This window comes from Berghia stephanieae, chromosome 4 (assembly GCF_034508935.2).
Source record: "Berghia stephanieae isolate SIO BIC M18660-M18661 chromosome 4, UCSD_Bste_1.3, whole genome shotgun sequence".
Classification (NCBI taxonomy): Eukaryota; Metazoa; Mollusca; class Gastropoda; order Nudibranchia; family Aeolidiidae; genus Berghia; species Berghia stephanieae.
Genome location: NC_088363.1, coordinates 25,838,564 through 25,982,742, shown reverse-complemented (window position 1 = coordinate 25,982,742; position 144,179 = coordinate 25,838,564). Strand labels below are relative to the sequence as shown.

General features: G+C 35.6%; 6 protein-coding genes across 16 annotated transcripts in view; 1 reads left to right on the top strand and 5 right to left on the bottom strand.

Annotated features, from left to right (window-relative positions):
- Positions 1 to 2,621: 2,621 nt before the first annotated feature.
- On the bottom strand, positions 2,622 to 19,814 carry LOC144970316 (sperm-associated antigen 7 homolog). 2 transcript variants are annotated; one of them, XM_078909821.1, is made up of 8 exons: positions 19,727 to 19,814; positions 17,883 to 17,981; positions 12,448 to 12,515; positions 10,686 to 10,774; positions 6,556 to 6,640; positions 6,017 to 6,106; positions 4,372 to 4,522; positions 2,622 to 4,062 (listed from the first exon to the last, which is right to left on the bottom strand). In XM_078909821.1, exons 1-8 carry the CDS (start codon positions 19,794 to 19,796, stop codon positions 3,881 to 3,883), a joined length of 834 nt encoding a protein of 277 aa, XP_078765947.1. In that variant the 5' UTR covers positions 19,797 to 19,814; the 3' UTR covers positions 2,622 to 3,880. The 2 variants fall into 2 exon arrangements, with proteins under 2 accessions (XP_078765947.1, XP_078765948.1); XM_078909822.1 differs by lacking the exon at positions 19,727 to 19,814 and adding an exon at positions 18,286 to 18,450 and having other exon boundaries at positions 3,717 to 4,062.
- A 12,510-nt stretch (positions 19,815 to 32,324) lies between these two features.
- LOC144970314 (uncharacterized) lies at positions 32,325 to 115,787 on the bottom strand. Of its 4 annotated transcripts, XM_078909817.1 has the most exons (14): positions 115,615 to 115,784; positions 114,941 to 115,264; positions 101,125 to 101,313; positions 99,682 to 100,372; positions 49,323 to 49,452; positions 48,228 to 48,374; positions 46,984 to 47,151; positions 46,271 to 46,343; positions 44,305 to 44,604; positions 43,184 to 43,275; positions 40,520 to 42,591; positions 37,550 to 37,679; positions 36,571 to 36,719; positions 32,325 to 35,522 (listed from the first exon to the last, which is right to left on the bottom strand). In XM_078909817.1, exons 4-14 carry the CDS (start codon positions 99,739 to 99,741, stop codon positions 35,448 to 35,450), a joined length of 3,396 nt encoding a protein of 1,131 aa, XP_078765943.1. In that variant the 5' UTR covers positions 99,742 to 100,372; positions 101,125 to 101,313; positions 114,941 to 115,264; positions 115,615 to 115,784; the 3' UTR covers positions 32,325 to 35,447. The 4 variants fall into 4 exon arrangements, with proteins under 4 accessions (XP_078765943.1, XP_078765944.1, XP_078765945.1 ...); XM_078909818.1 differs by lacking the exon at positions 114,941 to 115,264 and having other exon boundaries at positions 115,615 to 115,787; XM_078909819.1 differs by lacking the exon at positions 114,941 to 115,264 and having other exon boundaries at positions 40,520 to 42,573.
- LOC144971731 (uncharacterized) lies at positions 110,820 to 111,278 on the bottom strand. The gene has a single exon (XM_078912804.1). The coding sequence runs from the start codon at positions 111,276 to 111,278 to the stop codon at positions 110,820 to 110,822; it is 459 nt and encodes a 152-aa protein (XP_078768930.1).
- Positions 115,788 to 120,487: 4,700 nt separating the features above from the next.
- On the bottom strand, positions 120,488 to 125,292 carry LOC144970313 (uncharacterized). Of its 2 annotated transcripts, none has more exons than XM_078909815.1 (2): positions 125,077 to 125,292; positions 120,488 to 122,727 (listed from the first exon to the last, which is right to left on the bottom strand). In XM_078909815.1, exon 2 carries the CDS (start codon positions 122,685 to 122,687, stop codon positions 121,095 to 121,097), a length of 1,593 nt encoding a protein of 530 aa, XP_078765941.1. In that variant the 5' UTR covers positions 122,688 to 122,727; positions 125,077 to 125,292; the 3' UTR covers positions 120,488 to 121,094. The 2 variants fall into 2 exon arrangements, with proteins under 2 accessions (XP_078765941.1, XP_078765940.1); XM_078909814.1 differs by having other exon boundaries at positions 120,488 to 122,698; positions 125,077 to 125,291.
- A 2,235-nt stretch (positions 125,293 to 127,527) lies between these two features.
- Positions 127,528 to 144,179, bottom strand: part of LOC144970310 (uncharacterized) — a 28,106-nt gene continuing 11,454 nt past the window's right edge. Inside the window, exons 1-4 of one of the 6 annotated variants that reach the window (XM_078909806.1) lie at positions 137,513 to 138,098; positions 131,529 to 132,924; positions 130,548 to 130,691; positions 127,528 to 129,674 (exon numbers count right to left, since the gene is read on the bottom strand). In XM_078909806.1, coding sequence (XP_078765932.1) covers positions 129,489 to 129,674; positions 130,548 to 130,691; positions 131,529 to 132,860 — 1,662 coding nt within the window. In that variant the 5' untranslated portion in view covers positions 132,861 to 132,924; positions 137,513 to 138,098 and the 3' untranslated portion in view covers positions 127,528 to 129,488. The other 5 variants (XM_078909808.1, XM_078909809.1, XM_078909807.1 and 2 more) reach the window with 5 other exon arrangements.
- LOC144970312 (succinate dehydrogenase [ubiquinone] iron-sulfur subunit, mitochondrial-like) overlaps positions 139,081 to 144,179 on the top strand; it is a 12,610-nt gene continuing 7,511 nt past the window's right edge. The window contains exons 1-2 of the mRNA XM_078909812.1: positions 139,081 to 139,477; positions 143,871 to 143,945. Of these exons, the coding sequence (XP_078765938.1) occupies positions 139,412 to 139,477; positions 143,871 to 143,945 (141 nt within the window). The 5' untranslated portion in view covers positions 139,081 to 139,411. The remainder of the gene's footprint in view (positions 139,478 to 143,870; positions 143,946 to 144,179) is intronic.

Here is a 144,179-nt window from a genome sequence, read left to right as displayed (position 1 = left end):
GAAACAGAAATTAATTCCACTAAAAGACTAATATGCTATAAAATAATTTGCCTCCTATACTATTCTAAATTACACTTTCTGAAATTTTTTTAATAGCACCTGCACCAAGTAGCCTAATTTAAATAATGTTTGTTAGATTTTATCTTTGCAAATTTAAATTTTATGTCCCCATTGTATCGTAAAACATAAATTATCAACAGTTTCTGAAATTAATAAAATGTCTGAATGTGTTTTATCAAACGTTGATAATCAATGTTTATGGTTTGAAAAACGAATAATAAATATTGTGAAATTAAAGTTATCTTTTAGTTTTTATCAAATTAGATGACGTCATCATCTGTTGTGGGGGGGGGGGGGGGGTCAGGTCAATGATGACAAGTGATGACTTGGGGGGGGGGGGGGGGGTCTAAAAAGGGCAAATTTTTGATGACGTAATATGTGAACGCTCCCTAAGATAATCGAATATTATTTTCCACCAAAATCTCAAAATCAATTTTTTGAAGGATTTTCCTAATAATTAAGACCCAAACCGCCCCTTAATGGCCTAAAAATACTCACAGAATTGCACACGATTCCATGTCAAAGGAACCTGAGCAAAACTACTTCCTCATATTCCATGACAAGGTTTTAAAAGCTAGATGGCGCTTGCCACACATCTTCATTTTAGTGCATATAAAAAGAAAAATGGTAATATGTAACACAATACAATTGTCACATTTATATCAGGGCTACCAACTACAGTTGAAGCGGCATTTTGAATGTTGATTAATTGCCACACCTGATTGATTGAAATTAGTGTTGGAGATAGAATTTTTCTATATGATTTCTACTAGTTTTTCTGGACGCACTCCTCTTTGTATGTTTTTAAGGGTTTTTACGGCGCTTGCAACACGTTTAGGTCATTTCAGCGCCAGTAGAAAGGAAGAAAATGGGATAGTCAAAGAATTTATAGGTTTACAAGTGAAAGCACGCAAGAAAAAGTAAGACAAAGGGGAATAATTTAAATAGGGAACAGGTGTAGATTCCAAGAGGACTATCAGTGTACTGAGTCATATCACCTAAAAGTCCTCCCACTTACTATGTCTTCTATTCCCCTATATCTGTTTTCCAACATGCTTTCTGTCTTTGTCTTGGAATGAGATTACTTAGTTTTGTCCTGGCCCTGGCTGGATACCCTGAGAGACGATTTTTTTCTTGTAAATCATCTCTCTGTTATGCACTGTATTATTATTGTTTTACAGTTATATGATTTGTAAACATTTGAGTGTGTTCCTCTTATTTGGGACCTGTACTTGTGTCAGGATGACACATTAAGCTGATCTTGAACTAAACACACTGATTGTGTGCTCTTGGCATGAGACAAAAAGCAATTGGAAAACATATAGGTATAGGTACGGTATAGAAGACAACAGTAAGCGACCTGCCTGCCCACGCCTGTTTACTGAAACAATTACAGAACTTCGTCAACATTTTGTTTAGCATGCTGCGTTGGACGAAATTGTGTAATTTGTTGTCAAATTCGATGGAATGAGTGTCATGCTACTGTAGAATGATTTCTGCCCAACAACGCTCTTCTACGAGGTGAGTCAAAAAGTAATGGGACAAATCCCCTACTGAGTTCTTTTTTTTTCTCCATATGACTGGGTGGGATTCCTGACCTCCCATAGTGGGCAGGGAGGCATTTACTATGTCTTCTATCCCCCTGTATCTGTTTTCCAACATGCTTTCTGTCTTTGTCTTGGAATGAGCTTTTTGGTTTTGTCCAGGCCAGATACCCTGGCTGAGAGGGAAACATTCAAATGTATAGCATTTGGAGATGATATTTTGTCCTTGTAAATCATCTCTGTTATGCACTGCATTATGTTTTGTTTACATATTATATATGATCCGCCAATGTACTTAGTTTGAGATCACCTATAAGTCTCATCCGGACACAAGCACAAAATCGGGTGGTTGGATGGGAGCATCACCCTTGAATCATATACCTATGATGTTCGCATGGGTGTACGATCCGATAGTGATGTCGTTTCTTCTTCTCTTTACTAGCCTATCCTGCTTCTTTGGTTTGTGATTGTATTTTTGACAGGGGATTTTTTTTTTTTCTGTAAATCTCCTGCCTGTTTGTTCTTGGTTATTTATAATTTAGCTTATGATATCTTTAGGTTATGATTTTGATTTACATTTGTACTATTTTTGTTAGATTGCTTGTTTTTTTGTTTCAGCGGTCTCTCATATAACCTCAATTGTGTTGGAAGAGACCTAAAGCAACAAACAAACAAAAAACAACAAAGAGGAATACACTCAAATGCTTACATTATACATTCAAAATAACATATAATAAGACATAACAGAGTGATGATTTACAAGGAAAAAAAATATCATCTCCCAAAACAACTATGCATTTGACTGTTTCCCTCCCAGCCAGGGCCAGGACAAAACCAAGTAATCTCATTCCAAGACAAAGACAGAAAGCATGTTGGAAAACAGATATAATGGGATAGAAGGCACAGTGTGTACCTCCCTGCCCACTATGGGAGGTCAGGAATCCCACCCAGATGATTTTCTTTGCTGCAAGGTTGTGTGAAGAATTGGAGGGAACAAATTATAAAGCATTTAAAAAGTTTCTGTTGCCATAGTGCGCATTATTTTTTTATTTCTGATGTGGGGACTTGGGCTTTTATTAATGGGCCATTATAAGAGTTACGGTACTGTGGTAATTGTAAATAAATCAAAGGGTGCATTCTTTGATTTTTTCTATTTGATTTCTTTACTTTGGGGCAGGAGTTCCATGACACTGGACAAAAATTTAAATTTGAAAGCAAGAATGAATGTGTATACATTCCAAATACCTGGAAAAAAATATCTCTTAAAAATATTTTTAAAAAAGAACTTTACACATGACTGCATCCCTCTAAGCTACGGATCCCCGCCAGGCCCAGAAAAAAAAAACTGAGCAATTTCAATCCAGAACAAAAAAACCCCAAAAATATATAGGGGGAAAGAAGATACAACAAAAGTGACCTCTCCACCCACTTTGCCATGGGAATTCAGAAGACTCCACCCAATTTTACTGACATCTTTTGCTAATTTGATGTTACTTCCCTTGAAATATCAACTATTAAATAACAAAATCCGTAGGTCCCTGAGACATTTTGTATCTAGATACACTGAATAGTCATGAAGCATTACAGGGTAAATTAGTCTTAATAAATATTACCATATTACCATATCATTCACAATACGGGATACAAGGCAATGTCTGGATGCATAATCATTATTATAATGACATAATATGAATAGCTTGTCATTTTCTTTAATTACTTAAGTTGTGCTGGTGTGGTACTAATGGCTGTAAAGACTGTGCCTTGGTAGACATGGACATGAGGTAGCATAGAAAAAAAAATCTTATCCATTTTTTATCATAGGTAAAAAATGTTTTGTTATTTCACCTTCTACCATTATTTTATCATAAGTAACAAAAGTTTGTTAGTTTAGCTTCTTTGGATTTCTTTCATTAAAAAATTGCATTACTGAAACCGAGATATCTAAATCGTGGAACTGATTTCAAATACATATATATCTATATACGAGAAAGACTGGAGCCCAAATGAGAAAGAAAAATATGAGCATGTTTTCAAAAGTCAGACTGAGAGTTTTCAATAATTTTGATACTTGATTAAAATAATTCAACCTAAAAAAAAAACAAAATTCCAACATATTTTAAACCATTTTAATCAAGATGCTAAAGTAAGTGTTATATTCTAATAACAACTGATTAACAAAACGTATTTACAGTTTGATAGATACTCTATTGAATTACTTTAAGTTTTTACATAAATTACACAAAATGCTTCTACCTAAACTTTTGTATACAATCTTGTCATGAAGATGATGACCCGTCAACAGGGTCACCATGAGATGACTGCTGGTGAGACGATGACGGTGATGAGGCTTGATCTTCTGATGACAAGGCAGGGCCATCCACTTTTTGTTTCTTCCTTGCTTTGGAATCTGCCATGACTTGCTCTATGGTGCGAAGGTCACGTTTATTTGTACTCGGAACTGGACAGAGAAAAAGAGCCCAATATTAGTTCATGCTGATACTCAACTGATAGAAGCTGTGGACTACAAAAAGTAATTCACAAAAATGTACATGGGCCTTATAAATCTGAAGGTCAAAGGCTTATTTGTAATCAATGTTTACTTTTTTTTTCTGGGGGTGGGGGTGAAGGGGTTCATTTTTGTTGGGTTTGTTTTTTTTGTTGAAAACATATACGAGAATCATCTTTACATATTTTTATTCAATGCCGTTTCAATCATTCTTAGCTCTTTATTGGGGGTATTTTAAGATTCAAATTCCAATTATCCTACCAATGCCATAAGAAGTATTTGATGTCATCTCCTTTGCTGCGTCCTTGGCTGCCTCATCCCCTATCAGATGCTTATACTTGTCTCTGTAGTTGGATGCTGGCAGTTCTTTAGTGCTTGCCAGCCTTTCTTTGTCTTCTTGATCTTGAAGCTCCTGGTGAAGAAAAAGTTTCAAAGTTTTAGGACGATGCCCTAGTCAGCACAATAATAGATTTTGAAAAGGCATATCATCCATTTCAAATTCTGTCTTCAAACAACCTAAATGAAACCTGACAATAATTGCCTCATGGGATAATAAAGATTATTATTATTATTATTATTATTATTATTATTATTATTCTTATTATTATTATTATTATTATAGGACTATTTCAAACAGAAGGGGGTCCCGATAGCTTAGTTGGTAGAGCACTTGCTTCACACAAAACATGGACCAAGATCAATCTCGGGTGTAGTCGAGATTTTTTTGGACTACTGTCCACCCAGCAGGGATTGGGTAGCTGTGTCGGTTAAATCTGGCAGAAAGTGCGTTGCGATGGACTAAGTCATATCAAAAGGATAACAAGCAATTGTTATTGTCTGTTTCAAACCAGAATAAACTCTGTCACCATCAGCCTAATGGTTCTGAAGGACTACATCTATATCAAACAGATGCTTTTAAACAAAGGGTCTTGATAATGATCCTGAGTCAAATTCACTTAATCGGGAGTTTAAACAAGCCACTGACCTGGATGGTGTCTAACAGTGCCCGATTTATTGAGGGTGGATCAAATAATTGAGTTCTGTTACTGACAGTAATTCTTATCATTTGAAGAACAAAAAAGCTATGTGTTATTTTATTTCATTTCTATTCAAAATTAATCAACGATTTTAGCAAATATTTCTTAAAGAATTGTTAGTACAGATTTACACAACCAAGATGGTAATTATTAATTGCTTTTTCAAATGTAATCATTGATTCGCAAATTGCAGCAGTCTTAGTTTCCACCAAAGTGTGAGGCTGATTAATGCAATATGCATAAAGGTTAGATATCAGTATCTATATATATGTATATATAGTAGACAGAATGTAATATTTATGCATCTATTTATTTGGATATAAAAAACACTTCACAGTATCGGGTAAGATAAATTCAAAATGTTAAGAAGGGCATGGCGATTTAGCATGATGATTTAATTTGTCTTTGTACTTATAAACAAAGCACATTAACGTCCTTTTTTATATTACAAATATCGGTTTGTAGTTAAAAGGAATTAATCAAGTGAACGACTCAAGTTTAAAGTCTGCCATCATCACTGGGATAACTACTTATATCATAGCAACCTCTATAATTACAATATTAATTGCAAAGCCCTCTAAGTGATATTTTAGAATCTAGAATAAAGTGGTAACTGAGGTAAACCTAACACTCCTTGTGTGACGGATATGTCTAATGTACAAATTAAGTGCTTGTCAGTGTGCTTAACCATCGAAAATACAGTTAATTTTAAATGTTTTTTAAAAAGTAATTTTTCAAATTTGTAGTCTAAAAGTTAGCACCTTTAATTTGCAGAAAATTTTTTTTTCAGTGCTTTGCAGATCTGCAATATATCATTAAAAAACAAAAAACAATGTCAAACAACATCAAAATAGCAGACGACTCAACACCTTTTGTTTTGCAAGTTCCTTAGCTTTCTCTGGGTCCCATTTCTCGCCTCTCCTATAAGCTGAAAGTTCCTCATCTGTTGGGGCAAATTCCTGGAGTATAAAAAAGAATGACAATATTATATTCTATACAACAAGCAAAACAAGTCATGTTTCTTGTACAGTGGAAATCTGCTGCAACAGGCATTGTAAAAGCAAACTAGAGTCCCCATTAAATAAGACATTCAAGAGAAATCAGTGGAATCTGGAATTATAGAAGTACTTAATAATGAAGTATTGAAATGTAAACTTCAATTTATAAACAAAGACAGGTGCTGTGGACATATCCTGAACAAGCGGTCGACAAGGTCCATAACATCTCTAGGGAGGCTGCCATGAGACCAGCTAACAACGAAAACAGCAAAACAAACAGACCCATCCTCGTCATCACAAGTCACCCACACATCAAAATTAAAAAAAAAAACTATCATCACATTCTCCAGGAGCAGATATAATCTCCCAAATAAAGAAAACTAACAAAAAAAAAACTTTAGTACTCAAACCTTTTTCCACATCATCACATATCTGTCTTCTTCCTCTAGTCCAAATGAAAACGAGGTCAGACCAGCAACCTCTGCCACATCATGTCTAGAAATGTTTCCAGAACGAAAGAAAACAAACAAAAAATGAATACTAGTAAAAGTGATACTAAGCTGCCAGAAGTTGTGGACTGTAAAAAGTAATAAACAAAAAGGAAAAAAAAAAAAAGAACAAAATCCCAAAACCGGAACGTTTCAGGCTCAATATCCTTCTTCAGCCAACAACAAGAGCAATAAAAACATAAATATATCACTTAAATACCAGATAGACTGAAGAGAAATATTTGGCATGTCCTTTCTGCATAATATAGTAAGATCTAGGAATGAATAATAACCTAAAAAATGAATATCACAACATACTTGAACTTATCTCTGTAAAATCTGAATGAAATAAAAAAAATTACAAAACATAATTAGAAAGATAAAAATATCTGAAAAAAAATATTAAGGAATGGTATTTGAGTTTTTTAAAGTTAAAAAAAAAAATATTTGTTTTGGTTGCATTAAGTGCATAGAAAGGATTTGGTTGTTAAGGAATTATATATTATTTTTAATACTTTATCAAGATGATACGGCAGTCAAAAGATTATAGATCTTATGTCAGGCACTACAAAGCACCTACCCAAGAATAATTGAGACAATCATAACAAGGAATAGAAAAAGATTCCAAGATTTCTATGTCAGTTTTTAAAACCTGAGACCACCAGATGGTTCCATCTAGACACATGCACAGGATCACTACCAAGAGGGACACCCTTTAATTATATAAATAAATAAATAAATATATATATAAATAAATAAATAAACACCATATCATTATAACAAAAAGAGTCTTCTTCTTCTTCTTCTTTCCCATCATGATGTCTTTATGGCTGAAAGTCAAATAAAGTGAGTGCTTCCCTTTCTGCAAAGAATCTCAGCAGGTGCCAAGACAAAATCAAGCAATCCCATTCAATGACTATAGAGGGCTTCATGGAATGAAAAACACATATATAGCCAGCCAAAAGTCTCCATCCCACCATTAACTAGTGGTAAAATTTTGCTGCATTTCCATAATTAATTTCTGAGCCCTGTGAAGGGTGGCTTGGAAAAAACCATAATGCATAACACAAACCACATATAAAATTTAAGATAGTAAGCAGGTGCTGTGTATGTTAATATAAATTGGAGTATGTGAAAGATCAGTACACAGTTTGAATGAAAGAAATTTTTCTTGTAGCATGCGGTACTGGACAGTGCCGTCCAAACCAGATTTAAAGAATTTTTGTCAGACGGTGGGACTGTTTGAACCTATTAGAGGAGTTAAATCTAAGGCAGGTGGTATTGGGCCAAAAGCGACCAACCAATTGATGCTCCTTTAAATAAAATACTTGCAAAAGTTCTTGCAAAAACAATCTAATAAACAAAAATGAATATAATAGCTTCTAAAAAGAACAAAATACCAAAGGCTGATCACATCAGGCTCAAAACCCTTCTTCAGTCAACAACACAAAACTATAAAAATAACCTGCCTGATAATCTTTTAAAGAAACTACAGACTTTACAAAACGAATTTAAAAAAAAAAAAAAAAAAAGAGAACTCATAGTTACGTTTTATGAACTTCACTGGTTGCCTATTAAAGCTAGAATTACTATAAAATTCAATGCTATGTTTCAACTCTAAAAACGATTGCTCACCTTTCTATCTGAAGGATTTTATTCATGATTACATCCCATCTCGTAATATAAGATCGTGTGACCAGCATCTTTTGCACACCAGAAAAAAAGGGGTAACACAAATTAAAAGACAGAACCCTATATAGCGCAGTTCCAACAGTGTGGAATTCTCTGCCATTTAATCTGCGCTCTAGCTTTGCTAATTCTGAAGCCGTTTTTGAAAGAAATTTAAATAGTCATTTCTTTCTGTTATATTTAGATGATATGTAGAAAGCAATTGACCATTATATTTTTTTAAAAATACATTAAAGTTGAAAAATAATGGATGAGCAATCTTCATAATATACCATAGGTTAAATTACATAATTTTTGTAGTGTCACCTCAAAAATATGTTTACCCTAATTTACCTTTTTATAAATAATTCCATATTCTTATCTTTTAAATTTTATTGAAAATATGAAAGAGTGAATTTTTTATAATGTGTATTGCATGTCAGGTATATTGTGCACCTAGAGTTATATTGTATGGGACAAGCGCTATATAAATTACATTATCAATATTATTATTAATAATATTATTAGTAGTAAACGTTTTCTACAGAGAATTGGTAGAACTGATCACATCTCTGGTAGTCCTGGCAGCAACCTAGAAAAAGAAAACAGAAATATGAGGAAAGCAGACATAGCATGAGTGACCTCTCCACTCAATATGGGAGACCCAAAGACCCCATCCCAGGGCTTTATTTTCTGACCAAAACAGTTCATCCAATTGTAGCTGTCAGGCAAACAAATTGAACAAATGGAGGAGATTGAAGTTACAGAACGAGGCGTACTAAAAGGGTTGCAAAACTTGAATGAAAATATAGCAACAGGACTGGATAGACTGTCTGTAAAGTGCATCAAGACGTTTGAAAATAATTAGACACTCTTGTTCCAGACATCCTTGGGCCATGGAAAAATTCCAAATGACTGGAAATATGTGCAAATAACACCAATCTCTACAAAGGGAGAAAGGACCAACCCTGAAAACTACAGACCTGTGTCCCTTATGTCATTATTATGCAAATACTAGAACATATAATTCACATTACCATGAAGCAGTTTGAACAAAACAAGATTCTGACTGGCTTGCATCATGGCTTTCGGAGATATTACAACTTGCACAGACTTCGTAAACACCTTAAATTCAGAGGGCCAAACTTATGCAATCCTACTCGATTTTAGCAAGGCATACGACAAGGTTCATCACAAAAAGCCTATTGAAAAAACTCAACACTGTGGAATTTCAGGCAATTTATACTCATGGGTTGAATCATTTCTCACCAGCTGCACACAGAAAGTAATGGTTGAAAACAAAATGTCATCACCAATGCCAGTGGTTCAGGAGTATCACAAGGGACAGTACTTGGAAGGGTACTTTTTCTTGTTTATATCAACAATATGCTAGAACAAATATCCTCAGGTTAAAAGATTTGGTTGTTTGCCGATGACAGTTTATTATACATACAAATAAAATCAGAGAAAGACGGAATCATTCTACAACAGGACCCCGCAAACCTGCAAGAATGGGAAAGTGAACGGAAAATGGAGTTCCATTCCAAAAATGTCAAGTCATCCAAAAAACCAACAAAAAGACCACACAATCCACAATGAAAAATTTAAACTGAAAGAAAGGCTGATTACCTGGGCATAACAATAGACGACAAGTTAAGATGGAACCCACATATTGAAATATATACAACAAAGCCGATAACGTCCTTAGCTTTCTACGTCAGAACCTATCATCATGCCCCGCAAAAGTGAAAGAAAAGTGTTAAAAAGTATCTTTAAGACCTGTTTTGGAATACAGCAGCAGCATATGGGACCCGATTACATCAACATCGATCAATAAGATAGAAATGATTCAAAGAAGGGCCTCTTGATTTATCTGTAATAACTACAACTGACAACACAGTGTAAAAGACATGATGGCACATTAAACTGGACCCCTGTTATTGAAAGGAAAAAGACACAAAAGCTGAATATCTTGTTCAAGGGCCGACAGGGACCACCACCACCCCTATTAAAACACTGAAAAACCACGGAAGAAAAGAAAATGCATATACACTGCCATCTTCCAAAATTAACGCACACAAACAGTCGTTCTTCCCCAGTACTATTCACGCAAGGAACAGCATCCCTGAAAATGTCACAGCAACCAATAATCTGACAATATTCCATAGTTAAATAAAATGCGACCAGTTTAAAACCAATAAATAGATAGTACATCAACGCTATCCCACCACACCTAGTTGCATCAATCTTCATCACATGAAGCTACAACTATTTTGGATTGGATTGGATATAGATATCATATAAACCCATTTTCAAATCTGTTATAAATGGTCACAATAGAAATTATTGCATCAAAAGTTTCTTCATCTCATTTTAATACTTACACAATTGATCTAAGCACTTTGTCCATCGGCTCTAGACCCAACTTTTCCAATTTTCCATCTTTAATGAAGTCGTGGATCTTCTTTTGAATCTGAAAATGGAATAAGATGTATGATATGAAAAAAAATTACCAGCAAAGATAATAATAATAATAAGAAGAAGGGGAAGAAGAAGAAGTAAAAGAATATTTTCCCTCTATAGCACCTCCTGTCAAAACTTCTAAGCGCTTTACATCACATACTTTTTTTCAAGTGGTTTCACAGTTTCACTCAAACACACATACACACACACACACACACACACGCACAAGTGCGCAAACACACACACACATACATACACACACACACTCGCACAGATATCAGTAAAGGTGTTCAATGGGAATGGGCAGGCACACACAAAAATGTTATGAAACAGTAATGTTAGAATTCAGAAAACGTGTGAGCAGGCACTTATATTATATCAATTATGAGAAATATACGATATAGAGAAGTGCCAGATGAAAATAAAGATCACAGTGTCAGGAGTCAAACATGGGATCAAATTGATGATACCCTCTGTCTAGCTGAGAGAGAGAGAGAGAGAGAGAGAGAGAGAGAGAGAGAGAGAGAGAGAGAGAGAGAGAGAGAGAGAGAGAGAGAGAGAGAGAGAGCTCGGCAAGCAATCGTAATAGCCACTAAGTTATCCAGCTGTCCTGACTTTCCACTAACCAAGCACTTATATTTCAGTTTTACTATGATGCAGTATACCATCCCATTGATAAAACTGTTTGAATTTTGTCTCTAGGCTATAAAGAAGCAGAGTTAATCAATTTTTTATACCTCGAAAACACCCCCAAAATTACCATAGGAATCAGCCTGAAACTGGGCTCCAGCTGAGTGAAAAAGCGAAAGGGGATTCCCCTGAAACACTGTGACGTCACGAGGCTAAAAGCCAATTAACGACGTTGACCACGGCAGTCCAAGCTGAAATGGCGTTACTTTGGTAGATTTTGAAATGAGTGTGATTTTATGGAACGCTCAAAGGGTATCAGGGAAGCAGTTTTGATAGCTGAAAATGGTATCATTGGAAAGGAAAATGGTTGAATCTTATGATTATTTATGTTTCAAAGGGAATTTTTTCATGATTGATGATCCACGGCTTGATTTTCTTGCCCACTAAAATGAAGCTATCTTTCCATTACAATATCTTCTAAATCAATTTAAGGAGGGAAATGGTAATTGTACCAAATGATAGAGCGTTCAGTGCCCTTTATTTTGGTGTAAAATTTATCAAATTCTGTAAATAAACACCAAGATATCTCAATTTAAGTCATGGTTTTAGCATCCAGCTCACAAACGATAACTGGCTGTCACACAGGTGAATGGGAGAACTGTGACACAGATTTAGCCCATCATTTAAGTGCCTACTTAACACGGGTTATGGCACCTTGTTATAGACTATTGAAGATTTTTACCATGAGTATTACGCTGGAATCTTCCAGAAAAGAGGAAAAGAAAAGGGACCTAAAGCAGCTGGATGCTGGACTGTAAAGTGGCACTAAGGCACCGAGGAATAAGCTGGGTGAAATTGGAGAAGCAAAATAGTATATATGGCCTAACCTTCAATAGGTTATAGGCATAAGTCATTATGTCCCAGTACTGAATTCAGGTGTAACAGCACTTCAAATTCCAGGTCTGTCTTGAATTAATTAACAAAATTTTGTTTTTTTAAAAACAAAGAACACTATATCGGGCCCTTAATTATTTTTGTCATTTCTAAGTTTACCTCTTTGCGAAATTTTTCAAGTCGTGCCTTTTCTGCTTCCTGTTGCTTTTCAATTAGAGCTTTTTGTGCTGTAGAAAAAAAAATGCAAATTAATGGACATAAGACAAACTTATCTAATGAAAGGGTCATTAAAAATTTTTTATTTTTTTATTTTTAAAGTGATTGATTGAATCTTTTTTTCCTAATATCTGGAGACTTTCAACCATTTTCTTTAACAGAAGCTCAAACTCAGAAAAAGTTCAATTAAAAAAAAAACAACTATAAATAGTTCGAATTCAACAATTGTCATAATTAACCATTTTAAAATCAAAACGGACAACATGAGATTTGCCATTAGAGGGTACCAGGTAATAAGGCATGATAGAAAGGATCACAAAGGAGGCGTGATGACATTAGTAAAAAACGACTACCCCACCGCAGGCATAAAGATTGATACACAAGAGCGATCAGAAATACAGCAAATTAAAGTATGTATCGGAAAGAAAGAACTCCTGATTTTTAACTGCTATTGCCCACCAAACAAAGAGCTTCATTTAGACAAGATAAAAATCCAGGAAGAAAGACGTCTGGTACTAGGGGACTTTAACAGTCACTCTCAAAGCTGGGGATATGGAGATATGGACAAACGTGGTGAAACAGTAGAAAACTGGCAAATTGAAACAAAACTTCAACTATTGTATGACGATGAAGATGAGGACACATATTTCTCAAGAGCGTGGAAAACCACATCTACCCCAGATCTTACGTTTGCCACAGATGATATAGCAAAGACGATAAATAGAACAGTACAGCCCCAACTGGGTGGTAGCGACCATAGGCCAATCATCACAAACCTATATCATCAAAATGTAAACAAAACACAAACTATCCCAAGATGGAACTACAAAAGAGCAAAATGGGAAAGCTTTGAACAACTTACAGACAGCCACTGCAAAAACATAAACTGTAAAACCAAGAATGTCAACAAAAGTGCAAAAGAACTGACAAAGGCCATCCTAAAAGCAGCAAAAGAAAGTATCCCAAGGGGAGCAAGAAAAAATTATATACCACTCTGGACAGACGATCTTAATCAGTTAAGTAATGAAGTATCGGAAACAAGAGAAAAGGCTGAAGGAGACCCCTGTGATGACAATATTGCAGCGTATAAAGAGGCAGAAGCTACCTTTAAAAATGAAATGGCAATGACATCCAAAATGGCATGGAAAGAAAAAACGCATAGCCTTAACTTCGAAAAAGATGGAAATAAACTTTAGAAACTTACAAAAGCCCTAAATAGAGAACCGAATCACTACGCCCCTCCCGCTTTGGAAAAAGAAGGAGAACTTGTCAGTCCACAACAAGCTGCAGACCTATTCATGGAGCAGTTCAAAAAAATTAGTGACAACACAATAGAAAAAGAAATGAAGAAAAGAGTTAAAAAAGAATGCAGAAAACAAAAAAAGGAACTCAAGGAAGCCATAGATGAAGTAATGACAAAGAAGCTAACTATGGAAGAACTAGAAAGCTCTCTCAAAGTGTTAAAAACAAAGAAATCGCCAGGCCCAGACGAAGTAACAAATGAGATGCTTATCCATCTTGGAAAGACAGCGAAAAAGAAACTATTACAACTCTACAACAGCACTTGGAAAACTGGTAAAATACCAGATATATGGAAAAAGGCTTTTATTGTCCCAATTAAGAAAGAAGGAAAACAAGCAAATGAAGCCGCAAATTACCGACCTATAAGTCTTACAAGCTGCATGTGCAAGCTGGTAGAAAGAATTATCAACTCCAGACTGATGTGGTATCTTGAAAACTATAATGTGCTTATAAATGAACAAGCTGGTTTCAAAGACACAGGAGTACTGAAAATCAAGTAACCTACATATCCCAAGAAATAGAAGACTCGTTTCAGGATGGAAAGAAAAAAGTTGTGGTATGGGTGGACTTTGAAAAAGCATTCGACAAAGTGTGGAAAAAAGGTCTGGTATATAAACTACAAAAATCAAAAGTATCCCATAACATGCTCAACTGGATACAAAACGACCTAAAAACAAGAAAGGCAAGAGTAACAACACAAGGTCACAAAAGTAGAGAAGCAAAACTAAAACATGGAGTCCCACAAGGTGGAGTACTATCACCGACACTATTTCTTCTCTATGTAAATGATATAAGAGAAACACTATGTCGAGGAGTGAAAATGTCGATGTACGCAGATGACCTAGCTCTGATTAGCTCTGACCAAAACTTAATCAAGGCACAACACAGGATGCAAATCACACTGGATAATATCAAAGAATGGACTGACAACTGGGCGATGAAAATAAATGCAGTGAAGACAAAGTTCACAATATTTAGCCTCTCCCCAAAAGATGAAAAAGCAAAGCTGCATATTGAAGACCATGAATTGGAAAAAGACGACGCACCAAAATACCTAGGAGTCCATTTTGACCCAAGACTAACATGGAAAAATCAAATCAGCAACAGTCAGAAAGTTGGGGTAAAGCGAACACAACTCTTGAAAAAACTAGCTGGAACAACTTGGGGAGCTAGCTCCGATATACTGAAACAAACTTACACAGGATATGTGAGACCAGCACTAGAATACGGGATATCTGCATGGGGAAACTGCTCCAAAACTCAAATGGAAAAACTGGACAAAGTGCAAAACAGCAACATGAGGATAATAAGTGGAGGAATGAAATCGACACCGATACATGCAATGGAAACCATAACAAGACTTACATCTCTATCAGAAAGAAGGGAATCAAAAATTTTGAAACAATACACAGACGTGAAAACAATGACAGATCAGCCTCTTCACGCTAGAGCGCAACAAAAGAAAACTAGGCGGCTGAAAAGATCACACTTTATTGAAAGAGCCCAGCAAATTGAAAAAGATCACGAACCTGACGAAGTAATGACCCAAAAATGCAAAGCAAATATCAGAGTACCAATTTGGAAAAGGCAAAATCACTTGAAAATCAAGACTTCCGTTGGTGACATTTCAACAAAACAAAAACACGGCGAAGAAATCAAGAAGTCTGTACAGAAGTGCATAGATCAAAACTACCCTGAAAAAAAATGGACAAGAATCTATACAGATGGTTCATGCAATAAAGAACACACGTGCGGAGGCCTGGGAGTGCACATCGAGCACACAAATGGTCAACAAAAGGAGATCAGCAAACCGACTGGTACTCGCACTTCAATCTACAAGTCAGAGGCAGATGCAATCCATGAAGCTGTTAAGCAAATCCTCTCAGAAAATGAAAAACCAAGACACATAGTGATTTTAACAGATGCTAAGAAAATTCTGGAGGATATAATGATGTCCTTTGCGGATGATATAGACGCCTTGGTGGAAGACCTCATGAAGCTAAGCAAGTTTACCAACATTGTACTGCAGTGGATTCCAGGACACTGTGGGATACTTGGAAATCAGATCGCTGACCAACTGGCAAAGGCAGGCAGTCGCATGCAGCAACCCTCCCCAACGTACTCAACAGGAGAAATTAACAAAATGGCCAAATTTATCCAGTCTCAGAGATGGAGAGAGAAGCACCCAGAATACAACATGAATGACCCAATCAAGGTGCTCGACAGAAAGGAACAGGTCATCATCTTCAGACTGAGAACTGGACACAACCAGTTAAAGGAACATATGTGGAGGATGTCCAGAGCAGGTGCCTCAGGACAATGTGACTGCGGACTTGAAAATGAAAATGGACATCATGTCCTAATGGAATGTCCAAGGTACAACCAGTTGAGAAGGACCTTCTGGCCTGACCCAACCCCATACACAAAGAAGCTGTACGGCAGTGAGGACGACCTCAGGACCACTGTGGGCTTCATTCACCAGACCGGACTGACCATGTGACGTGATGGGAACGAAGAAGAAGAAGAAGAAGAAATCAAAATAACATGATAACAAATATCTGAAGCAAACATAGGCTGAAAAATTTGGTGGTGTGGACGCAATCATCGAAATCCTAGTCACAAATCCACATATTATACCTAGTATTGTTTCCTTTTAAAAAAAAATCAAATATAAATATGAACAATTATATTGCACATTCCACAAATTCACCACAAAAATGTACATTGTGTGGAACATGGGGGAAATAAACTACGGGAGAGAGCACTCAGCCTGCTCATTACTCAGTCAGTGATAAGTTATCACTCGCCGAGCGACGAGGCGGCTGAGACAGACTTGTGCCACGCACGGCACTATCATCATGAAAAAAAATTACATGTTGGAGAGAGAGAGCCTAGTTTATTAGTAGTTAGTATGTAGGAGGAAGAAGGATTAACTGCAATAAATACTTCATTTTAATCCCAAAAAAATGATAGATAGATTAAATTAAAACTGATCATTATTCAGGTTATCCAGTTTAAGATTTATTCTTAGTATTCATTAATTCTTTCTCAGAGATATCAATCATTTCTCTCTTTTATTTACTTGTATATTAATATTTTCAAGACACAAACTCACACACCAGCTCCACACATACACAATATACATAATACTACTACTACTACTACTACTACTACTACTACTACTACTACTACTACTACTACTACTACTACTACTACTACTACTACTACTACTACTACTACTACTACTACTAATAATAATAATAATAATAATAATAATAATAATAATAATAATAATAATAATAATAATAATAATAATAATAATAATAATAATATTTTAGTATTATCATCACCGTTATCTTTATTATCACCATCATCATCAGCACTGTTATTGTTTTTCTTATTATCAGCATCATTATTATTATTATTATAAGTATTCCTGTTATTGTATTAATAATGATAATGATGATGATGATGATGATGATGATGATGATGATGATGATGATGATGACAATCCAAGAAATATCATCCTCATCATCATCTTCATCACCACCACCACCATCATCATCCTCATCATCATCATCATCATCATCATCATCATTATCGTTATCATTATTTCATTTATATGTCCATTGACAATACAGTTGAAAACAAATTACTTGGAATGAAAATACTAAATAAAAACTTCTGGCTTTTATTTGGTACAAACAGGAATAATAAAGAAGAGGAGTTCAGTGCTTTATATAAGTAACGTATTGGAAGGTATGGAAGTGTCACTTCTGCACAATATGCAGAAGAGAAGGGCAGGTGAATGCACACATAGTACGTTTGCCATTAGCCATGAATTCCATGGCAATATCACTTTCAATTTGGCACATCTCAAGAGCTGAGTGCCCTCTCCTGTATTTCGTGACTCCATGGTGTGGAATGACTAAATATCATTTCTTGATTCTACTTGTACAATCTCACCACTGACTCAATTTTCAAGACTCATATAAAGTTATGAATCATCCATAATTTTGGGCCCCCTTCTTAGTTTTCTTTCTCTTCAGATGGTAATGGCTTTATATTAATCTTACCTTTGGCTTTCTTTCTTTGCTCTTGGTCGCCAATTGACGGAGGCTTTTCCATTGAACCAAGAATACTTCCCAGCAAATCAGCCATGATTTTATTATATTCTTGGAAATTGAAAAAAAAAATGCTTATCAATCAATGTTTTCTCACTTTATAGTAGTCTCTGGAGAAGGAGGATAACTGGCAACAATTTTATAAATAGAATTCTTTGAAGTCTAGACTTCTAAATAAGTCTCTATCCATTTATATAAATAAAACAGTTACTGATGAATGAGTTTTTAGTTTTGAAAGTCCGAATGAGGGACACAAATGTTAATTTTTTATTCTAGGTTGATGCAACCTTAAAAAGACAACTAAATCATTGGGTCAAGTCCTTATAAAATTTCAATTCAATAAAAAATATCGCACTTCCGAAAGCTCCTCGGTCTAGCATCTCTTTCAATTCGTATTTTCACCTTGGATCTTTTGTCAGGCGTTTATTTATTCAATTTGTCAATATATATAGTAGCATTTTAAAAACCCTAGAACAAGCCTTGTTAGATTAGTGAAAGGTTAAAATGTCCTAATATTATGACCATTGTTTTGGTTATCAACCGCCATTTTGTTTGTTGAAGTATTGAAAGGTAGGTGCAAAGCAGTCCTGGATTTTTTTTTCTATAGCTCGAGGTCTGAGGATCTTTTTTCTATTAGTTTTAGTTATAGGTCTTGGTAAAGGTGCTGGGGTGTTTGTTTCTCCTATTAGGGCTAGTTAGAGGTACTAGATAGTACTATCTAGGTTTTATTTTCTTCTTAGGGTTAGTGCAGGGAATATTTGGGTCGTTTCCCTTAGCACGAGTAGCTTTCAGAAGGCCTCCCTTTTTTTCATTAATAAATCCATTCATACATGAGGAAAGTCCTCTTCTTTTTTTTTTTTTAATTTAATCAAAATTTTATACAGACTTATCTCAGGGTTGTTGTCTTCAGAGCGTGCCTCACTATACAGTATTACTGTATACATATTGACAGTAATAATACTCAGTCGAAGTTTGGTTTACATTGGAAAAAGAAGAACAATGACAATGTGAAGAAAGAATAAGATTGGGAAGATTAGGAGGAGAAAGGAGAGGAGAGGAGGAGAGGAGGAGAAGAGAGAGAGGAGAGAAGAAGAAGAAGAAGAAGAAGAAGAAGAAGAAGAAGAAGAAGAAGAAGAAGAAGAAGAAGAAGAAGAAGAAGAAGAAGAAGAAGAAGAAGAAGAAGAAGAAGAAGAAGAAGAAGAAGAAGAAGAAGAAGAAGAAGAAGAAGAAGAAGAAGAAGAAGAAGAAGAAGAAGAAGAAGAAGAAGAAGAAGAAGAAGAAGAAGAAGAAGAAGAAGAAGAAGAAGAAGAAGAAGAAGAAGAAGAAGAAGAAGAAGAAGAAGAAGAAGAAGAAGAAGAAGAAGAAGAAGAAGAAGAAGAAGAAGAAGAAGAAGAAGAAGAAGAAGAAGAAGAAGAAGAAGAAGAAGAAGAAGAAGAAGAAGAAGAAGAAGAAGAAGAAGAAGAAGAAGAAGAAGAAGAAGAAGAAGAAGAAGAAGAAGAAGAAAGAAGAAGAAGAAGAAGAAGAAGAAGAAGAAGAAGAAGAAGAAGAAGAAGAAGAAGAAGAAGAAGAAGAAGAAGAAGAAGAAGAAGAAGAAGAAGAAGAAGAAGAAGAAGAAGAAGAAGAAGAAGAAGAAGAAGAAGAAGAAGAAAGAAGTTAGTGGAGTAGAAGAGAGGGACAAAAGGAGATACAAAAAATTTTTAAAAGAAAAGAGGACGAGTTTATAAACTACTTTAACAAGCCTTTTCACTTCGTGGCCAAGTTAATGTCATAGAAAGCTTTAAAGATAAGAACCAAACCTTTAAAGTTGAAGAAATTGTTCAAGTTCTTAGTTTCTCTTTTATTGTCTGCTCGATTGTTGTCATACATGTGAATGAGGTGCAGGGTTACCAGATTATTTTTCAACAAAATGCCAGGGGAAGACTCAAAAAATGCCAAAACACTCAAAAAGATGCCAAAGTCTGTTGACTCCCACCCCCACTAAGAAAACTACTCACTTTTGATAGACAATTTACTATCATATCCTGGTGGCTTGCGTGTTTTCTTTTCTTTTTTCTTTTTTTTTTTTTTTTTTTTTTTTTTGTTTTTGTTTTTTTTTTTAATTATACTAAATTTCCTGTTGGGGTAATTATTTACCTACTGACTACTAAGTGGAGTGCTAAACCACTACACCACGGTTGGATTTTAAGAATGAAAAAGAAATGTGAAGATGTTTGTTTTTACGCGTTTAGAAATAATTAAGAAAAGGTGTCATTTGAAGTATAATATACAAGAAAAGAAAATGCCAAATGAAAATGCCAAATGCCAAATGATTTTTCTAATGCCAAACGGTTTTCAAAAATGCCAGATTTGTGGAATCTGGCATTTAAAATGCCAAACTGGCAACCCTGATGAGGTGGATTATTTCCCCTAGGTGACTTGATTGAAGCTGTGAAATAAATCCATATGTATGAAAATGTACGAGATGGCTAATAGTTTACCTTTTTCTATAATTTTTTTTTTCTATTTGGTCTATTCGTTTGTTTATAGGGACCCCGATATCTCATTTGGTAGGGAACGCAAAGGGACCAGGGGGCAGTCGAGATTTTTTTTCTGACCCCCCCCCCTGTCCATCCAGAAGTGATTAGGTAGCTGGGTCTGTTAGATCTGGCTGAAAGTATTTTTCGAAAAACTAGCATCCTATCCCAAGGACCGTTTCTTGTTATAGAAACTGGGATCACTCCGGCTCCATGTGCCTAATGGCTCTGAAGGACTACTAAACTATTTATTCGTTTGTTTCTTGGCCCTTTTTTTTTTGTTGTTGTATTTTTTTTTTCGTTTGTTTGTTTTGTTTTGTTTTTTGTTTTTTTTTTAAATATATTTTTAAAAATTGCATTCTACGAAACAAAGACATTTTTCTCTTGGTTTTTTTTTTTTTTTTTAGCTCTTACTTCTCTGTTTTATTATTATTTAGAAATTAGAGCGATCTTAGTGCGCAACTTTTTTTAAAAATCTCCATCCATTCATTTTTAATGTCTTTTATTATTTAGTTTTAGTTTATTTCCTTTATAGTTTCAATTATTTGTATTATATTTTACATTACGAACACGAGAATATTATTAAGTATGTGAATATTACTGCTTTTGTTATGTGAAATGTGATGTCTCGAAATCTTAAATAAAAAAGTATAAAGGAATTAAATCTGATTTTGAATGGATGCACATAAACGTGTATAATGTTAGTAAGCCACTCAGTCTGAATGTCGCTTGATGAGAATTGTGTGAGTCAGCAACAGAGTTTTAGAATTCGAGGAGTACAGCTGCTCCTCCATCCATGTTTCTAAGTTGTTTCCATTGGTCAGGGTCCTGGGCCAGAGTTTTGAGGCGGCCAAGATCTTTTTGTAACTTGAGTTCGGAAGGCACTGCAGATTTTCTTAGTTCTTCAGGGATTAATTCGGCCTCATCTGAATTCAGAAATTTCTGATATGTAGAGAGATACTGGTTCAGGGTAGTTACTATTATGTTGGTGGTCTCCCAACATATCTGTTGCCATATTAGGAAATATTCTGTCATTGCAATTTGGGCTGGGATGCTATCATCTCATAAGGTGTGACCAAATAGCTTCCATCACTGTTCTTTTATTATTGTGCCGCGTTCGACACTGTGGATCACAAAATGCTACTAGACCGAATGCAGAGGCTCTTTGGAATCAGAGACAAAGCTCTAGAATAATTTTCATGCTATATAAACGAGGTATGTCACAGCGCGTTCTCATAAACGACTCCCTTTCACCACCAACAAAGCTGCAATTTGGCGATCCACAAGGTTAAGTACATGGTCCTTATATTTTTACGATGTACAACATCATCACGACCTTCTGTCTCAGTCATCATCTCTACGTTGACGATACCCAGTTATACTCTCCCATCTCATCCAAAAGCACTGAAGAAACAAAAGAAAGACTCGCAGCATGTCTAGACAACGTTAAAACACGGATGTGCAAGGAGGACAAAACTGAGCTGATTGTATTCAAAACAATAAGAAAGAACATACTCATTGACCAACTGTCCTTCGGCGAATCAGTAATAAAAAATTCCATTGTGGTTCGAAACCGTTGTTTCTATTTTGACAATCACTTAGACACATCACAAAATGCTGTCAGGCGGTTCATATGGCTCTCTAAATGATATGGAGAATACGAAATCTAATTGATGACGAAACATGTAAAACACGTATCCATACCCTTATTACCAGACGCTTGGATTATAATTATCTGCTGTACGGCCTACCAAATACACTGGTGAATAGACTACAGTTGATGCGAAACAAAGCTGCTCGCACAATTTCAAGGACAAAGCCTGGACCATATTACACCAGTCCTTAAGTCACTACACTGGCTTCCAACAGAGAAAATAATATTATACAAAATTGTATGTTTTGCCTTCATCATACATCACCTGAATACATTGAATGCATTGAAAGGGAATATAAACCATCTCGATCTCTGCGATCTGCAGCTCTCTGCTAATGGAGAAAAACATCCCAAGAACAAAGTTTGCTGATCGTGGTTTGCATTTTCGGCCACAATAGTATGGAATTCTTTACCACTAAAAAACCTACCCCGACAGTGTGAAAGTCTGCCAGTCTTCAAACGGAATCTAAAAACAAATCTTTTTCATTCTGCTTACCGTGATTCTATGTGAAATGTGAACAAGATAATATGTATGTGTCTGTTGTGGTGATTTTGTAGTTGAATGAATAAACTGGAGTGATACCAAAAAAAAAACTGAAAAAAAAAACTACGCAATGTCAAATAATAATAATAATAATAATAATAATAATAATAATAATAATAATAATAATAATAATAATAATAATAATAATAATAATAATAATAATAATAATAATAATAATAATAATAATAATAATAATAATAATAATAATAATAATAATAATACTCAGGCGTTGGACCACAAAAGCACTGAAGAAACAAAAGAAAGACTCGCAGCATGTCTAGACAACGTTAAAACACGGATGTGCAAGGAGGACAAACTGAGCTGATTGTATTCAAAACAATAAGAAAGAACATACTCATTGACCAACTGTCCTTCGGCGAATCAGTAATAAAAAATTCCATTGTGGTTCGAAACCGTTGTTTCTATTTTGACAATCACTTAGACACATCACAAAATGCTGTCAGGCGGTTCATATGGCTCTCTAAATGATATGGAGAATACGAAATCTAATTGATGACGAAACATGTAAAACACGTATCCATACCCTTATTACCAGACGCTTGGATTATAATTATCTGCTGTACGGCCTACCAAATACACTGGTGAATAGACTACAGTTGATGCGAAACAAAGCTGCTCGCACAATTTCAAGGACAAAGCCTGGGACCATATTACACCAGTCCTTAAGTCACTACACTGGCTTCCAACAGAGAAAATAATATTATACAAAATTGTATGTTTTGCCTTCATCATACATCACCTGAATACATTGAATGCATTGAAAGGGAATATAAACCATCTCGATCTCTGCGATCTGCAGCTCTCTGCTAATGGAGAAAAACATCCCAAGAACAAAGTTTGCTGATCGTGGTTTGCATTTTCGGCCACAATAGTATGGAATTCTTTACCACTAAAAAACCTACCCCGACAGTGTGAAAGTCTGCCAGTCTTCAAACGGAATCTAAAAACAAATCTTTTTCATTCTGCTTACCGTGATTCTATGTGAAATGTGAACAAGATAATATGTATGTGTCTGTTGTGGTGATTTTGTAGTTGAATGAATAAACTGGAGTGATACCAAAAAAAAAAACTGAAAAAAAAAAAACTACGCAATGTCAAAATAATAATAATAATAATAATAATAATAATAATAATAATAATAATAATAATAATAATAATAATAATAATAATAATAATATAATAATAATATAATAATAATAATAATAATAATAATAATAAAATAATAATAATAATAATAATAATAATAATAATAATAATAATAATAATAATAATAATAATAATAATAATAATAATAATAATAATACTCAGGCGTTGGACCCTGGTTTTTCATAGAGATCAGTATTTGTAATTGTATTGAAAGTCTTGGTTCAAACCACCGCAAACAATGTAAAATCAATGCCATACTTGCGTTCAGTTAAAAGACCTGCAAATACCCGAACCTTGTTTTAAACGGTTGATGTTAATCTTAAGTTCAATTGTATTGAGTCTAGTCTAATATCACCCAAACACAGCGATACATTTCCGCCAAAAAGTGGATGCACTCATTATTATCATATCCATCTCCAAAACATTGAAGATGGCTTGTCTATTAAGAGCAAAGATTGTTTTAAGGGTTTCAAGGCGTTTGCAACACTAATAGGCCATTTCAGCGCCAGTAAAAAAAAGTCAACCCATAATAATGTTGATTATCGGACTTGCAAATAAGTGCCCGTCGATCTGGGTGTAAGTCTCTCAGCAAAATGTACCCGACAAGGCCCGAGTATGTTTTGTTTGTGTTTAAGGGTTTTACGGTGCTGGCAACACATTCATGTCATAACAGCGCCAATAAAAAGGAAGAAAATGGGATAGTAAAAAAGTTATAGAATTACAATTAAAGCACCCAAGAAAAGGCAAGACAAAGGGGAATTAATTCAAATGGGAAACAGATGTAGATTCCAAGAGTAGACCATCAAAGTACTTAGTTTGAGATCACCTAAAAGTCTCATCCAGACACAAGCACAGGTCCCGACTAAGAGGAATGCACTCAAATGTTTACAAATCATATAAAATATGTAAACAAAACAATACAGTGCATGACAGAGAGATGATTTACAAGACAAAAAATATCATCTCCCAAAACTCTAACTATACATTTTACTGTTTTCCTCCCAGCTAGGGTATTCGGCCAGGGCTTGGACAGAACCAAGTAATCTCATTCCAAGACAAAGACAGAAAGCATGTCGGAAAACAGATATAGGGGGATAGAAGACACAGGCCCAGGTAAAACACGATCGTCTCATTTCGGAACAAACAATACAAATAAAGCCACATGAATAAGAAAAACGATAAAGGGGATACAACAGATAGCAAAGCGGGAGACGGATGAAGAATCCATGAGCTCATATGCAATGTTCGCCAGCTCTATGTTTGTTTGTTTTTAAGGGTTTTACGGCACTTGAAAAACATTAAGGTCATATCATCGCCAGTAAAAAGGAAGAAAATGGGATAGTAATAAGTTCTAGAATTACAATTAAAGCACCCAAGAAAAGGTAAGACAAAAGGGAATTGGTTCAAATAGGAAAACAGACGTAGAGCCCAAGAGCACACTATCAGTGTACTTAGTTTGAGATCACCTAAAAGTCTCATCCTGACATAAGCACAGGTCCCCACTAAGAGGAACACACTCAAATGTTTATAAATCATATATAACGTAAACAAAACATAATACAATGTAAAACAGAGAGATGATTTACAAGACAAAAAATATCATCTTCCAAAACCAATACATTGGACTGTTTCCCTCTCAGCCAGGGTAACCGGCGAGGGCCAGGACAAAACCAAGTAATCTCATCTCATTCCAAGACAAAGACAGAAAGCAAGTTGGAAAACAGATATAAGGGGATAGAAGACACAGTATGTAACCCCCCCCCCCCCCCTGCCCACTATGGGAGTAGAAGATACAGTAAGTGCCCCCCTGCCCACTATGGGAGGTTAGGAACCCCACCCAGTCGCCAGCCCTAATGGGAATTCCAACCACCGCAACTTAACACTGAGATGGAATCCCCTGATGAAGAAAAATAGAGTGAGATTGGTTGAAATTTGGAAAGGGAAATGAAACAGGATAGCAAGGACAGCTTGAATTAGGGACAACAGCATGGAGAGGTGGAAATGATCTCATTCCAGTTCTAGTGAAAAGACAAAACGACATGGATGACCTATTGGGACCCCTCCTTCCCGCCCCCAAATACGGATCTGTTCATGTGAAGACCCTTCCCCCTCCCCCAACCCCCCTCCCATCCTCATCTCTGCCCAAAAGTCATAAGGCAAACATTTCCCCGGCCTGAGAGGATCACACAAGATGGATAAAAAATCTCAAAGACTAAAAATGACTTCTGTATGCTTTCTTTATTTGTACGAGAATGTGAATGTCCAAATAAATGACAATTGGTCATCTTCACACAGAAAATGGTTATGTTCATTTTTCCTCTATGTACAGTATCAACATTTTGTTTTTATATGTATCATTAACATGATCATCACTCAATAAGGCAGTGCTAACACATAGTATTTCATTGAAAAACACAAAGCAAAATAACAGGCAAAATACATTCATTTCTCGTGTGTATGACATCTCGAACAAACCCGTCTCATGTCGCAAGCATTTTTGTAAGAGGTGCCTATAACTATGCAAGAAGGAAACAATCTAGTGAAATTAATTTTACATTTTTATTCATTTATCTATTTATTCGTTTTGCTTGTCTGCGGTATTCATTTGATGTAAGATTAGGAGAAAAATTGATATGAACTATTGATACACAACTTTTGACATTGAAATGTATAAAAAAGTGAGGATTTAAGTTAAGAAAACACTTTTTTATTGATTTTCACCAGATAAGTTTTCCTTTATATATAGATAGATTAAAATGACCCCTACCTTGTCACAAGTCTTAAATCAGAGACTTCTGAAAGGCCTCGGCTTAAACATTTTTTTGATAAGTTGGTGGATCATTGTAATCCATAAAAATATGAAGTACAGTTTTTGTTGGCCAAAATAATAAAAACTGTTTTGTCAATGCGAGGCATAAATGGGACATGAGTTCTAAACATGACCTGGGATTTACTATTACCATCGCCATACACACTTCAATTAAATCAACAGTTTTCCCCCTTCTTATTTTACATCAATTGTCCTTTTGAAATATTTCCTTACCAAACCAGTCCCTCACATTTCAATAGGTTTAAATGTAAATAAACAATGGCATTATGTCATTTGATAGTATAGTACATATATATATATATATATTTATTTTATATACATCATGCAATCGCTCTCTACACAGTGTTAATTAAGATATTAAGATTTTCCAAAAAAAGCCAAATGTTGTATGTATATATGCCATCTATCAAAACGTTAACAGTTTGTTTTGTTTGTTTTTAAGGGTTTTACGGCGCTTGCAACACATTTAGGTTATATCAGCGCCAGTAAAAAGGAAGAAAATGGGATAGTAAAAAGTTTTAGAATTACAATTAAAGCATCCAAGAAAAAGTAAGGCAAAGGGGAACTGGGAACAAATAGGGATCAGATGTAGATTCCAAGATCATACCATCAATGTACTTAGTTTGAGATCGCCAATAAGTCTCATCAGGACACAAGCACGGCCCCCACTAAGAGGAATACACTCAAATGCTCACATTATAAATTATAACAAATATAATAATACATAACAGAGAGATGATTTACAAGGAAAAAAATATCATCTCCCAAAACAATAACTATGCATTTGACTGTTTCCCTCCCAGCCAGGACCCCGACCAGGGTCAGGACAAAACCAAGTAATCACATTCCAAGACAAAGACAGAATGCAAGTTGGAAAACAGATATAGGGGGATAGAAGACACAATATGTCTGATAACAAAAATTGCTGAATGAGAATGTATGAACAATGTCGGTGTTGGGCATTTAAAAACTGATAATGAAAACAGTGGGTATATGTTCTCTATTAAAAAATGCACAGGGCATAAACCTGCACTAAACGATATAACTTACACTACACTGACATCTATTAAAACTTTCGCTAACATTTTTATAAGTCCCTATATTATAAAATAATCATTTAATTTTTGCTTCATCACAAATAAATATTTAGACCTCTCATGGTACAGGAGATAAAAAGAAATTATTCTTAGCGATTTCAAATCAAAAACTAAAAACTCCTCAGATGTTTGCCCAAAATAACAACTGATGGCAAAATTGACCCTAGAAACATCAACAACAAAAAAAAGAAGAAAAAAAAAAAAGAAAATAAAGAAAATTAAAAAAGATAAATCAACCACAAAGAAGAAAAAAAAAAAAAAACTAAATCCAAAACCTAAATACAAGTCTGCATATAAATAATGATATAAAACAATATGCTAGCTCTCATAGAGGTTCTTTTAATTGACATAATCGTTTCACATGTCCAGTAAATAACCAAAATTCTCAACAGAAAAAAAAAAACAAAAAAAAAACAAAACAAAACAACAGTATATTTAACTTAAAGAAAGAAAAAAAAAGGGAAATCACACAGACACAAAAGACAGTGTGCGAGAAAAAATGGAAAGAGGTAATGAGAAAATCACAAGATGAAGAGAATCATATCTTTCTCTCCAAAATATCCTTACACTACTAAATTATCTGCAAAATAAAACAAAACAAAAGGAAAAGTCATTCACACACAGTGCACACACTCAACAAAAAAAAAAAAAAAAAAAAAAAACATACACACACACTACTTTTTGATTTGAAAAGCTGCCAGCTATATGACAAGCAATATTGCACTTAATACATTTATAAGTATTTGATAAGTTTAAGATGTATTTTCTAGCTACATCTAACACTCAAGAGTGATAATAAAACGAATATGCATAGGCATAAAATCAGAACTGGGTAAAAGAACATTTTGCAAACATGGGAGTCAGCACAAACTTTACATATTAACCGTATCTTTTTATTCGTCCCTGTGAGTCTATCCAAATTCTTTTTGCCAATCTTAAGCTTTAAAAATATCATTAACTAAACTGACATCAATACAATTTTGTTTGGTACAGTCCTACAGAATGAATATCTGTTTGACAATAAGTTCTCAGTCAAAACATAATATATATTACAGATTTAGCAACAGTGAAGAGGTAAAATCACGTAGTAGTATCCTTTGACAGAAACATTAAAATCTCACAGTAATTATCAACAGTAAAAGATGATGTTTAATTTCAATCAATCACGTATAATCATATAAATATGACACAACAAAGATCCGGTCACCCCCTCAAGTCTTAGCATTCAGAGTCAATATATATTGCTATGTTTGAACAAGGAACAATAAAAGCAATATGTCACGACCTTGTTTTTTGTCTATGTTTCTTTTGTTTTTAAGGGTTTTACGGCGCTTGCAACACATTTAGGTCATATCAACGGCAATAAAAAAGGTGGAAAATGGGATAGTAAAAAAATTCTAGAATTACAATTAAAGCACCCAAGTAAAAGTAAGACAAAGGGGAGTTGGTTTGAATGGGGAACATATGTAGATTCCATGAGCATACCATCAATATACTTAGCTTGAGATCACCTAAAAGTCTATCTAGACACCAGCACAGACTTCCACTAAGACAAGTACACTCAAATGTTTACAGAATATATCCAAAAAAGGAAAACATAACTAACAAAACATAACAGAGAGATGATTTACAAGTGAAAAGAAATGTCACCCAAAACTAATGCTAAACATTTGATTGTATCCCTCTCAGCTAAGGACCCCAGCAAAGGCCAGGACAAAGCCAAGCAATTCCATTCCACGATGGAAAGCAACTCAGGAAAAATATAAGGGAGATAGAAGACACAGCAAGTGACCTCCTGCCCACCATGGGAGGTCAAAGGACTTCGCCCAGTGTCACAACCTTGGCCAGATGAGGTATCATCATTAAGTTGATTTCAATTTTGTTCTTGCTTTTTTCCCCCTCTGATCTATATCATATCATAAAACATATGTGTACCTGCATTGTAAAGGACAAACTAAAGAGGCTGATTCAAACAAGAAATAGAAATAGATTTCTCCTCCTTCCCAACACACATACATCTAAAGTGAAAGACTAAAATGTTTACAAAATACTACAAATACTTAAATTTTAGTCATCATATTTAATTCATTTTCTAATTTTCAATCTCAAAAAGTGTTCTCTATAACGAGACAAGCATGAAACTGATTCTGATTACAAACTACAAAGGTTTGAATGGACTTTAAAAAAAAAAAGAAAAGAAAACTAGGAAGAAGTTCCTATCTTGTCTTCAATCGTTCATACCCCCGAATCTGCAGATTAAGAACAAAAGACCATAAGATAAAAATAAAACTTTTAGAGATAAGGTATCAAACAACAGCATACCACCTTTTTTTTTCAGACTTTTCAATTGGCTGAAATCTAAAATCTCTTATACATCTTTATCATCTATTTTTTTAAAAAAGAGAGAGAATGGATATTCTCTGCTAAAAACATTGGGATGTTCTCGACTGAAATTATTATTCTATTTGATTTAAATATTGCAATATATTGACGTCAAAACAAAAATACACGAGAGCAAAGACAAACCGTCATCAAATTCATAGCACCATTTTAAATAAAAATCAAACAATTATTTCTAAATTGTAATTTGTTTTCATCTTCATGACAAAAATCTGCACCTGAATTAAAATAACAGTGTGTTGCGAAAAATAAAACTCTTGTGTAGAAAAACAAATGGCCTCCTTCCAATCTTATCGCAATCTCCCATCACACAAGACCCTCAGTAATTGTACAATCTAATCAAGAATATGGCAACATCATTTCTGGCATAATCAAAATAAAATGTTGACTGTGCTCAATAATCTATTAAATGAGGGGGGAAAAGTTGACTATTTACCTTTATAAAGGTCACCGTTACCTAACAAAATTTCAAATAAAAAATTGCAATGACAACAGCAACCTATGAATAATTCTTTTTTAAAACACACAAATACGTACACACAGACCCACAACACTACCATCATCGACGACAACAACAAAAATAAATAAAGCTTCTTATAGAAGCAAAAATGTAGATATCCTGCTTTTGCAAAATACAGTCGAAAATTAAACTTATGAAAGTAAATATTAATTTAAAAAAAAAAAAAGTTATCGTCTGAAATACTACATTTGAACAGCTCGATATCAAAACCATGTTTAAAACCATTCCTATCTCAACGATGACCTGCTTATCTTAACCAGAAATCATGCCCTACTATCTGATAACAATTGGTAAAACAAGACAGACAATCAGACAATGTCTATCTCAAAATGCATTCACGACAAGAGTTGCCCGAATACAATCCACAGAGTAACACCAATGTCAAAGTATACTTCACGCCATCTTCACTTTTCTACACGATACGGTCAAGGCAAATTTGTGTGCATGTACAAAATAGCTCTTGTCACATTAGAAAAATTCGATATCAGCTTCCATTATAATACAATGACAGCAGTCAGTCATTCAACAATAATAATAATAAAAAATTATAAATGAAAATGCAATACTGACATACACTTCAAACATTTTTAACCAGCGCAAACCTGCAGTAGTTGAAAAGGATAGAGCTCTTTTAATACTCAGAGGACTTACAATAATAATAATAATAATAATGGTAATGATGATGATGATGATGATGGTGGTGGTGGTGATGATGATGATGATGATAATAATAATTATAATAATAATAAAAACAATTTGAATCAATATCAATTATATGTAACTGTAACAATATATAACATCATTTACAGTCTTAATCATCCAATGCTTCTGTCTTTGTGACAATAATAATATACATGTCAATCAACAATGATAAAATTATACAAAATATCATTTTTAATATATTATATGAAATATCATATTTTCACCATTCGTAATGGCACATTTGGGTGAACAAATAACGTAGGAAAGAATAAAACCCTTAATTTTATTCCTTACAATCAATAAAATAGTTCGAAATAAACAAAATGAAAATGAAATGGAAAAATGGGAGAAAAGAAATGAGGAAGAAATGTCACAATTTTGAAAGTCTTAATAGAGCCTATCTAGAATTATAAACATGATTATAAACACCGTCTAAACCGGGTGTTATATGCTGAAGCGAATAAGACCCAGATAATTCAGATAAAAAAATCAAAATGGTTATTAATACGAAATTTAAATATCTTTCTTAAGTTACAAAATGTTCATTGCATTATTTAAAGGTTATTGAAATTTTATAATCAAAAACTTATTCAATTTTCAGAGTCCTGTTCATCCCGATATACCACTAGATTGAGATGGTGGATCACATATAAAAATGTCATCTTTACAATATATTGCCTTCCTCTGATAAAACACATTTTAAAAATGTTGGTCAGAAAATTCAAACTAGTCCTTCAAAGATCAATTGAGTAAAATGATCCTCATCTTGTCAAAAACTCTTAAACCGGGGACTTCCTTGACATTTTTTCCCCCAAGATTTATCTAAAGAGAGGACCTACAAAATATCTCTGTCATCAATCCAGAATTCAGTAATGTATTTATATCTTTATTGTTGGCTGAAGAAGGGTTTTGAGCCTGAAACGTTCCGTGTTTGATATTTTGTTCTTTTTTAAAGCTGTTATATTCATTTTTGTTTATTACTACTTATAATATCACATGCATCTCAAGACGGAGTTGCTCGATAATCTAATATAGTATAGCCATTATCAAAATATAGAAAATGACAGATTTAATCTTACCTCAGGATGATAGTACACAACAGAGTAACAAAACTAATCTCAGAGAAAATAATTCCGTCAATAGAAAAAGGAGGGAACCATAAAAACACAATTAGTTCTCAATACAATTATTATTGCAATGAATATACAAGATGCAGTCTCATAAAATGCATCATCCTCCACAAGGAAATTAACGGCTTTGATGTGATAACTTACTTTTTTTTTTTTTTTTTTTTTGTTGCTTTAGGTCTCTTCCAACACAATTGAGGTTATATGAGAGACCGCTGAAACAAAAAAACAAGCAATCTAACAAAAATAGTACAAATGTAAATCAAAATCATAACCTAAAGATATCATAAGCTAAATTATAAATAACCAAGAACAAACAGGCAGAAGATTTACAGAAAAAAAATATCCCCTGTCAAAAATACAATCACAAACCAAAGAATTAGGATAGGCTAGTAAAGAGAAGAAGAAACGACATCACTATCGGATCGTACACCCATGCGAACATCATAGGTTTGTGAGATAAACAAACTGAAAAAACAAAAAACAAAGAAAAATAACAAAATAATTATTCTTCCTTTTATTCAACTTTTACATATTATTTTTGCTTTCCTGACATTATCAACGAGTTGGATGGATGTTCACCTTCAGCTAGTATTACATTGAATAATTTGGTTGAAATAAAGATTGAACGGTGTAGAATAATCCTTCTTTATCTACTTCTTCAAATAAGCTGACTAACAGTATTACTGTCTATAACTAAAAGAAAAAAGACAAAAAATTATTGTATTTTCCCTGATGGTGTTGATATTGCTCAGAAGCTTGATACCAGCAAATAAATTGTTCCATAAGAGGAACATATCTAGGAAAAATGAGTAAAGATGATGTAAACAATCCAACTCTCATATGAAACCTTTCAAAAGGCAATATGACATAAAATGAATCAAGTTTTACATAGACGAAAGTCAACCTAAAGAAAGTGACACGACTATCATTATCACATGGCTTGCAAAAAAAAAACAAAAAACACACACAAAAAAAAATTATAATAAATCCCAACAATAAAAAAAAATCAACTAATTGAAAAAAGAAAGTGAAAATAACCCAATCCATAATTATCAACGTAATGCTTTTCTGGGTGAAGGTAAGGAATGAGGAAAATGTGCATGAATTATTTGGGCGGCTTTAAGGATGATATGACTCATATGTGATTAATTTGATATGATTATATAATCACTGTAATATTGTAACATATTTTGATAAACAGACTATGTAGCTCAAGGCTTTTCCATTACGGACAAAATGGCAGCAGCAGCAGCAATAGTAAAATTCAACTCAACTATGCTTTCTTAATCAATATAACTATAATAATAATACTTGCAATAATATATAAATATATATACGAATATGCCCTACACATTGTTGAAGTGAGAGACAATAATAGATCAATTGATATTCTTCAAGTCTAATGTACACGTCTTGCCATGTATTTGAAGTCTTGTTCAAAATAACAACACTAACAACAATGTTGAATTGTGCAAAAATTAAGTCTATGTTAGTCTGTTATTAAATTGTGTTCCTTCCATAAACTTCTTTTGTTGATTATTAATCATTGCAGTTGTACATAAACAACCACCACACAACCCCCTATCTATTTCGATTGCTTGCCCCATTCATTTCAGTTTTTAAACCTATATTTCATTTGTTACATGTGTATTGTAATTTCAATTTTTTAATTCAGATGTAGTTTTAATAAAAAATATAAATTGTTATTTTATATTGGGATTGTTGCCCTCCCTTCTGTCGATTTTATCTTTAAATAATGAGAATTCATTCTTTATTTTTTAGAAAAAAAATTAAAACCTTACAGGGGGCCTGTAGCTAAATGGGTAGAATATCAAATTAAATGCAAGTGCTTCTGGTCAAAATATGCCTTATATCAGATTATTTCTGATCACCTGCCTACCAAATGCCTGGGTAGCTGAAAACATACATTGCCGAAAGGACAGTGCCATTGACTAGTGTTGTATTCATAAGGTAGCAACACATCCATATTATGGTACAGAAACCGAATTAAGCTCTGGCTCCATGGGTCTAATGACTCCAAAGGACAACCACTCTAATTTGAAAACACCCAATGGTGAGTAAAACAGAAATCATTGAAATCCGACTCTTACTGGGTAAGTGCAGAAACATCCCTTTTGAAAAAATGAAACGAAAATACAAAAAATGAGTAACTTTTTTTCTATTGTACTAGTGATTGGAAAAACATGGAGCTAATAACTTCCTATGTCATTATAATGGTTGGATAACCTTAATATTTGGAAAGCTTGGGGAGTGGTTGTAGTTGGGTTTTAGCAAAAAAAAAAATAACAGAAACGCCCCATCTGGCACTTATATGGTTAGTGTTAGATTTTGACCACACAATATTTGACCATATATGTTTACTCCAACTCCTCTCATACACTCTTCAAATAAAAAATAAAAAATAAAAAAAAATTGTTTTGCCACAAAATCAGAATTTGGCCATAATGAGGTTTCCACCCTCCAACCCAAATATATAATTTAAATGAAATTTTTTTTTCAAATTATCTAAATCTGAGGATCAAGATTTCATTTTCATAAATGGCAGGTCTGCAATGTTTATACCAAGGTTCTAAAACACCCTTAAAACCAATCACTTCATCTCACTAAATCATTTTCTTTCAAATGATATTGATTTTTTTTCCCAACAACTTTCTTCGTATTTACATGTCATAATTAATATCAATAGTTTTGTCTTGTACGACAGGCAGATGAGCACAACACTCATTCCCATTGCCCTTATGTGACGCCATTTTAACATTTTAAAAATCTCCACAATAAAATCATCATTCAGGCACTCAGTCGTATGTACAACCTCTCAACACACACACACACACACACACACGTCTGACAGATGCTTATGCAAACACATGACACCACACTTGTATTCACTCGTAATCATCCCCGTTTCTTTCACTCAGGTTGAGCAAATATTACTGCCTTTAAATATCTTCCTCACTGTCACTCTCTTCCTGTCTATTTTCTTCATATCTTGGTGATTCACTTGAAACGTTTTCCTGTTGAATCAAATTTATAAGACAACTATAAGATAATGACTAGATAATAATGACATTGATAAATTTAATGATGGTGATATATATAATATGGTGATAGTGATCAGGATGGTAATTATGATGATGATGATGATGATGATGATGATGATGATGATGGTGCCGATGATGATGACGAATATCAAAAGTCTTGCCCCAATTATAGACTGATTTACAATATTGTTTTTTATTCAATTTACTTCTTTTTTAAATAACAAAATAGTTTCATGCTTCCTTCTTTCTAAAGAGATAGAACGCTACATGAAAGTTGATGATTAATTTTGTAATGTCTTCCATCCAAAAGATTCCAAATACTGCTAATATTTTTCAAGTGATAGTTAATGGCAGTCCATGGACAAGAACTCATCAAAAACTTAACTTTTTACAAATAGAGATTTGATGATAATGCCATTATTTATTGTTATATTCTCAAAACTGGCTAGTTCCCCAGATCTGCCTACATGAAAATGTAAAAATTCGTAATTTTTAGGAGATAAAAACTGTAGCCGCTATAGCTAATCTTATAACTTCAAAATCCTTAAAATTATGTAGTATGGCATCAACATTTATTTTCAATAAGTTTTAATGACTTAGAGATGCTCATGAATTTCTGAAACTGGAGCCAAAATTTCGCAGTTTTACGAATTTTTCGTAATAGGAGACATGTCAACCATTCAATTGTAACTGGTTATTCATCCATAATTTGATGATCTGCATGCATTGTTCAAGATCTCTAATCATAGATGTTGAAGATAGGCACAGAAATTTGAGTGTTGTCATGTAGAAAAGATGGTTAAGTTCTTCTTTTGATATTTTTTCTTCAAGGGCGTCATGTAGAGGCAAAAAGAAATGGGCCCAAGACAGATCCTTGTGGCATGCCATATTTAAAGTTGGAGTGTTATGAAAATGATGACAAAAATGTTGATGATGAAGACAACAAAGATGATACTGATGACGATGGCACTGTGGAATGTTCTTAAGACATAAATCAATATCTCAATGATTTATTGCCTACCTCTCCACTACTGCTGTCACTGCTGTAGTCTAAAATATTACCAGTAGCACCAGATGAGGCTGTTGTAGTGGCAGTGGCAGTTGATGATGACGTCCCATCCTCTTCATCAGGCACCAATTTATTTACGGAAAGGTCACTCGCTGGCATTGCTGAAAAATCAGAAGAAAACAATGTCCCCTTATAATTTGACAAATATTACTTCTAATACAAAGTTCCTAGTCATCATGTATAGCTGTAGAAGGAATAAATTTACGTCACTAAGCTCTTTGTTATTGTTTTTAGACAGCCATTTTGGTGGATAGTTCTCAGGAAATTATATCAATAAACATTCAAGATTACACATAGTTTTGTGAGATGTTAAGTTATATCTGGCTGGCATAAGTTGTATTTAATCTTAAACGCAGAACACCAATATGAAAACATAATGTAGCACTATTTTTTAAAAAGTTAATCTTTAAATAACAAATTATTAATAGGACATCATTGCTCAATTAAATTAATTCCCATGCCATATTTCAACCGACAAGGATAATCTAATACTATTCTCTGAAATTGTATTTGTAACGATGTCTAAGCTTGCATCAAAATTTCATCGCAATTAATTTGACATATATTGAAATCAGGAAATATTAAAAAATTAAATTTTATTAATGAAACCCAAAAGAATTATTTCAAGACAGATTAAGTATTATTTCGACTATGAAAACCACAAAATCATTTTTTTAAAGCGCTTTGAGCACATTTAGTTGATAATGCGCTATATAAAAGCTCAATATTTATTTATTTATTTATAAAAAAAGAATAAAAGATTGAAAAATCCAACCAAGATTACCAAAAAAAAAAAAAAAAATACATTACAGGAAATTGGAAGCTTTCAGTGAATGTTGGATTATGGCAGATCTGCATGCATTAAAACTAATAAATCATTTACTTCAGTATTTCATTAACAACAGTCTCAACGCACAATGTAAACTCTTACGTTTGACTTTAGCGATAGGCCTTTCATTTTTCAAAGGCTTTTCCTCTGATAAAGAACGAGGTGGGGGTTTCTGCATGGCCTCAGTACTACTAGATGCACTCTCACTTTGACAGCGTCTGTAGGTATTTGTCTGTTTGCGGGAGGAAAAAATGCAAATTAATAAAATAAATATATAATACAAAACTTTATCTATTTTCTATCATATGCAGCTCTGGTATCCCCTCCCACCCCATCCCAACTTCATTTCTTTTTATTCTTCTTTTCACTATAAAATGGAAAATTATAATGAATTCATGTGAAAATGATTTGGGAGTTGGGGAAGGGGAGGGGGGAAGAGAGAGAGAGAGAGAGAGAGAGAGAGAGAGAGAGAGAGAGAGAGAGAGAGAGAGAGAGAGAGAGAGAGAGAGAGAGAGAGGAGAGAGAGAGAGAGAGAGAGAGAGAGAGAGAGAGAGAGAGGGGTGGAGAGACTAGTGCATGGGACCAGATGAAATGAAATATTATGATAAATTATGTCCACAATAAAGCATGATCAAATATACGAAGAGAAATGAAACAACTTCCTCATGCTTTATAGGGCACCAAGAAAAATGACTAAAATAAAATAATCATAACGTCGTTGATTTTACATATCGTAAGTGATATTTGGTCACTTGATATACCAAATATATGCCATATATTTTGAATGTATTTTACAAAATAAAAAATAATTAGTGGTATTGGGATAAGTCATGACTTATGAGACATATGACAGTATGTAAAATCCATCATTACTCTTAGTACTATGCAGTGAGGTGATACTTTTTTGCTGATAGCATAGTATGTAAAATTCTCATTACTATGCAGTGTGTTGATACTTTTTTCCTGATAGGACAGTATGTAAAATTTATCAATACTATGCAGTGTGTTGATACTTTTTTGCTGATAGGAGAGTATGCAAAATTTATCATTACTATGCAGTATGTTGATACTTTTTTGCTGATAGAACAGTATGTAAAATTTATCATTACTATGCACTATGTTGATACTTTTTTGCTGATAGAACAGTATGTAAAATTTATCATTACTATGCACTATGTTGATACTTTTTTGCTGATAAGATAGTTACTGTGAAACCTTGTCGCCTACAATGATGCATGAAATACACAATAACTGTTAGCTTCATTTTTATTTTTGGAAGAACTTTCATTTGTACTGAATGGCGCGAGGCAAATTCTTCTTAACTAGACTTAACTTAACTAGGATGGTGGGAAAGGAGATGAACGAAACTGGATGGCACTCCTGGCAGAGGGCCAGGACTGATGTTTGTATTTCTTTTTAAGGGTTTTACAGCGCTTGTGACAACATTTAGGTCATATCAGCGACAGTAAAAAGGAAGAAAATGGGATATCAAAAAGTTCTAGAAGTACAATTAAAGCACCCGAGAAAAAGGAGACAAAGGGGAATTGCTCAAATGGAGAACAGGTGTAGATTCCAAGAGCACACTATCAGTGTACTTAATTTGAGATCACCCAAATGTCTCATCCTGACAAAAGCACAGGTCCCCACTAAGAGGAACACACTCAAATGTTTACGTTACAAATCATACATGATATGTAAACAAAAATAATACAGTGCATAACAGAGAGATGATTTACAAGACAAAAAATATCATCTCCCAAAACTCTAACTTTACATTTGACAGTTTCCCTCCCAGACAGGGCCAGGATAAAACCAAGTAATCTCATTCTTAGACGAAGACAGAAAGCATGTTGGAAAACAGATATAGAGTGATAGAAGACACAGTAAGTGCCTCCCTGCCCACTATGGGACGTCATGAACCCCATTCAGGCCAGGACTGTGGCCAAGAACTGAATGAAATGGAAGAAAAATGTCCAGGCCTTATGCCCTGCTGGCACTGAGAGATTGAAGGCAAAGGAAGGAAGAATCTTATTAAATAATACATCCGCATTTAGAGTTACACGATCATCTTTCTCTTTCCTAACAAATGTTGCCAAGGTCATAGACGACCCAGTCGCTCTTTGTGCAGCGGCATGTTTTCGAGAGGATTAAGTCTCTTAATGTGACTTGCCTTAATACTAATATGTGACTTTCACTTTTCACATCACTAAAAGACATGGATGGTCCTTTTTCAGATCCAATAATGTTTTCAAATTGTCTAAAATATTCATTTTTACATGTTTAAGGATGTATAAAGCTTATTATTTTTATTAATAGTATTAATATTATTATTATTATCAATCACACCTCCCTTGGTTAGAGGATGGCTCCATTACAAATCAAATCAAACAGTCAAAATTACTCATTAATGACAATATAAATTGTATCGATTTACAGAATAGACATATAAATCTGATGTGACCACCACCACCAAACAATAATATAAATTTTATTCAACTCCCAACACTTCAAGATTATGAAACAAATTTAAGTGTTTAGGCACACTTAAAAAGTATGCTTTAAAAAAAAAACAAAATAATAGAGACTGAAATGTAAGGTTGGCTGGCAGCACTGTAAATCCTTCTTGACTTAACCCCCCCCCCCCCCCCCCAAAAAAAAACCCAAAAAAAACATAGTATTATTATATTTTTATGCTGGAAATGATATTATATGCCAATGCCTCCGAAATATAATTATGCAGCTATGTGGTCTTGTGGTATGACACTTGCTTTCGGATCGGAAGGTCCTGGGTTCGAGCCTCGCTCAGCACATAGTTTCGTCCTTGGAAAAGGCTCTTTACTCATATTTTCTCACCGTACTCAGGTGTAAAATGAGTACCTGGCCATTGACAGCGTTGTCTCTGTCAGAAAAAAATTGTAATATTGCCTACAGGCGTCATATTTCATTCTACATGTTACGAGTTGCTGTTGGACCCCTTGTAAAGCGCTTTGAGCACATGTAGTGGATATTGCTCTATATAAAAGCTCAATTTAAAAAAAATATAAAACAATGGAAAACATTTCTCAAACTTACTGTAGGACTAGTTCGACCATCCTCGGAGCTGCTTAAATCTACATTATCCTCAGACTGTCTTTGTTTAGGATCTGTGTTCTCCTCACCTCCATCACTTTCATTTCCCCCATCATATCCTTCTTCCGCTGCCCGCGGTAAAAGTTGCAGTTCTTTTCTCAAGTCCACAGATGTATCGAAATAGGGTCCCTGACTACCGTCAGATGATGAGGACGTAGAGGTAAGAGAATTACCACCAACCTGTTTAGGTTTAGTGTCATGTCCAATGTTTTTCTCTTCCTCTGCATCAAATGAAACAGTTCTACCTAAGCGAAGTTTTTTCTCCTCTGTCTCCCCATCTTCTAAACCACTACCACTAAAACTTTTCAAACAAGATCTTTGTTTATCTCCTCCCCTTTTGAATTCAAGAGTATTTTGTGCACTTTCACTACCACTACTTCTCCTTTTCCTCTCCACTGAATTTTGTCTTCCACTCCCACTTAGAAATCGTCTGCGCTGTAGTGAATTGTTACCTGTTGAACGTTTACGTTCAAGAGTGTTTTGAGCACTTCCCCCTCCACTTCCTATGACAAACATCCCAAACTCGGGTTGTTTTGAATTGTTACTATTATTACTACTACTGCTATTATTACTTCTAGCACCAATCTTATTAGCACTGTCTCCAGGACACATTTTCAAATTAGTTTGATCTAACGAAGCTGTAAAGTCTTCTAGTTTCAAAACACCAGTATTTGATGAATCTGATCTCAATCCGGCAGATGAACCGTCTTCCAAAGATGAATGAAAAGAATTGGCGAGTTGCTGTTCTTTCAAATCCATGATACAATGATCAGGGATATTGCTATCCGTAGGCTGACTACAAGCACGGAATAAGGCAGGTGGATAACCTTGATGATTGCGATGGTGGGAGTAATTTGGATTGCGTTGTTGAGTTGTGTTGCTGTTGGGGTTTTGGTGGTGGGGTCGGTGCTGCAGACGTTCTGATGGCAGACGCATCTGGTGAGTCAATTCCCTTTGCGGAGAATCCATAGGATATGTCTGCTGTTGTTGTTGGATATCAACTCTCTCTTTTTCCTGTAGCATGCGTAGTATTGGGTTGGTGGTGGTGGGTGTTTCGTTTACTGATGAAGCAGGATCTTCTGAACCGTCTGGTAAAATTTGACTGAAACGAGGTACATTTGCCTCTAGTTCCTCTTCCTCCACCTCACCCTCAGGACTAGCGATGACAGAGATGCTCCGTTTGAATGTAACGGTATCTGCTGTGGGTGCAAAGGTCACTTGATGAATTGGTTGCTGTTGGCTGGTCTGAACGGGAACAGTAGTAGGGACAGATGATGAAGTCACAACATTGTTCATATTGAAATTTGGGTTCATGTTGCCCAGCATTGGAGGATTTTTTATATTGTTAGGGTGGCCTGGAACACCACCAGATGCTGATGTGTAGATTCCTGGATTCAGGGGTGACATATTAATTGGTGGGGAATTTGATGCAGCAAATGCTGAATTATGTAGAAGATCATGTCCACCACCACCAGTGGAAACAGTAACTGACCTGGGATAGGGACCTTCTGCAACAAGTAAAGGATCATTTTCACCTAGATCCTGATTAGCTTCAAATCCATTGACATGCAATTTCTCCCTACCTATACTGTCAATGGATGCATCTTGAGACCTACTATGCAGGTATTGGGAGTAGGGAGTGTGATGGTCCGATGATGATGAAGATGATCCACCATTGCGCAAAATGCCATGGCGAGGTGCTGGAGACATTCTTATTTGGTGAGATGAAGAAGAGGACGAAGAATTCTTTTGATTTTGAAACAACTGGGAATCGAAATCACTGCTGTCTGAAAAATGGACAGAATTTCCATTGTGTTGAGCATAACGAAGGTTTGTGGAATTTTGTTGATGCTGATGTTGAGGCAAATTGCCGTTGATGTTATTGTTAACACCGCCTTTGGTCACCACTGTGAGATGAGGTTCCATCAAGACTCCATTTCCAGTACCGTTTTTGTACTGGCCATGTCCTGCAGTAACACCTGGTGATTTTTCCTCATCTGTGGATTTGAAAGGGACTGAAAGAGATCAAGGAAATCAAAATATTAAAAAGTTGAAAATCATAAACCATACACCTAACCAAACTCTACGCTTAGTAAAATGATGTTACACTGTGCCTTTGCTAAAAAAACCTCAAACACATTCTTAAAGTCAGTGTTCACTGCTATCACGCATAATGATACACATTAGCAACATACTACCCATATACAGTAATAGTGAATCATTGGTTTAGTTCACTTATTTTTACTTTATTTTCAGTATTAGATCATTAAAACAATAAAATTATTAAGCATGATTGATGACTCTCATCACATTCAAAAATTATTCCATCAGGGATGATGAGGGTGCACATATCAGCCTGGGTGTCTAAATACAGATGTACTGTGACACTATTATTGACATGCTAAAAGTAAAAAAGTAAAGAAAAAAAAGGGGGAGAATAATTAAAATATTTCCTTAAGGTATTAACGTATCTTTCTTTCTGTCTTTACTATCATCTTCCCTTACACACCTTTCTTTACGTGCTTATCAAAGTTCTTTTCACAAACACAATATGTGAATTATAAATATTCTCTATATATACAAGCAGGAATGAATTTCTCTACTTACCACAACAACATAGACTTATCCCTTTGTATCTTCTGTAATACAAGACAATGCCGATGACAATGATCACCAAGAGAATGAACACGACAATCAATCTACAAAACAGGTAAAGATAAGACAAATGAATTAGTACCAATAAGAATGACAGAATTGGTCAGAAAAGCATACAATTGACTAACTAAATGGCTGTTTACAGATGAAACTAAGATTCGATTTTGATTTGATGTATAATATACCACCTGCAAAAATTTTTTTTAGAATGATGCTTTGAGAAGTTTATTTCTTAAAATCTTATATGTAAATTTTAATAAGTGTCAAACTTTGACAATATTGACAAAAAATAATTCTTTAGAAAAAAAAAGAAAGAAGGTGATAGAGAACTGAAAACGCTATATAATACTATACATAGTAGAGGTGGCAAATGCAGGTTAACCGCCCAGAGACTAGAATGATTTAGTGAAATAAGTCACATGAGTTTCATTCAAATGGATACAATATTTAGTTGTCAGATTTTAAATAATGGAGAGCATAATTAAATATGTTGACAAAAAATTGCAATTGACGGGATAAGAAGACAGGAATGAAAAAAAAAAGTCATGTAAAAAAAATTCTTTAAAAAAAAAAAAGAAATAGTCAACTTATATTTCGAAGGTCATTTATATCAAATTGATTGTTGCTGCACTGTAAAATCTTTTTCAGTGTGTAGACCTAGGATTTGATAATTCATTGTCTAACATGTAAGTTAGAAGACAACATGTACTGGATTTTATTTTACACTGAATTCAAGCAGAGTGTGTGTTTGCATGCGAAATGTGTCTTGTTTTACTTGAAATGCAATAATTTAGCAAACAAATTTTGCATTTGAGAGGCATGTAATACAAAAGTACTAACATTTTTTTTTGTTGATTCCTTTTTAATTCTTTTTTAAATTCTCCATTTGTATCAGGAAATGGTGAGTGGATCTTATCTGTGTTAAAACTGAGAAAAATTTAGAAAAATTTATAGTCATTACTTATCAAACTGTATTTAGCAGGCAAGTTTATTGATATTCACCACTTTACTTTCTTCTCAACGCCATGGCCTACATTTACTCTGTTGATTGGAATTAAATTTTAATATCTTACATTATAAGCCAGTGCAAACTGCCACCCTCTGGGTCATCTGTAGTCTTCATGCTCCTGGACGACCCAGACCTGATGGGTTGGGTTGTGGTTGACCTCATTGTCTTATCCACCGTACTCAAAGGCGGCGGAGGATTCTGACCTCCTCCACCATCACTGCTACCTCCTCCTCCTCCTCCTCCTACAGCTTCACCAGGGTCCACAATTGTTGGTTTTTGGGTTGTCATGATGACTGGCTCGCTACAATTATTATCTGCTGTAAATCCCCCGTGTGACAGTGTCTCAAGTCCCAACTCATGACATCTGGAATTTAAAGAAAAGAAATGATTGTAAATATATTCTTTAAGGACATGTAAACATTTTTTTTTTAAATTTAAAACTTTAATTCTCTTTATTCATCCCCAATAGGGAAATTTGTCTTCAGAGTCTATTCCAAGGGTAGACTGGAATAGCCCGGGAATCAGTTGCAAAGTAGTGCCGCAAAGTGAACAACGCAGCGGGTCGTCAAACTCGGTACTTTTCAGGTATGAATCAAAGAACATAGTACTTAGCCATGTTGTGTCTTGGGCAGCAGGTTACCCACAGGCAACAAAAATATTAATAAATCAAAATTGGTCCCAAAATACATGATATCCACCTTTATTAATAAGAATTGCTATTTTACAATACTTTAGAATTGATGTAATGTTGGTCATATATTAATTTCTTATTAAATTAATTAAAATAAAAACATTTTAAACTTTCCATAATAAAAACATTTTAAACTTTCCATCTAAATTTTCGGTTTAAAATTTTGAATCTTGAGAATAAAACAAAATCCATACCTAGGCCAATTCCAGTATCTAAAAATATATGTATATATACCAAACATTTATTTCCATTTTTTTAATATACTATATAAATTAGTACAAATGGCAGAACTCTCACAAAATAAATTTTAATAGCAACAGGAAATCACTAAACTATGAACTCCACCTTTTTTACATTTACCATAGGGGTAAATCTTAATGACGGTGATGAACTAACTCACCTTCTTTTAAACGTTACATACACATTCTTATGGAAATGAACTTAGTGAGATAATGAGCAGAGTGGATATATATATATGGATTGAACTTTCCTGAAATAACTGACCAATGGAATATAAGAAGATCTTTTCACTATTCATAATTATGCCACCATTAATATATTACCTCACAAGTTAACACAAGGACAAATTATTATATAAACTATTGTCATTGTCAAAGCTGTTGACACATATATTTTCATATAATACAAGATTGACATTGTGATAAAGCTTGCGGTTATGATGCCATCAATCATAAAATATTAATGAAACTTCTCCTGCCTATATATCAGATTTGATAAATGTTTACACTCCCTCAAGCTCTTTAAGATCCAACTCTCAATCACGATTATGCGTTCCTAAAAAAGGATCTAAGACCTATGCTGATCGTGCATTTATTCATGCTGCTCCCACTGTCTTGAATTCTTTACCATTCAGTGTTAGGAGCGGGGTTGTGGATTCCCAATCATCTTTTAAAAAGAAATTAAAATCTCATCTTATGAGAAGCTCACTAGATTAAATAAAACATCCTTTTAATAAGATATACATTTGTTACATCAAAATTCTCATGACATAATATTATAATCTCCTTTCATTCACCATTATTGTTAATTGTCCTGATATGATCTGATTCAATAATTCATGTTAACAGATATTTTTTCATCTCTGTATGCATATGCATGTTTTGGTGAATGTGTGTGTCTTTGTGAGGGTGTGTGTGTGCATGCGTGCTTGCATAAATGGGTGTGTGTACAAAAATGTTTTTAATGATGTTTTACAATTTTGTGCGCTAGAGCTGTTTTGTCAACGGGATTGGGCGCTAATCAAATAAACTTTATTATTATTAATGAAACGAGCACAAACATACGTCAAATACATAATATCAATTCTTGTTTTACTTACTCTGTCTGGGGCTCACAGAAGCTATGGCCTCTGGTTGCTTTGAAATAGCCATGTTCACATGGCTGACATCTCCCTGTAAAAAGAGAAATTTAATCAAGAACAATAGTACGGTGAGTCCAGCGTAATCTGAAACTAATGTTGGGGGCCGTCTGTTTGGCCTGACTCAGTAATAATATGACATTATGGATTTTCAATAAGACCTTTTCTTAATCAGATCTAGACCCAGCCACCCATTAACTGCCATCTGAACAGAGTACGTAGCAGTAAGAGAGATACAACCAAAAAAATAAATAAAAAAATAAAAACCCAAACAAATTAACTTTAAAAAAAAAAGGCAGACAAGTTATCATTCAATACAGAGAAGAATGTGAACTGACCAATACATACCTCGCTAACAGGAGAAGAATAATGTAGATGAAATAATTATTAATGGATGGATAAATAGCCAGAAGGGCTTGCATATTTATAAAAATATGTTAAAACAACATTTTTTTTAAAGGGTAAAATATTCTTTTACTTTGAATATCCCAGTAACAAACAGCAAAACCAATATCCTCCTTTCCACTCAAGATCCCAATTAGATAAAATCTAAAAATCTGCAATTATTTTGGGGAATATTTCCTCCTTTTGTTAAATGGCTCATCATTTTAAACTGTTTTTTTCATGGATAAAATGCTGTAAAATTAGGAAATAAAAGTGATAAAAAGTCAAACCTTTAATGTCTGGCTCCTTGCCTGGTTCACACTTATGCTTCATAGGCTGACAAAAGGCACTATTTGGAGCAGATTTCCAGGACTCTGGCATGTCAAACAACTGACCACGCTCTAAATCACATAAGCATCGACGAGTTTTCCAGTCATCAAAATTCTTATTGCCATTCACTATTCAAATACATGAGGAAAGAAAAGAAATACACAAATAAATAAATAAATAAATAAATAAATAAATAAATAAATAAATAAATAAATAAATAAATAAATAAATAAATAATATTGGTCAGTAATAATGGAAGTTTTAAAAAAACAAATTACCTAAAAAAAAAAAAAAAAACCTAGCTCATCTGTGAGAAATGAATCACATTTTTAAGGATCTATGTAATTTAATAGAAGTGAATATTTTTAATATGATGAATAAAAATATTGTGAAGACTAGTATTTAAACATAAGACCAGTCCTATGGTATAAGCAAAAAAGTGAGAGAGAAAAAAAAATCCCAAAAAAATCAGTTACATGGAGGAGAGAGAAAAAAAAAAAAACAGAAACGAAAAACAGACCAAGACAACATATGTTTCGTAAGCCATGAATACTGCAAGACATCAGATGGAAAAAAATGGATATTACAATTTTATGAAATATCCAGAGTGAAACTGATTTGTTCAAAGTTTGTTCAATCCTATTGTGACAAGAGCCCTTGAGCATTGCTGGATACATAATATTGAATTGCTATAGAAATTCCCTATAATTTAATTAAACAAATAAATCAAAATACCATGGGAAATCATTAACCTCACTGTGCATGTCAACAGCACAAGGTCAAAGCAATTTTTAAAAACTTAATACATAATACTGTACATGCCATCAACACGAGGTCAAAGCAATTCTTTGAAGGCTTATCCACAATACTGTATATGCCATCAACAGAAGGTCAAAGCAATTCTTTGAAACATTGTTTAACAGATGACTGCCATACTCTGGAAAATCTCATATTAAAAAATTTGGCCAGACAACTTGTCATTCAAATATCGATCAATTTAAATGGCCCTCATCTTCGCGAAGTTCCAGGTTTGAGAGTTTTTGCCAAGATGAGGGCCATTTCAATCAACTGGTCTTTGAAGGACAAGTCTTTTGGCCAAATTTTTATGTACAAGTTTTTTTCCAAAGTACGGCTATTAACTTGTTAAATGAAGCTGAAATGGCAGACTAATTTGATTGTATAAATAATATTTTGTTGTACTAACCATCTTCACAGTTTTCATCCAGAGGCCAGCTGACACATCTCTTATTCATGGTGAATGATGATGTCCGTTGTGACTGGTTGTAATGTGTACCACAAGTCTGACAGGTGTCGTGAGTGCCATTGATTGTGCACGGCTTTACTTCTTCACCTGGGTTGACATGAAAAGATGATTTGACAACATTAGATCTTAGATAACCTCAGATTATATTCTATCATCTTTCCAGTTATGGAAATTTATATAAGCGGATATAAAATGTGAAATTGCACATAACATATGAAGCCCAATACATTTTATCATGTTTTTGAAACACAACTTAATTTAATAGTTGAGTTGTACTCGTGGTGCTTTTCAAAACGTTACAACTATATTGACATATGAAGGAACTGGCAAAAGGCATGCTTTTGGAAGCTCTGCATACATATTATGAGGAAACACTCTTGCAAGAGAAGAGATCATTTAATAAACATTAAGATTAAAGGTTTTGGAGGGGTTTCCAGAATGATCTTAAGGAGATAAACCTTACAATGCAGAACTGGAAAGGACAACCCGAACCAGGTGATAAGCCTTAATTGCCCTTATGTCAACTGGGGTAGCACTTGTAAGTAAGCACTTGTCCCTTCACAGTAGAAATCACTTGCGCTGTTTCTCTGATACTTTTGCGTAATCAATCCAAAATCTTAACCTGTCATTACCACAAACATATTTTCATCACTGTGACCTTCAGTGATTGTAAATGAAAGGTTCATCTGTACTTCTTATAAAACCACGGGGAAACACTACAAAACAGAAAAGCTAGGGGAGAATAGCAGTCCTTCAAAGCAATAAGCCCTATGACATTGGCGTTTAACATGATTTCTTTACTTACATTACAGGGGCAATAGCAATTGCTTGCCACTTTTGCAAAGTTCTGACCACCATAAACAGACCCAGTTACCTAATCACTGCTTGGTGGACATCAGGAAAGTCAGAAGAAAAAAAATCTCGACTGCACCTGAGATCCATATTGGTGTGAAGTGAAGATTGGACCCCCAAAACTAGGAAAGTGAGGATACGTTACTTCAACGACATTCTACAACAACAAAATGTGATACTAACCTACTCCACAGCGAGTTGGATAACAACAGGTGGCATAGGGTTTGCCCACCTTCATGTTAGCTTTATGGTAGAGCTGGCCTTGGGGACAGATCCGCCATGTTCCTGATGCGCTGGCCATCTCGCAGTGGTGCTGGGAATGACAAGAAAAGAGTGGAGGAGAACTGAAGTTTATGCTTCTTTCTTGAGGTTTGCTTTGGTTTTCAAGATTTTACAGCACTTGCGACCAATTTAGGTCATTTCAGCACCAGTAAAAAGGAAGAAAATGAGATATCTAGTTTAAAAAATTCTAGATTTACAATGGGGAATGGTTCAAATGGGGAATAGATGTAGATTCCAAGAGCACACTATCAGTGTACTTAGTTTGGGATCAACTAAAAGTCTCATCCAGATATAAGCACAGGATACCATTAAGAGGAATACACTCAAAGGTTTACAAATTATTAATATTATATTCCATTTTGTTGAATGGAACATAGACCTCAACGAGATCTATGTGCCTTGGAACTGTTGTACGAAATCAAACGTGTTAAAGGCACCACGCTAAAAAATTGTACATATCTCTTTGCTTAAGGCGCTAAGCAACAACATTGTATTTCTTTGTAAAAAATCTGGATTTAAACAAAAACAAAACAAAAAAAAAAAAGGGGGGGGGGGGGGGGGGGACCTACACAAAACAAAACTACACTGTTTCCATTCCTATGTAGCCTATATAAAGTATCAGTTTAAATTTAAAATGCTTTATAAATTATGAAGTGCAATTAAATTAAGTCACATATCCCCTTCCAGCAAAAGAGCCATCTTTCTACCAATTTCACACTGACGTTGTGTATCAATTATAAAATAATTGCTTCTGATGCGTGTGTATGTGTGTGGCAGAGGGAGGGGGGAAGGCAAAGAGGATGTATAAAATGTTTCAACAGAGTGAATGATAACTTTGACACGATGTATCAGCACACCGATTATATGTCTTGTCTTTTGTCTCTCTTTTCTTTTCTGCATGTGTCTGTGTGTGTGTGTGTGGGGGGGGGGGGGGATTTGCCATACATCCGCTCTCAATCCAAGACTGTATCAAAATTATACATAAATACCGAGGGGATAAAGGATATTACTAAAATCTCAACGTGAGCGACTTCTGTGGAACTAACAAGAGCAACATGGCCATCGAAAGCTATCGTTATTAATTCTCTCCCAAGGCACCCCCCCCCCCTTTCCAATCTCTTCCTCTCTCTCTCTCTCTCTCTCTCTCTCTCTCTCTCTCTCTCTCTCTCTCTCTCTCTCTCTCTCTCTCTCCCTCCTACCCTCTCTCCTGCCCTCTAAGTCCACCCCCCCCCCCCTTTCCATTTTCTACTTTCTCACGTGGCCAGGGAATGATACACCGAGAGAGGCCACATTCACTAAACATATACGTTAACATTATAAAACAGGAATCACAAAATAATGACGAGGCAAAGGCTCGTCAGAAAAATTACGTGATATAATTTCTAATTAAACCTTCCTAGTTCCACAAGCAAACACGATTTATAATACGGGTGACAAAAATTCGAAATAATAATTAAACTTCCGAATGGAAGAGAAACCATATTATGGCAGTCAACATTTAATTTGAGGAAGGGAAGATTATAACGAGTTGAGGGCTGAAAGAGGATTGGGGGGGTATGCCTGTATGGTTTTCTGACGAGTCAATTTAGCTCCTATTGTATAGCTTTAATATCATTTAATACACTGCACCACACTGTCGAGCTCTGAAAAAAAAACAAAACACATATTTAAAAGTTTGGCCAGAAAACTCGTCCTTCAAATATCGATCCATTACAACGACCCTTATCATGGCAAAAACTCTTAAACATAGGACTTTGCGAAGCCTCAGGTTAAAGAGTTTGTACCAGGATGAGAGTCACTTTAATCAATCGAAATTTGAAGGACTAATTTTCTGGCCAAAATTTTAAATTCGTGTTGTTTTGTTGTTGCTTTTTCCCCCAATGGCAGCATAGTGGTTTATGCTTCGTATTTCATTCTTCTATTTTCCCTCTCCCCTCATACACGCTTTGTCGGCCAACCATGCATCACAGCCCCCATACAGCGCGGCCCGATGACACATTTACGACATAGAAATATACACATCCACAATTATTAACAAATCCATTATAATATAGTTCAAGATACTATACACTACATACAACACACTTATTATAACGTCTTACAGGACGTGGGACAACCTGAAAATAAAAACCGTAATAACGGGTAGCTTTTAAGCTACAGAACCTCTTCACGTTTAAAGTAAAACAACCTGAAATGTGACCCATCATCACCTCAACTTGGTATTATGTCGGAATGAACTGGATGAGGAAAATTAAGTATAAAGTCAAGATAATCGCATATAGAAGGAACGAAATTGACGCCACTCAGCTCTTTGTTATTGTTTTTAGACAGCCATTTGTATGGGTAATTCTCATCTAACTGTACTGACCAGATTATAAAACTAAATTACAAGCTACAAAAGCTCAATGTTACACATAATTTTGTGTGAAGATACGTTATATCCTTGAGACTATTTAACCTAAACACATAGCATCAATAGGAAATACCATTTTTTCTTTAGGTTTATGAAACATAACTCGCTCTTCTCAATGAGAGAGCAGTTATTCCAACTTAAAGTTTCATGAGTGAAAACTAACATTGAAAACTAACATTAAAGTTTAAACATCAAAGGTTCAACCATTTAAATAGTATGCGCCTGGATAAGGAGTTCACAACATTGCCATCCGGAAGTATAACGAACCAACACACAAAACTATGTGTAAACTTAAACGTTTATAGTCTTATTAATACAGTTTAGTGAGAACCACCCATAAACGCAGATGGCAAAAAAAAAAAAAATTAAAAAAAAATAAAACAATAACAAAGACCTGAGTGACGTCAACTTCATTATATCTATACTAAATGCCTGATACTGGCCAAAAAGACGACGATCACCAAACGAATGTAAAAAGTAAGTAGTTAGAAGTGCTTAAATAAACAAATGATTTCATTGGCTAATATTTAGCTACAACTCAAAAATAACTTTTCTCCGTGACCTTCATCTTTAATGGCGATTTAATTTATTTACTAAATTTTTTAACTTTTTTTTTTTGGGGGGGGGGGGGGCAGTATCAGGCTTTTTGTTCATGGAGCCTACGGTTCAACAAGACATAATACTGTTTTGAGGCGACTGGTATCAAATTGTGTCGTGGGCGGGGCGAGCACTGGATTCGTAGATAAGCCAAAATAAACAAAAGGGGTGTTTTAGTTTTAGAGTAGAGGATGGAAACTCATAGACACTTGCCATGCTGCTGAAATTATCGTATCGTGCTTGGTCTTTTCAGGAGGGAGTAGGTATCTATCCCTATGGTACGCCATCACTCACTCCCACTCCCACGCATAATAACATTCATTCAAGACAAGCGTGGTCGTAAAAAACCCCGACTTAATTCTGATGTAAACCGCGTAAACATCGTTTGCCAATTCATTAACAAGGTTTTATTTTTATAGGTTAGATTATTTCATTTGAAAACGTTATTCAGACAAGTGTTTATAAATTTCAAAATTGAACCTTGAAATATTTCATGGAGAAGGTTGGGTTTATTTTGGGTTTTTTTTTTTTGTTTTTTTTTTTTGTTTTTTTTTTTTTGTGTGGTTTTTTCGGGGGGGGGGGGGGGGGGGGTGGCCTTAGGAGGGGTGGATTTTTGGGACTTTTTTTTGTTGTTAATTTTGTTTAAAAAATGATTTCCCCCTTCTTGTTTTGTTTCATTTACCATCATTTAATTTATAGTTAAAAGGCATAAGCGCCACCGAATAGTATATTATGAGAGGGGAATATAAGCTAAGGGTGGACACTACGCGTAAACACCGCACATGAGAGCAAAATAAGAATAATAATTTAAAAAATAAAGTTAGACTCGCAGATTAAGCCATTTATATCATCCCTTTGTTAATTCTGAGACGACCAAAGGGTCTCTTCCTAATTCTAACTAAAAACATACATTAATAAAATTTTCATACAAAGGCACAGATTGAGCACATTGATGAAATGAGTACCAAGTACCAAGTCAAGACACCCATCAATGATTTCAGTACTCGTGAGTTTGAACCCTGGCTTGAAACACCCCCCCCCCCCCCCCCCCAAAAAAAAATAGTTAACTACCGTACTCCGGAAAGACGTGTATTTAATTTAAACATAATTTGGTCAGATAGTCCTTCAAATAACGATCGATTAAAAAGAACCTCATCTCGGCAAAAAAAAAAAAACCTCTCAAACCTGGGACTTCTCGTCAAATATTTAAATACGAAATTTTTCCAGAGTGCGGCAAGGAATCAACAGCCAAAACACAAAAGACAAGTCAATGCCGTGACGTAGATCTAGCATTTATCTGCTGCCGTGCAAGGAAGCTAAATCTTCATAATTAGAAATTTTGAAGAAGAAGAAGAAGAAGAAGAAGAAGAAGAAGAAGAAGAAGAAGAAGAAGAAGAAGAAGAAGAAGAAGAAGAAGAAGAAGAAGAAGAAGAAGAAGAAGAAGAAGAAGAAGAAGAAGAAGAGAGAGGAGGAGGAGGAGGAGGAGGAGGGCGAGGAAGAAGAAGAAGAAGAAGAAGAAGAAGAAGAAGAAGAAGAAGAAGAAGAAGAAGAAGAAGAAGAAGAAGAAGAAGAAGAAGAAGAAGAAGAGGAGGAAGAAGAGGAGGAGGAAATACGGTCATATATTGGGTAACTTGTCGCTAAAAGCTGACCTTGAGAAATTTGATCCGAATTCAAAAATTAAATAAAAAAAAATATTTTAAACTCGCGTTATTATTACAATTGCGTAACCTTACTTTTTTTTTGTAACCGAGATTTGATTTTTAAAGCGGTACAGTGATATTATTATACCATTTACGCCTCAGGTAAAAGGCATAAACCTTTTAACTTTTTCTTTTCTTTAAAAACGGCTTCCATTATTTTATAAACAACCCGCGAAAGAAGAGCATAAACAAAAGAAGGCATCTGACGAAAAACAGAGAAAGGCTGGAGAGGATTCATAATTTTGAAGCGGTAGGTAGCTGATAAGCACCATTAGGTTCCTAGAATCAAGTCTTTTTGGTCATAGAAGAGTCTGGTTGGCAACACGATGACTTCCATATAGAAAATAATAATAATAGTAGTAGTAGTAGTAGTAGTAGTAGTAGTAGTAGTAGTAGTAGTAGTAGTAGTAGTAGTGGTAGTAGTAGTAGTAGTAGTAGTAGTAGTAGTAGTAGTAGTAGTAGTAGTAGTAGTAGTAGTAGTAGTAGTAGTAGTAGTAGTAGTAGCTGCAGCAGCAGTAGTAGTTGCAGCAGCAGCAGTAGTAGTAGTAGTAGTTGTTGTTGATGTTGTGGTGGTGGTGGCGGCGGCGGCGAGACAAACCAACAGACAGACAGACAGACAGACAGACAGACAGACAGACAGATAGATAGATAGATAGATAGATAGATAGATAGATAGATAGATAGATAGATAGATAGATAGATAGATAGATAGATAGATAGATAGATAGACAGACAGATTTTTCAAATAAAAATATCTCAACGTACCAACACACAAAACTATATGTAACCTCAAACGTTTATCGGTCTGATTGCTACATTTTAGTGAAAACAACAGGAGGTCTAAAAGCAAGAACAAAGAGCTGAGCGACGTTAACTTCATTCGTTCTATATTATATACATTTGATACAATTCATACAAAGGTTAGAGATAGCTACTGCGCTGTTCTATTTGCTGTGATAAGGTAGCTCCTGGAACTACCATTGAATAGGCACCCCAGAGTATCACATTTCGTGCATTATATGGCATGTGAACCGAGACGACGAAGACGACGATGGTAACGACAATAACTACGAGATGAAGTCGTATTAAATAAAATAAGGAAAAAAAAAAAAGAAGATGAAAAGATTATTTATCAAGATTAAAGTAGCTGATAGCTTTCGAAAACCGACATGGCGCCATAATGCGTCCACAATACCCATAATACCAAATATGTCAACCCAACCAACTTCTGTAAATGATACGACCCACTATTATTATTCGTATGGCCAAAAGGGTATCCTTTTTAAATGCAGACATTTATATATTATTTCTTCTTATTATTACTTTTTTTGTGTGTTCCCTCAGACCCAGTAGACCCAATGGACGTTAAACCAATTTATTGTTATCCTTTTAACAGGACTCTATTGCACAGTACTTTACTCCAGATTAACATACCCAGCTACCCAATCACAGTTGGATGGACAACGGGATCAGAAAATAATCTCGACATCTATTTCGGTCCCTTTGCGTGTGAGACGAGTATTCTATCCACTGACCTATCAGGAACCGTGAATGCAGTCATATCATGGTGAATTTATCTCTCTTTTCCTCCATCCCAAGACGCTTTGTAAGATGAGGAATGATCCCCCCCCCCCCCCCCCCCCCCCCAAGTAAATAAATAAATAAATAAATCCATTTTGTTGTAATTTTAGGAGGTCGAGAAAAAAGTATAAAACACAAAACCTAGAGTGTGTACTTCATCAAGTGAAGGTCTTTTCGACCATCATCGGGGTTGGAACAATGCCTGAATATATCGACTCTATTGACAAATTATGTTGTTTTGTTATTTCAACGGTATAAATATTTTATGAAGTCATTCGAGTAGGCAGACAGGGCACAAACAGCGAGGTAAATTAGTCATTGTGATTGCCAACGCTTCTTCCTTGGGTTTTGCCATACGGAACGGAAATGTGTGCAATTTAAAAAAAAAAAAAAAAATGAAAAAGAAAAAGAGGAAAGAAAAAAAATCCACCCTTACACCCCGCCCCCGGGGTTTTGACACACTTGAAAGATCCCACTGAAATTATAATAATAATAATATTGTTACGTATGACATCCCCTCATCTTCTTTGAATTCAATTCTAAGATTGTGTCAATCTCTTTGAAAGCAGGATGCATGCTTTTTGTTGAATGTTTCAAATAAAATGATACAATCACGTTTTAGGAGTTTAACGGCGCTTACGACTCTTTTACAGACCTGTCTACTTGAGTTGTTTTTTTGTTGTTTTTTTTTAATCGTATGTTTTGTTTGTTTTTTTTGTTTTTCATCCATAATTAATATTATAAACTATATCAACATGTCCTCAATTGGATTTAATAGTACTCGAAATATCTTAATAAATGATAAATGAGACCAAACACAAAACATTCTTTTTCAAATGTTACGGAATTAAAGATAATTATCAAATTATCCAGCTCTTCAGTTGGTGCCAAAAATTCCTAGCTCTATTAATTCTTCACCCAAGTAGAATGGTCTGCTTTTATGGCATTCCTGGTCCTATGAAAAGGAAGATGGTAAACAATTTATCAAGGGACAATAATAAGACGGGTTTAGGGCTGAGTTCCCGCAACAATTATGTGACAACGCAGACGTCTCAGACAAAGAGAAATAGTTACAAATAGATTCCAACAATCTCTCCATTATTTATCTTTATTGATATTTATTATGTAAGAATGTGGTGCGTGTGTGTGTGTGTGTGTGTGTGAGAGAGAGAGAGAGAGAGAGAGAGAGAGAGAGAGAGAGAGAGAGAGAGAGAGAGAGAGAGAGAAAGAGAGAGGCTGCGAGTCTGAAATGACATGTCTTGTTTTTGTTTTTAAAAGTTTCACGGCTCTTGCAACACAAATAGGTCATATCAGCGCCAGTAAAGAGGAAGAAAATGAGATAGTAAAAAAAATTAAAAAAATTCTAGAATTAAAATTAAAAGATCCAAGATGATTTACAAGGGAGAAAAATTCACCTCCCAACACTAACACTATACATTTGATTGTTTTCATCCCAGCTAAGAACTCCGGCAAGGGCCAGGACAAAACCAAATAATCTCATTCCAAGACAAAAATAAATAAATAAATAAATAAAAAACAATGATATCCACTAAACGTGCTCAAAGTCCTTTACAAGGGGTCCTGGCCAACAGCAACACTCAACATATAGGACGTGACATGACGCCTGTTAGGCGACATTACAATTTTTTCGGACAAAGACAACGCTGGAGACGACAAGGTACTCATCTTACACCTGAGTACGGTGAGAGAATGTGAGTAAAGAGTATTTTCCAAGGACTCAACTATGCGCCGAGCGTGGCTCGAACCCAGGACCTACCGATCCAAAAGTGAGTGTCATACCACTAGACCACATAGCCGTACAAAGACAAAAAAAACAAAACAAAAAGACCCAAGAGAAAATTTTAAAAACAGATATAGGTGGGGGGGGGGGGGGGGGGGGGGAATAGGAGACGCAAGTGATCTCTTGCCCACAATGGGAGGCCAAATGACCCCTCCAGGGAATGAAATGAAAAACATGATTTCCTAATATATGTTACATGGTCTACTTCTTCTTCCGTGCTTTCCTAGAATCGAGTTACTGAAAATTAATTTGAGAGCTTCATAAAATCGGATAATTATACTTCCCCTTTTTCTTTTCTAATCAAATATTGGGCAGGTGCTTAAAAATGAATTATCCAACAATTGGTTCTGAAGTACAGATTGGGTGAAGCGGAGAAGCCAAACTCTTCTGTTTGTAGCCGCTCCATACAAAACCCTGAAAGGAGAAGGAATTGTGATTCGACAGGCTGCTACAGAGAAAGAAAAGAAATTACCCGAGAAAGCGTGGGTGGGGACCCTATACTAAGTAAGGGATAAAAGTACAGAGTCAGAGATATCGAAAATGATTCATCTTTTTAAGGAAATTGCATATCTGGTATAGCTTCTCACGTGACACAAATATGACTTTGAGCAAAATGGGAATTGAATTGTAATTTGTTGTTTTGTCAGATGAAGTGGATACCCAAAATAAAAGAATATTTAATAAATTCAAAATAATCAGACATAGTAAGTGATTATGGATTCATAGTGATTATGGATTTATGCACATGAAATCATATTAATTCTCCTCAATAAAATAAACACTCTTGATTCAGGTTCCATCTTTGTGACTATACATTACATTTTTACCATCAGTATCACTTACAAAAGTGCCAATCAGGAGGTCTGAGGTTCGATCCCTAGTCAAGGCAGGCAGGCTGATATTTGGGTTCCCCCCCCCCCTGTATTTTTCTTTTTTTTTTTTTTGCTTTGTCTGGTACATTTCAGACACTTTTTCAGATATTTTTCACTCCAACATAATACCGTTTTGAGGCGATGGGCCACATTTTCAGGTAGGCTGAGATACGACCTTCACCCGGGGTAAGCATAATGGCGCGTTGCCGAAACGTTTATCAATATTAACATATCATTATGACCCCATACGTTTCAAAAACGATCTGCCTTCACGACTTGTGCGGGTGACATTATTATGATGATGAGGGTTTTAAAAACCAGGATGTACATTTTAAAAATAATATAAATCTTCCAAAACAGAAATACATGAACGACAAAACACACACAAATACACACACACACACACACAACACACACACACACACACACACGCCTCTAAATAAAATAATGCAAATGTCATGCTTTTATTTCGTTTTATTTACAGTGCTTGAAATTATTTTATAGCTTATAATTTTCATTTTTGTTGTTGTTGATGATGATGATGATGATGATGATGATGATGATGATGATGACGACGACGACGATGATGACGGTGATGATGTTGTTTTTGTTTTTATACTGGCTTCATGCTCTAAATTTACATGATAACCCACCATCCTTAATTTTTTAAAACAATTTTTTAAAAAAAGGTGAACTAAGAGGGCCACTCGAAACGTTTATTTTTTCCATTAACAGTGATCACCGAGACGCACAAGTCGGGCAAAAATTAAATAATGGTCTTTAATCAATATGATAGAAGAGGTCGGTCTTCATTGATTCGATGCATATTCCCTGTTATGTGGTTGACCGAAATTGTGTAAAAGTCATTCAATAATTATGTGAGAAAAAATGGTGAAATAACCGACATTTACCATGCTGGATTATGCTTAGCCATTGAAATACTTGTCGAAATTATCTTAAGTAATAAAACACACATACACACACACACACACACACACACACACACACATATATTATATATATATATATAGGGAGAGAGAGAGAGAGAGATAGAGATAGATAGATAGATAGAGAGAGAGAGAGAGAGAGAGAGAGAGAGAGAGAGAGAGAGAGAGAGAGAGAGAGATGGAAAAGCAAGTCAAAGACAAAAAAATGTTGAAAAGAATACTGACAATAAGACAAAAAAGCATACACACATACACAAACACACACACACACACACACACACACACACACACACACACACATTTCACAGACGAAAGAAAATCAAAACTTTATATAAACAGCAATCTAATGACATCTATCATTACATGTTTTGAATAATCAGATAATTAATGGCTTGTCACGTTCACATCACGAACAGGCAATGAACCATTGTAGTCATAATAATCCACGACAGGCGATGCCGTAACAGAATTCATAAAATTATAACATAACATCTGGTAACCATTCGGCTATTCCATTCGGACAGAGGTTAGGTTAAATAATATGTGTTCATAACTTGGGCGGGCAAAATATTATGTTATACTTCAATGAATGACCAATCTTATTATTAACATACAACGATGCCGAAATAGTAGCTTTGTGAGCACGACAATGTAAATTCTGAATTATATATAAATATTCAATCCAATTCCCCACCCACTGTTCTAAAACATAGATGGGCAGTGTCAATCTAACTAGTATAGACAAGGACATAAATTAAGTGTCAATTAAAAAAATTAAAAAAACACCAACAAAAAAACAAACAAACAAACAAACAAAAAACCCAAAACACACAAACAAACAAACAAACAAAAACCCAAAATACACAAACAAACAAACAAACAAAAACAAAAACAAAAAACTATTGACAGCTGGTTTGGTCGCCCCATCAAAATTGTGTTGAAAAAGTTATAATTTTGTATGCTATTTTGATTCATTACGACAGTTTGCAAATTGTGATGCGGCGAATGACCCGTCCTATGATCCTGTTTTGTTGATAAAGGGGAAACCCGAAACGTCCTTTTTATCTGTTTTCGTATATTAAATTGAATCTTTCACATTGTTATTTATTTCTTTGAGCTTCGAGTAGCACCATTTACATTATGATCAAGGATGATGATGATACGTATTTGATCATGATCTGTAGACTCGCATATTGTCACATCGCATGCATGGCCAGAACTCCGCCTCCATTACGAGACGATTCGGGTATTTCGAGGTCCTCATTTCCACCGTTTCTTCAGCAGATGACTACATTCTAAATCAAGCGTGCATTCAGAAAACCTTAGCTATTCAATACCAGTTAAGAAGACAAGACGTGTACAATAGCGGCTCGGTGATGCAAATCGCAGTCTTGAGATATATCATTATGTTTCTATATTTAGATCTTCAATTAAAAATACAAATTAAAAAAACAAACAAATCAGAATTAAAAAAAAAAAATTATAACAATATAAATGGACGATGAGTCACGCAATCGTGGCGTCTTTGATCGAACACGCCATTTGTCAAGCGAGAGTGGGCATGGTGATCTATAACCAAGAGGTTGATAAGTTGCTCGTAGATCACATGATACGATCTGACATGAAATGTTCTCTGTTGATAAAACATTATAACCACTGGGTTTCCAACCCATCACGATTTATATCACGCTAAACCTGACGTGACAATTGAGATTCAAAATTTGTTTTTGTTTTTATGTTTATATTGGTTTTACGCTGCTCGCGACACTTTTACTGTGCCAGTAAAAAGGAAGAAAATGGGATAGTAAAAAAATTCTAGACTTACAATTAAAGCGTCAAAGAAACAGTAAGACAAAGGGAAATTGGTTCAAATATGGAACACACTATAATTTCAGTGTACATAGTGAGGGATCACCAAAACGTCTCATCCAGACATAAACTCAGGATCCCAGAGGAATACACTCAAATGTTTCTAAATCACTAACACATTCAAAATAAAACATAAAAAAAACAACATAACAATACATAACAGAGAGATGATAATAAAACATTGATTTACAAGGGTAAAGAAACATCTCCCAAAACTAATACTACAAATTTGACTGTTTCCCCCTCAGCCAAAGACTCCGGCAAAGGTCAGGGCAAAACTAAGTAATCCCATTCCAAAACAAAGACAGAAACCAACTCATAAAACAGATGTGGGGGGATAGAAGACATAGCAAGTGACCCCCTGCCCTCAAAAGACCCCACCCAGAGAGCCATAATTTGATCATCTGGTAATTGAGGTAACATGCACCGCAAACTTCCTGAAATGTTGTCCTGCACTATTATTTTAGCCCTCTTTTGATAATTCCAACCCACCTGATCCGGCCTATATTTATCTGAAATCGACCCATACAAACCAGCCGTGGTAAAAGAAGAGAGAGAGAGAGAGAGAGAGAGAGAGGAGAGAAGAGAGAGAGAGGAGAGAGAGAGAGAGGAGAGAGAGGGGGGGGGGAGAAAAGAGGTCTCTGCTGGTACAATGTTCGTATTGTTGTTATTTGAACACCTTTCAGCAGTTAAAGAGTATTAAACCGCGATTGCCAGGAATAGTCAATGGAAAACACATCAAAATTATGAATGTCAAAGGCAACAACACGGAATAGTGAAGGAACGCTAAAAGGAATACACTCAAATGTTTACAAAATACATTCAAATCAAAAGCTGTGCCTGTACAATTCAGAAACATTTGCAATGGAATAAAATATACAATCTCCCAAAACTAGTGCTATAACATTACCATTTCGGCAAAGGTCTCCAGCCTGGGCCAGGACAAAACCAAGTATGTAATGTCATTCCAAGACAAAGACAGAAAACAAGATGGAAAAAGAAATAATATAGAGGGGTTGTAGAAAGCAACAGTGACCTCCCCGTCCACCATAGGAGAGAGAGGGAGAGAGAGGGAGAGAGAGAGAGAGAGAGAGAGAGAGAGAGAGAGAGAGAGAGAGAGAGAGAGAGAGAGAGTGCATTGCCCTTGTTAAACCTTTTAAATGGTATACTTTATTAATATCATATCATACGTCGTATAACGCCTAAAAGGCTGTGACAATTTATTTAATGAAACTTGATAGACTGTCGACGTATTATGGTCGATCAATACATTGGATGATGCTGATAGCTGTTACGTATTGGCATAAATAATGAATTTACCGCTAAAACATTAATTATGCATGAGCTGAACAATAACTATCAACGAGTATATAAGTGGTCGAATTAACCTGCGTGACGCTATTTCAATAGTTTTTTTTATTGTGTTTTTTTTTGTTCTGTTTTGAATGTCATTGCCATACCATATCCACAATGAAGTTTAATAATAATAATAATAATAATAATAATAATAATAATAATAATAATAATAATAATAATAATAATAATAATAATAATAATAATAATAATTATCATTTTTTAAAAATTATTATTATTATTATAAATATAATGATAATGTTATAAATATAATGATAATGATGATGACGATGATGATAATAACAACAACGATGATATAGATCACCACCGCCACCACCACCACCATCATCACCATTACCATCATAATGATTATGCAGTAGATAGAAATGGAACAGTGATTTGCCCTACTATACCACAACAACATATGACTACCAACATGTCAATGTGTTCCTCAGACAAACAGCGAATGCTCACAACATAATACAATCGAACAAAATTTACAAAATGAACCTTTACGATTTTACCTTTACAAAAGTAGTGTGATTAAAATTGTTTTATTATCTATTTTAATTCAACACATTAAAAAAAAAAACAACAACATTTGTATGCAGGGTTGAAAACAATTGTTTTAGGAGATCGTGTTGACATTGGGGGTTGCCTTACCGTACAACCCATCATGACATTGTGTAGTATGTTATCGGGATGAAATCTAGTTTAGTTGTGTGTAATCAGAATGCCGCGGAAGCTTTGTGTGTGTGAGTGAGTGAGTGTGTGTGTGTGTGTGTGTGTGAGAGAGAGAGAGAGAGAGAGAGAGAGAGAGAGAGAGAGAGGGAGAGAGAGAGAGAATATGAGAGGGAAAGTCAGAATATGGTGCGCGCGCGTGTTTGTGTGAGAAAGATAGAGAGAAAGCGGGGGGGGGGGGCTTGCGAGTCTGAGGAGTCATGGCCATTTCCGGTGGCATTATATCGATTATCAATTTCTTCACGGTCGTCGATAATATGATATTATGATCTTGCATGTAAACCATACATCATCAGCATAAAATCTTTTACCATTTTAATCCACTGTAGGTAAACATATCCCATCATCCTCCAGCCACTTACAAGGTCATCACACACACACACACACACACACACATACACACACACACACACACACACACACCATCAAACATTAATCGTTACCGTTGGCAGCTGCTCGCTGTGTATGGCATGCCATCATCCCATGCTAGCAGCTATCTGTAGCAGATATATGTCTACTACGATCTTATTATGCCTGTCATAACAAACATAATATTTCGGCCAGAGTAGAGCGTTTCCCACCGTCCTCATGATGTATGATGTGCACAGCATAAACTTCTCAAGGACGACAAGGGTACGAAAGTCATGTGGAATCTCGTTGAGCGAGAATAACCTGGTCCCGAGTTCGAATTGTGATTAATTGTACCCCCCCCCCTCCACCACCACCACACACACACACACTTTTACTCAGGGGCTGAAGCTTTGGGGTCATTGCAAAACAAAATGTTTCCAATATGTTCTTTTAATTTAAAATTAAGCTCAAACTTTTGATATTCAGAAATATTCAAACGTTTACATTGAGGTTGTTTTAGTAATAATTATTTTCTTTCTCAAGAAAGAAAAGAAAGAAAAGAACTTGGAGATTATGATAATAATGGATATACTGTCGATCTCGATAATAATGGTGATCCCTATGGCGATGATAACAATGCTTTGGGTTGTGATGGTAATGATTACAGAGACCTTTACGGTGATGGCATTTCTATTGATGATAAGAATATGCAGCACTTTCGTTAAATAGATCAAAAGGAGCGAGAGAAAAAAATATCTAAAAAAAAATAATTAAAGCTTCCAGCAGGACAAAAGCCGTTAATTTTTCAGTCAGAGAGAGAAAAGGGGGTGGAGAGGGAGAGAGTAAATGAGAGAGAGAGAGAGATAGAGAGAGAGAGAGAGAGAGAGAGAGAGAGAGAGAGAGGGAGAGAGGGGAGCGGGGAAGGAGAGATAGAGAGAGAGAGAGAGAGAGAGAGAGGGGGGGGGGGGGGAGAGAAAGACAGAGATGGAGGGAGAGGGAAAACAATACGGTCATTAACTCCACGTATAATTAGTCATTCGATTAACTTTCCAAGTACTGGTAATGTCATAAGATTTCATGAAATTTAGAATTTTAAAAATATTAGTTAACATTTACATAATATTTCATCAAATGAATAAATTATGAAATTAAACGATTAATTACTTTTAAAAGTAATAAATAAATTCAATATCTTTAAATAAAGGAGAAAAGATAAACAAAACATTGCTACTCATGTGTGGTCCAGAAGAATGACACGCTATAATTGGATGGTTAGGGGAATTTGGATGAAAGACGATGACATGATAATAATATGTAACGATGATAATGACGATGAAGACGACGATAATAATAATAATAATAATAGTAGTAGTAGTAGTAGTAGTAGTAGTAGTAGTAGTAGTAGTAGTAGTAGTAGTAGTAGTAGTAGTAGTAGTAGTAGTAGTAGTAGTAGTAGTAGTAGTTAGTAGTAGTAGTTAGTAGTAGTAGTTAGTAGTAGTAGTAGTAGTAGTAGTAGTAGTAGTAGTAGTAGTAGTAAGTAGTAGTAGTAGTAGTAGTAGTAGTAGTAGTAGTAGTAGTAGTAGTAGTAGTAGTAGTAGTAGTAGTAGTAGTAGTAGTAGTAGTAGTAGTAGTAGTAGTAGTAGTAGTAGTAGTAGTAGTAGTAGTAGTAGTAGTAGTAGTAGTAGTAGTAGTAGTAGTAGTAGTAGTAGTAGTAGTAGTAGTAGTAGTAGTAGTAGTAGTTTAGTAGTAGTAGTAGTAGAGTAGTAGTAGTAGTAGTAGTAGTATATAGTAGTAGAGCTAACAATAAATATTTTCAACGACAGTAATATTATTTGAAATAAGGATAAACGACAAAAAGTAAATGGGAATCAAATAACAATAATAATTAAACATGGAAACAAACGAATAAACAATAAAACAAACAATCAAATAAACAAACAAACCCACGACCTTCTCTTTTGCATGAAAATAAATATGTAGCATGTATAACGTGGATACAATTATAAAAATCTCTCTATCTACTATCTATCTACGAGCGCAGCAGCTAGCAGCAGACTACAACCGCTGCCACATTACACAACAGGAGCAGCTTCAAAGTGAAGATAATATGGCTCACTGCCAAGTGTCTTTCGCCTCGAAAATATATACAGACATGTCATATTGCATGACCCCAGCCAGCCAGCAACAGCAGCTAAAGACATGCATGTATGTATTATGTAATAATAAACGCATATTACATTCCCTTCAACTCTCTTTCCTCAACCCCCCCCCCCCCCCCCCTCCCCCCTCCCTCTTCCCTCACACACTTTTACAAAAATAACGTATCCCCCCGCCCGCACGGTATAATAATATCATCAAAGCATTCACCAACTAGCTCAGGGGTTGGTTTCGACCGATATATTTTAACTACCTTATCATTGTATTTACAAACATTTCAAACCGCCAATGAAAGCTCTCAATGTGGATTTATTTCACTGACACGACCGGGTTAATACACTTTCTCCTCTGATAGGAAAATACGGAGTACAGCCGTAGTGTTATGTTTCTTTTTTCACAGGTTTAAGGTCATTTCCGGGCTAATGAAATGAATGATGATGGCAATTTTTAAAGGATTTTTTGGGCACTTTAAACAAGCACCTAAGAGAAAGTAAGACAACGTGAACTAATTTCAACAGTGACCAAAGATTGATTACAGGAGCAATCTGCCCTTGTGTTTAGTTTACGACCATCTAAACTTTCTACACATACAATAGGACTTAAAATCTAGGTTTTCTATATTACAGATGAATTTACCAACACACAAACAGTGTGCGACCGTGCGACCTTTACCGTTAAGAGCCTGTTAAAATGAGACTGAAGTGAAAACTAATTACTCAACCGGTGGTCTAAAAAAAACAAAAAATAGCCGGTTGACGTCAATTCCATTCATTCTACAACAAGCATTCAATCAAACGAACGCTAACATAATATAATTCCACTGCCAAACAGCCTATATCTGATTGTTTCCCTCTCGGTAAGGATCCTGACCAGGGTCAAGGCAAAACCAAAGAGGTCAGAGGAAAGAAATTAATGAGGATGCAGACAGCGACGACTTATATGCCAATTGAAGGAACGAAATTGACGTTACTCAGCTCTTTGTTATTATTTCTAGACAGCCATTGTTAAAATGAATAGTTCTCAATAAATTATATCAGACTATTAACATTTGAGGTTACACATAGTGTTGTGTTGTTAGTACATTATATTCGACTGGCGGATGTTGTGAATATTTTACCGAAACGCAGAGCATCAATCTCAAGTGCTATTACAGCTGAAGTTGCAGCTCGTTTAGACATTTGATAAAATGCAGCTAATTTGACCCCCCCCCCCCCCCCCCCCACTTCATCCCACGCCTCAGCATTACCGTCAACACCGAATAGCGGTTGCAATTTATTTACCAACACTTCACACCAGCTATAAAGCGACACTCAGGAAGTGTTAGCTAAATTGGAACAAGTCAATTAACCTCCAATATTAAGCGATCTTATCTTTGAAAGATTGGGGAAAGGGGGTACGAGGTCGATCGTACATATAAAAAAAAACATTGCATACGATTCAATTTCATTTCAACTGCTTCGTTTGTCATCCTTTTATTTTCTTCGAACTCTTTTTGATAAACCAAACACGGTGGTGACATTTTTTAAAAAATAACGCAAACATAGTCATAAATAAATACATACAAATTAAAATAAACATAAAGCTAGAATGTTAAATACAACAAAAATTGGTAGAATTCAAATTAAAGAAAGAAGGAAACCAGTGTCCTGTCAATTAATACAAACATAAATTACGATTAATAAATTACGAGCCAATGTTTTATATCAAATCGTTACACACGCACAAGCATTCTACATCTCGCCAATTGTTAAAAAAGAAGTCACAAAATAAGTGATAAATCAGGATATTAAATCCCTTTTTTCACCCCTCAGTTTGATCAATTCTTCAATTTCAATTGCAAGACATCGTGCATTGTTTTTTTCCTTTCAAAATGATTGCCCGGAATTGAAATCAACATGAAAAAAATACTGTACAATCGAAGATGTAGTTTCGAGAGAAAGTATCGCCTTTGAAATAACCTAAATTGAAAATGGCATGAAAATCTTTCCATAATGGCAGACCTATGAATCCGTGAGCACCGGTCCAAAAAGATTTGCTAAATCCTCTTTTACTAAGGAATTAGGTAGGCCCATGCTTCAAACGTTCAATTCAGAATGCTAGGCACATGGTTTTATAGAATTCAATTCAAAAACTATTGCACTAAATTAATGCTATAATATATAAATTAATTAACAGAACTGATAATTGAAACCCAATACCTGCCCTTGCTGTTCCTACTTTCCCAATTGAACAAATTGAGTCAACCAGGCCTTTTCTCGATCACCGACGCAACATACAACAATAACAACTATTCCTCTCGTTGAGATTTCCCCCACGGCAACTCTATTCTCAAAAAGCTGCACAGAGATGGCTATGAATAATGAACAATTTTGAGCGACTATTTGTCTAGAGACTTCTAGGAAGTCTAGCGTGCTGGTGCTGGTGCCGATGTCAACCAATCGAGACCTTCGTCTCTCTCTCTGATTATACATAGCCCAAGAAACACAATTCTCTTTTTCAAAACTCCCGAAACTTTGGATCCCAGCTGTTTTCAGAACATTTCAGACAGATGAAAAGAGGCTATATATATATATATATATATATATATATATATATATATATATATATATATATATATATATCCACATATATTGAATAAATAATTGTCTAATAAATTCTAGTATTACAATACATTTTATATAAATATTATAAAGATTATAAAGTAAAATAAATAGATTAATTAATCGCTTAATTAATCATAGTAATGCATTGTTACAACACCATCACAATCATCATCAATATAGAGGAGGAACGTTCATGGAATATTTGGCGGCGAGTATACATATATCTATCTTTTTTTTTACTTTTCAAAGAACACACCGACGGAATAGGTCAGCTTTCTTGTTTGTTTTGCCGTAAATATCAACAAATCAAACAAAACATCCAAAGACGATAATAAAAAATATATTCTAGATAGTATCAGCGAAGCTACGATCGGGCAAACCCTGAAAATGCGATTAATGCTATCGCGTCATTTTTCATTCTATCAATACCAAAGTACAGAAAAACCATAAGACGGACGGACTGGAGGCACAGTTGAAAAAAAAAAAGTAAAAAAGAAAAAGAAAAAAAAGAGTATGGCCGTGGTTTGGGTAAAAGCCAGGGATGAAAATAACCCTCGTAAACAAGATTCATCCATTCCATTTCCCTACCCCTCTTCCCCCTATTCGCCCGTGAAATTCCTTAACTTCAGTGTGAAGATGATGAAGAAAAAAAATACACACATGCCTTTATCTATCTCCACAGTGGGGTTAAAGGTTTTGAATTTCAATTGGCTATCTCTCTTGCTTTAAGTTCGAGGCCCTACATACAGATTTCGGACAAAACCATTGTTTCCCAAAGGGCATTGGACTTAAAAGCACCCCCCCCCCCTCCCCCACCTTCTAAATGTATTGAAATCAATTCAAATAAAGTTGGTCGTCTTTTCTAATCTAACCCAACAAAATCAAAATAAATGGATCGGGAGGATAGAGCAGATGAATATAGAGATGAATTAGGATGATTGGGGAAGGAAGGAGAGAAAGGGGAGAGGAGAGAGAGAAAGAGAAGAGGAGAGAGAGAGAGAGAGAGAGAGAGAGAGAGAGAGAGAGAGAGAGAGAGAGAGTATAAGAAAGAGAGGCGGGAAGGGAATATACATCAAATTATAGAACTGCAATGCAAAATTCATAATTTTAAAGATAAGATGGGCAGGCGTCAGTTGTTTTTTTTTTTTTTTTAATAAATATATTAAAATATTTCCATTTCCAAATAACTGAAATAAGACAAGTCTAGCTAACAGTCAAACTAAATAATGATAATAATAATAAATAAAGATTTAACCTCTTTTTGAACCCGCCCTGGCCTGCGTTCAGCGTTTCGGCTGACTGAACTCAATGTGTTGATGATAACTACACAACAGTCACAACGACCAAGTCAAGAGGATTGATGTAGTTAGTAACCTAATGTAGTCAGTTAGTAACGTACAATTTCATATTGTGGACACGCATAAAATAGCACACGTACACGCATACTAGTACACAAATATAAACAAACGAGAAGACAGACGAGATAGATAGATAGATAGATAGATAGATAGATAGATAGATAGATAGATAGATAGATAGAGAGAGAGAGAGGGGGGGGGGAATGAAAGAAGGGAGTGAGAAAGGAAAAACATAAATGCATACAAATAACACGAAAAAAAAAATGAATTTTTAAAATACCCGTCGATCACGCACAAGATACGAGCAGGTAAACCTGTAAAAATGATGTAAGGAACAATTCAGCAGCTTCACAACAGAGACATGACTGACTCCATGACTAACTCATCTCGGTCACTTAATATTTGATTGGACTTCACGCATCGACTTCTCTGGAGAATGCTCTAAGGGTCTTTTTGGCTTCTTTTCTATCTAATAAATGTGTACATCGATATATCACTGGTCCAATGGGCTTTACACACACATACACACACACATATACACACACACACAGACACACACACAAAACATATATAATAATCATAAAATGTAGAAAAGTTTATAGATAGTATGCAGATGACGTCACTCAGGCCTTTGTTATTGTTTTTGTCATCCGCGTTTGTGAGTTGTTCTCACTAAACTGTATTAACCGACTATAAAGTTCATGGTTACACAGAGTTTGTGTGTTGGTCCGTTATACTTCCGGATGGCAATGTTGTGAACTCCTCGGCCAAGCGCATTCTATCTATAGAGTTTGTATGGCGTTTACTTTGGACAGGACCAAAAACCTAACGCGCAGTCAGTCAGTCTCTCTCTCTCTCTCTCTCTCTCTCTCTCTCTCTCTCTCTCTCTCTCATCATCATCATATTATTATTATTATTATTATTATTATTATTATTATTATTATTATTATTATTATTATTATTATTATTATTATTATTCGCATATCCACGACTCTGCCATGCCGAATAACCTAAAAGCAATGACAAGGAGCATCAAAAGAAAACGAAACAATTCGTTCACCGACTTCACACAAAACTACATCCACTCACATATCAAAAAATAACCTGAGTCACATCTAAAAATAGAAATTCGTGAGTCGCTCGCTCCTTGCTGACGGAGAGTAACGCGTAATATACAGTACCGAAAGGGACTCCCTTTAAGTGAAAACTGAGGATTAGATTTATTCGGGTTGTGGGTATCATAACCATAACTGAAAAAGCAAACATAAATTTGATCGTTTACCTTCCTTCTAACATGATCTGCAATTTTTAAAAAAATAGTATTAATGCTATAAGTTTCGTTTTAAAAAAAAACAACATCCGCCAGCCGGATATAACGTACCAACACAGAAAATTATGTGTAACATTAAATGTTTGTACAATTTAGTGAGAACTACTCATAAAAATGGCTGGCTAAAATAATAAAAAAGAGCTAAGTGATGTTAATTTCGTCCCTTCTATGATACGTCCCAACCCCTCCCTCTCTCTCTCTCTCTCTCTCTCTCTCTCTCTCTCTCTCTCTCTCTCTCTCTCTCTCTCTCACTCCGTGTGTGTGTGTGTGTGTGTGTGTGTGTGTGTGTGTGTGGGTCCAGTGTGAAATTTCAAATATTGTCAATTTAAAAAATAGTATAATGAATGGAATAATAAACTGTTAGTATTAATTTGTGCAAGTAAGCGGGCGTGGGTAAGTAAGAGAGCGAAAGTGCTGTGTAAGTTTCTGTACGAATCAATGAGTATGAGAAAAGGGATCAGAGAGGGAGGGGAAGAGAAAGAAATAGAAAGAGGGATTTAGAAGGGAGGGAGGGAGAGAGAGAGAGAGAGAGAGAGAGAGAGAGAGAGAGAGAGAGAGAGAGAAAGAGAGAGAGAGAAAGAGAGAGAGAGAGAGAGAGAGAGAGAGAGAGAGAAAGAGAGAGAGAGAGTTCAAAATCTAGATTTGATCTGCTTTATTTTTTTCGCCTATTCGATCATAAAATTAAGCATATAAAAGCAAATTTGCCGTTCCTGCTACACCACTATCACCATAACCACAACAACAACAACAACAACAAAGCACAACAACAAAGACGACGACGACGACGACGACACAACAACAACATCACCATCATACTCCACCACTGTTATTATTTCCACTCCCACTGTTATCATTCCCACTCATGAACCAATGACCATGGCGTAATAAATAAACAAACCGATATTGCTATTGTTAGTGTGATTGCAGTAAGATAGTCCCAGCATGTGATAAGTGCAAGTCATACAATTTACGTATTATACAAGGAGTAACTGCATCAACACTAGCATGTTAACGATAACGTACTCGCGCACCGGGTGTCATGTGGCAACGTCTGAGGACAGATCCTGGTTTTCTTCTTCGTCTTTGGGCGATCGTTTTGGTTCGGGGGAAAATGTAATCGTTAACTTCCTACTGACAAAGATCGAACCGATCTTCTCGTCCACGCTGGCATCGATCCTATAACTCGGACGTCATAGGTCGACTTTACTGATGTGCTAACAATGTTCATTAATAAGAATCTCCTGTCTTGGTATAAAATGGGTAACACAGCAGGACTGTACGGACAAGACTCGTTGAGTATTTATGGCTATGCCAAACGGTCGTTTTCGCAATATTAGCAGCAAAGATATTCCCTATACCAAATTATTTGGTAAATCCGTGGAAAGAATTAACTTTCATCAGTTGCTCGGATATAGATAATGAAAAGAAAAAGAAAAAAAACAAACAAAAAACAAACAAAAGAAAAAAAAAAAAAGACTATATAAGTTAACATTATATAGTAATAGCTTTTTAAAATGTCGAACAAGTGTGGAAAATGTAGATACCCATTTTGTCCACTTTTTTTTAACCTTTGAAAAACAACTTGCTTTGCTATCGGTGCCAGATCGCCAGGTTGTGTTGGGTTTTTTCTTTTTTTTTTTTTTTTTGTTTGTTTTGTTTTGTTTGGGGGGGGGGGGGGGGGTCATATCTGTCCCAGAGAAACTGATGAACATGGGTTTTGTCTTTATTTTTCATCCCAATGACAGAGTATTTTCGTGTCGAATATTCCGAAAACGACCTTTTGACGCAGCCTAATCCATATCTTTCATATGACATTGATTAGATAGAGCCAAAACTAATTAACATCATGACGTTAGGGAGGATATCAACCTCCCGCTCTCCGCCATAACACTCTAACCCTTAAACCTACCACTACCTAGTTGTAGTTAGTTGTAGAATAGAAAGGTGGCAATAATTACTACAAGAGTAGAAGAAATGGATACGCATTACCTTAGGCATGCGTTTGTTTGTCCGTGGTCGTTGACTCGTATGCATGTTACACGGTATAAGTTCTGGTTGATGTTGAAAGATGTTGTTTTGTTACGAGTGTTTAAGTATTGTTATGCCTTTGATAAATAAATAACGACTCTGGAATTGTAGTCTTTCAGAGCCATTAGGCTCATGGAGCAGGAGTTTATCCCGGTTTCAATAGCGTGAACGGACGCTAGTCTATCGCAAGACTCTGGAATAATTGATCGCTATAAACTCTCTCTCTCTCTCTCTCTCTCTCTCTCTCTCTCTCTCTCTCTCTCTCTCTCTCTCTCTCTCTCTAGAAGAGAGAGAGAGAGAGATGGATGGATAGGTAGCGAGAGAGAGAGAGAGAGAGAGAGAGAGAGAGAGAGACATCCAACGTTATCTTGCGATTATCAAGATTATTATCAGATTAGAGCTGGGTGACTTAGTTTACTACTATATTAAGTATATGTAGTAGTTACCACATAATTCGCCAAACACTAGCTCATTGTATGATGGTGTGGCTGGACGTTACTAAGCCATTTGTCACAATTACATTATCTAATCTATGCTGTAGAACGACGACAATATGAATGGGATAGTATTTACTATATCCCTACTACATTCTATGACTACCAGAATCCCTAGTGGTAAGTCATGGGTATCGATCAGGGCATTGGATAACCACATTAACACAAACACACACACACACACACAGAGAGAGAGAGAGAGAGAGAGAGAGAGAGAGAGAGAGAGAGAGTGAGAGAGAGAGAGAGAGAGAGAGATTAAATTAATACCCCCCCCCCCCCTTCTCGCCGTCGAGTTCCTCCATTCCTTTACAGTCGAAATTCAGTCGAAATTCTGTCTAAAGGCGGATCGTTTAGTTCTCACCCGCGTCTCGTCATTGGCCTTATCTGAAAACCTACGATATAAAATCAATACCACATTAATGATAAACTTCCCTCTTCCTGCTGAATGATTCACCACTCGCATACAACTAGAACGAAGAACAAGATAGCAAAATTCCAAATGACATTTATCAACTACCGTCCATCTTATCTGGCCCGACATGTACAGCGCATTCTCGCGTTACTATGCACGTTTATATACATGATAGGTCGTGTTGGAAGCAACAAACAAACGCATCGCATAATGTAAGATTTAATTAAAATGGCGACGATGATCATTTTCTCATGACGACGATGACGATGATATCACGACGACGACGCTAATGATTATTCTTTCTATTCCGTTACATTAAAACGAGGAAAAATTTCCTCTTTATCTTGAAAACCTTATCGTACTGTTTCTTACTCCACCCTAGACTATACAAAAATACAGTAGGATGAGCTTAGTAATTATAGTAATTACATGAATAAATACAAGGACAAGACAAGACTTGGCCTAAGCAAACCATTAATTTTGAAAACGTTTTCAGAACACAATATCTGTCGATCGCAAACAATGCATAAAAAAATCAACAACTGAAATCGCTTTATCATTTGTGTTGATTTCGTTATAAAATCATTTTATATAAACCACGGATCTGCCAGTCGTTCTAAATAAAATACGCCCCGTACGATTACGGAGTTTAGTTAACTCTGTATTTCTCTTTACCCCATGCTGATGAAGTCGCATTGATTATTATGACAGCTGACAGAAAGCTTTATAATTTATAAAATTAATCACAAATAAAGTTATTTGGGAGTTTAAGCTAGACATAAAATACATATCACGGTCGACTCATTATATTATTGTAAGATAAGAGGATCGACAAAGCAATGTTTACTATGGATTTTTCCCTTAAATGGGCGAACATTGAAAAAAAAGATAATTGAGTAATGACTTCCAGACATCCCGCCATAACATTAACCCGATACATGTGTCATAACAGGCTTGATAATATCATAGAAATATAATATCTCCTATATCACACGAGGTCTTGCAAAGTAGACAAATTAAAATTTGACTCACAAGTCGAAGAGGGGAAAGAATTGTGACAGAGAGAGAGAGAGAGAGAGAGAGAGAGAGAGAGAGAGAGAGAGAGAGAGAGAGAGAGAGAGAGAGAGAGAGAGGGGGGGGGGAGAAAGACATATATATATATATATATATATATATATATATATATATATATATATATAAGAGAGAGAGAGAGAGAGGAGAGAGAGAGAGAGAGAGAGAGAGAGAGAGAGAGAGAGAGAGAGAGAGAGAGACCACAAAGAAAAGAAGAAAAAAAATCCATCCTATCACCACGATATGTGAAACAGGGGGAAGAAAGGGAGGAGGAGGGGGTGAGTAATCAAAACACAAAGTTTTGTTTGTAGCAGAGGCTAGGCAGGGCAGAAAATAATAATAATAATAATAAATAATAATAATAATAATAATAATAATAATAATAATAATATAATAATAATAATAATAATAATAATAATAATAATAATATAATAATAATAATAAATAATAATAATAATAATAATAATAATAATAATAATAATAATAATAATAATAATATAATAATAATAATAATAATAATAATAATATGTGGACGTTGACGACTTATACACTCTATTCAATACCATCATTATGTCGTCATTCATATCGTGGAGTCTAAAAGAGCAAGCACTGTAAATAGCATCGAGAGAGAGAGAGAGAGAGAGAGAGAGAGAGAGAGAGAGAGAGAGAGAGAGAGAGAGAGAGAGAGAGAGTGAGAGAGAGAGAGAGTACCTCACAATGGAATGCCAAGCACGCCATAATATCATTCTGTGTGTAAAATTCAGACACTACTCACAGGAGAGAGGAGTAGCTTCTAGATATTAGGCGGAGGACTCATATGTACCGTCTCGCGCTCGCTACAGCTACCATGAGACGAGGCTCACAATAATGTGATGCTTACACATACAGTGCCAGAGATTCTTTCTCTGTACACCGCACGCGCAGGGCAAGGGCATGACACCTCATCGTCTGGTGTACAATATTCAACCAGATAGGAATTCAAACACGCGCGACGATAACACTCGATTTGACGGAATTGGAGATAGACGTAAATATATCGCATTGTTAGAAAACAAACCAACAGATAAAATGGTAGAGAGATGGATAGCTAGATAGATAGATAGCTAGCTAGATAGATGGACAGATAGATAGATAGATAGATAGATAGATAGATAGATAGATAGATAGATAGATAGATAGATAGATAGATAGATAGATAGATAGATAGATAGACAGACAGACAGATAGATAGATAGATATAGGCAGAGATAGACGGATGGATGGAAGGAGGAAAAGAAAGGTAGGATGAATGAAGGAAGGAAATGGACAGATGAAAAGATTGATAGATGGGCTGAGATGTTGATCGATTAAAAGGAAGATAAAAACATGTGGTGACTTAATTGGCGATTATGGACACAAAAGACAGCCCCCCCCCCCTCCTCCTCGACGAATAAACAACAAAACTTTCAAAGATCATCAGCAAACATCTAGGGCCGACTGGGGTGATAGTGATATACATTAATTGTGACCAAAATTGTGACTCATGCCACTGCAGCCCTTATTTTGAGTGTGCGGGAGGGGCAAAGAAGAGGAGCGTGGGGACGACGAGAATGAAACCAGTATTCATAAAAAAATAATTAAAATTCCACCTTAATGCATTTATTGTATACAGAATTTCTAAAATTATAGAAGCAGAATCAACGGCACCAAATGCCCATTTCTTTGTGGAACAATCAGCATTACAATGTTTGAATTTAAAGGCGGCAGTAGTCACGTTGGTGTTGTGGATAGCAGGCACGGCAAAGAAAGGAAGAAAAAAATGTGACGGAGGTGCGAAAATAAACATTACTGACCTCCCAGGCAACAAACATAAATACTGTACATGGACTTGAATAAAATTAATTTACGTTTTGTTTTGTTTTTTATTTATTTATTTTTACTTTTGGTTGGTTTGTTTTCTTTGGTTTTGTTTTTCGTTTGCTTTTGCTTCGTATTTGTTTGGGTTTGTTTTTGGTTTTGTTTGTTGGTTTTTTTTTTTTTTTGTTTTTTTGTTTTTTGTTTTTTTTTTTTTGGGGGGGGGGGGGGGGGGGGGGGGGCTTCTAGTTTTTACATCTCCGCTTTCTTCTGTCACTTCATCCTAATTATATATATATATATATATATATATATATATATATATATATATATATATATATATTATATATATATATATATATATTCTACGAGAACACGCAAAACGGAATCAATCTGCACGTAGTTTAGATTCAGTTAAATTTAATTACTTATTACAGTGCATTTACAATCGAAAGTAACAAAAAAAAAAAAAAAACGATTGATATTAATTAATTTTTAAAAAACGAAAAAACAACAACAACAACAACAATAACGAAGACCTGAGTGACAACTTCGTTCTATCTATAGGCGATTCTAATCAGCTGGACAAGCTGCCCGTCTTACACGCGACATCCGTTGTTTGTCACAGACAGAATCAGAGCAGTGTTACCAGATTTATTTAGCAAAAAAATAGTGTCACAGAAAAAGCCAAACTTTTCTGTCCAGAACCATGTTTTTCAGCACATAAAAGTGAAAATAATAGTTAATTTTCTTATCCTACTGTCGTGAGTAAATGTCTCAATTTAATCAAAATTAAACATCGTCCTGCCAGTTTAACAATGAAGATTAGTAAATTTTATAAAATGAGTTAATTTGTATATTTTATGGGTAAAAGTTTGAAATTTGAAAAAATGCCAACAGTTTTATTAAATACCAAAATGCCCAATTCTATTTCAGGATTTCAAAACAGTTTTAAAAAACGCTTGTTTTTTTTGGTTCTTTTTTTTTTTTTTAAACTCGGCATTAAAAACGCCAAACTGGAAAGCATGTATCACAGATGGAACTAGAACTTGCTAACATTATTACCACGTGATGGTGAGAGCGGTCTCTCCATAATAAACCGTCTTGTTGTGCGAGTAATACTAAATAATTAGTGGTAAAATTAATATAATATACATAATACGCGGTGCTGGAGAGTAACTGACGTAAATGTTTGATAGGTAGCCTCTGTTGTCATGGTATCTTTATTCTAATCGCTATTAACCCCGGCAGCCGTCACACCTAAGACATGACATACATAACAACACACTTGGATTACTACATAACACTCGCTACCCAGTCCACCATTATATATATATATATATATATATATATATTATATATATATATATATATATATATTATATATATATTTATATATATATAAAAAATAATATATATAATTTACCGAAACATATTATACAATACAATATAAAAATGTTCTCGTTAATATTGTAAAGTTTCCTTTTTACTGGTTCGCACAGAATCAGAAAGACACTGGATGGGGGGCTGGGGAGGGGGAGATGGGGAGGACTGCAACATCGTGAAAACGAGAAATAGTATCAGGATATGCCGATTTTATCTTTAAAAATTGCAAGACAGTGAATGGAATTCACATTCAACTTAAACGTTGTAACAGCTCTTATCCACCGAACAGAAGATGTTTCAAGACCACTTTTTCAATTCAATAGTCGTTTTTATTGCTTGCTTTTGATTTTGTGTTTGTCTTTGAGGCCTTCTGTAGTTCTTTTGTACTTTTTTTTCCCCCAATGCGTTTCAGTATTATCAAAGATAGAATCTATTATTTTTTTTTTAAATTGAACTGCGATCCGATTCTTGAATTTAGCGAATGTCAATTATAAATCTAAAAAACGCTGCATCATCTTAGAATCCATTTAAGCGGCGTGTAAAACAATACGGCCATCTTCTCCATGTCAAGCAACCCGTACTGACTTTTGTCAGAGAAGACGATATGTGAGGCTGTGTACGTATGTGATAAATCAGTGAGTGCAATTCTATTTTAAAAAGTGTCAGTCAATATCTTTTTTCTGGCTCGCAATAAATAAGCAAAGAAATAAATAAAATAATGAATGAATAAATTAATTAATAAAAAACGAAATAATTAATAAATAAAGAGGATTGACTTACGGTTTATAAGGAAAGGCAGTAGTTAGTGTTAGGAAACGTGAGCAGCCATATTGAAAACAATAAATCAATAAAATGTGCGACAATGTGGTCGTGTGGTAGACACTCGTTTTTGGATCGGGAGATCTTGGGTTCAAGCCTTGCTCGGCGCATAATTGAATCCCCGGAAATGGCTCTTTACTCATTTTCCCTCACTGTACTCAGATGCAGAATGAGTACCGTTAACAACGTTTTGTCCTTGTCGGATAAAATATTGTTATATCGCCTAACAGGCGCAAAACATATTGCTTGTTGCTATTTGTCACGTTTAGTGGATATTGCTCTATATAAAAGCCTCGTCTTTTTTCTTCTTTTTTTTTTTTTAAAATAAAATATAAAAATCCAATCATTTATCTCTTGACGACAGCTACCATAACTGCAGGGCCGAAAATAATTAAATAAATAAATTTAAAAAATAAAAAATAAATATATAATTAAAGAATATCTACAAACACAAATGATATATGTACTGCAGCTGTGCCTTTTTCGTGGAAACGAACTGTGTTGCAGAAACACACTCACTCACGCATTCACACATTAAAATGAAAATGTGAACGATCTTTATCGATTTGTATTTTATCAGGCCAGAGTGCTCTCTTCTTATTTATTATCTTTCATAGATTCAAAGGACAATGAGCAGTATTTCATTTATTTACACATTCATAATGCATAGCGATTGTGTGATGGTGACGACGATGATAACAACAACGACGACTATGGGCGATGAAGAAGTAAATGCTGCTAACTTTATCATAGGCATAAAATAAATAAATGAAGTTTAAAAAAAAAATATTTAAACAAATAAAAAACAGTGCGGAGGCCTTCAGTATTATGATCACCGTATGACTGTCTTCACGCTTCAACAGAAGCTAGCAATAACACATGAAATAATATCTACATTTATGTCAAATCAACAGGAGAGCTGTGCTGAAGTTAAAATTTGTTTCTTTGCGACATACAAGACAGCTACAAGCTACGAGATGGTCACCTAGTGTTGTTTTCTTCCTGCTCTGTCGGTCGCTACGTTATCGTAACTTACGGTCGTAAAACCTTGCATAAATTCGCAATAGAAGAGGAATGTCTTTATTATGTAAACAACCCTGCCCCCTGGTATGAGTTGAATGGAAGAAGGTCACGCATTGAGGTAACCAGCCACCCAACGATGTAAAATTATATATATATATTTTTTTTGGTTTTTTTTGTTTGTTTTTTTTTCAAACAAATATATATAGTATAAGTAAAAGTCCCGCACAGTGAAGGAAAATAAATAATGGAATCTGTAAGAATGAGAGAGATACAAATACAGAGAGAGAGAGAGAGAGAGAGAGAGAGAGAGAGAGAGAGAGAGAGAAAGAAAGAAAGAGAGAGAGAGAGAGAGAGAGAGAGAGAGAGAGAGAGAGAGAGAGAGAGAGAGAGAGATAGTAGAGATCTCAGCAACAAAAGAGTAGAGAAAAAAAGGCCTTAAATGACAACGTTGTGAATGCTTTCGCTACATTAAAAAAATAAACACAGAAAACAAAAGCCCAAAATCAACAAAAAAACATCAATAAAAAACCGTGCAATGTTCTATGACGAATGACCAACAACATTATCATCACTTTTTGACAAAGTGAAACGTTGTCTGGCTCAAATAAGAAAGTGAAAATTCATACCGTATTCTTTTATTATTTTTTTTTCAAAACTCATAATGAGTTCACTTTCACTCACTTTAAAAAAATAAAAAAAAGTTCAAGCAAAGTTAGATTGAGCCACAGAACTGTGGGTTAAGCACAAAATATCAATGTTTCCTGATAAACGTGATAATCTTTAAAAATTAATGATCTTTAAATAGAAGAACTCTATATAATAGTATATGTTTTATATATCATTAAAGTGATGAAATGCCACTAACGATAGAGCGTGAACTCAACAACGATATACTTTTAAATATATATATTATTAAATTATATTTTAGCGATAATCTGTCAGACAACAGCCAGTCTTAACATTTTGGTCCATTCGTTTTCTAGGCTGGCCTTAAATATGATGCCAATTGGAAATATTTAGATTCATATATATATATATATATATATATATATATATGAATGAGGTGTTGGACACCAATACAAAACTGACGCTATAAGAAAAATATATCTCAAATTAAAACTGTGTTAAAATATCATTTGTCTGATAATATTTTTATTTTGTTTCAATTCTATAAAACCCTGACCCCGTTCGTGAAATCATGACGATAATAATGTACATCGTGAAACCTTAAGAAAACGATACTACTGCATTGCACACAACCCCCCCCCCCCCCAAAAAAAAAACAAAACAAAACAAAACAAAAAAAAAAACAACAGAAACAGTTATTTAAAATAAACAAAAAACAAACATACAAACAAAAAACCACTGATTTTTGTTTTCCAATTCATCTCGTCGAGGCTTTCACCCTTCCTTCTACTAAAGCTGGCATCAACGAGGTGGGGATCCCTTTTTACCTCTCCTTCAAACCAGCCCTCAAAAGAAAAGTTCAAATACAGACCGCACTACCAATGCTTTCTTTGAGAAATGGAAAAGGAACATACCACAGAAGACAACAATAGGCAACCAACCCTCCATTTTCTCTTCTTCTTTACTTCCTCGCTTTTAAGCTTCATACAGTACAGCCTGGTTAATTTATGCCGTTTCAAAACATGACCTGTGATCATGACCTTTCTGCGGATAATATAATAATGCTAATACGAAGAATGCCATTGCTGGAAGGAATTGGTGTATTTACAACCATAAAACATATTGTAAATGCTGCTTGTCTGTTGTTTCCTCGCGATAATAATGGAACAGAAATAGAGCACCACAGATAAACCATTATGAAAACATTGGGAGCATGAGGCTTTCATGATAGGGAAAAGAAAAACAAACGTTGAATCATAATACATTACACATTTCAGAATGTGCCAATGAAAAAGATGCTTATAATTAACCTTGGTGCATTTCATATGCATGCTTTACTGACTTTAATGAATGCGATTGGTGTAGAATAATGACCATTTAATTTGATTGGCAAATGAGGCAAAATATCTAACGCAATCTACCAATTCTAAGTCAGGCAAATCGGATTGTTTTCAGTTCATCGTTAACTGATTTATGAATCATTCAGCCAAAATCGCCTTATCGACGATCATGGTATATAACTGGCGAACACAAACGTAACATTGTCTGTGCTTATCTGTACTCTAACACAAGGGAAGCATTCGTGGTTGCTTTGACTGGTGCATAAAATGTTTAAAATTCAAATCCAAATTATTACAACTGATGCAGCCATGAAAGCACAGACGGTTATACCATCAATCAACCTCAGTTATATTTTCAACTCTCGTGTCTTTTTACTATTTCGAGTGAAATGAAAGCATTATCTAGACTGCGTGAACGATAGGCATTAAATACTACGATCAGCAGACGACATGTTCACAAAAATGAAAATTCAACTCTAATTTTTTTTTAATGTTATAGTCGCTGTAATAATAATAGGCGACGGCAAAACTGAATAATATTAACTACATATACATATACAATTCTCATTGTGTAAAAATAATGATTAATAAATGTGAACGACCCTCAACCATTTAACTACCGTACTCTGAAAAAAAAAACTCGTGTCTTTAAAATTTGGCCAGAAAACTCGTCCTCCAAAAACCAATTAATTTAAATGACCCTCATCCGATCAATTCAAATGATCTTGGCAAAAACTCTCAAACCTGGGACTTTGCAGCGAAGGACGAGTTTTATGGCCAAATTTTTAAACACTGAGTTTTTTCCAGAGTACGACAGTTAATTGGTTAAGGGTCTTTTTATCATGAGTTTTCTCTGACATTGACAAAAGCCTCGGCGAGGTTCAAAAGCTAGTAGAAAGTATCAAAAGTGACTCTGATAAGGCCGAGGATTTATCAGTCCTGTTTTAATATTTAATCACTCGCACAACTACCGCATTAACCGTGATTAGATAGAGAGAGGCGAAATCAAAACAAATAGTGTCACAATATACAATGGAGAAGAGAGACAAGCTTCGACATGATGTAACGAATTAAACAAAGTAGGTCAAATGTGTATTGAAATCAAAAGTTTTCGCTAAAAATGCCCCGTCCGGTCAGAGACATATTAAATAACAAGCAATGGAGACCTCTACAAAAGGAAACATTTGGAGAATATATTGACATAGATGAGAAAAGTAAAAGCGATGTAATTTTGTAATGTTTCATTAATTTGCTCAAAATGTTAAGACTGGCTGTTGTTGACAGATTATCGCTAAAACATACTTTAATATGAGCATGCATGTGACTGAAGTTTAACTTGATATACATACGCAAATTGGATATCATGGGCTTTGATTCGCTGCACTTAATACATAATATTTGGAAGAGGTCGGAAGGGGGAGTGGGGAAGGGGCAAGAGGAAGAGATAGAAATAGGCAATACGTGCTTTGTTAACAAGATTTCAACATTGATAGCCCGCATTTTGCAGGGTGCCATTACGAATGCCACATCTCCATGCATCTCGGTTCAACGCATCATCTTCCTCCAGGCCCAATTCTTTCATATCATCCTTTACCTTATCCCACCATCTAGTCTTTTGGGCGTCCCTTTTTCCTCTTTCCCGCTATTTGTAAGTCCAAAACTTTCCTTCCCACGTACTCCCTCTCTCGTCTCTTTACATGGACATATTACTTTACATATATTGATACATTCTTCACTTCAGTCAACCTTCGAATTCATTCATTTCTCACTTTATCTTACTTGCCCAGCCAAGTGATCATCTCAACATCATCATTTCTGCCACCTCAACTTCTTTATCTTGTTGTAGCTGCTAACTCTAGTCCATATAACATTGCTGGTCTGACAACTGTTGTATATATTTTCCCCTTCAGCTTTGCGGAAATTCTTTTGTCACACATAACTCCAGTTACCTTCCTCCAATTATTCCAGCCTGCCAGTATCCTCTTCTTAACCTCTTCTTATATATATATGAGGATTTTCTGCACTTAACAGAAGTTACAAATGTTATCTTTTAATAATTGAAAAACTTAAGCATATAAAAATCCAAGGCAAATGAGCAGTAGTATAACATTCGAAATTGCATGCATTTCAAAGCACATATTGTCCTTTACTTTGGTAGACACATTTTATTGTGAGATAGAATACGTTAACTGTCCCCCAAAAAATGAACAAAATTGACAGCTATCCTATTAAGGCGACGACGTTGAAAAGACATAAATAAAGATGTTTTAATAAAGAGTGGCAAAAACACATCATCGCACTCCAACCAAGGTCAACACGCTCGTTAACAACACAATAACTGTCAACAACAGAGCGGCATGCCTGGCTAAAGGTAAATTGAATGGCTCTCTGATGCCCTTGCGTATGTGACAGACTTGATCGATTCACGACCTCCATCATTCTATTCGGCCTTCACTTGTTACATTTACAGTCCATAACAGACTAACTTCCCTATCATCGGATTAGCCATGACTAAATTGGCGCTTCATGGGTAACTAACAGAACACCATCGCTGTAGCTGATGCTCCCGCTATTACTCCAACTCCAACTCCAACTACTACTACTACTACTACTACTACTACTACTACTACTACTACTACTAATATAATAATAATAATAATAATAATAATAATAATAATAATAACAATAATAATAATAATAATAATAATAATAATAATAATAATAATAATAATAATAATAATAATAATAATAATAATAATAATAATAATAATAATAATAATAATAATAATAATATGAAAATGAAAATAAAACATTTATCCTAACAGAGCAGCAGCACCCTATTATTAAAACCATGTGCAATCTGCAAACTCATATGCCACACACAACAATATTACATCACAAAACAGGCGCGTATGTACCCACGCGCACACATACACAAAACATACACAACACACACAAATGTGTGGGTGAGCGAGTGAGTGTGAGTGAGCGAGTGAGTGTGAGCAAACGACGGGACGTCTGTCCTACTGTACCTTGAAGGTTGTGAAATCGGTCCCTTCGCTCTATATTGCAGCATTGTATGCAAAGCTACCAGGTATGACGTTTTATCGATTACATTATTGACTTCAGATAATAATAATAATAATAATAATAATAATAATAATAATAATAATAATAATAATAATAGTAATAGATCTTTATTGTCCACAAATATGGTAATAATAATAATAATAATAATAATAATAATAATAATAATAATAATAATAATCATAATCATAATAATAATAATAATAATAATAATAATAATAATAATAATAATAAAACTTTATTTCCTCACGCTTGAGGTGTCATGTTTTAGCTTCTTTTTAATTTTTTTTTTTTTTACAACAACAACCATAATAATAATAATAATAACAATAATTAATAATAATAATAATAATAATAATAATAATAATAACAATAATAATAATAATAATAATAATAATAATAATAATAATAATAATAAAATAATAATAATAATAATAATAATAATAATAATAATAATAATAATAATAATAATAATAATAATGAAGATAATGATAACGATGAAGATAATGATAACGATGACGATGATGATGATGATGATGATGATGATGATGATGATGATGATGATGATGATGATGATGATGATGATGATGATAATAATATAAAACTAATAACCATGACGAATGAAAAGCGAACATCGTGTATATTATATATTATTATTGTGCACAGTATGAGTATGTGAAGTCTGAAGGAAACAACCTGGCCTTCTCCAGGCTACCAATAATTATAAAGTACTAAAATGACAACAAAAGAAGGGGTGAAGGTGAGGGCGGGGGTAAGGTATTGGCGACAATAACTGGATTAATACCACTGTGACACCACGGTCTAGAGCTATGGGGAATCTCTAAACAGACAGGCAGTACTTTTAACGCTTTTTTTCAAATGTTAATGTACCACAGTAGTTGTTTGAAGAATCGGGAGTTATTATTCGAGGATGAAGTATATAAAATGGAGTCTTAACAAGATGGCAGTATCGAGAATGTTCGTTTCCGTGGATTGTGCTCGAGTTATTTCATAAAATGAGAGCGATAAGTCGGCAAGACGACAGGCGGCGGGAATGGCCATGACTGGATTCTTATTGTTATTCTGCGACCACAACACTATAACTAATGAGACTACTAAAAGTGAAATGGTAGTAGAGTATTGTACATTACAAAAAGTAGAGTCTCGAGACTACATTAATATAGAGAAATTGAAAGATGGAAGTTTTAGAAAGAAAACAAATGAATACAGAATGGGGGCCCGTGAATCGCAACGTGCAAGGGGGGGGGGGGGGGGGGGGGGGGGGGGGGGGGGGGGGGGGAGAGAGAGAGAGAGAGAGATGGAACACACCATCTAATATAACTGAGCTAACTCGGAACGACCGAGGTACCTAGATGGGGAGAGGAGATGGGAATGACAGATATGGAGGAGGGGAGGAGGAGGTGAGAAAGACCTGAGACGGGGGAGGATAGAAATAGAGAGAAAGAGAGAGAGAGAGAGAGAGAGAGAGAGAGAGAGAGAGAGAGAGAGAGAGAGAGAGAGAGAGAGAGAGAGAGGTTGTGAGCATCAAACTATGTGTGACGGAGTAAATGTATCAAAACACACACAGTAATTCGGTGAAAGGAGAAAATGTTAATCAGTCCTGGTTTACTGATTAGTAGTGCCGCGCTGAAGACCGGTCTAGACCGCGGTCCGACGGTCTTTTAGCTGTGAACCGAAGACCGGTCCCTTAGGGGAAGATCGGCGGCGGTCCTCACTTCTTATCACCTTTCAACTAGTGCGGGGCGGTCCTTGCAAGGACCACGGTCCTACGGTCTCGCGCCATAGCCTACTACTTCCCCAGCGCAGGGTTGCCAGATTATTTTTCAACAAAATGCCAGGGGAAGACTCAAAAAATGCCAAAACACTCAAAAAGATGCCAAAGTCTGTTGACTCCCACCCCCACTAAGAAAACTACTCACTTTTGATAGACAATTTACTATCATATCCTGGTGGCTTGCGTGTTTTCTTTTCTTTTTCTTTCTTTTTTTTTTTTTTTTTTTGTTTTTTTTTTTTTTTTTTTGAATTATACTAAATTTCCTGTTGGGGTAATTATTTACCTACTGACTACTAAGTGGAGTGCTAAACCACTACACCACGGTTGGATTTTAAGAATGAAAAAGAAATGTGAAGATGTTTGTTTTTACGCGTTTAGAAATAATTAAGAAAAGGTGTCATTTGAAGTATAATATACAAGAAAAGAAAATGCCAAATGAAAATGCCAAATGCCAAATGATTTTTCTAATGCCAAACGGTTTTCAAAAATGCCAGATTTTTGGAATCTGGCATTTAAAATGCCAAACTGGCAAACCTGCCCCAGCGATTCGTTGCTTCGGTTGCCTATCTTCCACCAATCACCACCCATCCCACTTAATTAATCGCACCCACCCCCCTTTGCCATACACTAAACGACACAGACGACCATACAGGCAGACGACCACCAACCTCCACTCCGCAAACCGCCCTTTCGTGTGTGAGATGGGGGGAACAGGAGGCGCACGCCTTGGACGATTCCATTATACGGGGTAAATTTCAAAATTTACTACACCATAATGATCGCAATGACAATGATCTATGGTGAAGGCATGACCCCTCTTCTCTAATGGGTTATTGTTTGAAATGTATGTGACTACAAAAGATGTGTGTGTTTGTGTGTGTGTGTGTGTGTGTGTGTGTGTGTGTGTCGAACCTAGCAAGTAGCAAATCCGATTTTTTGTTTTCTTTTGTCCATCTCTTGTCACCACTCCTTTCTATCGCAGTGTTGTCATTTAAAATAATACAATAATATTAAAATTTCGTTGGTGTTTTTACTAATCAAATAATATGAGTTTCATTAGTTTCTTCCTTCCAAAAAACCCAGTTATAACGTCTGAATTTTAAAAAAGTCCAATAGAATATTTGGGGACCCGATAGCTCAGTTGATAGAGCACTCTCTTTATACGCAAAGGGCCAGAGATCGATCCCGGGTGCAGTCGATTTTTTTCTGAATCCCTGTCTACTCAGCAATGAATGGGTAGCTGAGTTTGTTAGATCTGGCGAAAAGTCACCATCGACCCCTCTTATTACCTCATCCACCCCTCTTATTATAACTTCACGTCTCTCTCTTACTCTTCAATGCTCGCTGCCCTCTAATGTGTGGTGTGTGTGGGGGGGGGGGGGGTAGGAGTTGCGTGTGTGTATCAACGCCACGAACAACTCGATCAACGCCTTGGGCGATGCCATTATCTCCGTTAATGGGGATAAATTTCAAATTTTATTAAATTATTGAAGTAACAATGAAGTACGGTGAGCAAATAAAGAAGGCATCACCCCTCTTCTCTAATTAGGTTACAATTTGAAATGAGTGTGACTACTCCGTGTGTTTTACTCCTGTAGACCACGGTTTTCATCGTGTAGCGGTCTTTAACGGTTCAAGAATGAACGATCCCATGGTCTCAAAGGTCAAACCGGTTCGAATTTCCAACAGTCTCTCAGGAATGTTCAATGTCGAAAAGGACCGGTCCTTGCAGTCTTCATTTCCCAAGGACCGTAGGACCGTGGTCCTTAAGCTTGCCAAGGACCGCCCCGCACTACTGATTAGACAATTACATACTATATTCACAAAAGTAAAATGAACAGCAAAATAAGCAAGTGTGGCCTTTACATCGTACCCAGAGGGTAACGAGTTCCACTTCTTGCTCCGCCGTGTAGCCTTGAGCTCACTATGACGCGCTGCCCCGCGGCTTACGCCTGTGTTTCCCCTAGGAGTAGTCCTTGAAAACAAATTTCATCTCGGTAATGAAGAAAAGGAACTTAATCTAATTTATCAATTTTATCTTAGAATGCATGTTTAAGCATTTTACTTTTACTCGACATCTTATTGGCCAATCAATATGACCCCCCCCCCCCCCCAAATTGTCAGACACACACACACACACACACACACACACACGCACGCACGCACGCACAAACACACATACACAATCTGTATCCTCTTTGAGTCTCGAGTTTAATGCTTTTTTCCCCCCAGAAGTTGAGGCGGAGGTCATTTTAATCGATCGATCTATGAAGGAGACATTTTTTGGCTAAAACGTAAAATAACGTTTTCTCAATAATGCTCAGCCAAAGAAGAAGAGATGAAAGAAATGGGGAAAAACAAAAGAAAAAAGGCCCGAGCATCACAAGATGGATGTCCCGGTAGCTCAGTCGGAAGAGTACTCGTTCTCGTAAAGTCGATATTATTTTTTTTCAGACCCTCCTGTACATCCAACAAAGGTCTGTTAGATCTAGCGAATAATACTTTGGGGTTGACTTTCATCCTCTCAAAAGGGTGGCAAGAAATTGCTATTGTCCGTTTCACACTATAGAAACCAGGATAAACATCATCACGAGAAGTCGAAATTAAGATGGTCATCTAGCTACAAGAGTTAAAGAAGAGAGATGAGGGTTTAAAAAATGGAGAGAAGAGGGGTAGGGGATTAAGGAAGGAGAAGAAGAGGAGAGGGATGGAAGAAGACGGTGATAATTGGATGGAAGGGAAGAGAGTGCCCACACTAAGAAAACAGGCGGGGCAGAAAGGAAGGGGGCAATTAAAGATATGATGAAGGATAAGGTCATTTCTTCAAAAGTCTTTCCCTGAGACAAAAGATTCTCCTTTTTTTCTTCTTTTTCTTTCCCAATGGAATATCATAAACTGTGTCATCATCGACAGCATCTCCATCATCGTTGACATAATCATCATCACCATCAGACCAGCGCCTTAATGTCCACAGTATATTCCGCACCATCATCATCATCTATCCCTTGGGCAATGAAGGAAGAAAAAAAAAATCTTGTGTCTTTATGAGTTTTCTCTCGATAACAAAGAAGTATAGTGTATAAAATCGTATTAAAGAACGCAATAAGCAAAGTTCCTTCCTCTCTTCAGAAGGACAGAGGAGCCCAAAGCCATCACGTGAATGAAAGGGTGTTGTCATTTGACTAATGAGTGACCACAGGACATACCCTTTTTTTTTCAATTTTAAGAAAGAGAGCAGGCTGTATGTGTGACGGTAAGTATTATAAAATGGCGAGTGAGGGGGCGTGAGAGCTTAGCTATAATATATTCTTTTTTTTTTTTTTTTTTCTAAGACACAAGACAGGGGGATGAGGGAATAAAATAAAGGGGAAAGGTAAGAAATTAATATGAAAAAAAAAAGAGTAAAAGAACTGTAGAGGGAGGATTAGACAAGAAAATGCCGATTTCAATTTAATAAAGAATAGTCTAAATAGGCGTCTGACTTCAGCATACTATTTAAAAGATCATTTCTGTTACTGCGATTCGGATTCTGCTTTCAAAATATCTCGCGCAAGGAGGGAGAGAAAGAGAGACAGTGAGTGAGAGAGAGAGAGAGAGAGAGAGAGAGAGAGAGAGAGAGAGAGAGAGAGAGAGAGAGAGAGAGAGAGAGAGAAGGGATCATACTGATAAACAAAACAAAACAATAATTAATTTTCGACACCCCAAAAAACTACTATAGTATCATTTCACTGCCAGACCCTCGGATTTGGATTAAAATTCAACCCAAAGAAACTGATGAAAACGGAATGCGTCTGTAGAAGGAATGAAGTTGACATTACTCAGCTCTTTGTTACTGATTTAAGACCGGGAGTTGCGCGATTAGTTCTCACTAATATCCATCAGACCATACACTTTTTCAAGGGCACGCTTCATCTGGTGGGCAGATCTTGTGAGTATTTGACTTAAACGAAAAGCACAATAGCTTTTGCCCCCGCCCCAACTTCAAAACAGCTTGATAATGATTCAATGTGAATCGAAACCTTTGGTCACAGCCTTAAACAATAATGCCAGGCCACTTTTTAACTCAACTGTCTCAAGTTAGCATACATTTGTAACTTTTATGAAAATAGTATGATTTTGTAATTTCAGAATAAGAAAGAGAGGGAGAGCCTTATCGTGAAACTGCACTTTTCGTCTTTTCACATCCAGTTCAACGTTCAAAGTTTATCTTAAGCCCTTGGTCTATACAAAACGCCACCAAAGATCTGTGGCAGTAAACATGTCCGAAACTGTCAGAAGTAAGGCATACGAGAACTGGAATGGATAAATGAATAGAATTTATGTGAATCGTATTAATGCTGCATAGTGCACGGCACTATGCCATTTATAGAAGGCCCTAAACGACGTAGACTACAAGCAAGCGGTGCACGGTGGTTTGATATTAGCGAATATATCAAAACAACAAAGAAGCCGTGGAAGATAGCCCTCGAATAGAGCGGCCATAAACTTGTACAACGGTGACACCTGTTGACAGGAATCCTTGGGCCACGACACTGCTTGAAGAGGGAATTTAGCATAATGGTATTGGCATTCGTGTATAAGCAAGAGTTTGCAGAGAGACTAGAAGTAAATACAGTATGAAGAGTAGCGAAAAACGAATTTGGTGCAGCTACGGCAAGGTTTAAAACGTGCTTGTTTTTTTGGTTAAATTGTGCAAAGATTCGAGTGAAAACATCAATAGATCGAGGGGGAAAACACAACAAAAAAGGCACAAATTAATAATGTTCGCGATGCAAATCAATGGCATAAATGGCTTCTACGTAAATGACTCACCATCAAATATACATAAATATATATTTTTTCCCAAAGACACCATTTCCAACCAGCAGCAAAAAACCAAAACATTAAATTGATATAGATTGACGCAACTGGCAAGGAAGCCCTATTATCATTTCCTGATCTCCATGTACATCTTTTATGCACTAGACAAGCGTCATATTCTGGAGGTAGCAAGCAAGTTAATGTCATTTTCGTGATAAAAACCTGGATAACTTTTTTTCTTTTTGTTTTTTTTTTAAATATACAAAAGACTGCGACTACAACCAGCAGATCTGAAGGTTTTGTCAGGACAAAGCCAAAATATCTAAATATTTTTTACTCATCTTCTTTTTCCTTTTTATTTAATCAATAGATAAAACGTTATTTAGACAGACGATAACGTCTCTTCCGACATTTATTACCTCTGGAAGAAACGAAAGTATTTCAGCTAATCAAGGCATACCACCATATTTTGTTAAATGTAAAGCGTCATTTGGAGGAAGATCAACTTAGTCTACAACTACAATGCTTTAACATTGAATTGTATTAGGAGAACAATAATAGGACAACGAAAGCTAGGTTAAACAACCCTCCCTGTCAAAGTCAAATCATTTAAAATTATCACATGAGAGCTAACAGATGTGTCCATAATTTATTGACCAATTAATGGAAAAAAAAAAAAAAAAAAACAAAAAACAGCTCTCAGGGAATATGAAAACCCATCAAAATCAAAACCAGTTGGTACCTTTGTTACACTACTGTATGTGACACAACAAAACTGTCACAGGGAAACGGGCGGCAGGTTTATCAACAACAAACGAACAAATGAATCTAAAAACAAATAAAACGTTCAACATACAAACAGCCCGCTTAGATAGCAAGATATCTGGCTGGGATAGCTGCCGGTTTTCAACGTCCTGGTCGGTCGAGACATGGGCAAACAGCAAACATGCCACAACGCGAAAAGGAGTCGTCGAATGCAAACAAGGAACAGGCCAACCTGTAAAGGCCAGGTAGCAGGAAACCAGTAGCAATGGCATTACAGAAGAACTATCACCGCGACAACTGGCAAGCAAAGCAACATTGGCCACTGAAATTGCAAACACAAATATGACAATAAAGAGCACGGTGAAATATCGAGAAAACAGACCTGGTGGAAAATAATTTATGAGAAATAATCTGAAAAATAACTAAACCTTACAACACTGGCTCATGGGTGCCTGTTCAAAACCCTCCGAACTATTCAAATCAACTGACATTTCTTCCACTTCGAATGTATAAAAGACTAAATCATTTCACGTTTCTTACTCACTTTAAATTAAATCTTTCCAACATTACGGCCCGCATTGATTCAAACCCCCGTATAATTTCATATTTGCAGAACAATAATACAGTAAATATATTCAGAAAATATGTATGTGCGAAGACTATATATTTAGCAATATGCTCGGATGGTTTCTGTTTAGTTAAATTAATTTCCATAATACAATTTGCAATTCAGATTTCCTCACCACTTCCAAGGGCCTGCAATATTTGAGAAAATGATTAGCAAAACAAAACGCATTCCCCATTCATTATTATGAAAAGAAATACAAGACTATACCCTTTACATGACCTGATGTACTCATAGAGCCTTAGCTAGTCCCAGGCTTTCGTTTGTTAACCCAAGAAAAGACTATTATCAGGACAGAGTGACTGGGAATATGAGAATAAATGTACATATATCGTATGTTATGTAGGTGTATGCAAATCGTCTAACCGCTTTACATTGGGTACAAAGCAAATACTCAAAGAAATATCAGACATCCTCTCTCTCAAACAGCTTCATTTAAATCCACAGAGCATCAGATGCAAAGCTTTTTTTTTATTTGCAATGCCCATCCATTTACGCAGTCATAAAATTATTATGTTCAATCTTCCCCCATCCTTTTTTCTTTCGCTACATTTGTGTCAACAACAAAAAAAAAAAGAGAAAATAATAATACAATACTGAAGTTTAACTGGTCGCGCCTGTTGCATCGAATCTTGGGGTGAAACTTGGCAAAGGCGAGAGTTAGCGACATGGGCCTGACAAAAGGTCAATGTGCCAAACAACCTATGAGCGCCCGGAAAAGTTTAGTTTTAAAAGTTGTATATTGCGATGCTGTGTAGTTGAATGCTCATTTTGAACCCGATTGTGACGGCTAAAAGTAGTGAAAGAAGCTACGTGCACCGGCACTCCTTGATACGTTAATTCATTTATTTTTATCTATTTCTTCCTTATTTATATTTATTCATTGCGTTGCTTTTCATTTTGTTGTTTTTCTACAAATTTATTTAATTCATCGATATATCTATTAATCAAATTAATCTATTGCTTTATCTACTAGTTGCGCTTACGACACCTTCATGTGAAATGGCGCATAGGTCAAGACAGATGGAGAGTTGTGTGTGTATGTATGTATGTATGTATTATATATATATATATATATATATATATATATATATATATATATATATGTGTGTGTGTGTGTATGTGTGTGTGTGATAGATTATACTAGATAGACAAAGAGGCAGACTGATAGTGACAAATCGATGGACAGACAGATAGCATGGTTTGATAGATAGCATAACTGATCAAAAGAATCTCTCCCATGATCAAAGAGAATAGAGAAAAAAAAAACCCTAAATATCTAGATTAACGATTACTGTTCGTTGAATATCAACCAAAGAGAAAAGAGAAAAAAACCATGTCAGAAGATCATTTTAAAGATTGAACAAAACTATTCACAGCGAATGTATGATAAATATTTACTTGTGTGCTTGGAGAGAGGGACCGACGTGCTAAAAGTTCAAAATTGAGATTTAAATCGACTCGAATATATAATTTAACAGTAATAATATAATATACCAGATATGCCAACCAATCTCAACCATTTGAAAATATTAATCTTATTTTCCCCAATTTATACCGATTTTCTCACACTTTTACCCATTAAATCATAGTTTCAACACGTGCAACCATCCAAAATTTCAAATTTAACATTCGCTGAATTTATGGAGAATTGTCAAGCTAAGAGACGGTGGGAAATTCTAGGAAATTAGGGAAATTCCGATGACAATCACCTGTCTGGCTACTCCGATTCTCATCTAGACGGTGACGGTATTTATTAATAAAATTCAAATAACCCCCCCCCCCCCCCCCCTCTTTTTTTTTACACTCTGTTGAGTTTTTGCATTTCTAGTCAATATTCCCATATTCTCATATTTTGGACCTGAAAGCGTATTAAAATATGAGAAGTCATACTGGTTGGCAAGTCTTATACTTATATAGCGCCCACTGACGAATGCTCTGCGGCGCTTAACAATCACTTAAGACTATATTATATAAACTATCGTACACACTAACACGCATACGCACATAAACCCGTACACTCAAACCCACATTCTAGCACACAAAAACAAAAACTCTTTACATACACATTACAATACGATCTACCCTAATGTAAAATATATAATTGCTCATTAATTGTCAAAATAAGCTCTTCTAAATAATTAAGTTTTCAATTATTAAAACGTATCTAAATTTTCACTGTTTTTGGGCATTGTATGAAAGGGAATTCCACAACCTAGGCGCTGTTACTCAAGGATTAATGTCCTGTACCGACCTCTTTTTCTGTTATCGTCGAGACTCTTCTACAAAATAATTGCTACTTAGTAATATATTTCTTTAAAGTGTCTTTTGTAATTGTGTGTGTGTGTGTGTGTTCAAAAGAGAGAGAGAGGGATAGGGAGAGAGAGAGGGATAGGGAGAGAGAGAGGGAGAGAGAGAGAGCGCGAGAGAGAGAGAGAGAGAGAGAGAGAGAGCGAGAGAGAGAGAGAGAGAGAGAGAGAGTGTGGGGATCCTTGAAAAAAAAAAAACCCCCAAAAAAAATCAAAATCGGACAGGCCCACTAGGTAAAAGATTCTTTTCACCAGAAAAAAGGGCACATCTGTCGTCACATTTATCAACTCTATCAACGCTTGTGTTACCTTGCTACACCAGGAACCTCTTCGCGGTGCGTGACATATTATTATTGCTTGAATCAAATTATAACACAAGAACTTAACAACACCCAAAAGACAGACACAAGCGGTAGAATGAAAATAAAAGATAAAGGGACGGGAAAACATGCCAGCTCAAGGCAGAGATAGGAGGCTTTTATTCTTTTTAATTAATTTCTTTCTCTTCTTTCTTGTTCTAACACATGCCATCCATAACAACTAAAATGCATTTTGGATATCGTTTTATAAACTGAAGTTACATATTTGAGAAACAAAGTTTGATAAATTACAGAGAAACAAACCAGTAAAGATAACGATAACTGCTGAGTTGAAGAAAGCAATAATATTAATTGACCGAAAGGATAAAAATCATATCACAAGACAAATACTAAGCAGCGTCATAATTTGGCATGCGCTGACAAAACACATTTTCCTACTTTTGGCCATAATACTTTTATCTTATAATGTTATATCGAGAGACTAAAATGATTCCCAATGTAAGTGATAAACCTGAGACCGACCGACCGACCATCCATCCACCCTATCGTCCTTCCACCATTCCATCCATCCATCTTTTAAAAACTCCCAATCCATTTCTCACCCATCCACCAACTCAGCTACTCACACACACATACACTAGAGCGAGAGAGAGAGAGAGAGAGAGACCACACAATACAACCAACCCCGCACTCTGGTCATTTCATCATTTCACACACCAAATGGCAAAGCAAGGTCTTGCAGTTAATATCATTATTATAATAAGGTGGCATGCATGATGACGGTAATGGCGTCAGTAACCACTTCCACAACGGCCTTCTGATAATTGACTGTTATCGTCATAATATAATATTAATTCAATCTCCACAGTTCATCACGCGATTAGAATAATGGCATAACACTACTATTACTAAGGTTTCACCTCAGGTTCGACAACAACGTTTACTCTTAAGTCTCCTCAGTTCCGTTCGATTCTCAGCCCCCCCGCCCCCCCCTCTAAAGCCATTGTTTTGCTACTCCACCTTTACATATTCATACTATTTCTTTCTCTCCCAGTCTTTGCCCCTGCCGCTTGCCTGCGATCACTAGTGGCCAGGCGAGAACAAACACAACACTAAACAAACAAAAACGGTAATGGTCATAGCTGTGCTCCCCCCCCCCCCTCCTCTCCGTCGTGTCACTGTTTGTCTGTTATGTACAATAACTCACACACACACACACACACACACACACACACACACACACATACACACAAGGGAAATAGAGAAGGAAATAAAAAATGACCGGAAGGGCAGGTAAACGGGGTTGAAAGTATTTTTTCTCTCTCTCGAATCTCCAGAGATGTGGACTGGAGGGGGAAGGAAGGGGAAAGGGACAAAGTATACAGTGAGTTGTGTACACAAAAAGTCCCTATTAGTGACTGCCTTGTTTACCAAAGAGCAATGCCAATTAGCTTTTGAAATGGAATATTTTGGTTCTTAAAATATTTATTACACGTGGTTGACAAAATAATGATAATGTTACTTTAAATAAATGTTATTTAATATATAAACTTGTAGCAATTCCATCAAATAAAGAAATAAACAATAATTTTGCAAAATCTTTATGCATCCCCAAGAGAAATTTGAAGGCGTATAACGATAAGTGAACGGAATAATAAAGGTGCTGAAAAAATTAACCATTAACAAGTTATTATTTGTACTCAAGGACAAGATACGTTGAGCCGAAAGCGGGGATTTCAACCCAGGTTCTACTAATGAAGGTGCAATCTCTTATCCACTCTCTCGTACATCTCGCACGGTAATATGCATCATTATGCAGATATTAAACCTTTCATATTATTGGAAATGACCGGTTTCCCTTTAATAACTAGACGCCGTTCTATTTTCCGTCGTTGCTATCGTTTATAACGTATAGGTAATTTAAACAATACGAAGGGTGACCAATTCTCAACATATCAATTTACTACTATACCATAATATATAACATAAGTGTTTAATGATTACGATGTATTTATGTTGTTTATGTGTTAATTACAACTATTTGTTATGGTCTCGCTGATAAAAAAAAAAAAAAACAAAAAAAAAACTGGTGAATATTTATTGATCAAAGGATTATGAATATTTGTGAGGGAAATATTATGAGGTAATTGATCAGAAGGCAGTATGGAAACTCAACACCTAAAAAGAGAGATAGAATTACTCTCTCTCTCTCTCTCTCTCTCTCTCTCACACACACACACACACATACACACACACACACACACACAATCACAATAAGGCAAATGAAAAGACTGATATTAAACAAATAGAGCGACGATAGCCCCCATGCAAACACTGACTACGGCGGCGAGACAGTTAGCGCTAAATAACTTCTGGGGCTTATAATAACTACCGAAACTAGATCACAGGACAAACTTTCAACCCCGAGACTTAGACCCCGAATTTCATAACAGTCAAGAAGCAAGTGGTCGAGTAACAACGACTGAAAGCTTTCAAATCCATGCTTTCAATTTTCTCCGTTTTTATCCGGTTGTACAGACAATCCGTCGGCCACGAGAACACTTGTGTCGGTAGCTGAACTGATAAACCAGCCCAACACAGAGTTTGCCGACCCAACAGCCGAGTTGGTTTAGAAATGCACAAACATCTGTTATGTAAGTTCGAGATTAAAAGAGGGTAACATTATTATAATATGTGTATAAATATCTCGTCTCCAAGTAGACTGCTACTGGATGTACATTGCTGCCGACATGAAACATGTAATTTTAGAAATATACGATAATAACATAAATATAAATATGCTATAATGTATTAGATAGATAGATGGGGGGGGGGGGGGGGGGGTGTTGCTACGGAGTTGCAAGTTAACGCCGGTTACAGTTATAAGCTACGAAGCTTTGAGATATTGGGAAGAGATATTTATGTATAATATTCTGCCATTGCGCATTGATAAGTCCTTCTGAGTTATCAGCTACCTGGGAGACGAGGGAAGATAATGGTAAAGATCAAGAGCGAACGATCACAGGTTCGGTGAGAGAGAGAGAGAGAGAGAGAGAGAGAGAGAGAGAGAGAGAGAGAGAGAGAGAGAGAGAGAGAGAGAGAGAGAGAGAGTTAAATGTTTATGTTAATATGATATTGAATTCAATCAAATGCTTATTTGAGCACGAGAATTAATAATACGGGTTTTACTCACACTAAAGAAGATGATTATAATTTCCCGACAATGCGGTCACTGTGTATTATTATTTAAGGACATGCCGAATCAATTGTCAATTCATTCCGAGGACTATAATTGACGACAATGCATAGAATGACGAGCACAATCCGGGTGACCATTGACTTTCCGGTAAAATTTGAGTAAAACAAATAATTATGCACCACATTCATACATGATATTTGATTCATTTATCTTCCTCAAGTAGGGTTATTATAATTCCCATGTCATTCCATAGCAGAAGAGGAGGAAGTTACAACTAACAGGGATACACTTGGGCTCTACAATTGTACCTTGTGGCTCAGAAGGACAAATAAAATGAAATAATAATAATAATAATAATAATAATAATAATAATAATAATAATAATAATAATAATAATAATAATAATAATAATAATAATAATAATAATAATAATAATAATGAAGAAGAAACAAAAATAAAAACATTTTTTTTTTAATTTGGAAAAGAGAGTGATGGAGGATTAAAAGGAAGGGTAGTTATGTTCGTCTGTGTGTTTGTGTGTGTTTGTGTGTGTGTGTGTGAGTCTGTGTGAGGTGGGGGGGGGGGATAACTAAAGAAAGATGTTGAGGAGGAAAATGAGAGAGAAAACCATAGTCAGTATGAAATGTAACTTACCAGGATAACCATGAAGGTCAAACTCAATAGGAACTGACGGATGTAGAGTCGGGTATCCATGGTAACACTGAGAAATAAATAATACAATCCAGAGTAGCAGAAGTTGTAGCTGTCCTGTAAAAATACCGATGATGGCGGCAACGACGATGTTTGTTTAATGATGAAGATGATGATAATGTCGACGATCAAAGGATGCTAGTATCATCCATTTGAAATGTATAACGAGTCTGTCGACATCTCTGGATGATGATAATATTGCTGCTGTTGTTGTTGTTGTTGTTGTTGTTGAAGATGATGATCAGTTGTAACAGAATAAGACGTTTTCCTTTTTTTTTTTTAATCTTGAGATTCAAAGAAGAAAAAGAAAAAAAAAAAGAAAGAAAAGAGACAACAACCTTCTTGCACACTACCACCACAATCACTATTACACCAACAGATGTTACTCCTTGTGTGAAAAGTGACGTTAATTTGTTTTTTAATTAACCACAGGCTCGCTCCTCAGCGCAACACAGCACAAGGTAAGCCAAGAGAAGCCGCCGAGTCTTGAACCGATCTCTGAGTCAAATCATAATTTCGTTTCGTTTCATTATTTCATTGTATGCAGGACGTTCTCTATCCCAGCAGCAGCAGACGAGACATCTTGATGTTGTTGATAGAAATGTTGTTTCGATGACAAATGTCTACAGACCGCCTAACAATTTCAACATTTAGAGGAAGATAATAAAAAAATTAAATTAAATTAATATGGACAACAACGATGATATTAACGATTAACACAATAATGTAAAACATTTTACTTTTCTTTTAATTTTATTTTTTTCAAAATTGTAACCACTACGGATTTCTTCTACGTCGTAAGTAACATTGCGAAAAGAATATTATGCATGAGTCAGATACATTAATATAATTATTTGAATGACAAGAATAATATAAAATAATTATAAAAATTATAACAATAACTCTTGATTATCTGATCCTTGAGCCACGCCAGGCTTTCTACAACGCACGGGACCGTTTTTACAATCTTTTTCTTTTCTTTAAATTCTCAATCATGATACGATAAAAATAAAATTGCAGATGATGACGATAGATAATGGAAAGAGTGGGCAGTGGAGTGTGACCAGTAGGATGATACACTCAAAACACACATCCCCCCCCCCTAACTTTAACACACCCACCTACACGCACAGGACGACAATTTTGTTTTACTATAATTTTATTCTTCTCTATGAAAGAGAGAAAAACCTAAAACAGGTTGACATACAATCACAATATTTTACTAATATAATTTTATTCTTCTTAATGAAAGAGAGAAAAACTTAAAACGGAGCTGACACACAATGACAATGAAAACTACCAAACTATTAATAAAAAAAAATAACGACACTTCACTATAATATAATTTCATATTTATAATACGCTCTTATACACACACACACATACTCGGTGTAGGGTGTCGATTCTGTAGCATGAAGGAAATGCGTTTATCATGAACCCAGAAGGGGGAGGCAAAGGAGGAGGTTGGGATTCGAAGCCTCCGTGCCGTAAGGCTCAAACTTTACACTACAAATCTTTCCATTTATGAATCCTCAAAGACGACCAGCCAAGCATGGCGCACAGCAGTGGCGGGATCTGAAAAGCAAAAAGAAGAAGAAGAAAAAAAAAGAAAGATATAATATTTCGTATTTGTTAGAACATTATTTGTTATTATAATGGTGATTTTTTTTTTTTAAAGATAGTATATCGTGATTAACAACCCGACTGGAAGTTCCACGAATCTGTTTTGAAAGGCTTCAGTCAATAAAGGGAAGCAAACAATAAACATAATATAACAAGAGTTAAAAGAAACGAAAAGAAGAACGGACAACAGCACTATTCTGATCTGCAACTAAAGTCTTATTTGATAGTTTGTTACAGGCGCATTGTAATACATTCAAATCGGAACAAAAATGGTATACTTTACCGCACCGTACGTGCGGTAGTAACAAATACGATGTAGTGCCAGCTGTTTTCACTTCCCTAGAAATAGAAAACACAATGGCTATTATGTATTATATTTACATGATTGCAGCGCTTCAGAATGATTATCACAACATTACAAACTAATCGCGGCGATTTCGACGCCGTTAAATTTATCAATGTTCTTATTATATTACCTTAATTAGAACTTTGGCCTTAAAAAAAAGTTTTAGCGTTGGCTCGAGCTCACTTGCCAATATCGATTAACAAAATACCAAGGAGAACCGGGGATGGGGGGTGGGAGTATATTTGGTTTCATTTTCTTAAAAGAGTCAAATCAGCGACCAGGCATTTGAAGATGACACCACTCACCCATAGAGATAGAGATAGAGAGAGAAAGAGAGAGAGAGAGAGAGAGAGAGAGAGAGAGAGAGAGAGAGAGAGAGAGAGAGAGAGAGAGAGAGGATCAGCCGACTTGTAAAACTCATGGGTCACAATAGCCATTAATAAAAAGGTACTAAAACTGAAGGGACTTGGACCAAAATAAACAATTTAAATAAGAAAGAAAACCATAAAAATCAACACGAGTGTATATATCCACAGATTACCATAGCTTCATTAAAAAACTGGCATAGGATCCTCGCCAAAAGAGACGCACGACTGATGATTTCCTACAAATTACTATTGTAAAGGACAATGACGATTTCCGTGGAGGAGAAAGAGGGGGGGTTATCATTTACCACAAATTATGTGCGTATTATTTACAAGTTGCCCCTTTTTCTCCAAGATTCCCAATGCAAAACGGACGAGACCAGTTCCAGACTGTTCTGACAAGGGTAGAAAGTCACATGGGTGGAGACAACAGTCGAAAAATAAAAATGAGACTGCAAGAGTTGACCACTCGCCAGCCCCTAAAAAATAAACGTCTAAAAAACACCCGGTGCATATATATATAATATATATATATATATATATATATATATATATATATATATATATATATATATATATATATATATATATATATATATATATATATATATAATATATATTTATATATATCCGCGTGAAACTACTTAATGCGATGAAACATGGGTGGCACAATCCAACTGAAAAACCCGTTTCGATCATAACTTGCCATAAACACAAAACAGGATGTGAATACCGGCGGAAAACCTTGCGGGTAAATAAGTAAACAAAAACAAACAGGGGTTTAAACAAAACACTTTTTAGCTGTATTTGACACCAGGGCATATTTGGAGCTTTCAATATATTGTTGAAACAAATATAATTGGATATCTAGCATGTCGGTGCTAAAAATAAATTGGGCTGGCAAAAGAAGTGGTATAGAAACGAGAAAGACAGAAAGACACAGAGAGAGAGAGAGAGAGAGAGAGAGAGAGAGAGAGAGAGAGAGAGAGAGAGAGAGAGAGAGAGAGAGAGAGAGAGAGAGAGAGAGAGAGAGAGAGAGAGAGAGAGAGAGAGAGAGAGAGAGCTGATAAACAAAAAAAAATATACCAAATAATATAATATTATATAATGAGAATATTAAAACAAACATGAGATCTAACCGCCAACAAGTTTAATTCTTACAACCATAGCCATCTATAACGAAAGAAAAAAAAGACCCGCACCAATTTTGTAAGAATATTTACAAATGTACAGTAAAGAGGACATTGTGATGTTCACATCATACTCGGGAGGACGGCTTTATACTTTATTAATTTCACGAACAACCAGTACTTATTGTAGAGGGATTCTGAACACTACTTTTTGACACGACAGGTCAACATAGTTACAATCATTTGTTGTTTTGGGTGGATTTTTAAAAGATTGTTAATAAATTAAACAATGATTGACAATGTCATCGTCAACCTGAATTTCAGTGTTTTTAGATCAAATTATGATAATCCGAATTTTAAAAAGCCTCCAGGAGTGAATACTGCATGAACATAAACATGAAGGAGGTACGTCAAGCGTTCCACGTATTAGTATTACCCAGATCCCCTAACGCTAACTTGGAGATTTTATTAATCATTACACTTGGAGTTCGGTATTATCTTCTTTTCTCTTTCTTTATTCTTTATTGTAACCGAAAGCACAGATTACGACCAGGCGGATACGTATTTCTTATTTGAACAAGAGGAGACGAGAGTTCGTTTCGTTGTCACAAGATTATAAATTCATCTTATTTTTAAAGAATAAAAATCAACATGATACCCGCCCGTCTTCCATATTCTCTTTCAACTGCTATGGACCCCCCCCCCCCCCCCCCCCCCCTAACGCATAAAACTTATATCAACCCGTTTAATCTCTCTCTCTCTCTCTCTCTCTCTCTCTCTCTCTCTCTCTCTCTCTCTCTCTCTCTCTCTCTCTCTCTCTCTGTCCCCTTCTAAAAATATTTTACCTGGATCTTAAAACATTCTTAACATTCATTAAGTGTCATCGACAGGATGCCGAGGACCTGATTAAGAAGGGGGACGAGGAAAGAAAGCAAGCAAAGCAGAGAAAGAAATGTATGAATGTCGGAGTCCCCGGACCGTATTGTTTGCTAGACCATATGATTATTGTCACAATTTGTCTGATTCATTTTGTTCTCTACAGCTAAATGTGTTTATCTTAAACATTTGCCTAGTCTGAGATGTATAATGGAAGTACACACGAAGCAACAAGCTTATCATTTAATTTGTCATAGTTTTCAACTCGACTCTCCTTAAAGAAGTAGGTCTTCTGGAGAGAAGGCAACTATTCTGCTCCAATAATCCAGATGAAAGAAAAAATAAACTTGAGACCAATTCTTTCACTGAGGAAAATCTGAAAACATATGGATAAGTAGAAATCTACAAAACGTCTGAGGGACTATTGAAGCCTCTCTATGATGTTGATCGAATAATGGAACTATTACAGCCCTTGAGAGATAATCGAATGTTGCATCTGTTCCACGAGAAACAAAATATAATTTGTTATAAAATGGCAAATCGATTACCTGCAATCAGATATAATATTTTCATGTAGAGTGTGAATTCAAGGGGTTTGGGGTTCTTTTTAATAAAAAATCAATAATGGTTGTTGGTAAATATCACATTATAATCCTGTGTTTACAATAAATTAACTGGGACTGTACACTTTTTATTGGTTTGTTTTTATAAATGTTATTCCGGCTTAAAAGGGAAATCCGTTTAATTCATTTGCCAAGTATATTAAATACGTATTAATTTGAGGTAAAATTAAATTCATGGAGCTACACAATTACTTCCAACTACTGAGCTATACTTCCAGAACTTGTATATATATATTTTTAAAATTCAAAATAATATAATGTCAGAGCATACACATATTAATTATGGAGCCACAGAATTTTACTTCCAACTTCTGAGCTATACATATATTTTTTAAATTCAAAATATGATGTCAGAGCATATTATATTAATTAAGGATTTCAAAGCATTTGTTTAATCCTTATGAATGAAATGTGTTGATTCATGCAGTTATTTATAAATTTAGTGATAACTACCTCACTCTGCTAACGGGTCTGCTCCATACAATATTGTATGTTCATCATCAGAATAATTGATTCAACAATTACCCGATATCTCCCCCTTTGTATACACATAAACGTGGCATCAATGTTTGAGTAATATCAGTTTAGAGGAAGCAGGAAAATAAACAATTTTATATATGTCTCGTCAAACAGCTTTTTGCTTATACGAGTTTACACTGTTTGACTGAGAGATGATTAATGTTAGAGTTAGAGTTACAGCGACAAAGAGAGCACACAATCCTTTAAATTGATAATAATATTCAAGACTGTTCTAAATTAATTTCAAGCTGAACAATTTTTTTAAATCAGAAAATCTGAACTTTGACAATAAATGATTAAAAAATCGTAATGAAAGGCAAGTTCGATATGTTAACAACTCACCAAAGAATCAACAGAGCAAGGACGGCTCAGTTCATCTAAAAGATAAGGTGCTGCTTTTAAAAGATAAAAACAACACTGAAATCCAGGTTGACGATGACAGACATTGTCAATCATTGTTTAATTCATTAATCTTTTAAAAATCCACCCAAAACAACAAATGATTGTAACTATGTTGACCTGTCAAAAAGTAGTGTTCAGAATCCCTCTACAATCTGAGCATGTAACCAAAACCACTAACCGACAGCGTAACATGTTAACATGGCTGGTGGGTTTATTTTTCATCAAATAGACTCATTGTAATTGCAAAAGTTGACTGGATTACAGGATAAGACATCAAATTCAACTCATCATCTTCCTATAAATGAACAAATTTGAATTTGAAAGCGTTTAGATGAGTGACTATAAGAAAATGCATACTAAAATCATGCTTAAGTTGATTATAAACTGAACCCCCCCCCCCCCCCCCCAAAAAAAAAAAAATAAAAAAACTAAAAAAAAAACACAATGAATAGCTTCTACGACTTAGGTAAGCTTGTACTTCCAACAATAATGACAATACTGCTTAACTAAAACTTATATAAACTGGGGGACGAACATTTATAACACAAGATATAATAAATCTATTACATATGAATCGCAATAGAAATAAACCCGACTGGAATAGTGTATAAAGATCATTCATCGAATTATTCCACTTATTTACTACAGGATGTTTTATGTTAGCACCAATCAGAGAGAGAGAGAGAGAGAGAGAGAGAGAGAGAGAGAGAGAGAGAGAGAGAGGAGAGAGAGAGAGAGAGAGAGAGAGAGAGAGAGAGAGAGAGAGAGAGAGAGAAAGAGAGAGAGAGAGAACAATGTGGTGAAAGGGGGGACTGCCCACTTACCCTTGAAGTCAATTTACTTTTGCCCCCCAAAATGTAACAATAATTTTTAAAATAAACACATTTTGAATTCTTTATATTAAATTGTAGTTACATTTTCTTTTTCTAGGTATGGAATAGAGTTAGAGAATAATAATGGAATATCCAATAGACTTAGCTCTATTAAAATAATAGCTATATTAAATTATGTTAGTATTTGTATTATATTATAATACGAATACTAACATAATTTAATCTGTTATTTTAATAGAGCTAAGACCAGCAAAACAAATACTGCTTTTTTTACCAAGTGTCCTACCTAGCTCATCCAAGTATATATGTACATTTATACCACACATTTGACAGAAGTTGCCCGGAGCCCGGAATTTTTTGCTCCAGACCGGAGTTTTTTCCGGTGAAACCGGAGTTTTGGCATCACTGTCTATACCCTAGATCAGCAAAGGCACTGACAGCTTATACTATTATAACTTAGAAGAAATGGAAAAATTCTCATTTAATTTGTTTCAAATATTGTTGTCAAGATAGTTATCCTTGTCTCTACACTGTCAATGACAAAATATCTTACAACGGTTTCGAGTAAGTCTATTCGGAAGGTCTGATAAAAGATTTTTGAATAATGACCTATTTCTGTAGTCATGTTATGTTGTTATCACCAATGTGCAAGCCATTGCGACTGTGCTTCTACTAGAAGGTCTTTATTGTTTCATAAATCAACACAAACGTGCTTCGCCTAGTCAATCCTTGTTTTCATTTTGAGGGTCAAATCTTCCATCAGGTGTTATTTACCCAGAATATTGTAAGCTTTCCACAGGCTTAAATTTTTTTCCTCCATGACTTAGTATTTTAAAGAACATTTCTATCTGTAGTTCTTATTCAACCACTATGCATACGGTTTTGTTGACATTAACTTCTACTATTTATATATAACCCTTTTTAGAAAATGTTTGTGTTTTATGTTTTTAAGGGTTTTACGGCACTTGCAACACATTTGGGTTATATCAGCGCCAGTAAAAAGGAAGAAAATGGGATAGTAAAAAGTTCTAGAATTACAATTAAAGCACCAAAGAGAAAGTAAGACAAAGGGGAACTGGGAACAAATAGGGATCAGATGTAGATTCCAAGAGCACACTATCAAAGCACTTAGTCTGAGATCACCTAATAAGTCCTATCCGGACACAAACACAAAGTCCAACAAAGAGGAATACACTCAAATGCTTACATTATAAATTCAAAATAACAAATATAATAATACATAACAGAGAGATGATTTACATACAAGGAAAAAAAATATCATCTCCAAAAACAATAACTACGCATTTGACTGTTTCCCTCCCAGCTAGGACTCCAGCCAGGGCCAGGACAAACCAAGTAATCTCATTCCAAGACAAAGACAGAAAGCATGTTAGAAAACAGACATTATTAGGGGATAGAAGACTCAGTATGTACCTCCCTGCCCACTATGGGAGGTCAGGAACCCCACCCAGTAGAAAATGTTTCTTGGATATGGCAGTAAAGTACATTAGTGTTGTTGCTATTTTACAAACATCAATTGATTTACCTCTTATAAATTATCATTATCCTCGTCATGAAATAAAACTGAGGCACAGTGGTATATACTGAAAATGGGGAGTTACCACATTGTTCGTTGTGGTGAGTGGGATTAAATGCACAGGGGAAAGCAAGACAATTTTACGGATAACCACTAGGTAGTCAGCAATTACCTCGCCCTAACAAGAGACTGTCCTGGTGAGTACTCAAATTGTAAGCTATCCCTGTAAAAAAGAGGCTCGTCCTAATGGATCGATACTGCAAGTTTATAAGGAAAGGAAAACGAATCTAAAGATGCATTTTAAATAATTGTTTTGAACTGATAGTTCCAAAGTTTGAAATCACATCACCCTTCTTTGACTTTGACCTCTCATGATGATACAGTGGAACCTCCTGATAACGACATGCCACGGGACCAAGTTTTTATGTCGTTATCCGGAGGTGTCGTTATTTAGAGGTTTCCAAGATGGCGGACAAAGTGGGCGTGGTAAGGCCCGCGGGATCAGTTTTTATTAACATTGACAAAACAAACAAAACATTGTAGTGTATTCCTCTTAGAGGGTTCTTGTGCGTGTGTCTGGATGAGACTTTTAGGTGATCTGAACTGAGTACACTGATAGTGTGCTCCTGGAATCTACATCTGTTCCCTATTTAAACCATTCCCCTTTGTCTTACTTTTTCTTATGTCATTTCAATTGTAAATCTAGAATGTTTTTTACTATCCAATTTTCTTCCTTTTTACTGGCGCTGATATGACATAGATGTGTTACAAGCGCTGTAAAACCCTTTAAAACAAACAAAAACAGGTAATTCGGACGCTGCAAGTTAGATAAAATTCCTCCTCCTCCCACAAAAACACTACTACTACTACTACTACTACTACTACCACTACCACTACTACTACTAGTACTACTACTACTACTATCACAGTTACCAAGATTTTGTGTTTACTTGCTTACACTAACATTTATACCTTGGTTTTTATTAATGCATATCAGCCAAGATTCGTCAAAAAAAAGCTGCGTTCTCATTGGTTTCAAAAGCTGCGTTCTCATCAGTTCAAGCAGGAATCGTTTTTATAAACTTTGAGTACTCATACTCGGTATTTTTAGTATCAGATATCTACGAAAACTGCCGAAAATCGCCAAAATGATGTCGTTATTCGGAGGTTTTATCAAAAAGTGCGTCATTATTTGGATGTTTTTTTTACTGATCTTAAATAGAAAAAAAATCGGGACCACGGGTCAATGTCGTTATCAGGAGGTTGTCGCTATTCGGAGGTGTCGTAATCGGGAGGTTCCACTGTATTCATTTTAACTTGCAACTTTATTTTGGAGAGGGGATGGGATGTGGGGAGGATTATACCCCTTTTTAAAAAAATAAATAATAAAATAAAATAAATAAATAAATAAATTCCCTTTATTCATCCCTAAGGGGAAGTTTTTCTTTAGGGTCTATTCCAAGGGAAGACTGGAATAACCCAGGCGTTAGCCGCAGTGCAGCGCCGCAAATTGAGCTAAGGCTAGGTGACTTGCTCAAGGGTAGTCGAACTTGGTACCTTTCAGGTACGAAGCAAAGACTGTACTGCTGAGCCACGCAGTCCCATGATAATACATGGAGTTTGTTACTGGCACACGATTGAATGTAATGTTCCCAGAACTTTATTGTAAGGGAATGGACGAAATATGTTACACAAGTTCTACTTCATTATTATTACCATTGCCCAGTAGAAAGATTGGTACTACGGCCTCTATCATTTCCTGACAATGTGGTGGGACCTTTGCCTAAGAGTAAGAGTATTTATCCTAAGGAACACACAAGCTTTAACTTAGATGAACAAGATGAGAAAAAATAACTTCATTATTTTTCAAAAGTAATATTAATCATAATCATTACCACCATTAACGTAATATTAATATCATTATCACCATTATTATTATCATTAATATTCATATGCCAAAACGATAATTTAGAGGCCAATTCTTCACTACGGAGACAACTGCTGAAGCATGGATGACAAACAAAATGACAAAAGCAGCCATTATGTAAAAGAGAGAGAGAGAGAGAGAGAGAGAGAGTTTAAGAGAAATACACCTGTGAAATATATTTCTCGTATCTCACCATTTTTTACTAACACACCAAACTCACAAACCTTTTGGAAAACCACTTATTTATATGTTTTTTTCACCCCGACCCCAAGATTGTAAAATTAGTTACAATGGTTTTCAGCACAACTTCTATGCTTTAAACCAAAAAAGAATGCATGAAAAACAGTTTTAGCACACATGTCGTTGGGTGTATTTATCCTCATCTCTCATGCTCACAATCATCCAGACCTGCTTAAGAGCAACTTCCTCGCCCCCCCGTAACGAAATCCCAGTCTTCCAACATAAATTTTTAAAAATCGTTGTACCTACAATTTGTTAAACATCTTCAGCATAACAAAGCAAAAGTCAGATCATAAAAGTTAACTAATGAAAAATCGGTGATATCAGTGGAAATATTTTAGGCAGGATACACAAGTCGTTGCCCAAATTGTGCAAACATAAGATAACAGATATTGCAGTATTCACTTCCACCTAATACTACACAGCCTTCATTTTTGTTTTGTTTTTAAGTAAGCAAATCAAAAAATATTTTCCCTCAATATTGATTGAATGGGACTAAAATAAAGATGTTTACACTGAATATTCTAATATAGTATAATAGAATAGAGTGTCCAGCGAATTAGGTTTTCAGTGCCATTGCTGATCTAGGGTATGGATAATCCTTTGCAGTTATCTCAGTTTGAAGGGGGGGGGGGGGGGGGGGGGCTCAGCTAAGCTGAATCAGTAGTTTAGACAGAGACTGTCAAATTGCCTCTGGAAGGCGTTTAGGTCTGGAGCTTCCGCAACTGAGATTGGAAGATTGTTCCATATATCAATTACTCGCTGGCTAAAGAAATGTTGTCTGAGTGATGTGTTGCACCTGGCTTTGTTCAATTTATATCTGTGGCCTCTGGTGTTCCTGTGAGCAAACACAAATAATCCCTTCTGGACATCGTACAGGTCGTGCATAAATCTATACGTTTCTAGCATGTCGCCTCTGATACGCCTATATGCCATATTGGGAATTCCAATCATTTTCAGTTGTTCTTCATAGCCTTTATCTTTTATGCCTGGTATTATCTTTGTTGCTCTGCGGAGCACACATTCTAACAGCTTCTTGTCCTTTTCACATTTGAGTGACCATACTGAGTTGCTAAATTCCAGGTGAGGCCAAACTAAAGCATAAAAAAGCATTCCCATGGACTCCAAATTGAGAAATGTAAAGGACCCTCTAATGAATCCAAGGATTCTATCGGGCTTATTAACTTGGGTCTCAATGTGCTTTGAATATTGAACTTCAGTGTCAACGTTAACCCCCAGGTCTTTTCCAAATTTAGATTTACTGAGAGCTGTCGTGTCATTTCAGTGGTGATTTCCCATTTCATAATTAAGCTGAGAGTATTTCTTTCCTAGATGAAGTACCATTCATGCACAGCCCAATCAACTAGCTTGTTAATATCTTTTTGCAGATTGTCCTTGTCGCTCAATTTGTTTACTTTGTTGTATACCTTGGTGTCATCAGCGTAAATTGAACACTTGGATGAACTAGATATAGATAAGACACTAGGTAAATTATTAATGAAAATGACAGAGAAGAGGACTGGTCCAAGGACGCCACCTTGTGGTACCCCGCTGACTACTGCAGCCCAGTCAGATACTATGCCTTCACTAACTCTCTGTTTTCTGTCTACAAGAAAGTGTCTAACCCAGCTTAAAGTATCCCCCTGAATGCCATATGTTTCCAGCTTCTCAAGGAGGAGTCTTTGATGTGGGACAGAGTCAAATGCCTTAGAAGCAAAGTCTAGGTAGATTGCATCGATTGATTAATCTTTGTCTAACATTTCTGTCCAGTCGTTTCTTGTCAGAGGTTGGTAGAGCATGAACGGCCAGAGACAAAGCCATGTCGACAATCTGATAATACTTTCCATTACTTTGCAAATAACAGAAGTGAGACTAACAGGACGGTAATTTCCCGGATCGGTTTTATCTCCTTTCTTGAATAGTGGTGACACTTGAGCCTCTTTCCAATCAGATGGAAGTATACCAGAATCATGTGAGTCTTGGTACAGTATAGCTAATGGTTCAGAGAGTTTGTCTGATAATGAGTGCAGTAAGCGTGGGTAAAACATATCAGGGCCAGGTGATTTGTTCTGGTTGAAATTGTCTAGTTTATTTTTCAACATTTTGTCTTTAGTAAATTCAATATTTGCCAATACACTCCTCAAGGATTTATTTTTCACATGTAGGTACGTTACTGAGATCTTCAATTGTAAAAGCAATAAAGCTAAAAACTTTTTAGGCTTTCTCTTAGCCATCATCACAATTGATTCCTCATAATCCTTAACTGCTGATCTACATATACTCTTTGCTTGATTCCTTGCCTTTGTGTAGCGTAAAAAGTCGATGTCTTCTCTTGTTTCTAAATATTTCTAGCTTCTTCTCCTTGAGTGAGCTTTGCTTTGACTTCATGATTAATCTAGTTTGGTTTAGTTACTTTGACTTTTTCTGGCCTTTGGAACGTGAACGTCGACTGCTGTCACAACTTCTTTTTTGAAAATACACCAAGCCTCTGAGACCTGAAGATTTTTTATCTTATCCATTAAATTTGCAGTTATACTGTAACTGAAAGACTTTACAATAATTACTTTCAAGGGATTTTGAAAACTAAAAACTAAATCTACACAATTGTGGGACCTGGCCATTGAATTTATTAAATAATTATTGACACAGTGATGTTCAATCATTGGAATTATCAGTTTATTAAGTTTGAGGTTGAGAAATGAAGTATTAGTATTCGTAAGTGACTAACCAGCGAGTCTCGGTATTACGGTATTAGTATTATTATTCTTTCTCACCGTCATCGTTCATTTGCTTAATCTAAAACCCTAACGTCAATTGTTCGTAATACTGATAATCATATATTAATTATATTGCCAACGTCGTTATTTAAAAAATCATTCCATTATGAAACTACTATAAATAGACCTGTAAATGAGCTCTATAAAAATTGACTGAAACTCTTCGACAAACAGAAGATTCAATTATTTTTTTTTTAAATAAGGGCATCATTGGAGAGGAGAGTGATAAATACAATATATCAAAATAGTGGGTGTTATTTCTTACTGGAAGTATGACTGCCATAATTTGATGTAGAAGGAATGCTAATAAGCATGTCATTCATATAGGTAAAGATGACTTCATCAAAGTTATATTCCTGCCTCTGGAAATTTTTTGACATAGAAAAATAATCACCATTATCATCTTTAACTTCTAGCCATGACCAATTGAATTTATTCCTCACGGGACTCACATCTTTATCGATGCTCGACAAGTCTGAATGGCGATCCACGAACAGCTCAGCCATTGTGAGAACATTAGAATAATGTAGCAATGAGCAAACTTGATTTTCAATCAGTAAATGACAGAGTAAAAAAAACTTAAATAAATATGACTTCAGGCCAATACACTGAATTATTAAGTAGAAGTGAATTATCAAGAAGAAACTTCGGCAGGCGTAGCGGAAAAAATCAAAGAATCGAAATGAAGGTAAATCGCCACAAAACAGCAAGCTCGCTTGGGCTTGAGCAAAATAATGCCAGAAAACGTCCTGATTTGCACGGGAATTAATTAGGCTACTTACCATTGTTCCTTGTGATCAGGTACTCAATCAGTGAAGAAACGGTCAACCAGTTTATTTACAACGTGAGGCAATCAAAATGTGCTTGTAGCAATCTATCCTACCTTTCGATTTGAAGATGTCTACATAACGGACTTGCGGCATTCGCAATTTACTTTATCATAGTTTTGAGACTCGAAGGGTAAATGTGGTCAATTTTGGCTTAGATGAAACAGTGAAATTTATCGCTCGGTGGCTCAGTTAAAATTGGCTACAGTTGGGATCACGACGGATTGGAAAGTGAAAAAATAATTTTACGAAGGATGTGTGAAAATACCCAGGGAAGTGTTCAGACACGCCTTTTATAAAAAGCGTTGCTTTGTCTTGGCAATATATACATCGTTAATATAAACGGTCCCCATGAGCTATGCGTGGCGTAGCGCTGTGGAACACTCCTAACTATTTTACGGTCATTCGACGATTTGTGAATTCTTTCTTTTTTTAAATATTTGAATTTGACAAATTGACTGATTTCAGTTAATTGACTGAGAATTTACAGGTCTATATAAACTAGAAATGATCACTTCGCCTAATCACTTGGAGTGAGTGTGAGTGAGTCAATTTGTCAATTGATGAGCGTGTATTATTATTATATTTAAAAGTGTTAGTTAGTGTTAGTGTTAGATCCGTCTAGAGATTTTTATTTTAAAAAAGACATTTTAAATAAACTTAGATTGTTGAGCGAGAAGAGTTCATGAGTTGGCATTTGCCTCGCCTTATAATCATGACTTGAAATTGAAATGATTGAATGCGAATAACTACTGCTGGTGACCGTCAACCAAATCCAAAGGCAAGAAAGGTAGGCGGCAATGGCCCATGCTGCTGACTGCTGGTGACCGTCAACCAAATCCAAAGGCAAGAAAGGTAGGCGGCAATGGCCCCTGCTGCTGACTGCTGGCACTTCATTGATGATGATGAAGCAAACAAATCTTAAGTTTTCTAATTACAAAAATTAATTTACATTCATCCATTAGAACATTGGACATATGAAAACTTTCCAAAATAATTTGTTTAACTGATAGCAGCAAACAATAAGGTCAAGGCCAAAATATACAGCTCAACTTCCAACATCATTTTTTATTATTTGACAACCCTACAGCCTACACAGCCTACACACACTTGGGCTTTTCAACAATGTTTAATTAAAACGTTCCAAATGAAACACAAAAATAGAACAATTACATACCATCTGTTGTTATGAAGAAATTGAAATACAGTATCCATTAGTTATTTGTGAAATCATAATGTGTTATGGATGAAAAACACAAATTGTTTATTTAGATTTTACGATGAGTCTCAGTAGCCTGCCCGAATTTTCTGAAAATCAACTCTTCTACCTTTGCGACGAAAGGTTCAGTTCACTACTGTGTACTTTTCTCGGCTCTACGAATTCTCCAATACTGTGTTGTTCTATGTTTTGTCGACTAAGAGTGTTTCAGTTCATTTGCTTCCTCTTCAAAACTGAAAATCTCATTCATTTGCGTATGAATTCATACCTACAAGATATAATCTTTTTAAAAAGTGTAGTTCATTACGTTATATGATACAAATAGAGACGACAACATGACATTTATTACGAATTTTCAATAGTCGATACCAACAATATTAGATATACTTGTAGTCGTTATTACACAAACCTGGCGGAAATGAAAATCGCAGGAGAGCCTAGGCTAGAGAGGTGAGAGAGGGAGAGAGTAAGAGAGAGGTGTGTTTGTTTTGAGAGCTTGATAATGGTGGATAAGATTAGATACAGGACATTTTTAATAGCAAAAAAGAACGATCAACTGATAGAGAGGCTGAAGCCTGATGTGGACCACAATAATGAAAATAATAAAGAAATGAATAAAAGAAAGGCAATACAAAACTTGAACGTTTCGAGTACGTATCCTTCGTCACCGACGTGTACTTAATTTGTAGCCTGGTAACCCAATTCATTAGGGTAAAATCGGGCCTAATTTCGCCGTTTTTTCACTGTCTCACTTCTGGCCTGCCGTGGGAGGCCAATTTGCCAATTGGGCAATCCAAACACTGACAATAAGTTTACCTGGCCAATCAATTATTTTTTTGTGAAGTGTTAACGTAGATTTATATTGTATTTTATTCACAAAAGTCCTTTTAAAACTGCCACTGTTGTCGGGTACATTCGCCGCACGTCGGGGAACTTCGCCGCCACTGGCGGGTAACTTCGCCGCGAGATTTTGTACTTAGTTTTTCTCCCTACAAGACAATATGAGGAACAATTTCCATTTCTTAAACTCTTCTTGTCCTCAAATCTCTCTACATTATCCAATACTGCAATATTAACACATATTTACTGGCACTTGAATCGAGTGTAATGATGTATGTAAAGTGCCTTCCTGTGGATACATTACAATGCCAATCACAAGATCATAGCCTGCTGCCCATCCATACCCGAGTCGACTGATTTGTGGTTATTAAACCCACTTACATATTTATTATTTACTTTTCTTAACTTAGTTATATTTTAGTGCTAACGCACAGCGTCTATTGCACACTAAAATCGTCTTTGGAATAATTATAGTATGATGATAGTGATGTGCGGCGAATTTACCCGAGAGTACCGGTGAATTTACCCGAAATTATAGATTTTTGAAATATTGTGTTACAATTTTTAGAAATATTTTTCTGATGATAATATACACTGATAATGAAAATAAAATGGATATGGATGACCACAAAGTCAATACAACATTGATTTTGTGACCAGGGCCTTCACATTCAACTGCACAAACTAGGGGAACGTTAGTGTAGGGTTGCCGTTACAATAAAAAAGTCAAGGATGTCACAACATCTTGATTACTACATGTCATTTTGAAGTGCTATAACTCTTAAAAGATTTCTCATTTGCTTCCTTCAAACTGAAGCAATACGTACATTCACATCTTGTCTTTTGAATATGGACTATTCCAACGTGAGGGGTGTAAGGATAAATGTTCACCAAGCATTATTTCTTGGGGGTGGAGGGTCGCGGCGAATTTCCCCGTCGGCGAACTTACCCGATTCTACCCTATAGGCTCATTGTTGTAGCCTAATGGAAATCTAAAAAAAATGACGCATATTGCCCATAAAACAATGTTAAACTAGGAACATAATTGGGTTGGGATTCTGATCTGCATAATATGTACACGTCGTTCGTCACTTAACAAATGATAAGTAACAATGCAAATAAACAAAATTTTAAAAAAAACAAACAAACAAAAACAAAAACGGAGACGTTCATGTTTTATATAATAATAATTATTATTATTATTATTATTATTATTATTATTATTATTATTATTATTATTATTATTATTATTATTATTATTATTATTATTATTATTATTATTATTAATTAATAATAATATCAGTATTATGGTTGTTATTATTCTTATTCTTATTATCATTATTATTATTATAAATATCATCATAATCGTCATCATCATCATCATTATCATTGTGACGATGATGATGATGATGATGATGATGATGATGATGATGATGATGATGATGATGATGATGATGAAAATATTCACAGTGGAATGACCAAACATTTAAATCACTGGCATTCCCAATTTACCTTCATTGAAATTTAAATTCACCAGATTAAAATTACGTTTCGTGGATGGGGAAAAAATTAAGGGAAACTATCAAGAGACGATCTCCCTGCAGGTTATTTATTGGTTCCTTCCCTTTGACTAAGCACAATTTGAAGAAAATTTGCGTCACATCACCTCGCAGCCTCCCGCTTACCCACACAAATTGCTCGGCTTGAATAAGTTGAACAGAAATTTGCTGGAGTTTACAGTGAATGCAGATCTGACTACGTGGAATAAGAAAAATTTGTGGTTTTCAGGGGTAATATCATAGTTGACACCTATATAACTATCTTTAAAATTTACCAATTTATTGTCATTAATACTTACATTAAAATAATGCGCTCAATACCTTAAACACGTTAATCGAGCTCAGACTGTAGAACTTCAAGACGTTTTTCTGAATAACTCAAACTCATCTTTATATTGATATCAGGTTGGAGCCAAAATTCGTATTATGTAGTAAGCAGGTCTGTGAATGGCACATAAACGAAAAGGCCCTTCCAGCAGAATCAGTCCACACCAATTAGTGGGCAGGGAGGCACTATCCCCTATATCTGTTTTCCAACATGCTTTCTGTCTTTGTCTAGGAATGAGATTACTTCCTTTTGTCCAGGCCCTGGCCGGATACCCTAGCTGTCAGGGAAACAGTCAAATTTATAGTTAAGAGTTTTGGGAGATTATATTTTTTGTATTGTACAAACTATATAACAAGATATGAAGTGAGTAGAAAAGTGCCAGAAGACAATAGAGAATAAACATTTTTTTTTTTCGCGGCGGTGGTGGGGTTTGAACCTGCGACCTTATTGGTACGACAACTCCGCCTGGCAGGTGAGAGCGTGGCTCTACCGTGTGAGCTATCCACGAACACAAAAATATTCGTTTCAAACCCAAAGTCATTTCTAGATCCCTCTCTCACCCACTTCTTGAGATCGCCGATTCGTTCACCACCATCGCGAAGTAATTTTGACCAGCAGTTAAGCTTAATAGCCAATATTCTCATCACAAACATATAACATAGAAACGATTGAGACATTGAGTATGCTCCGGTGTATGGGGTGAATTTTTAATTCAGAAAAGTGAGTGGAGCAGGCACTTATGTTGGTAACAAGATATGAAGTGAGTAGAAAAAAAAAAAAATTTTATTCTCTATTGTCTTCTGGCACTTTTCTACTCACTTCATATCTTGTTGTTACCAACATAAGTGCCTGCTCCACTCACTTTTCTGAATTACAAACTATATAACAATATTTATTTTATATTAATGTCACTTGTTTTTGTTTGTTTGTTTTTAAGGGTTTTACGGCGCTTGCGACACATTTAGGTCATATCATCGCCAGTAAAAAAAAAAGAAGAAGAAAATGGATTATAGATTTACAATCAAAGTAGCCAAGAAAACGCATGACAAAGGGGAATGGTAGAAATAAGGAACAGATGTAGATTCCAAGGGCATACTATCAGTGTACTTAGTTTGAGATCACCTAAATGTCTCAACCAGACATCAACACAAGTCCCCACTAAGAGGAACACACTCGAATGTTTACAAATCATTTGTTAAGAATTTTTAAAAAATATATATTAACATGAGAGAGATGATTTACAAGGAAAAAAAAATACCATCTCCAAAAACTATAACTATACATTCGACTGTTTCCCTCCCAGCCAAGAACTCTGGCCAGGATCAGGACAAAACTAAGTAATCTCATTCCAAGACAAAGACAGAAAGCAAGTTGGAAAACAGATAGAGGGGGATAGAAGACACAAGTATCTCCCTTCCCACTACGGGAGGTCGGAAACCCCACCCAGTTAATATCACTTACGATAGTACGTGAAATCAACGACGAAATGGAGGAAAGAGACAACAGTGACCTCCATGCCCACAATTAGAGGTCAGAAGACCACAGCTAATAAATGTCTACCAGAGTTTATCCCGGTATCTGTAGCGTTAAGTGGACAGTAACTTTTCTTGATTCTCTTTGAATTGTCAAAAGCGCGCGCGCGCGATCACACACGCACCCCCCCCCCCCCCCACACACACACACACACACGAACGCACACGTCTCCGTTACCTTCTCGGATCAGTATAGTCAAGTTCGTTTTGTTTTGTTTTTAAGGGTTTTATGGCGCTTGCAACATATTTAGGTTATATCAGCGCCGGTAAAAAGGAAGAAAATGAGATACATTGTAAAAAGTTCTAGAATTATAATTTAAGCACCCAAGAGAAAGTAAGACAAAGGGGATATGGGAACAAATAGGGATTAGGCGTAGATTCCAAGAGCATACCACCAATGTATTTAGTTTGAGATCACCTATAAGTCTCATCCGGACACAAGCACAAAATTCAAAAAAGAGGAATATACTCAAATGCTTACATTATACATTCAAAATAACAAATATAATAAAACAATACAGAGAGATGATTTATAAGGGGAAAAAATCATCTCCCAAAACAATTAATATGCATTTGACTGTTTCCCTCCCAGCCAGGACTCCGGCCAGGGCCAGCATTCCAAGACAAAGACAGAAAGCATGATGAGAAATAGGCATAGGGGGATAGAGGACACAGTATGTACCTCCCTGCCCAGTATGGGAGGTCAGGAACCCCACCCAGATAGTCGAGTTCGGTTACCTCTTAGTGGACGAGAAATTTAGAAATTCCAATTACCTGCTCCTCCACTTGCAGGACAGGTACAAGTAATGCAAAAGAAAAAAATGTAGAGGAAGAAATGGTTTTTATAACGTAAACAAATAATACAAACTCTATATATGTAATCACGGGTAGTTTATTGTGGATCATAAAACAATACATAAAAGCACAAGAGATCTAACATATTATTTTTCTCTCCAGATATAGATAACTCCAGGAATAGGTAGGAATAGAAAGTTAGCCGACATGAAAAAGGAGATAGATACAAACAAAGGAATAGAAGTGGCCCAGCAGCGTTAGAAAATTTCATTCACACTTAAATTGATCACAACTGTGAACCATCCTTAGCAGCCAACTGCCTGCCCCTACCCCCCCTACCCCCCCCCCCACCCCCCCCCCCTCTCTCTCTCTCTCTCTCTCTCTCTCTCTCTCTCTCTCTCTCTCTCTCTCTCTCTCTCTTTTCTTTCTGTCTTTCTTTCTATCTCCCCTCATTATCATAATTATTACATAATATGTTTGCTTTACATTTATGTTTTTAAGTGTTCTACGGCGCTTGCAACACGTTTAGGTTAAATCAGCGCCAGTAAAACGGAAGAAAATGGGATAGTAAAAAGTTATAGAACTACAATTAAAGCACCCAAGAAAAGGTAAGACAAAGGGGAACTGGGAACAGATAGGGATCAGATGTAGATTCCAAGAGCATACCACCAATGTATTTAGTTTGAGATCACCTAATAGTCTCATCCGGACACAAGCACAAAATCCAACAAAGAGGAATGCACTCAAATGCTTACATTATACATTGAAAATAACAAATATAATAATACATAAAAGAGAGATGATTTACAAGGGAAAAAATATCATCTCCCAAAACAATAACTATGCATTTGACTGTTTCCCTCCCAGCTAGGACTCCGGCCAGGGCCAGGACAAAACCAAGTAATCTCATTCCAAGACAAAGACAGAAAGCATGTTGGAAAACAGATATAAGGGGAAACAAGACAGTATGTACCCCTCTTTCCACTATGGGAGGTCAAGAACCCCACCCAGGTACTTTACTTCATTAAAGAAAAAGCCAAACATTGATGTAAGTGAACTCAATCCGACAAGGAACAAACAACAAGAACAAGGGAACAAAAATTCAACGAACCTATAAAGAAGAACAGTCCAAACCACCCGAAATGAGAGAGAAGTAGTTTGGTCAAAGGAGGGAATAACAGGTTTAGTAATATGGTGGCGCTGGCCAATAATCCGTAATTCTTAGTAAAATTAACTGCACCATACAAGCTGTGCATCGCAACTATAAAGTTTACGTATACTCCACAATTAATGCACCCAAATAAAACGGTCACTACAAAAAATAACCACTTATTCAGAGCCGCTGTAAAGAAGTAACCAGTAGATATTAAAGCTAAGCCAGACGTGAATGTTACAAGTGCAGGCTTGAGTCCCATAAAATCGGTAAGGAGTCCCCAAACCAATCTCATGGCAACGGTAAATACGGCAAAAGTAGTTCCGAGATTCGTAAGGAAATGGTCGTCCTTAATCCAGACCTGCCCAAAGACTTTGTAGTAGTTGCACAAACTCATAAATGCTCCATCTGTCCCAAAAACTAAGAACCAAATGACATAGAAGATACGAGATCTAAGCACCTCACTAGGGGATTTATCGATAATGTATTCGTTATTACTATTGTTGCTGATATTACCAGTAATTGGAGGAATGTGGTTGTCAGAGAATGAAACAGATCTCGGTCTGTAGTCAAAACTTACACTATCGTCATTGATCGAATTTGACCATTCGCTGGGATCATCCATCGAGTTGTATTGATACGTGTTGGAATTAGAATCTGCCTGAATCGTGCCAATTTTATCTAGATTGGAATCGGACCTCGAAATAAGCATTTTAGATTTTGGCAAGAGAAAACTATGTTTTCTTCGATTTGTCGTATTATTTTCAATACTATTGCCTCTTTGTTCCTCACATGAAGTTCCGCTTTCCTTCGATTTTGTTCCCATTTTCTTGATGCGAATAAGTAAAAACGCAACGAAATGGAATATTCCACAAGTGGTCGAAAGAGCTAAAAACATCGATGGAACCCTATCTAGAATGTCCTCTTGTGAAAAGAAGTGCGTTTTCCCAATAATAACGTCCACTTTCTTGTTCTCTGGATTCAAATAATGAGTAATCATTTGATTTGAAACGATGGATCCGATGGCGTAGCTCGTCAGCAAGAAAGCTGTAATAAGACCCAAATGCTTTGATGTCCATTCAACAACGGTTTGTAAAATCATTGAATGCATGAGACCGTTTCCCAATCCACACATAATTCCCATAGAAATATCCAGCATGGATATCGAATAACTGAATACGAAATAGCTGGCCATAAGCCCACCGTCGAACATGGCTATGCCTAGAAGAAGAGTCGGACGTCTCCCGATTTTATTGTTGATGTAACCAGAAAACATGATGGCTGTGCTCATACTGATCACGTACATCGAGAGGAGCCATGGTGCTTTGAAGTCCTGATGGGCAGACATCTTCAAGGACTGGTTCTTGTGGTGGAAATATGAGTATACGTAGATCGATACATTGCCCCAGTACCAAGTGATTCCATTGGGCAATAACGCGATGTAACCGCCGATATACGTCATCAGCTTTTGAGTTCTTTCAGAGGGTCGTTTGATCATGGCTTTCAGTTCTGCAATTACATAAATATAAATGACAACGCTATCAAATCATTGACGTGAGAAGGAGTTAGTTTATAGAATACGACATAATCCCTATTTGAAGAGATTGTCATTCGTTTGGAATAATAAGATAACAGCTGTTTGTGAGTTTTAGATGCCATCTTCGAGAGAGCACAACACGCATTATTGCCAATTTACCCATTTAAAATATCTACCACTACTAGGTACTAATACATCTGCTACTACTACAACTACAACTACTCCTACTGGTGGTAGTAGTAGTAGTAGGAGGAGTAATAGTAGTAGTAGTAGTAGTAGTAGTAGTAGTAGTAGTAGTAGAAATAGTAGTAGTAATAGTAGTAGTAGTAGTAGTAGTAGTAGTAGTAGTAGTAGTAGTAGAAGTAGTAGTAGTAATAGTAGCAGTATTGGTAGCAGCAGCATGAGCAGCAGCAGCAGCAGTAGTAGTAGTAGTAGTAGTAGTAGTAGTAGTAGTAGTAGTAGTAGTAGTAGTAGTAGTAATTATAATAATAATGCTGAAAACTTATATAGCGCTATAACTCCGAGACACCAGACTCTAAGCGCTTCTTTATAAGTTCTGTGTGGATATATTTTGCACTATCTAAATTGTTGTTGTTGCTATGGTTGTGCGGCTAAGTGTTCTAGTGGTATGACCCTTGCCTTCGGATCGGAAGGTCTGGGTTCAAATCCAAGTTGAGTCCTTGAAAAGGGCTTTTTAGTCACATTCTCTCATCGTACTCAGGTGTGAGTACCTGACAGTTAATAACGTCGTCTCTGTCCGAAAAAGAAAATATAATATCGTCTTAACAGGCATCGTGTCTCGTCCTTAATGTTAAATGTTGACCTTGGCTAGGCACTCCCTGTAAAGCGCCTTTAGCACGTTTAGTGGATATTGCGCAATATAAAATCTCAAGCTAAGGTTTTTAAAATAATAATAATAATAATAATCATAATAATAATAATAATAATAATAATAATAATAATAATAATAATAATAATAATATAATAATAGTAGTAGTAGTAGTAGTAGTAGTAGTCGTAGTAGTAGTAGTCGTAGTAGTAGTAGTAGTAGTGGTATATAGTAGTAGTAGTGGAAAAGGACTTCCGTAGTTTCACAGCACCTACCTACAGAGGGGAATTTTTCATTATCGGGGGGACCACCCCCCCCCCCCACCCCCTTCAACCCTAGAGATATTATAACCCGATGAAACAATGTTTGCAATCACTTTCAATATCGAAACTGATGGGAAACACATTAAGTAATAATGTCGTCGGCCGGAGATGTAAACGTCAACCGCCTCAGCAAATTGTTTTGAAATTAGAAAAATCACACACCTTACAAAAATTAAGCTTATCTTAAATAATAATATTTATTGGACATTGCAACTAAGTTAAATTCCGTAATCGCAGATTAAGTAATAGAATAAAAGGGCTGTGAAACTATGGAAGTCCTGCCGTAGTAGTAGTAATAGTAGTATTAGTATTAGTATTAGTATTAGTAGTTTTAGTAGTAGTAGTAGTAGTAGTAGTAGTAGTAGTAGTAGTAGTAGTAGTAGTAGTAGTAGTGGTGGTGGTGGTGGTAGAAGTGATTAATAATAATAGTAGTAGTAGTTGTATTAGTAGTGGTTGTAGTAGTAGTAGCAGCGGTAGAAGTAAAAGTGGCAATAGTAGTAGTAGTAGTAGTAGTAGTAGTAGTAGTAGTAGTAGTACTAATAGTGGTAGTAATAGTGGTAATAATAGTGGTAGTAGTAGTAGTAGTAGTAGTAGTAGTGGTAGTAGTAGTAGTAGTAGTAGTAGTAGTAGTAGTAGTAGTAGTAGTAGTAGTAGTAGTAGTAATAGTAGTAGTAGTAGTAGTAGTAGTAGTAGTAGTAGTAGTAGTAGTAGTAGTAGTCGTTGTCGTATTATCATCCTCACGGTTATGATTATTATCACTAACATTATAATCAATATGATAATCATTATTATTATTACTATCATTGCTACCACAACCGCCGTCGCCGTGATCATCATCATCATCACCACCAATATTATTATCCTTATCGTCATCATTTTTAGTATCATTATCACCATCAACACCATCAACAATCATCATCATCATGAGAGAAAATTCTCCCATTTACCTGACCACCATTATCATTATCCATACCATCACTATCGTCGTCGTCATCATCATTTTGTGATCAACAACCACACAATAGCAAAAAAAAAAAATGTACATGAGGATCATTATGACCCCCCCCCCCCCCCAAAAAAAAAAAAAACCCCACCCAACACACACTATCCACGGGGAATAAACAACAAAAAGACTTGCTATCATTATTTCAGAATGATGGTGGTAAAAATATGTACCTATTCCTTTTGTAAAACTTACCAAGGATGGAAGCCAATACGAAAAGAAAGAATTTGCAAAGAGAAAAATAATAATCCCTAGATCGACGGAGAAGAAACAGTATTGTTATTGTAGATCCATAACAAACGGCGGAGGATCAAACTTGTCAGTAAAGACATGACTATCTATGCCTCTATGTCAATTTGATCTGAGAGTGAGAGAGCGACCAAAGAAGATAAAAAAAAAAATCCGTCAAATTTTGTGCGTTAACACTAATCACAATTTACACACTAGATGTTCAACGACTTTTCAGTTTAATTTGTTTATTATTATATCACAGAACGGTGATCAGTGAAGTAAAAAACAAATGACATAATGCAAATAATAAGAAACAATAATATGACCGTGTTTATTTGTGATATGCGTATAGGTAAAATACAATATCCGCCAGCCAGCATAAAGTACCATCACTCAAAACCATGTGTAACTTTTAGCGTTTATAGTCTGATTGATATACTTTAGTGAGAACTAATAATTAAAATTAAATTTAATTAATTAAAATTCCCTTTATTCATCCCATAGGGGAAATTTGTATCTAGGTTCTATTCCAAGGGAAGGCTGGAATAACCCAGGCGTCAGCCGCAGTGCAGCGCCGCAAATTGAGCTAGGGCGAGGTGACTTTGCTACACAGCGCATCAGCGGGTGATCGAAGCAAAGACCGTACGGCTGAGCCACCCCCCCCTCCAAAATAAAAAAAGACTGTCTATCAGAGGAATACGGCTGTTATTTTTTTTGTGTCCCTTAATTGTGCCCAACACAGTGAACACGGTTATATTATGGAATTCTCAGATGGACACAATAATATTCCAAAGGGCTTGTCTTGTTGATGACAATGTGTTTAAAAAAATCACAAATCACAGATCACATAAAAACTTGTAATTTTTAATCAGTCACTGAACTAAGGACTGAATGAGGTACCATAATAATTAATTTATTATCCAAAAGAAAGGATGGAGTTGACGTCATTCCGCTCTTTCTTGTGTAGAATAGGATCTTAGTACCATGGACGTAAAAAGGAGTCTTTTGTCAATTCTCCTTAAATTATTTCTACAAACTACGTATAATATGCGTTGATGTAAAATATGCACAAGTTCCAACCGCCAGATGAAATGAATGGTATCAACACACACACACACACACACAGCTATTTGTAACCTTTAACGTTTAAAGTCTGTTAGAGAGACTTAAATGAGAACTGATTACCCAACTGGCGGGCTAAAAACAATGACAATATGCAATAAGTAAAATATTTTCCGATTTTGCTGCCTATTACACACAGAATACGTATGTGTAGCTTTGATGGGTTCCATTCAGTTAAAAAAGAGAATTTGGTGAGAACCGATCGCCTCTATGCATGTCTAAAGACGACGTCAGCAGTTGAGTGACGTCAATCGCACACTCTCAAAGTATCCGGCTATGGATCAGTCAAATGTTAACAGAGTAAATTAAAATATGTTCAAAATTAAAAACTATGATAGCACATGAGAGAGAGAGAGAGAGGGGGGGGGGGGGGGGGGGGAGGAGGAGGAGGGGGGAGAGAGAGAGAGAGAGAGAGAGAGAGAGAGAGAGAGAGAGAGAGAGAGAGAGAGAGAGAGAGAGAGAGAGAGAGAGAGAGAGAGAGAGAGAGAGAGAGAGAGAGAGAGAAATTATCATCTTTCAAGAAAAAGGAACTATACATTTGACTGTTTCCCTCCCACCTAAGGATCACTGCCAGGACCAGGAAAAAAATTAATAATCTCAATCCAGAACACTGACACTGACAGGGAGAAACATAGAAAGGGATAGAAGACACAGCCAATGTGACTTCTCTGCCCACTATGGGCAGTTGGATACATAAAGTGGGATGGCAGATCGCAATATTTGAGAATAATCTCCTAGATATACTGCAACATACGGCTAGAAATGCAATTGCAGTTTTCACAAAGTACAACCAAAATTAACCACATGTTATGTTTAAGAGGTCAATATTTTGCTGTGACTTCCTTGTTTAGGGTTTTACGGCGCTTGAAAAACTTTAAGGTCATTTCAGCGCCAGTAAAAAAGAGAACGACAAAGGAAAAGTTTTAGATCAAAAGTTAAAAGCCCCAAGAAGGCAAAGGGAACAGGTTCAAATAAGGAACAGGAGATTCCACAATTCCACCGATGTGCCATTTTTGACGTTACCTAAAAGTCCCATCCAGGCACCAGCAAAGTAATAAAGGATACTCTCAAATGTTTCAAAAACAGAGAGGTGATTTAACAGGACCAGGGAAAAAACTGAGCAATCTCAATCCAGGACAAAGACAGAGAGCAACATGGGAAGAGAAAAGAGATATGGGGGATATGGGAGACCTAACATGTGACCTCTCTACTCACCAAGGAAGATCAGAATATCCCACCCAGCCTATGATACTTAATTATCTAAAAAAAACAAGTTTACTTATTGAAACAATATTTATGACATCTCTTTTTATTATGGAGTAAAATGCTCATTGTACATAATAAATACAGTATGGGCATTGATATAGTTCATTACCCGTCTCAGAGGAGAGCATGGCACTACCATTTTACAGGCATATGGGAGTAAAGAGCAGAGCCATTAACTGAAAAAATATACATATTCGTACAGTAGAAACTAAGGTTGTATTATCTAAAATATGATAAATATGAATAGAAATTGCAAAAACTATGGAAGATTAATTCATCAAATTTATGTATTGTTTCTCCTATCAATATCCTATCAATATATGACAATAAAATACCCCCAAAAATAATTGAAAAGTCAGATCTTACATAGCTCATCTTTAAGATAATGGTGGAATATATTCCGACTATAATGCGGATATGAGAATGGGTCCCTTTCGTTTTTAATAGACCAGAAAAATTGAGTTGCTTCCTTGAGGATCGGCTATTGACTCTGAATTAGTGGAAGAAATGGAGAGACTGATCAAACTAAAGAATAGTCAAGAGGGTAGTCAAGGACAAAGGCACATCCTGAAACAAATGATTTTCAAATCACTGAAACTTTGAAAACAAAATAATTATATTTGTCTCAGGAGAAAAAAAAATGAGAGTGAAAAATAAGAAATGAAAGTATTTCCATTGTTCGTCACTTAAATATGAATCACCATTCAGGAGGACAAATTTCATATACTTTGAGAAGCCTCCCCCCTCTCCCCCTACCTCGCCTGCTAGTCCAGGCAATATAAAGTTTTGACCTAAAAATAAACTTTAAACTTTATGGTAGCAAATGCAGACATATTCATACAATTTTTATTTTAATATGCATTCATAAAATCAGAACAGAAGTATCCCTTGCACAAATGCATACACATGAACAACAAGCACTTACGCAATCAATAACACGCACACAAAATAACATTTCAAACTCCTAAAACTTGTTTTTGAAGCAGTCCATCATGATACAATAGGACTTTGGCATTTTGATATTTTTCTTTCTTTATTCTATTTTTGTTGTTGATGAGATTTTAAACAAGTCATGATTCTTATTGTTGCTAGCGAGATAAGAGATTAAAGATTTTATTTTCTTCTACATAAATGCCCAGAAAATTTTGGTATTTTTCAAACCATGAAGCATTTCTTTGTTTATACGACTTGTTTGGCGTTGTTTGCAAAAATAATCTGGCAACACCTGGTGATGCAATTGTCACATGACTACAGCCCTAAAACTAGTTAATTACTGCTTGCTTGCACTGTAATTTTAGTGATTTTTCATTTTTTTTATCCTACCACAATAATCAACAAGACCTAAATTCTCTGTTTTTGACACATAATCATTGAAAGTACGATCTATCCATCCATGTGAAAAAATAAAATGTTGCAACTATTTCAAGCTCTTTCTAATAGACATCACTAAATTTCCTGTTAGCTTTTGAGGGTCGTCCTTTAGAAAAAAAACAGCTTACCTACTTTTGAGCAGGACAATGATCTATTTCACAAATTACTTTTCACTATATCTAGCATTAAAAACTGATACTCTATTAATGATAGACGAACAGATAAATTAATTTTTAAAAAATTCTCACTGCATGTCAATGCCATAAAAGTTTGTGTTTACAAGTTGAGGTCAATCGATTTCCCTGAAAACCAACATGGTAAGGTCCAAATCCCTAATGCACCTCACATCCATCCCTTCGTCACCAAAAGAAAAGATATTGTATTGTGATGGCAGTTTTAAAATTCAGACTATTTTGTTAATTTCTCCTGGCCAATCCCTGGTGACAAAAAAAAAAAAAAGAAAAAAAAAAGAAGAAAAGTAAATAATTCCCAGTGCAGGTTGAGCAAAAAATATCAATAATCCCTAAAATTTTGTCAATGCCCAACTTTCATCCCTGGTGCGCAAACTATGACAGATTACTTATTCTATGAATAAATATCAAACACTATTTAAGAAATTAGAAGTCTCTTAGTCCATTCCATACTCTGTAATGTCTATAACAGTCAAAAGCTTGGTCTTGAGGGGCATCGATCAAGTCAGGTACTGCTGGACTAATACCAAGAAGACCTAGATCTGGACTCTCCTTTTGTAGATCTGAATGGTAAAACTCCATCAGGTCTGGTTCCTTATGGCATGAGGTTTTCTGGAAAGATATATAATATATATATATATATACATATATATTGTGTATAATGCCAACCTGAGGTCTATTTTCTCTTTCATTATCTCTCTCACCGGCCCACATACAGACTAACAGACATATTCAGAGAGAATAAAAGTTAATAATAAACAATTTTAACTTCTGAATGTTGTAACCTAACAATAATGTAAATAAGTGTTACAATATAATGATTCATAAATTTTGCAAATAATTGAGTACAGAAATTGCTTCTTTTGCAATGTCAGTTCGTTTAACATAACAATTTGCCAGAATCATGTATTCGACTTCATTTTGATTATTGATGTTCGAGGCACTTTGGGGCCTCCCACAAAGAGTTTGACCTTGAAGTTTTGTTTCGATCGGGTCTCCTCCTTCCACAAACCTTACCCATCGCCAAACCGTGCTATGATCAACACAAACGTCACCATAAACATGTTCCATTCTGGTATGGACTTCAATGGGTGAACAGCCTTCAGAATTCAGAAATTCAATAACGCTGCTTGAATCTAATATCTTTTGGTACAGCCATTTTCATTATTTGTTTTTACCAAGGTGTTGAACATGTAATAGGACAAAAGCGATTACGTCTCACAGAGACGTTATGGACCTTAGAAATTTTGACACAACAAAGCCAATTGGTTAGAGAGAATTTGTAGCAAATGATAAGGGTTTAAGTTAAATATCTTTGAAATTATAAGGAAAATTGCAAAACTTTCCAGCCAACCCCCATATTATTATTATTAGCATTGTATTTATCATTATAATTATAAAAATTTAAAATTAAATATTATCATTTTTTATTAGTATTATTATTATCATCGTCATCATTTTCACCATTTTACCTACAATACCAACCTTTTGCTGCTTGTATCCTTTCTTTTGAGTAGTTACCTTGCTTGTCCTCATACGTACAACACGATCACATAAGCGATCAACAACTGGTTCTAAATCCACCAGGTTGGTGAACTGATCAGACAATTGATTGGTGAAAACAGCAGCCTGAAATGGGAGAGTTTTTCCATTAGATATATAGTGAATTAGATCCCAAGATGGGACTTTACATTGGTGTTTTGTTTGTTTTAACAGAGACAATGCATTCACCGGCCATGTACTCATTCTACACCTATGGTGATAAAAGATCAGTTAAGAATGTACTTTAGACAACTTTTCACAGCACAAAAATTCCCATGATCTAAAATCATTTTTAAGATTTCAAACATCTATGTTAAGTTGTCTTCCTCAGTTTCTAAATTGTAAAAAATAAATAAAATTCGAAAAATATATATAAAGCTGTTCATCTTGTTGGAAAAACAAACAAACAAAAAACGACACAATTGTTTGTAGGAATATAAGACCTGGCATTGTAAAACAAAAACAACAAAACAAAACAATCTGTATATTGATGAAATAATCTGAACTCACGAAAAATATTCTGAAATAAGTCATAATGCTGGGTATCCCATTTAATTTCATGAATGGTCACTTTAAAATGATTTAGATTTAAATAAAGCGTTCCAAAATCCCTATCTGGGAGAGAGAGAGAGAGAGAGAGGGGGGCGGTGTGAAAGGGGGAGGAGACTTGATTCAAATATTTGGCAAATATTGGTAAAAAATAAAGATTTGAACAAACCAAACAAAGCTGTACTAGTGGTAGATTTGGGATATAAATTCATTTAGATATGTAAATGGGGGAATGAGGGAGAGGGGAATGAAGGAGGGGTGTAATATTCTCAGTTTTATTTTTTTGTGTCAGCATAATCAAATCTAACTCAAGGATATCAAAATAATATATATTTTTGAGTTGTAGATTCATTGGTGCCAACAGAAATAACATACCTTTTCGTGAATCTCTGCTTGTTTTGTGCTGGACTTTGACAACTTGACCTCCACAGCTTTTTGGACATCTACATCACGGTCACAAAGATTGTCAAGCTCACTGCGCACCTTCAGTGTTGAGTTGAACTCAGGACGAGAAAATATATGTTCATGCTCTTGATTACCATCCGCATTTTGAAATGGATAAGAGTAATCTGTTGATACCATTGGATGTTTAGCTTCTCTAACAACACATGCTCCAGAATTTGGTGGATAATATGGAGATACAGAGGAGCTCAAATGGTGATGTCCAGATTTGTTTTCCTTAGTATGATGGGTATGAATGGGATGTTTGGAAGATTTATTAACAGGGTTAAATGATGAAGACTTTTTGATATTTGAACTACTTGAACTTTTTCTGATTGCAGATTGATGAGAGGATAAAGTGGATTTTGCTTTAAACGAAGACAAATTTGTTTGGCTATCAGATGAATCTTTCTGAGAGGTATTATTCATACAATTTGCTGATTGAGTAAAGTTTTGATCTTTGTGAACTTGAGAACTGATAAGAAGTTGATTGAGTTTTTCTACTAAATTTGCAGAAGTCGATAAACTAACAGCGTCACTATCTAAAGCTTCTTTACCTCCAGATATAGAATCATCAAGAACAGAATCATCCGAATAAACCATTGGATTATAAACTTTTGATGGACACGAGGAATCAATCAAAACCTTTTCTTTTTCTTCAAATTCCTTTCCTTTTATTGTGATGGGACTATGAGAACTTGAAAAGGCACTGCTGTCTAAAAATTCATCGCCTGAAGAACTGGAAGGCAGGTCAAATCTAACCGAGAGTTTTTCTTTGGTCTTTGTTGTATCTGTTGTTTGAAGAGCTGGTTTATGACTAGTGAGCTCACCACCTAATGTTTTTTCAGGGGTAATAAATACAGAGGGTCTTGGCTCTAGACCAGGACTCCATGCTACAGGTGCAGGGACTTTATTAAGGTCCCTGGGCTCTAGAATGTTGTCTTTATCTGGACCTTTGCTGAGTTTTTCAGGAGTGACAAGGAGAGAAGGATTTGGTTTGATTATCATCCCTGGACTCCAGGCTGATGGAACAGGAACTCTTTCTATTGAATCAAATCCATTCTCAAGAATACTTTTTGATGAGGATGATACGCAATTATTTTGATTTGAATCTGCTCCATTTGGACATCCTTTGAGTTTGACTCGTGATTTCAGGGGTAAAAAATCTTCATCTTCACTTTCATTCAGCCCAATTTGGTTCTCATCACCAAATCTGTGCCTCAAATGTTCATAATCTGAAACAGCAGACTTTGCAGTGGATGACATTTTTATGCTTCGCACACGACTTGTTGAATACCTGGCAACACTGTCTCATACCATTTAAAAAGAGCTGGATAAAGAAAAAAATAAAATGAATAAAAATTAATTCAAGTGATAACATTTTAAAGATAAAATTTTTTCTTAAAAATAAAACTTAAACCATTTAAACAAAATTGTAAAATCTATATATTTTTCCCTTCTTATCAATGATGCATAAAGTTGTAAAGCAGCTAGCAAAGTGTAATCAAGTGCATTGGTGAACCCGAAATGCACAGTGCAAAAGGCAGTTTTTAGAAAGGGGATCCCTGTCCAAAATAAAACAACGCTAAAACATTGTCATGTTCAGGTAACATCCAAGACTAAAATGATAATATTGAGACAAGAAGGACTTCTTCCGTATATGGGTTATCAATGTCAAGCATATCTGCTTTATCAATTGTACAAATACATAAAAAATATGTGCATAATATGGAATGTAGAAATATGCGAAAACCTGAGCAAAATTTAAACTATTTTAAAACTGAACATATATGAGCGAGAGGATGTTTACTGACTTGATATGGCCTGACCTGGATAAGCATCATCTGCTATTAAAACCCTTTTGCCATTCCTGAAATTTCAGGTCTGTGTGTTTCAGTCTCGAGTAACGTTAAAATGAAAAATAAATATGGTGGACAAACTTGGTTCTATATCATTCCAAGAGTATCTCTACTGCTACCTAACTTTAATTTTTTAAACATTATTATATATTCTTTTCAGTAAATCCCAGAATATTTAACCAAATCTGAAGTAAATTGGCGTCTGGTATCACTTCCATGCCTTTGCAGTTTTGGGGAAGACGGATGATTGATTCACATTTACATGGCTATGTCGATGACTAGAGAAATCCAAATTTAGATGTCTGGATATAATTAGACCTAATACCTGACAGTGTTTGTTTTATTTTTGGTTGCTATTGTTAGAAAAAATTGAACTGAATAATCGTGCCCATAACAATATCTCTTCCCCTCTCCCTTTCCAATTGTCTGTAAGACAAATCATTTGTTGGACATCCATACTTTTGATTTACACTGCATATATAATATATAGTTAAGGCAGTGTCTACATAAACGGTAACCAGGCACCTAGCCTCAGGATCTACGTACACGGTAACTCTGGTAACTGGTTTGCGCTGCAATACAAGTGGTGGATGGACCTCGCTCTGTGTGTGTGTGTGTGTGTTATTATTAAAAATCAAACAATACAATTTAACCCATAAAAAGCGAGATTCAATCTTACTTTAACCTAACACCAGATCTTAGTCTTAATGTTATCATTAAAAGACAAGCTATGCTATTATAGCTTAATTGGTGGAAACGATTTATTCTGCATTAACAATAGGGAAACTATTACCTGGACGAAAAAAAAATCAGTGTTGGTGTTAAGAGGTTAAAATTGCACGAATCACGTATTGTAAAGCACCCCTTTGATCTACGTCATCAGGCGACCCATTGTTCTTTCATCTTCCCCAATACCGCCCCCCCTCTCTCTCTCTCTTGTCATAGTGTCATCCCTTCCCCCTTGCATCTCACGGTGAAACTTTCAGCTCGGTTTGCAAATACATGTAGGATTTGTCTCTCACTAGGCCTAGGCTAATGGATTAAAAATCAAGGCATCGGTTAGTGGGTGTCTAATACCAAACTATAGACTCTCTGTTTGGCGGCCAATTTAATCAGCCAAATGTCGGACAGCCCAGCTATGACACACACACACATACACACAGAAACAAACAAACACAAAGGGCGGGGGGGGGGGGGGGGGGTAGGAGTAGGAATGAAAGAAATCAAGCTCATAAGTTACTGTGCAATAAGCTCAATGCAACCTTCGCCCTTCCCTCCCAAGGTTACCGTGTACGTAGACCCTGATGCTTGATGCCCGGTTACCGTGAACGTAGACACTCCGTATAGTTAAACTCGTGGTCACAGCCTTTAACTTTAAGTAATTCCTTAGGTCTAACCATAATTGTAAAAGTCGCAGAACCAGGATTCGAACCCACAGCGACGATTCTGACAAGTCTTCTAAGGCAGACGACTTAACCATTCGGCCATGACATCCACACGAATGTCGATACATATTGTGTAGATACAGTATCCATCACCCATCGACTGATTTATTGATTGTTGGTTAATTTTATGGTGCCGTTTTTATGCACCTCCATTGGCGGTGATGGTAAATTAATGAAAATGTTGCTGCATACGCCCATGTGGTTTAAATAGTTTTAGATTGTAGTTTAGCACGCTGCTTAGTCAGTGATTACCGAAGTACGTTTATACAATGACAATAAATTAAAAACTAATAACATTAATTAAACAAATCAAAAGTAAAAAGAAACATGGCACACAAATACTGATCTTAAATAAATAAATAATTTTAGAAAATTAAAATCTAAGTTTTTTAAAAACATGATAAAAAGTTTTTGAAAAAAAAAAGAAAGAAAAAAAAGCAAATATATATAAGGTAAATTTTTTTTAAAAAATGTCTACAATGGGAATTGAACCCGGTACTTTCAAGGTTAGAGTCTGACATCTGTCCGCTGCGCTACGAAGCCACCTGACCGCTCAACACATTTAATAAGGTCTTTCTAAAAAATTATTTTACCTTCAATGCAACTGGAGTTTAATAGAAACTCTAAATGTAACTCACACACTTGAAACCAATGCCATATGAAAGAGCTGGCAACACAGATTACAAAACAGTTTGAATTTTGTTTCTATCTTGATTAGAAATGTAGTTACGACAGTTCAAATTCTGAAATTTTAGACCAATTTTTACCCCAAAATTACCATTACAAAGTTGTAACCGAAATCGCGTGATGTTAATAAAAAATGGTTAAAACAGTCAATATGGAGTTCTTATCGTATATTGTATAACAAAATGTTCGTCTTATCAAGGACAATGCATTTACGACATTAATAAAGAGGAAGATAAACATTTCAAATTAACACATTATTACAGAATATGACACAAATGTTACATAGGCCTAATTAAAAGACGTAAGAAACAATTTGCTATATCACTTTTGGATTTATCTCCAATATCTCACTGAAACAATTGCAAATAATTCCCCTCTTTGATTTAATACATAGAGAATAAAAAAGGGTTTGAGTTGGAGAGTATTTAAATGAAACGACATAAACATGTTGTGTAATGACATAATGAGTTTATTTTTACCTCTGGCAAATTTAACTGCATATAAATAAAGGAATAAAATGATAGATTGAAAAAGTACAAATAAATTGAAATGGATTCTCTATTTTAATTAGAAGGAAAGTTGGCTTTTAATACTTTAAAAAATTCTGTTGAACCACTTTGGGTTTATTGCTATTACATCATTTGAACTGACAATTAATATAATTTTATTCCCCCAGCCCCCCCCCCCCCTTTCTCTCTCAATGTGTAGGGGTGTCAAAATTTATAACTAGTAGAACTTCAACCATAATAATTATTAAGGCTAAGGCCTTTAGAATATGGATACAAATGATAATAAACATATCTAAACATATATGGGAAAAAAACTTGATGACTTGATGGCAAAATAAAATCAAAGCAATTGGTATTTTTAAAATATCGATATTATTAATATCAAATTTCACAAAGAGAAGAAATCTACGAACTTTTAAAACAAAAACCACAAAATGCCTATTAAAAAAAAAGTTGGAAAGTATGTATTCAAAATAAAAATGAAGTAAATAATAGTACTGAAAATATTATGGACTAAATTTTAAATAATACAGAACTAAATTTAAAATATCGATATGACTATCGATATCGTCGGGCAGCCATGATGACAGGATAATGTAAACATGGCATTTCGGCGCAGAGTTAAAAAGTGTCTGTGCATAGATATAGAGCCCTGAAATTTATCATGAATAAAATTTAGATGTTATTCTAAAAACAAGCGTTTTTAAATTAAAAACACACGCGGTAAATAAAGAAATAAATGCATTTTAAAATTGCCAAATTTTAACTTCATATAACTTCTGGAATTTTTCATGGATTTTTCCTTAATTGGCACCATTTCAAAGGAAATTGAAAGACGTAAATAATGATATCAAAATATCTGCGATATTCTTCTTTATAACGAAGTTATGTATCTTTAATTGAATCCCCCAAAACGCGAACGGCAATTTCCAGTCACAACTTTCTTATGGGCGAGTTGGGTCACAATTTGACTGCCACTGCTGCTGCTCACTAAACTGCCTACGTCAGACAGTCTCAACTGAACTGTCTCACTGACTCTCAGTCTCTGCCAATGATCAATTTTCTTTATATCTGGCAATAACGACAGCCCGTCAATAAGACGTAGAAATCTGTTCCAATAAAAGCACTACGTTTATTTAGCGCAGCATGAGTTAAACACTTCATCACTGATCCTCCTCATTATTGGTATACCTTCTGTCTTTCTTCTTTGTCGGTCATGTTATGACATGCGAGTGTTAATTGTATGAAATATTTGAATTCTGTCGAGAAGGGTCAGTGCATATTCCCTAATGTCCCTCGAGATATTTTATTTTAAAAAGTTAGAGAATCGTATTTAACATTTGCATGTTATTTTATAATAATGAACAGACATTACACAATACAAGAATTAACAAATACATAACATTTTGGCGACCTACCAAGCCAAGCGATTTGTTTACTCCGCCATTCCTAAACAACTTACGCATGCGTAATAGAACAGTAAAGTTAGGTGCCCCAAACGTAAACAAAGGTCGAGAAGCACATGGCAAACCACATGTTCCTGTCTTGACAGCTCACGTTCCAATGTAAATAATAGAAAGAAAATAACCTTTAAAATTTGGCTGTTAGGTGGCAAAAGAAACACATATTCATAAATACTCGATCATGCATCAAATAATGTCTAGATATGGATATTTTATGGAACAAAAAGGTAAAATTTATCAAAAGTTACGTCTATCTATTTTTAGACCAGAGCAAATTATTGCGCTGGTATGAACAAAACGAGAATTATTCGGAGCCTGATTTTCATAATAATTTAGTCTTATATTATTATTTCTGCAACTGTTAGATTTTATGTAAACATATTTTCAATACTGAAAGTGTATTGCCTACAACTCAAACTACAAAATTGGGAGACCTATATTGTGCGTAAATTATTCCGGTCCCTAACGGAAATCACTAGCAACTTGTTATTGTTTACGTTTGGGGCACCTCACTTTACTGCTCTATAGAATTATTCGGAGCCTGATTTTCATAATAATTTAGCCTTATATTATTATTTCTGCAACTGTTAGATTTTATGTAAACATATTTTCAATACTGAAAGTGTATTGCCTACAACTCAAACTACAAAATTGGGAGACCTATATTGTGCGTAAATTATTCCGGTCCCTAACGGAAATCACTAGCAACTTGTTATTGTTTACGTTTGGGGCACCTCACTTTACTGCTCTATAGAGCAGTAAAGTGAGGTGCCCCAAACGTAAACAATAACAAGTTGCTAGTGATTTCCGTTAGGGACCGGAATAATTTACGCACAATATAGGTCTCCCAATTTTGTAGTTTGAGTTGTAGGCAATACACTTTCAGTATTGAAAATATGTTTACATAAAATCTAACAGTTGCAGAAATAATAATATAAGGCTAAATTATTATGAAAATCAGGCTCCGAATAATTCTCGTTTTGTTCACACCAGCGCAATAATTTGCTCTGGTCTAAAAATAGATAGACTGTAACTTTTGATAAATTTTAGAAAATTTTACCTTTTGTTCATAAAATATCCATATCTAGACATTATTTGATGCACGATCGAGTATTTATGAATATGTGTTTCTTTTGCCACCTAACAGCCAAATTTTAAAGGTTATTTTTTTCTATTATTTACATTGGAACGTGAGCTGTCAAGACAGGAACATGTGGTTTGCCACGTGCTTCTCGACCTTTGTTTACGTTTGGGGCACCTAACTTTACTGCTCTATACGACCCGGTCGAACAAATATCCGACTACGAGTACAACTTTATTGTTCGTATTTTCTCTTCAAAAGTAGCAAAAGATTTTTAACTCATGAGAGATTGATTTGTTATAAAGCGGCATGCAGGCAAACTGTTTGTAATAGTATGAGTACAACATGATTGTAGGGAAAATAAAGAACATTGAGTTGATTAATCAAACACCGAAAGACACAATCCATTGGTATTGGTCTATCAAGTATTGTCCTTTGCTGACCCTTATGAAATTATCCTATTTTGCCAATTTTTACATTTAACTCTGAACTTTATAACTAGAAATTCTTTTTTGGACAAGTTTAATCACTTTTAATTGTTCACAAACAGCAGTAGTATTTTTAAAAAAATTATTTCTCGGCCTAATAATATAGTTTGAACTGGTGGCTGTATAATTATAGCTGTGGCAGTAATTATTAGAATTCTTTGGCATCTTAATTGAATAACTTTATGGTACACGTTATGAAACCAACCCACATTCAACTTCCTTTGGACTGAAAACATTACAGCTGATTGTCATCACCAAAGTCAAATAGGAACTTCAAGACCCAAGATGTCAATGCATAGAGCAATCACCAAACTTTCGCCAACAGCAAAGTCTCTGGTTCAATTAGCACAGGTAAATAATTTACATTTTCCATGGTTTCCCAATTATAGCCATTGCTGACTTATTGTGGTGCTTAGTAGTAGTCTATGCAGGGTCTGTCTAACCTAGACTCTCTGGGTGGGGATCCTGACCTCCCATAGTGGGCAGGGAGGTACACACTGTCTTCTATCCCGTTATATCTGTCTTCCGACATGCTTTCTGTCTTTGTCTTGGAATGAGATTACTTGGTTTTGTCCTGGCACTGGCGGGATCCTAGCTGGGAGGGAAACAGTCAAATGCATAGTTATTGTTTTGGGAGATGATATTTTTTTCCGTGTAAATCATCTCTCTGTTATGTATTATTATTTTTATTTTGAATGTATAATGTAAGCATTTGAGTGTGTTCCTCTTTGTTGGATTTTGTGCTTGTGTCTGGATGAGACTTGTAGGTGATTTCAAACTAAGTACATTGGTGGTATGCTCTTGGAATCTACATCTGATCCCTATTTGTTCTCAGCTCCCCTTTGTCTTACTTTTTCTTGGGTGCTTTAATTGTAATTCTAGAACTTTTTACTATACCATTTTCTTCCTTTTTACTGGCGCTGATATAACCTAAATGTGTTGCAAGCGCCGTAAAACCCTTAAAAACAAACAAACAAAAACATAACCTAGACTCTGTCTAGACGCCTCCTTTTACTTTTACTTTTCGCAGTGGCTATTTTTACAGTCCCGTAAAGATGGTTCTCGGGGCTATTTTTACAATCCCGTAAAGATGGTTCTCGGGGCTATTTTTACAGTCCAGTAAAGATGGTTCTCGGGGCTATTTTTACAGTCCCGTAAAGACGGTTCTCATGGCTATTTTTACGGCGTTGATGCGATTCTGTTCAATTATCCGCATAGTTATAGATTATCATCTTTTTGCAGTATTCACAAAACTTCACATATCATTTCTCCCGATATTTAGATGTACAGATCTAGAGGCGGTGAATGAAAGCAAAATTAATTTCATTTAACATATTTAGATCTAAATCTAAAACTAAACTTAACAAACAATTAATGTAAAGTCAAAGTCAATTCTCTTAGCGATTTTTACGGTACTGTCATTTTTATTACATATAATTTTTTTTTTTTTTGCATAAGTTATGTTTGCAGTACAGAACAGCCCGTTTTCTATCATCAGTGGGCAGGTTAGGTTGTATGTCTTGATTTTTTTTTCTGTCAAACATACATAATATAGATCTATTATCAAACACTGAAAGCATATTTAGTTCCTGCTTGAGTCGACACCCCTCAAGATATAATACTTTACAGGTTGGCTTTTGTTTACACTTTACCAGTATAACCATTCAGGAAGGACTAACGGTTTATACAATTTTAAAAGACGTAGACGTCTAACATTCAGGGTGCAGTCTTCTCACGTGAGAGTGGGTTTGAATCCAATTTCAGAAAAGAGGCCGTTCACAAACCAATTGGACACATTTTGACCATAATTTTAGAAACCCCCCCCACCTCCAACTCCAAACCATATTGTGGACAAATGACTACCCCCCCCCCCCCCCCATGTGGATGTCCATGGTAAAGATGCACATTGCGAAACACCTCAGGCTTAAATATTGTTCTTTTGAATAATATTTAAAAAAAAAAAGAAAGTAAATAATGATGATAGTTCTCTCCCATGGGCGGTCATGATCCAAAATAATAGAGGTGCCCAAGACTGATCCTCATTGGGGCGCCGAGGTGGAGAGGGCCTTTTACTTTGGTCCCACCATCGCGTTGCTCCTACTCCTTTACCGATTGACCCAGTGTTTGTTCCGACCAGACAAGAGTGGTCGCTGTATTGCTCCTCCCTTCCCGTTGGGAGGTTGTTTTATTGTTCTCCGCCAAAGCGGTGTTCACCTTGTGGTCAGACCCCTCTGCCTAGGCTTTGAGGTACCACTAGGGAAGAGGAGATAAGATAGAGAAAAAAGAAAAGGAAAAAGAAAAAAAAGAGAAGAAAGAAGAGAGAGAGAGAGAGGAGAGAGAGAGAGAGAGAGAGAGAGAGAGAGAGAGAGAGAGAGAGAGAGAGAGAGAGAGAGAGAGAGAGAGAGAGAGAAAGAGAGAAAGAGATAGAAAAAGAAAGAGATTGGGAACGAATGAAAGAAAGAAAGAGAGAGAGGGAGAGAGAGAGAGAGAAAATGAGAGAGAGAGAGAGAGAGAGAGAGAGAGAGAGAGAGAGAGAGAGAGAGAGAGAGAGAGAGAGAGAGAGAGAGAGAAAGAGATAGAAAAAGAAAGAAATTGGGAACGAATGAAAGAAAGAGAGGGAGAGAGAAAATGAGAGATAGGGAAAGAAAGAAAGAAAGAAAGGGATAGAGAAAGAATGAAAGAAAGAGAAACAAAGAAAGAATGTAGAAAGACCGGGAGAGAGAGAGAGAGAGAGAGAGAGAGAGAGAAAGAGAGAGAGAGAGAGAGAGAGGGGGGGGGGGGGAAATAGAGAAAGAAAGAGATTGGGAAAGAATGAAAGAAAGAAAGAGGGAGAGAGATAGAAAAGAAAGAGAGAAGAGAGAGAAGGACATAGAGAAAGAATGAAAGAAAGAGAGAGAGAGACAGAGACTGCTAACTCGCCGCACCTGAACGAAGTGAGTGAGAGTTTTAGAGCTAATGGCGTCTACTCAGCCAATCTGTTCCTATTTATAAATCTATTACCGCAACGCCGTAAAAATAGCCACCAGAACCGTCTTTAAGGGACTGTAAAAATAGCCCCGAGAACCATCTTTACGGGACTGTAAAAATAGCCCCGAGAACCATCTTTACGGGACTGTAAAAATAGCCACTGCGTTTACTTTTAGTTTTTTTAGTTTTACTCTGGCTCAAAAGTTAAGACAAAGTAATAGCAGGATGTATTTATATATAATCACGAGGAAGTGTTGCCCCTAGAAGTAAATTAAATAGGCACTCTGAATATTTTTGTATTCGTGGATAGCTCACACGGTAGAGCCACGCTCTCACCTGCCAGGCGGAGTTGTCGTACCAATAAGGTCGCAGGTTCAAACCCCACCACCGCCGCGAAAAAATTTTTATTCTCTATTGTCTTCTGGCACTTTTCTACTCACTTCATATCTTGTTGTTACCAACATAAGTGCCTGCTCCACTCACTTTTCTGAATTAAAAATTCACCCCACATACCGGAGCATACTCAAATAAATGTATTAAAGCAAAATATATGAATAAAAATTGAAAAATAATGGGAGGAAAAAAATTATATTAATTTAAAAACTCCTGTTCATTATAGAAACAGAAGAAAAGGGAAAACAATAAACATCAATTCGAACCAGTGCAGCAAAAACATATTAATGAAAGGTGGGCTAACCCACTGAGCTATCTGCACAGACATCTGCGTAATGTAAAGTTCATTTATGTGCTAGAGAATTTGCCACCAGTTTTGCTTCATTGTTTTGATAGTTTAAACAATCATGGTAGCTTGGAATGAGAGCTCTATTTATAGCCAAGCTATAGAATATTGATCATATATCCATATATACAAAATAGTTGGTATTGGTTGTCTCAATTAGGTGAATGGTTGTACATTGACTCTTTAAAGAAAAAAAAAAGAATAGTCCTCCAGAGCTATTAGGCTCATGGAGCTGGAGTTATCCCGGTTTCTATAGTTTGAAACAGACAATAGCAATTGCTTACTTCCCTCTGGATAGGTGGCTAGTATATCGCAAAGTACTTTCTGCTAAATCTACTCAGCTATCCAATCACTGCTGTGTGGATACGGGGGCCAGAAAAAGTCTCGACTGCACCCTGGATCGTTCTTGGTCCCTTTGCTTGTGAAACAAGTGCTCTACCAACTGAGCTATTGGGACCCCCCTTAAAGAGAAGACCCAAAAGATTTTCTCAAAGAGACCTGAACCAAGCATCTGTCACAAACCATTTTCTCATTTTTGTCGTAGACTTATATATCATTCACAAGAAAAGGGAAACCAGAACAAACAATGTTCATGTTGAATCATTTACTCTGTGGCATTGTCTATGATAGAAAACGAACGTCCAAAAAGTTTTCAATGCATGCATGTTTGCAAACAGTTTCAGAAAGAGGTTGGTTGCAGAAATTTGTTGCTATGACATCTATGCACACAGCATCGACTAGCACTAAATCCAAAAAGTGTTTGCGCAACTACAAACACGTATCAGATTCAAATAGGGAAGATAAGTCATTGTAATCTCAACTTTAGACTTGTCTCTGGATAACTGTTTAAAGTTATTGCAACTCAACTGGATAACTGTGTGTAGTTAATGCGATCAGACTCTGTAAAACCACTTTGTTAAATTTAGATTTTTCTGCATCCTCGACAACCTCTAGGATTTCACATTACCTTTTTTTTAGATTTTCATGTTTGAATGATTAATTTTTGTTTGATTTTGGGGTTGTTTTTTTTTCTTATAGATTCGGGCTACTCAGACTGCTGCCACACCTGCCACTCAGACAGCTAATATTAAAAAGTTTCAAATTTACAGATGGGTAAGTATTCTGTCAAAGAAACCTTTAAACCATCCATACAAGTATGGAAAGAAGAATCATATTATCTTTTTCTGATCACACATATCCTATTAAGCGCACCCCTACACATGCTAAATGTTTCATTTGCACTCAAGATTTTTTTTTTTTTTTTAATATGGTGGGAAAAGAAGTAGGATAAATGTAAAACTGAATCATAGCCCAAGAGTCACACACATGGATTCATGCAAACTCTGG

Coding starts and splice junctions, on each gene's coding strand:
- LOC144970316 (XM_078909821.1), bottom strand. CDS start 19,796: ATGTATGACAACAATCGAGCAGACAATAAAAGAGAAACTAAGAACTTG. Junction 6,107..6,555: donor ATGTGATGATGTGGAAAAAG/GTTTGAGTACTA, acceptor TTTATACTCCAG/GAATTTGCCCCAACAGATGA. Junction 4,063..4,371: donor AAATACTTCTTATGGCATTG/GTAGGATAATTG, acceptor TTCTCTGTCCAG/TTCCGAGTACAAATAAACGT.
- LOC144970314 (XM_078909818.1), bottom strand. CDS start 99,741: ATGGATACCCGACTCTACATCCGTCAGTTCCTATTGAGTTTGACCTTC. Junction 43,276..44,304: donor AGTTTGCACTGGCTTATAAT/GTAAGATATTAA, acceptor CCTGTTTTGTAG/ATTGATTGTCGTGTTCATTC. Junction 36,720..37,549: donor GCCTATCGCTAAAGTCAAAC/GTAAGAGTTTAC, acceptor CTGATTTTTCAG/CAATGCCAGCGAGTGACCTT.
- LOC144971731 (XM_078912804.1), bottom strand. CDS start 111,278: ATGGGAATGCTTTTTTATGCTTTAGTTTGGCCTCACCTGGAATTTAGC.
- LOC144970313 (XM_078909815.1), bottom strand. CDS start 122,687: ATGATCAAACGACCCTCTGAAAGAACTCAAAAGCTGATGACGTATATC.